The sequence below is a fragment of the Gossypium raimondii genome, chromosome 4 (assembly GCF_025698545.1).
Source record: "Gossypium raimondii isolate GPD5lz chromosome 4, ASM2569854v1, whole genome shotgun sequence".
NCBI lineage: Eukaryota > Viridiplantae > Streptophyta > Magnoliopsida > Malvales > Malvaceae > Gossypium > Gossypium raimondii.
This window is the reverse complement of record NC_068568.1, coordinates 2,989,475-3,129,048: the sequence shown is the minus strand read 5'-3', so window position 1 is coordinate 3,129,048 and position 139,574 is coordinate 2,989,475. Positions and strand designations below refer to the sequence as shown.

At 31.9% G+C, this 139,574-nt stretch overlaps 22 protein-coding genes and 1 pseudogene across 27 annotated transcripts; 10 read left to right on the top strand and 13 right to left on the bottom strand.

Annotated features, from left to right (window-relative positions):
- Window positions 1–3,697: 3,697 nt before the first annotated feature.
- On the top strand, window positions 3,698–4,489 carry LOC105780622 (peamaclein). Its single transcript, XM_052629412.1, has 2 exons — window positions 3,698–3,844; window positions 3,933–4,489. The coding sequence occupies exons 1-2, from the start codon at window positions 3,753–3,755 to the stop codon at window positions 4,114–4,116; spliced, it is 276 nt and encodes a 91-aa protein (XP_052485372.1). The 5' UTR covers window positions 3,698–3,752; the 3' UTR covers window positions 4,117–4,489.
- A 4,335-nt stretch (window positions 4,490–8,824) lies between these two features.
- On the bottom strand, window positions 8,825–11,853 carry LOC105779262 (pumilio homolog 12). The gene is made up of 5 exons (XM_012603028.2): window positions 10,985–11,853; window positions 10,075–10,237; window positions 9,843–10,006; window positions 9,501–9,759; window positions 8,825–8,950 (listed from the first exon to the last, which is right to left on the bottom strand). The coding sequence occupies exons 1-5, from the start codon at window positions 11,851–11,853 to the stop codon at window positions 8,825–8,827; spliced, it is 1,581 nt and encodes a 526-aa protein (XP_012458482.1).
- A 2,187-nt stretch (window positions 11,854–14,040) lies between these two features.
- LOC128040654 (photosystem II protein D1-like) lies at window positions 14,041–14,367 on the bottom strand. The gene has a single exon (XM_052629939.1). It carries the CDS (start codon window positions 14,353–14,355, stop codon window positions 14,041–14,043), a length of 315 nt encoding a protein of 104 aa, XP_052485899.1. The 5' UTR covers window positions 14,356–14,367.
- Window positions 14,368–14,675: 308 nt separating this feature from the next.
- On the top strand, window positions 14,676–20,558 carry LOC105780083 (homeobox protein HAT3.1). Of its 2 annotated transcripts, none has more exons than XM_012604191.2 (10): window positions 14,676–14,791; window positions 15,899–15,979; window positions 16,079–17,365; window positions 17,559–17,724; window positions 17,844–17,967; window positions 18,077–18,189; window positions 18,269–18,817; window positions 19,047–19,499; window positions 19,640–19,729; window positions 19,812–20,558. In XM_012604191.2, exons 3-10 carry the CDS (start codon window positions 16,092–16,094, stop codon window positions 19,932–19,934), a joined length of 2,892 nt encoding a protein of 963 aa, XP_012459645.2. In that variant the 5' UTR covers window positions 14,676–14,791; window positions 15,899–15,979; window positions 16,079–16,091; the 3' UTR covers window positions 19,935–20,558. The 2 variants fall into 2 exon arrangements, with proteins under 2 accessions (XP_012459645.2, XP_052485073.1); XM_052629113.1 differs by lacking the exon at window positions 14,676–14,791 and adding an exon at window positions 14,864–15,012.
- Window positions 20,559–23,032: 2,474 nt separating this feature from the next.
- On the bottom strand, window positions 23,033–24,061 carry LOC105780992 (transcription factor MYB44). Its single transcript, XM_012605547.2, has one exon. It carries the CDS (start codon window positions 23,925–23,927, stop codon window positions 23,187–23,189), a length of 741 nt encoding a protein of 246 aa, XP_012461001.1. The 5' UTR covers window positions 23,928–24,061; the 3' UTR covers window positions 23,033–23,186.
- Window positions 24,062–30,486: 6,425 nt separating this feature from the next.
- On the top strand, window positions 30,487–32,848 carry LOC105779839 (D-3-phosphoglycerate dehydrogenase 1, chloroplastic). Its single transcript, XM_012603788.2, has 4 exons — window positions 30,487–31,096; window positions 31,289–31,776; window positions 31,852–31,947; window positions 32,017–32,848. Exons 1-4 carry the CDS (start codon window positions 30,544–30,546, stop codon window positions 32,680–32,682), a joined length of 1,803 nt encoding a protein of 600 aa, XP_012459242.1. The 5' UTR covers window positions 30,487–30,543; the 3' UTR covers window positions 32,683–32,848.
- A 1,196-nt stretch (window positions 32,849–34,044) lies between these two features.
- LOC105779841 (DNA-directed RNA polymerases II, IV and V subunit 3) lies at window positions 34,045–36,626 on the top strand. The gene is made up of 3 exons (XM_012603791.2): window positions 34,045–34,572; window positions 34,964–35,201; window positions 36,165–36,626. The coding sequence occupies exons 1-3, from the start codon at window positions 34,127–34,129 to the stop codon at window positions 36,435–36,437; spliced, it is 957 nt and encodes a 318-aa protein (XP_012459245.1). The 5' UTR covers window positions 34,045–34,126; the 3' UTR covers window positions 36,438–36,626.
- A 92-nt stretch (window positions 36,627–36,718) lies between these two features.
- Window positions 36,719–37,697, bottom strand: LOC105779135 (uncharacterized). The gene is made up of 4 exons (XM_052629884.1): window positions 37,416–37,697; window positions 37,260–37,374; window positions 37,080–37,169; window positions 36,719–37,005 (listed from the first exon to the last, which is right to left on the bottom strand). Exons 1-4 carry the CDS (start codon window positions 37,695–37,697, stop codon window positions 36,719–36,721), a joined length of 774 nt encoding a protein of 257 aa, XP_052485844.1.
- A 7,127-nt stretch (window positions 37,698–44,824) lies between these two features.
- On the bottom strand, window positions 44,825–47,385 carry LOC105779842 (cyclin-D3-1). Its single transcript, XM_012603792.2, has 4 exons — window positions 46,717–47,385; window positions 45,974–46,175; window positions 45,309–45,439; window positions 44,825–45,219 (listed from the first exon to the last, which is right to left on the bottom strand). The coding sequence occupies exons 1-4, from the start codon at window positions 47,191–47,193 to the stop codon at window positions 45,088–45,090; spliced, it is 942 nt and encodes a 313-aa protein (XP_012459246.1). The 5' UTR covers window positions 47,194–47,385; the 3' UTR covers window positions 44,825–45,087.
- A 3,098-nt stretch (window positions 47,386–50,483) lies between these two features.
- LOC105779840 (pentatricopeptide repeat-containing protein At4g26680, mitochondrial) lies at window positions 50,484–52,857 on the top strand. The gene has a single exon (XM_012603790.2). It carries the CDS (start codon window positions 50,705–50,707, stop codon window positions 52,313–52,315), a length of 1,611 nt encoding a protein of 536 aa, XP_012459244.1. The 5' UTR covers window positions 50,484–50,704; the 3' UTR covers window positions 52,316–52,857.
- A 2,629-nt stretch (window positions 52,858–55,486) lies between these two features.
- Window positions 55,487–57,225, top strand: LOC105781026 (hypothetical protein). The gene has a single exon (XM_012605595.2). It carries the CDS (start codon window positions 55,629–55,631, stop codon window positions 56,976–56,978), a length of 1,350 nt encoding a protein of 449 aa, XP_012461049.1. The 5' UTR covers window positions 55,487–55,628; the 3' UTR covers window positions 56,979–57,225.
- Window positions 57,226–60,471: 3,246 nt separating this feature from the next.
- LOC105780878 (scopoletin glucosyltransferase) lies at window positions 60,472–62,154 on the bottom strand. Its single transcript, XM_012605408.2, has one exon. The coding sequence runs from the start codon at window positions 62,130–62,132 to the stop codon at window positions 60,603–60,605; it is 1,530 nt and encodes a 509-aa protein (XP_012460862.1). The 5' UTR covers window positions 62,133–62,154; the 3' UTR covers window positions 60,472–60,602.
- A 1,200-nt stretch (window positions 62,155–63,354) lies between these two features.
- On the top strand, window positions 63,355–64,073 carry LOC105780581 (40S ribosomal protein S16). The gene has a single exon (XM_012604983.2). It carries the CDS (start codon window positions 63,433–63,435, stop codon window positions 63,871–63,873), a length of 441 nt encoding a protein of 146 aa, XP_012460437.1. The 5' UTR covers window positions 63,355–63,432; the 3' UTR covers window positions 63,874–64,073.
- Window positions 64,074–65,647: 1,574 nt separating this feature from the next.
- On the top strand, window positions 65,648–66,527 carry LOC128040626 (40S ribosomal protein S16-like; annotated as a pseudogene).
- A 993-nt stretch (window positions 66,528–67,520) lies between these two features.
- LOC105780498 (caffeoyl-CoA O-methyltransferase) lies at window positions 67,521–69,236 on the bottom strand. Its single transcript, XM_012604874.2, has 4 exons — window positions 69,027–69,236; window positions 68,689–68,913; window positions 68,070–68,201; window positions 67,521–67,976 (listed from the first exon to the last, which is right to left on the bottom strand). The coding sequence occupies exons 1-4, from the start codon at window positions 69,120–69,122 to the stop codon at window positions 67,683–67,685; spliced, it is 747 nt and encodes a 248-aa protein (XP_012460328.1). The 5' UTR covers window positions 69,123–69,236; the 3' UTR covers window positions 67,521–67,682.
- A 9,321-nt stretch (window positions 69,237–78,557) lies between these two features.
- LOC105781009 (protein ALP1-like) lies at window positions 78,558–79,823 on the bottom strand. The gene has a single exon (XM_012605576.2). The coding sequence runs from the start codon at window positions 79,821–79,823 to the stop codon at window positions 78,558–78,560; it is 1,266 nt and encodes a 421-aa protein (XP_012461030.2).
- A 5,640-nt stretch (window positions 79,824–85,463) lies between these two features.
- LOC105779936 (E3 ubiquitin-protein ligase MBR2) lies at window positions 85,464–89,805 on the top strand. 3 transcript variants are annotated; one of them, XM_052629112.1, is made up of 6 exons: window positions 85,464–85,635; window positions 86,595–88,495; window positions 88,620–88,670; window positions 89,047–89,145; window positions 89,224–89,367; window positions 89,445–89,805. In XM_052629112.1, exons 2-6 carry the CDS (start codon window positions 86,768–86,770, stop codon window positions 89,574–89,576), a joined length of 2,154 nt encoding a protein of 717 aa, XP_052485072.1. In that variant the 5' UTR covers window positions 85,464–85,635; window positions 86,595–86,767; the 3' UTR covers window positions 89,577–89,805. The 3 variants fall into 3 exon arrangements, with proteins under 3 accessions (XP_052485072.1, XP_052485070.1, XP_052485071.1); XM_052629110.1 differs by having other exon boundaries at window positions 86,539–88,495; XM_052629111.1 differs by lacking the exon at window positions 85,464–85,635 and having other exon boundaries at window positions 85,661–88,495.
- Window positions 89,806–90,814: 1,009 nt separating this feature from the next.
- On the bottom strand, window positions 90,815–93,970 carry LOC105780152 (uncharacterized). 3 transcript variants are annotated; one of them, XM_052629108.1, is made up of 2 exons: window positions 93,665–93,970; window positions 90,815–92,733 (listed from the first exon to the last, which is right to left on the bottom strand). In XM_052629108.1, the coding sequence occupies exon 2, from the start codon at window positions 92,624–92,626 to the stop codon at window positions 91,079–91,081; it is 1,548 nt and encodes a 515-aa protein (XP_052485068.1). In that variant the 5' UTR covers window positions 92,627–92,733; window positions 93,665–93,970; the 3' UTR covers window positions 90,815–91,078. The 3 variants fall into 3 exon arrangements, with proteins under 3 accessions (XP_052485068.1, XP_052485067.1, XP_052485069.1); XM_052629107.1 differs by having other exon boundaries at window positions 90,815–92,635; XM_052629109.1 differs by having other exon boundaries at window positions 90,815–92,632.
- Window positions 93,971–96,235: 2,265 nt separating this feature from the next.
- LOC105780316 (protein THALLO) lies at window positions 96,236–102,390 on the top strand. Its single transcript, XM_012604570.2, has 17 exons — window positions 96,236–96,447; window positions 96,755–96,865; window positions 96,950–97,044; window positions 97,366–97,444; window positions 98,044–98,198; window positions 98,383–98,529; window positions 98,638–98,774; window positions 99,316–99,403; window positions 99,797–99,976; window positions 100,263–100,427; window positions 100,521–100,598; window positions 100,700–100,839; window positions 100,925–101,063; window positions 101,402–101,679; window positions 101,766–101,826; window positions 101,911–101,979; window positions 102,075–102,390. Exons 2-17 carry the CDS (start codon window positions 96,757–96,759, stop codon window positions 102,204–102,206), a joined length of 2,052 nt encoding a protein of 683 aa, XP_012460024.1. The 5' UTR covers window positions 96,236–96,447; window positions 96,755–96,756; the 3' UTR covers window positions 102,207–102,390.
- Window positions 102,391–104,119: 1,729 nt separating this feature from the next.
- On the bottom strand, window positions 104,120–106,288 carry LOC105778807 (protein PLANT CADMIUM RESISTANCE 2). Its single transcript, XM_012602568.2, has 4 exons — window positions 106,014–106,288; window positions 105,867–105,938; window positions 105,585–105,794; window positions 104,120–104,361 (listed from the first exon to the last, which is right to left on the bottom strand). Exons 1-4 carry the CDS (start codon window positions 106,252–106,254, stop codon window positions 104,285–104,287), a joined length of 600 nt encoding a protein of 199 aa, XP_012458022.1. The 5' UTR covers window positions 106,255–106,288; the 3' UTR covers window positions 104,120–104,284.
- Window positions 106,289–109,855: 3,567 nt separating this feature from the next.
- LOC105779866 (presequence protease 2, chloroplastic/mitochondrial) lies at window positions 109,856–117,775 on the bottom strand. Its single transcript, XM_012603827.2, has 19 exons — window positions 117,359–117,775; window positions 117,083–117,266; window positions 116,631–116,805; window positions 116,195–116,327; window positions 115,973–116,043; window positions 115,606–115,689; window positions 115,066–115,156; window positions 114,222–114,742; window positions 113,958–114,122; window positions 113,665–113,883; window positions 113,458–113,585; window positions 112,633–112,822; window positions 112,437–112,520; window positions 112,254–112,351; window positions 111,827–112,091; window positions 111,580–111,742; window positions 111,321–111,501; window positions 111,147–111,218; window positions 109,856–110,194 (listed from the first exon to the last, which is right to left on the bottom strand). The coding sequence occupies exons 1-19, from the start codon at window positions 117,660–117,662 to the stop codon at window positions 110,053–110,055; spliced, it is 3,270 nt and encodes a 1,089-aa protein (XP_012459281.2). The 5' UTR covers window positions 117,663–117,775; the 3' UTR covers window positions 109,856–110,052.
- Window positions 117,776–119,943: 2,168 nt separating this feature from the next.
- On the bottom strand, window positions 119,944–122,210 carry LOC105778740 (peroxidase 10). The gene is made up of 4 exons (XM_012602496.2): window positions 121,957–122,210; window positions 121,311–121,502; window positions 121,023–121,188; window positions 119,944–120,507 (listed from the first exon to the last, which is right to left on the bottom strand). Exons 1-4 carry the CDS (start codon window positions 122,203–122,205, stop codon window positions 120,095–120,097), a joined length of 1,020 nt encoding a protein of 339 aa, XP_012457950.1. The 5' UTR covers window positions 122,206–122,210; the 3' UTR covers window positions 119,944–120,094.
- A 7,175-nt stretch (window positions 122,211–129,385) lies between these two features.
- Window positions 129,386–131,396, bottom strand: LOC105780549 (transcription factor HHO6). The gene is made up of 5 exons (XM_012604944.2): window positions 130,958–131,396; window positions 130,611–130,846; window positions 130,173–130,539; window positions 129,888–129,964; window positions 129,386–129,810 (listed from the first exon to the last, which is right to left on the bottom strand). The coding sequence occupies exons 1-5, from the start codon at window positions 131,169–131,171 to the stop codon at window positions 129,514–129,516; spliced, it is 1,191 nt and encodes a 396-aa protein (XP_012460398.1). The 5' UTR covers window positions 131,172–131,396; the 3' UTR covers window positions 129,386–129,513.
- Window positions 131,397–139,574: the final 8,178 nt, after the last annotated feature.

Below are 139,574 nucleotides of genomic sequence, written 5' to 3'. Positions count from 1 at the left end.
AGCTTGGTGGTCATGGAGTTGTCATGGAGGCGCGCCACCAACAGCTATATATACACGGCTTTTGTCAATAATATTAGCAGGTTGGTGTTGTGGGATTTTTCCGACGTGCACGGCAGGGTGGAAGATGTTTACATTGCCTACAAATCCAAAAAAAGAGTAGTACACTGACACGACTTTTGCTTTTATCAGATACAAACATGAATATGAACTATGGAGTATGGAGGGTTATCAGAATGGGGAACAACAGGAAAATAAATGGTTTATCTGTCAGAGTCTCCAAAGCAATGTATAATCCAGACGGTAAGTCAAATCTATCAGGAAACAAGTTGTCTTCTCTCCTGAACAAGATGAAAATGCTATATATATAGTGTTTCCCCAGAACTGTGCAAAGATGTCTATGGAAGCAAGGAGGCTTCGAAGGGTGAGTCAATCCAGCGTGATGGAATGCTTAAAAAGCTGCACAGTTGGAAAGATTAAGATGATGTATACCCACCAGTTAGTTCAACAAGCAATGGATTCTGGTGAGATTTGCTGTAAAATATGCATATGGTGGTGGGCTATCACATTTAGTGATCTTTTCATTTTTTTTGGTTAGAAATTGTGTGATTCGAACAAAGAAATACAATGACAAAATAAAGGATTTGTGAGGGCTAAATGTAGTCGAAATTACTCTTGTATTATTCGTTTTTTAACATTAATAATTTTTTTCCTCTTTTGCTCATTTTTTTTCTCGAAAATGTTTCCTCATACAATTTATGTGTTCTTTTTCTTTGTAATCATTTTACTGTCATTATCGACGTTTATTATAATGTCTTGAAATGATATGAGGTGATATTGATAAATATTATTTTGGAAAGTCCTCCAACTTTGTATTATTTGCTTACTAAGGATGTAGCAATTACAATGCATTAATGGTACATAAAATTTATATACCGACAATGTATCAAATTTGTTTTAAAACATTTTAAACATTTATTCAGTTGCTTTATATAATCGACCAAAATTTGTTTTTATTGATTGTCAAATACATTTCATTGTTATTTATATAAAATTTGAATCTTAATCCCTTGACTCGTAAACTTAAAACTATTATTGAGTTAAGTTCACTCAAACCCATAACTTTTAAAACATGCAACATTATTATTGTCAAATGAAAATACTTTATTAAAACCCTAGTGATGTGTTTGGTTGAATGTAATAAGGCATGCATTCCACCATTATTCGTTAGGCGTACTATTTTTAATTTTTTAGTTTAGACCTAATTACGAGTATCATGTTTGATGCAAACTTTTAGATTCATTTTCTAGCCTTGAGCACGACCCGAAAAATAGATTTAAAATTATATTCAAACCCGACCAAAATTAAAAATACTAAATTCAAGCCCAACCCAACTCGCCAGTATTAAATTTTCTTTTAGATTGTTTTTTTATATAAAAACAAATTTAAAAATATAATACATCAAATACACTAAAAAATTAAAATAAATATTTTCCAACACATTGAAAATACATTAAATAACGAAATGACAGTAAAACGATAATAAAACAATACTAGCCCAGACCCAAAAATCTTACCCGAGGCCTAGTTCGTCTAGAAAAAGAATCTCCTTTTTTTTAAACTCATTTTTCGAGTTTTTATTTTTATCCAAACTTTTCATTTAAACTTATTTTTCAAGCCTATACTTTTATCCAAAACTTTCTACGTTTCGAGAAACTTCAAGTTTAAACAAATCATCCTAGTTTGAGTCATTGTTTTTCGCAATCCAGAGTTCATTGAGGTACTTATTACGGGTGGGGATTGCGTTGCCATTCCTTACCCCACCCAAAGAATGGCCTATTGAGGGCATCAAGGAATAGCCTTTATCATCTAATTGTAATGGCCTCCCCTAATCTACAGAGAACTTTCTTTGGGATTTTTTTCCTTTCTTTCTAAGTTTTTACTCTCATGGAAATATCCATCAACAAATTTCTTTTCTTTCAATCCTTTTTCATTGGGTTTCCTTTTATTTATTTATTTATTTTTGTATTCTCTGTTAAACAAAATCATAAATTTAAAGTAGGGTTTGAAGGTATTCTCTTATTTTCTGAAGAAGAAAAAAACAAGGAAAAACATTAAGTAGAAGATGCAGTGAAGAGATGTGAGAGATGCGAGAAAGAGTTTGAAGCTTACTTTGGATAGGCGATTTCGAAAGATCTCAATTCAAATGGACAGTCTTGAGGTTATGAATGCTATTCAAGAGGGTGTTCCTGGAAGCTCTTTTTCTGCGCTCGTCAGAAGAATTCATTATATCCTGAAAGTGGCTAAGCGGTGAAAATTTTATTATATTCCTTAGGAAGAAAACACAATCGTAGATAGTCTTGTCAAGATGATTCGTAACAAAAGTCTATCTTTTCACCCAAAAAAAATAAAGAATAGATTAAAATAATGAGAGAAGTTTTTTTGATATTATTTATAAGTATATTTAATAATAAAATATATTATTTTAAAGTAAAGTGTTAAATATTAGTAAATATTAAATTTAAAATATTATCTTTAGATAAATATTTTTAATAATATTCTATTTAATAAATTAAAACAGTAAGAAATTTAATTTTGTAAATAAATTATTATTTGCAATAAGGATAAAGCAGTCGTGGACCAAATAACCTAATGTCTATTACATTTTTATTCCATTTCCATCGCATAATTATTACATTTTTACTATATTTCATTTCAGCGAACCAAACGTGGGACAAACATAAAAATATTTATGGGCTAGGCTGAGTTTAGGTTAGACCCATGCGTATTTAGATCAATTTTTTAATTTCGGGCTCGACCCAAAAATGAACTTACTTTTTGTCTAAGTCCGGTCCAATTTAAGAAAGAGAAACCCAGGCCCAACCTGGCCCGCCCATATTTAATTTTTTAAGATTAATTTTTATTTAAATTAAAAAAAACACTAGATGCACAAAAAAAACTTTAAAATAAAAAATTTCTAACACATTAAAAATATATTAAAAAGTAGTTATATTGAAAAACACTATCATAAATATAATAAATATTTTATTATATTAAAAATCATTTAGTGTTTACTCTTTTATATACATAAAAGATATAAAAATGACAAAATATATTCAAAACAATATAATATAATTTATAAATATTTTTTGGTGAATTATAAGAGGAGAGTAAAACTCTAATAGCAATACAATTAGTACGATTCAAACTCAAGCTACATCTAGAGCAGTTAACACTATATCCATTAGGTCAACACACAATATTCATAAATAATAATATTTTAATCATTAATATAAACTCTATTATGCTTAATATATATATTATAGATTCCAAGTTTACCACCCTCCTTGACCTAGATCCTCGCCTCGTGACTAGCTAGAAAAGAAAATGAAAAGTGGACAAGTAAAACGACATGATTGTAAATGGTGAAGTGATGTATGTACTAAAATAAAGTACGTAGCATGTAGCATTAACTAGGGTTCACCTACCTTTGCCCTTTGTTAATGGCGGAAATGGACAAAAAAAAAAAACCCTCAAAAACGAAGGTCCTACACTCTTTAGTAACTTTTTCCCCCCTCACCATCTGCAGAAACCGCGTGGACCGTGCTTCAACCCACCGCTCATTGTCCCCTCCAGCTGTGTTTCATACTATTATTTAATACACACGTACAAAACTTCACTATAAATATACACTCTCACTCATCTTCTTCACTAGTAAGCTACTTTTAAGATATCATAAAAAGGAAAGAAAAAAAATGAAGCTCTTGTTTCTAACTTTGCTGCTTTGTTCTCTTCTTCTATGTTCTTCAGTTTTTGCACCAACAATGGCTCAGCCTCGTTCACGTAAGCAAACATATTTTTTTCATAATCTAAGCCTTGGGTGTGTGTGTGTGTGTTTTAATCTTTGATGTAATTTTTTTTTGGGGAAATGGCAGCTTTTGTGAAGGGAAATGCAAAGGGAGGTGCAATAAAGCGGCGGTTTGGGATCGGTGCTTCAAATATTGCGGCATATGTTGCGAGGAGTGTCAATGTGTTCCGTCGGGTACTTATGGGAACAAACACGAGTGTCCTTGCTACAGAGATAAGGTGAATAACAAGGGCAAACCCAAATGCCCTTGAAAATGAAATATATTCGAGTTCGGGATTTAATCAAGCTTAAAGATCGAGGACGAAGAGGCTATATATATATATGCATGTTGATGATGATGTTATTATAAAAATAAACTTGTTTTGTTGCTGTTATTTTCCTTTGGGTTTTTGTGTTGGTAGTGTTGAATAAGATTTCCCTTATATTTTCCCTCTCACCGCCGTGTCCACCGCCATGCACACATGTTTTGTTGTCTTTTGATCATGGGTGGTGGTGATGATGGTGAAAATGGTGTCATTCACAGGTGTCTGCAGGGTTGGTAAAATGCATTTAAAAAGTAGAAAAATGTTGTAACCTTTTTCAACGAGGTTTATGAGTAATTTAAGAATTTTGTTAGTCTTCAAACTATTATTTAAATTTTAAAATATTAAAATTAAAATTTTGAATATGGGTTAAAACATATATTAATTTCTAAACCTTTTATTTATTTACTGCATCAGTAGATAAAAATAGTTTTCTACATTAGGGAGTGACATCATCCTATATATTTTTCTAATTATTTAATTACATCTTAATAATTTTTATCTGAGAAATTGTTTTATAGACTATTCCACCACATCATTCACGACCCTTCCCAATTATGTAATGACATTCTAATAATTTTTTCATATTATTAATACATAATTTTGGTAGTTTTTACCCTGAACCTCAAACCCAAACCCTAGTTCAAGTTCGGGTTCGAGTTCATGGTTCGAGATTCGGGGTCCAAGGTTTGAGGTTCCAGGTCAATGTTCTGGATTTGAGGTTCTTGATTCTGGGTTCGGAGTTCAGGGTAAAAAAACTACCAAAATTATATGTCAATGACATGAAAAAATTTGTTGAATGATGTGGTGGATTAATGGTACATAAAATAATTTCTCGTCATTGATATATAATTTTGATAAATTTTTTAACCTAAACCTTAAACCTCAAACCGAACTTGACTTTTTGGCTCGGGGTTCAGGATTTATAGTTTTGAATTCAGAGTTCGAGATTTGGGTTTAAAGTTTAGGGTTCAAATTTTAAAAAATTACCAAAATTATATATCAATGACGTAAAAAATTGTTAAAATATTATTAAATAATTAAAAAGAATACAAAGTAATGCAGCGCCCTATTTCATACAACCATTTCTCGGGATAAAAAATAATATAAAGTAATTAAAGGAAAAGGTGCAAATTACTTTTCCTTTTCCAATATGTGAATAAAATATTGAATATAGACATACAAATTACTTACTCCAGTCAGGGAATCTGATACCTTCTTAATTTGTCGCATAAATCACCTACTTTTATTTTTATTTTATTTTTATTTTTATAAATATATTAATTATTTATTTGTATTAAATTATAGAGTAAAATTTATAAATTAAAATATACTCTAAATTTCAATACACTTCATATATTCGAATTTTGTCTCTTTATTTTTATTCTTAAGAATTTAGCTTTTTCAGTTTTAAATTTAAAATTTCCGGTCCAATTGTTGCTATTGTTAAATTTCTTTTATTAAATTTTCTGTCACATTTTTTAACAATAAACGTTAAATTTATTGATTATGATTTTTTTAAACACCGATTTAAACTTGTCATAATAAAAATCTTTTATGTTGGAAAGTGTTCCTAAGAAAAATTGATGTCGACATTTTAATTGAAATAGTTAACGGTTGTACCTATTTAGATTAACCCGTGACATTATAAAAGTAGTGGGAACAAATTATGTCAAAAAATTAAAGTATATAAATTAAATCTTAAGTTTCAGCATAGTCGAGGGTCAAAATTGAAATTTAACAATTGTCTTATAATGTAAAAAAAGAGAGCAAAGTTAAAAGAAATGAGAAGTCACGTGTTGGCCTTTAAAGCTTTTAAAACATTTAAATTATATATAATCACGTAATGTTTTAAACATAAAAAAATTTATAATATTAATTATTCAAACTAACTAATAAAATTATAAAAATATCTCGACCAATTTATGTCGAAAATGAAGTATAGACTTTAAATCATTTAAGCATAATAGAAGAACCGAAGCTAAAATTTAACTATTTTGGACATTACTTTTATATATAGGCATATAGATTACTAGGTTAATATATACTCTAAATACGTGTACTTTTTGTACATTTAAAATTTAGGCCCTATTTTTATTTCATATAATTTGCTCCTTTTATTTTTCGGACTTAAATTTTTATTTCTAATTGTTAACAAAATTAAAATTATATTGTTAAATTCAAGTTTACTACAATGTTAATTTTTAATTACATGATTTTTTAATTTCAAAGTATCACACCAACAAATTTAACAAAAAAATTTAACAGGGTTAACAATTAAATTTGAATTTTAAATTTAAAAATTAAAAGGACTTAATTCCTAAAAATAAAAGTATGAGGACTAAACTTTAAATTTACAAAAGTATCGGGACTTATAGCATATTATTATACTATTATTTAAGCCATTCTTTGAGTTGGTATCACGAGTCTACTAGGCACTAACTTGATTAGGGAATTATGGAAATGTCCTTCCATGATTAAAATAAATTATGTTGTTTAAGGGCACTTTAGTCTTTTACTTTAACAAAAATAATAAAAATATGTATATGGTAAGATTTGAACCCACACAAATTAAATTTTAAAACCTTAAATTTACCACTAACCCAATGCTTCAATTTTTTTATATCTCTATCAATTGTATATCTATATTTCTATAGTCACTATTATTTATGTCCCTGATTGAGTTGGTGTCAAGAAGCGAGTATTATTTTAATTTCAATATGTCACAGCAGATAATTTAACCAAAAAATTTAACGGTGCTAATAATGGATAAAAAATGTAAATGAGCTAAATTCACGAAATATTAAATTTTAAATGTACGAAGAACATATGGATTTGGAGCATATTTTCACATTTAAATTTAATAATACGTCTATGCATTTATATCTATATATACTAACATTAAGAATTTGATTAAGTTAGTGTTAGTCTCAACAAAATTATGAAATTACCAAAAGCCCATTCATTTTACAAAATAATAAATGTTATTTTGAGGATATTTATATCTTTTATATTTTGATAAACCTAGAAAATACATACACATCACAGTTCACTATCTCAACTTTACCGTTTTAATCAAATCCATATTTAGTTTTTTTATATCAAATTTATTTATAATTCTATTATATAATTTTTTTCACCCACATCTAACATATCCATAATTAAAACCCATTTAACTAAAGGTGTCCAAACAATTAGTTCAATTATTATATGAATTGAACTACCATTAACGGAAGTTCTAAAACTCTTAACCGATTCTCAATCCAAAACTTTCTCAAAAATAACACAATGACAACAATAAACTAAAAACATAAAACAAACATTACATAAAAAATAATGAAAACACTAAATTAAAAACATTATATTAATATTATTTTATAATATTTTTGGGATAAATTTCAAAATTATACATGAATTTTGACCTAATGTGCGATTGAATATATGAACTTTAATTTGGTGCAGTTATACACTTAAAGCTCTAATTGTGGTTCAAATGTATACTTCAAACTTTAATTTTTGATTTAATCATGCACATTTAAAGAAAGAAAGAAATCAATTTATTTTTATATTGAATAAATATAATTATTTATGTATGCAATATATAAACATAAAATGATTTATATCAATAATTGGATCAAATCAAAATTTCATGTATAAAATTGTATAAAATCAAAGTTCATTTATAAAATTACACATTAAGCCATAATTCATGTATAGTTTTGGGATTTATCCTATTTTATGGGGCTATTATATCAATAGCTGCAACCCCATCGAACTTTAAAAAACCTTTATCTTGAATTAATTTTGATAATCGATCAATTAATAGAATTAATTTAATTCAAATAATTAATTCAATTTCAACATACCTACAGAAATTAGATTTAAAATATCAAATTAATACATTTTCAGAAGAAAAATTTTGACACTACCATGAAATAACTTTTAATATTACCAAAAGAGATTCATTTAGGAAATCATTTCTAATAGATAATATTAAAAAACAAAATAAAATATTTAATATTGGTAAGTTTATAATACTTGTCATTAATGATTTATTTATATTTTTATTTTATACTAATTTTTTATCACTTCAATTTTTTATTTTCTTTGTCAAATTATCAATGGTAGTATTATGATAGTACATGTGACAACAAATGTATTTCATAGAAACTAAATTAACATTATGCAAAATAACAAATAAATATTATTTCAAAACAATTAAATAATAGTTAATTGAGTTTTAACTTGATTGGCATAACCATTGTTGTCAGTGTACGAGAACGTGGATTCAACTACGCTGAAACACAGTATCTTCCTATTTAAAGAGTTAATGAGTAGTCATGGTTAGTTCTAGAATCTAGATATTGTGTAAAAAATAAATAAATATTATCAAAATCTATAATAAAATAGATAAAAAAATTAACCAATAATTTAACAACTTTATATAATAATAACTAAAAAACCACCATATTATATTTTCTGCCTTAAACTAATATTTTAAAAAATCTAATTAATACAAAACAACAAACAACTAAAATTATATCAACAACAACGTTATAAACTCTAAATAAGAGCTCTAACCACCGCTCTATCTAGAAATATCAAGGAAAACTTAATTTTTATGTCCTTGCAAGATAACTATATATATATATATATATCAACTTCTGCGACATTTTGATGCAGCACTCAAAATCCTTCTCCCAAATGGAGAACTTTGAAGAAATGAATAATGCTTTCGAATCAGACAATGAATAGCATTGTGTATACCTAAATTTGCATGTCCCTGTTTTCAATTAAAAAAATTAGGATTATAGAAAAATAACTAAAAAATTGGAAATCCTGAAAGAAAATAAATATTTAATTTTGATGTTGTAATTTATAAAATGAAAGTTTGTCTCTATTCGCATTTATTATTAATTTTCCATATCTTTTCATTGTTAGAATGGTTGGTGGTCTAATCAATTCAACTGTTAGTTCGATTTTTGTATGGACTCTAATTATAAAGAGACGAGGATTAATTGTATTATGCATCCCTAAATTATAGAGCAAATTATATAAACTAGTCACTAGAGTACTATCAAGAGAGGAGTATTAACTATACCAGAGTTCGACATGTTCTAATGTATTGTTTCAATCAAGTCTTTGTTACAATAAATTCTTTTCAGCTGTCTAGTTGTTAGCTTCAACAATGTAGTTCAAGAATTCGAGTAAACCGTTTTGAAATTTAAGACCAATTTAGAATTCGACCCCATATTAGCTCTAACGCAATTATACCCTATATATTTATAAATTTATGAAAATAAAAACAGAATGAGGACTAAAAAGATCAATACCTTGGAAGCCAACAAAGCTGATTGAATAACAAAGTTGCCATAGTCATGCCCAAAGACCTTTAAATAATCTGGATCATTTAGAATCTCCATGATAACCCTTGCAGAGAGTTGTTCCTCTGATTCTTTCATACATTTCTCAACCACATTGCTGCCATACTTGCTAAAACAAAGGCTCACAAAGCTCCCTTGAAGCTGCCCTATTATCATTGATGTAACCCAAGGTAATCCCATCTGAAGCACAAATTGTACAACATAGTTCCTAAAACACAATTACAGGAATAGGGTTAGGATACGGTCAGTTAGATAAAAAAAAGGTTGAGATTTCGATATTCAAAAACGAACCCATATTTGTCCTCGGAAAGGAACAGGGCATTCGCCACAATTCGAACCAAGAAATGCTCACTAACTTCATCATTAGCATGGGTCAAACATTGTTGCAGGGCACAACAGCCGCTTTTGTTAATTGCAATGTCCACACAATGTTGTATAATTCCATCCATAAGATGCTGTCCATACAAATAAAACCCTTTTTTAAGTAAGTATTAGATATGAATATGTATTAACAATTACGTACCATTGTTTCTTCACTCGAGAATTTTTTCAAGCATGGTTCAAATATATGATGACCATTGCTGTCTTTTGCCAAGGTAATAGCAATAGGTTTCAAAGCTGACAGAAGAATGCATCTTTGTTCTTGGATGTTGATTATCTCAATAAATTTTTGAATTGTCCGACTCCTTCAACAATGAAAGGAAAAGTAAATTACATCGGATTAAATTGTATACCTCGTGCCAACATACAAAATTTAATTTATAATAACTAGGGTTAAATCTTATATCTATGGGTATCAAAATCATTGATCATATTTCTATCAACATTACGAAGACTAGATTAAGTGCAAATTAAATCCACATGATCATGACATAGAAGATACTTAAATCTATCTTTAAAAGTATAAAATTTTAAGTTTATTTCAAGTTTTATGTTTAAGATTTGATTCTATTCTAAATGGATTGAGATATGAGTGTTAATATTTCTGAATTGTCCGACTCCTTCAACAATCAAAGAAAAAGCAAATTACATCGGATCAAATCTTATACCTCGTGCAACATACAAAATTTAATTTATAATAACTAGGGTTAGATCTTATATCTATGGGTATCAAAATCATTGATCATATTTCTATCAAACATTACTAAGACTAAATTAAGTGCAAATTAAATCCACATGATCATAACATTAAAGATATTTAAATCTATCCTTAAAAGTCTAAAATTTTAAATTTATTTCAAGTTTTATGTTTAAGATTATTCTATACTAAATGGATTGAGATATATATGAGTGTTAATATTTGAATTAAGATTTAGTCTTTCAACTATGCCAAAACCTAAATATGATCTCATTCGACCCCAAGCTCTATAACCAAAACTTATATATATATATATATATATATATATATATATATATATATATATATATCTTACCCGTAGAGATTGGTGCAAACTTGAAAGAACCTTTGATGGCTCCTAATGAGTAAGAGAAGAAGCTGGGTCCTTTGTTCATTGTTGATGGCTTTGAATAATTTCTGAATGAGATAATTGGCGAACCGATGAACCATCAGTTCATGCAAGTGATCTTTCACTTCCATGAAAATCATATCGATTTCCCCACGCGTTAATACTTCATTATCCAGCTTCTTCTGCAAGGCAAGGCACCTGTCTCGATCTTTCGCCACCGTGCAAATATCCCCAGCTTTCAGCTCCCTCAACGGCGGAATATAATAATAACTCGAATTCTCTCGAGGAAGCTGTCGAGGAGGAGGGGAATAAAAAGGTTGGTGTTGATGATCATGCATTGATGGTCGCATCAAAGTAGATCCGAAGCCATTGACGGACCGCATCGGATCGCACAGGTTGTAAGGACGTTCGAAAGGCGGAGTCCTTCGTTGCGTGTTGGTGTCGAAGTCGAACACGTTGTGTTCGATCAAAGTACTGGGAGAATAATTTGGCGATCGGTCGACGACCATGTTTTGACTTGGAAGAGACCTTAATACATGGCGGCCATTGAAGCTATTCTCATGAAGCAACCCAATTGGTGCTGGACCGAAATCCGACCCAACAATCCTCGTGGGGTTTTCAATGTCGTTTAAATTCAATTGACTGAAACGATCATCGAGTGAAGACTGTTGAAATCCAAAGACACGAACATCATGATGGCCTTGTAACCCTTGGGAGAAATTAGGGTTTGAAAAACCAGTGGAAGAACTATCGTCAAAGGGGAATTCCTGGTTTTCCTCGGTGGGATCCCCCATGAATGCAATTTGACGACCTTGTGTATACGAGTTACGCTCCATGGATGATGACAAAAAATTCAGAAACACAAAGGAAAATTATGACTTCTTTTAGGGTTTGAAGTGGTTGGAACTGAGGGAACACCCCCAAAAACAAGGGGTTTAAAGAGAAGCTATATGAGAGCGAAATAGATAGGAAGAAGAGTTTGAATCAAACAAAGAAACATAGAAATAAATATATTAATTAATATATATTTGACACTCACAAGGAATCTTATCATGATTCAATAATTTCCTACATGTAAATCCCTAAAATTAATCATCCTACAATTTTTTTTATATAAACTATAAATATATTGTCTTACAAATATATTCTTACGCTCATTGGGTGTTAGCTTGATTGGTACTCAATTAGCATGGGTATTGTTAACAATACAAGAGGACTTGAGTTCAAGTGTGCTGGAGGGTGGACTATGGGTAATTTTAAACATTGTGTTAAAAATGAGCAGATATAATTATTAGAACTTATAATTATATTGTTTAATATATATATATATATATTTGTACGTCGATTGAGTCTTAGCTCGATTGACATCGACATCGGCATTGTTACCATTTAAGGGTTGAGGAAAGACTATGAGTAATTCTAGGTATTGCATAAAAAAATAGCAGAGATGATAAAGACTTATAATGAAATTAATGTAAAAAATATATAAAAGTCAATACCAACAAAATATTTTTCATTAAATAATAAAAAAAACTATTTTTTTGTTGACAATGTTAGAATTATATGTTTATAATTTCCAAAAATAAATTAGGGACTTTTATAGGTAGGTTCAGTACTAATAATATCATACATAATTGTTTAAGTTCGACTTAATTTAAAATATGAGTTTTTAATTTTGCCAAATCGAGTTTTGCTCAGTGGCGGTGTCAGCCTCCGGCCTGGTTATCTCCCGCCTTTTTCCTCTCTCATCAACCATTTCCTTTTTTATTCTTCTCATTCACCACATATGTATTCTCTCTTTTCAGTTTGCATGTTTATTTTATTGGTATCTTTGTTGTCTTCACAAGTTGTGATGGACAAATAACGGTGTCTGTCGTTCGCTAAAACTCCATCGACCACTAGAAGTTTTTCTTGAAAAAAAAATAATATTTGAATTGATAAATAAGTTAGTGTATTTTAATTATATTTAACACTTTGAATAAATATCTTATTTTACACTAATTATAGTAATTAAAAAACACAAATTAAAAAAAAAAACAACTAATTAAAAATTAAACACGTAAAATCACAGACAAGTACTACTATTCTAAACCGATGGTATGATTGGAACTAATTTCTAATAGCAAGAAACATGTCAGCATGGTTAACGTTTAACCCTCATTGGTGAGATCCGAACACAACATATCGAGAATAAATTTAAAACTATATAAAAATACCGAATTACCCATAACAAAACATGCTCAATATATTATAACATGTTCAATACAATAAATAATATTTAATAAGTGTAATTTAAAACGAATAGAAATTATGATTTTATCTAAAATTTATTATTTTAAACATTAATTCAGTACCATAATAAATAATAAATAAGTATTTTCATCTGTTTAAAATTTTATCTCCTATCCATATTTTTATATATATTATAAATGAATAGATATAAAATATAGATATGGATAAATATAGTTAAATTATAGATAAATTATAAATTATCAAACATTATTATTATAAAAAATATTAAATTTAAAATACAGATTCGACCCTACCTAATGAATGTATTTTAGGCCCAAGCCCATTTAATTATTAAAAATAAGAAAGAACATCCTATTCTAACTTCCATTTAGATTTGTTCATGGGTTGGAGCATTAGAAAAATGAGAGGATTTGAGCAAAAATATAGGTTTGGACAAAAAAAAATAAGATTTGTTTTCTAAACGGGCTAGGTTTCAGTAAGCTTTTTTTTGCTCGGGTTTGGCCCAACTTGATTTTGCAAAAAAAGAAGAAGAAACTTTTTTTTTTACTGTTTTTCATTATTTTACTATCATTTCGTTATTATATTACTATTGTTTTATAGTTATTGTTTGAATATTATGTAACTGTTATTTTATTATTAATTTGACTACTAATATAGAGGTATTTCTTGTTATATAAGTTAAAAACTAAGTTCCTACTCACGACCCATGTAACAAGTTACACCAAGTAAGAAGTGTTAAACAATTAACTCATAAGGACCACCATTGTATACTATTCATCAACAGATGCCGCTTCCCAGATCGGGTAAAAGTGCAAACGAATAGCTGCAGAAGTAGGAATAATGGCACCAGAAATAATATTGTTTCCGTAAAGTAGAGATTCAGAAACAGGTTCACGAATACCATCAATATCTACTAGAGGAGCAGTAATGAAGGCGATAATAAATACAAAAGTTGCGGTCAATAATGTAGGGATCATCAAAACACCAAACCATCCGATGTAAAGACGGTTTTCAGTGTTGGTTATCCAATTACAAAAGCGACCCCATAGGCTTTCACTTTTGCGACTCTCTAAAATTGCAGTCATAGTAAAATTTTGGTTTATTTAATCATCATGGACTCCCAAGCACACAAATTATCTAGAACAAGATAATTAAATGCTTGTTATTCAATAGTATAACATGACTTATATACCCGCATATTTTAGTATTTTTCGTATATTTGATGTATTATATTTTTTTAAATTTATTTTTATATAAAAAAATATAAAAAATTAATACAAGTAAATTAAATTTAAGTTTTAACATTTTTATGTTATCGAATTTATGCAAAATTTTAGACCCAAGGGCCTAATTTTTTTCCATGAACCGGCCCGGCAGACAACTCTACTCCCACCTCTTTTTTGCCTATATTCTTTTGTTTCCCTCTTTTCCTTCTTCAATCTCATCGCGCGCAGCGCAAAAAATCTCCCTCTCTTTTCTCTTTCTCTCTCTGTATATTTCGCTCAACGCGCGAGATTCAAGGTCAGTTCATCTACAACACCTTTTTTTAATCCTTTTCCTTTTAGGGTATTTATTTGCTTTCTTGTTTGGTTACTGAGAAAAAGAAAACACAGGCTAAGAAAAAAAAATCAAGAAAAGATGCCGAACGGTGGAAGTTTTTGATCTTTTCCTTTACGGAGCTGATAATGTTAGCTTGGGTTACTTACTTTTTGTGTTCTGAGTTTGGGGTTTTCTTTTTTAATGTACGTATGTTTCGTGCTTGGTGTGAGTTTCTTTTTTATTTGTTTTAAGTTGTTTGAGGTATTTTTTTTTTGTTTGATGGAACTGAACGGAAATTTACCTCCAGGGATTTGATTTAGAATGTGCTACCTGGATGTTAAAGATTTGTTCTTTTAAGTGCTGAAAAGATATTTTTTTTTGAAGTCAAAGTAATATTTAGTGCAGGACAATGGTTGTGATTTAAGGAGCTATACGTTTGAGAATGCATATTCTGAAATGTGTATTGGGGGGCTAAAACAAAATTTTAGTAGTTTGGGGAAGGTGAAAATTTTGTTTTAAAAGGGCTTAAATTGAGTACTTTATAATTGAAAGGGACTGAAGTTAATATTGTACCACTTAGCTAGGAGCTGCCTTGGTCTCCCTCTAGCCCCTGAGTTTTATCTGATTAATTTTTATTTTATTTTATATTTTTTACATTAGGTGTTTTATACATAATGCTGAATTATTAGATTGTTTTTAAGTATATTTTTGTTTCTAGTGCCTGTTTTTGCTAGCTTATTCTGCTTTCGTTTTGGTCAAGAATTTGTCATGTCAAGCTAATAAAATAATGTTCAAAGGTATAAAATATAGGGTCGGGTTCATCACATTTGGTTTAGGGGCTAGCTTGGAGAAATAAATAGTTGTATTTATTAGTGTCTGGTAAACTTCGGTCATTAGCCTATAGGTAACCAAGTGGTAAAACTGACATTGGTCGGGTTTCTAATGAAGCAATATCTTATAGTTTTTTTTTATTATCTTATTCATTGTTAGTGGTCTATGTTTTCTGTAACCTTAGACTGTCCATAGTTAGTATTTTGATTATTTGGTTGGTTAGTTGATGTTGGTCCCTGTAATATTTCCATCTTGCAGACTTTTGTTAGCTGAATTATATTGTGAACTGTCCGCTGCTGGCACGAAAGCAACATAAAACTTTCTTACAAATTTTGATTGGTAAGACTTGTTCTTTTTGTTGTCAATTTATTTGTTTGCTAAAATTAAAAATTCCCAACTTATTGCGGTAATATCGGTGTTGGTATGTGGCATTTTTAGCCTTCTAATTGATATGATCGAGGTTGAACATACGGGCGGTTCTTCATCTCAAGCAAACAGTGAAAATGGGAACCATTCCCATTTTCACCCTGAAGAAAGTACATCAGAACTGGCCAATGAATTTCGTAGTGAATGTTTACTTACTGAAGCAAATGGTTCTGGATTTATGAACACAGAAACATCAGAAGAGACTGCTGAACATTCCCAACCACTTTGTAATGATTTGTCCAAGAATACTATTAGTGAAAGTTTAGGGTTGTTACCCGAAGATTCAAGCAAGAACATCCAGGCTGATCAGATTTCATCTCCCCAACTTTGTAGTGCAGAGCCAACAGTTAGCTCTGGTGAATTGCCAGAGCAGCAACAACAGCTTGATTCTCAAAGTTTACCCAATGGTATAGGAAATAGTTTATCTACTGGTGTTTCTAATGAAGCCGTGGAATTGAATCCCAAAGATATAATCATGAGTAATGGTGGCAAGCATTTACAATTACCTTCTAAAGATGCAAACCCTTTAGGATTGCCTCAAGAACTTGCTTCAACAAATCCTACCATTCAACAACCGGATCACCATTGTGAAGACATGTCCAAAGATTCTGGCCTGGAACAGCATGAAACAACGCCTAAAAATTTGGTCAAGAATTCTGGCCAACGCAAGGGTGGAAAAACTTCCAAACAAGTACAGAAAAAAAATCTAAGATCTTTGAGAAGCAGTGACAGGGTTTTGCGCTCAAAATCACAAGAGAAATCTAAAGCTACTGAGTCCAGCAAGAAATCTACTGCTACTGAGTTGAGCAAGAAATCTACTGCTACTGAGTCGAGCAAGAAATCTACTGCTACTGAGTCGAGCAAGAAATCTACTGTTACTGATTCAAGCAAGAAATCTACTGCTACTGAGTCGAGCAAGAAACCTACTGCTACTGAGTCGAGCAAGAAATCTACTGCTACCGAGTCGAGCAAGAAACTTACTGCTACCGAGTCAAGCAAGAAATCTACTGCTACTGAGTCAAGCAAGAAATCTACTGCTACTGAGTCAAGCAAGAAATCTACTGCTACTGAGTCGAGCAAGAAATCTACTGCTACTGAGTCGAGCAATAAATTGACCAATGTTGGTCCTAGCAAGCAGCAAAAAAGGAAGAAGAGGAAGAGGGAGAAGAAGGAAGAAAAAAAAGAAGTTTCTGATGAATATTTAAGAATCAGGAAGCATCTTAGGTATTTATTGAATCGAATAAGCTATGAGCGATGTCTGATTGCTGCATATTCTGCGGAAGGCTGGAAGGGACTAAGGTGTGTTTGTTATACCGTTTTATGTTGTATCTCTTTGCTACAATGTTGTTTATGAGCTAATTATCATTACAATGTCACAAAATGTTTAAGCATCTAACAATGCCTTGTAATATTCACTGTCTGATATTACCTGCATACTACCGTCGATAGCTAATGTCTGTTTGTTGCTTTGGAATGTTTGTGTAACCTGCAGCCTAGAAAAGTTAAAGCCAGAGAAGGAGCTTCAACGTGCTGCATCTGAAATTCTTCGACGTAAATTGAAAATTAGAGATTTATTTCAACGTATTGAGTCATTGTGTACCGAAGGAAGGCTTGCAGAATCTTTATTTGATTCTGAAGGAGAAATTGACAGTGAGGATGTAGGAAAAGCATAATTATAAGCATTGTTCATATATTCTTAGTTGCTATTTTCTCATTAATTATAATAATTTAAGTCTTGGAAATGGAAATGCTTAGACATAAAATCCTTTAATTGCAGATATTCTGCGCAATATGTGGGTCCAAAGACATTCCTGCCAACAATGATATCATACTTTGTGATGGCGCTTGTGACCGAGGATTCCATCAATATTGCTTGCAACCGCCTTTGCTAAAAGAAGACAGTAATACTCTTCCATTACCTACTTGATGGTACTAATTTGATATATTGGGTTTTGAATTGTTTTAATCTTGATAATACTTTTCTTTTGCGCCTCTTCTCTCGTGTTACAGTTCCTCCAGATGATGAGGGTTGGCTATGCCCCGGATGTGATTGCAAATTTGATTGTATCGAATTAGTTAATGAATCTCAAGGAACAAATTTTTCTCTTGAAGACAGTTGGGAGGTCAATAATGGTTTTTCTTTTCATTAGTTAGTACATTGAACTTTATTTTATTCCTGATCAAGCTCCTTTCTATCAACAGAAAGTCTTTCCAGAGGCAGCTCTAGCTGCAGGCGGACAAAATCAGGATCCTAACTATGGATTACCTTCAGATGATTCTGATGATAATGATTATAATCCTGATATTTCAGAAAATGACGAAAAGGATCAGGAAGATGAGTCAAGTTCTGATGAATCTGATTTCACTTCAACATCTGATGAAGTGGAACTGCCAGCTAAAGTTGATCCTTATTTGGGGCTTCCATCTGACGATTCTGAGGATGATGATTATAACCCTGATGGTCCGGATCAGGATCATGACAATGTGGCTAAGTCGGAAAGTTTAAGTTCAGATTTTTCCTCTGATTCTGATGATCTTGGTGCTATGTTAGTAGATGATATTTCTTCTCAAAAAGGTCACATGTCTAATGGTTCTTCCAGAAAATCCAAGAGTAAAAAACCTAAACTCGGTGGAAAGAAGTCTTTGAACAGTGAGGTGTTAACAACAATGGAACCAGCTTCCGGAGAAGATGATGCTACTGTTTCTGAGAAACGAAGCATTCCAAGGTTGGACTACAAAAGGCTATATGATGTGAGTGCCATTTTACAGACATGATTCTCTCCCGTCATTAAATCAGCTCCTTTTTTTTCCCGCATTTAGGAAACTGGTGAAGATCCATTGTTGTCATAGTTCATCTGACTTTGTGCTTGATGGAGTCGGTCCTAAGTTGCTTATTTTCGGTGTCCTTTCATCTGTTCAATCATCTAATGTCTTGGTCATTTCCTTTGTGATTTGCTTGTCTTTCTTTGTGTACATACAGGAGACATATGGCAATGTTCCTTCTAGTTCTAGTGATGACGAAGATTGGAACGATGGCACAGCACCAAGAAAAAAGAAGAAACGTAATGCTGAAGTGGCTACAACATCAGCAAATGGAAATGCTTCTCCAACTGGTAGTGTCTCGGTTTCCAATGGTTTAAAGAACCCAGGAGAGAAGCGTGCACCTAGGAGAAGCGCCAATGGTTTAAAGCAGAACCGAGGAGAGCGGCATACAACTAAGAGAAGTGCCAATGGTTTAAAGCAGAACCCAGAAGAGGATCATACACCTAGAAGACGCACTCGGAAGAAGTCAAATCAGAAGGGTACTGCTAAATTACCCAAAGCCACTCCTAAATCACCTGCTAAATTACCGGAACCCACTCCCACACCTGGTTCGAGCGGTAAAAAGGCTGGTTCATCGACATATAAAAGACTAGGAGAAGCTGTAACGCAGGTAAATATGGGGTTCTTGTAAGAGTTCTATAAAATCACGAACAAGACAAAAAACTTGAGTATAATCAAGCTTCTGATTGTGAAACAGTAGAGATTAATTTGATTATTATTTTTTAATTTCATGGAGATCTTGTTTTGCAGGGACTTCAAAAATCCTTCAAGCAAAATCAGTACCCTGATCGAGCCATGAAAGAGAGTTTGGCTAAAGAGCTTGGAATTACGTTCCGACAGGTTTTTAGCTCATCAACATGGTTTTGTTTGTTCTTCTGGTTTTCTGTTTTCGGGCTTCTTATATCGAAAGACTTGTTTGCAGGTTAGCAAATGGTTCGAAAATGCTCGCTGGTTCTTCAACAATTCAAATAATGTTTCTGGAGAATCACCCAAAAAAGTTGCAGGTAATGATATTACCCCATCGGCTCGTCGAAAGAAGAAGTGAAAAAGAAATGGAGAAATGATAAAATGGTGTCCTGGAATTCAGGCTGTTGATGTAGTTTCAAAATCATGATAAGAGATTCAAAAATCGTTATATCGAATGCAACATGGAAGGCGATGAATTTTACAATTTTAGATTTGTCTCCTTGGACAAAATTTTAACCAAACGTTTAAAAAAAAAAAAAAACCCCTTTTTGTTGTCTGTATTTTGTAATTTACTGATTCAAAAGAACCTTTTAAGACGAAACAAGTAGGGATGTAATCACGGTTTTATGAAGCTTAAACTTGATTCGAAGTTTGGTTTAAGTTTTAGTTAAGGTGTTTAACCGAATGTGATTCGGTAATTTTTTAGTTGAGTTCGAGTTGAGTTAGAGCAGTTGAAGCCAAGGTCATTGTATGATACAATTATCCAAGTTAACTAAACGATTCCGAGGATTCAGGTTGAAAGAACGAATGGGGAGGGGATTAACAGTATCTTGTGTGGCAACGTGCGGCCAGCCACCGCGACAAGGTTTGACTGATCCATCTCATGTATGCTTAAATTTGTAGCTATTAGTCTCTGTATTATGCTAAAGTTCAGAATTTTTTCTACTTTTTAAAATTTTAAATTCCAGTTCCGTTAAACTCATTAAGTTTTGTTATTTTCGAAAATTTGATATGCTAAAAATATGATCATGTTGAAAAATATAAGGATTTGGAATGATCTATTGAAAATATGGAAACAAATTTATTTCTTGTTGTCTATAAAAATTCAAAATTTGAAAAGTATGAGATTATAATTGACCAAATCATTAAGTATATAAAGAGCAAAAATTAATAACAAAATTTAACCTAGTTTTACTAATTCAATTCTTAGAATTATATTAATAATAAGCCATTAAGTATTGATTATAAATGTGTACGGTACTAGAGCTCCTAAATTATTTTTATATTTGTATTTTTACTTTTCATTGTCTATCAACCTAAGGCTTAAATGGCCTTTATCTAGAACCATAGTACCACTTGGGTAGAGTGATTCAAGTAGCTCAATTATTATTCACACCCCTATAATAATATTTCTCCCGAGTCTTGTAATTCAAATCTTCGTGAACCATACAAGACTCTCCACGAAGGCTAAGGATAACCCCGCAACAGATTAACTGCCCGATAGATGACACTTTGAAAATTCCTCCCACCTGCAAGATAAAACACAAGGTAGATGAGAATATTAACAAATATAAGACTCGATTAGTTATGAAAGGGTTTACACAGCTTGAGAGGTATAGCCATTTTTTCTCCAATTGCTAAAATGACAATATTCTAGACTTGGATGACTCTTGTAAATGTGAATAACTGACATCAATGGCATTCTTAATGAGGAGGTATACATGAAGCTGCAATTCTAATCAACAAGAAATAATGTATGGATTACATAAATGTTGAAACAAGCCTCAAGACAATAGTATATATATAGATAGAAGTGGATATTTTCACCAAATCCCTCTATCCACTTGCCTTGTATAAATTCATAAGAAAAAATGGTTCTTAATGTCCATGAAGCTCTATATTAGGGGGTATATTACATGTAAATACTGTTAATTACTCTCAGTTAATAAGTTAATTAACTGATTATAAATATAAAAAATTCTCTCAATCCAATAATTAGATTTTATATTTTCCTCTTGACTTTTATATATTTTTTTATATACCTTCAATAAAATGTTAATTATATTAATAGATTCTTAAACATTAAATGTGAGTTTGAATATCACGTAAAACTTATTTTAAATACACACATCAAATTATAATCATATTAACAATTGGAATTTTTTTTAATAATATCATTCATCTGTTTTAAATATACACTACATCAAATTTGAGTTAACATTTAACGGGTTAATGGTTAGGCTAGATTGATATAATACTCTAATAATTTGAGAATTTATACTATTATTTAAATCCCCGATTGAGTTAGGGAAATTATAAAATGTCCATTCGTAATTAAAACAAATTATATTATCCAACGGTCCTTTAATTTTTTTTATTTAAAAACAAGCTAATAAAAAAAATTACATGTGATGGGATTTTAACCTGGGCTAGTCATCATTTAATAAAACATTAACATTACCACCATCAATTGTATTGATAATATTGTGTTGGTGTCACAAATTAACTTGACACTTATTTGAGATTGATGACAACTAGAGTTGTCCATGGGATGAGCTGAGCCCTAACAAAATTTTAGGTCCGATTGATAGGCCTGGGCATGACCCGACCCAAAAAATTGGCCTAGATTTTTGCCCAAGCTCAACCCAGATTATGTATGCTAAACCCAGGCTTGGATCGACCCGGCACATATTAAAGCCCATGTTATCGATACAATAGGGAATGTATCGATACTTGCTATGAGGTATCAATACGTTGGAGAGGGTATTGGTACTCAAACAATTTTTCTTTAATTTTTAAAACATTGAACCTTAAAACAGTATCGAAACTAGGCAGGGTAATGATGCTTTTGTGAAAGGTACCAATACTTTATTTAGGTATTCGGGTGGAGCCAAGTCAGGGCCAAAAAAGCTTACTCAAGGCCCGATCCGTTTAGAAAACAGGCCTCGTTTTTTGTCTAAGCCCATATTCTAGACCTGTATTTTTGTCCAAATCCTCCCAATTTTCGAGCAGACATTCGAGCCTGGTCAGGTGGCCCGACCCATAGACAACTCTAATGACAACACCGTGATAAACAATTGTTGTGCATTTTCGTTTTTAAATTTCATTTTACTCACGATTTAATCAGTTTTTTCATTTTAATATTGTACATATTTCATGTGTTATTATTAATTAGTTTCAAATAATATGTTTCATTATTTATTATATGTTACTTTTAAACTAACGTCGTATTTTAAATAAATAGAAAGAATTATAGTATTGATAACATCGTTAATTGAGTTGATGTCACAAGTCAACTCGATACTTAAGAAAAATGACAATAACATGATAAACAATTGAAGTGCATTTGATATTCTTAAGAAGATATATATTTTCTATTTAAATTTCTTTTTACTCACGAATTAAATTAATTTTTAATTTCATAAATATTAGTTTCAAACATTATTTTCATTATTTATTACACTTATTTTCCACATGCAAACGCAATTTCTGGTTTAATTAGAATGTTTTGAAGTTGGAATCAGTTTAGAATATAAATCATAGTTCAAGGACTAACAGAGAATTAACCCAAAATTTTTAATGAATAAGTTATTTCAGTTTAGTCCTTCATTCAATCCTCTCTACCCCACAAATCCCTCAGGTTTTCACTGTTACAATCAAACTCTGCCATGTAATCCCTCACTTCTTTTCTGATCATCTCTTGCATCGCCGCTGGTGTAAGCGCCGCCGTTGCCGCTGGTGCAAGCGCCACCGTTGTCATATTTTTCCCGGCCACTTGCTTTTCCTCCAATGGTTGTTCATTCTTCTTCTCCGATGAGCTACTGTTATTGAACTCGAACGATTCGTTCCATGAACGTCCAAGAGTAAGCTCAGTCGAAACGACGTCAGCGGAGTGCTGATTCGACTTCGCGACGCTCAATCCCAAATCGCTGACTTCAGAACCCGAAGGACTCTCCCTTCTTGGGGATTTCACCGATCTTTTCTCCGATTCTTGAACCGAATCGCCGTCTTCCGCCTCCGAGAGCTTCCTCTTCAACGTCGAATTCCAATGGTTCTTGACCGCGTTGTCCGTACGGCCATTGAGGAGCCTAGCGATGGTAGCCCACTTGTTGCCGTACTTGGCGTGGGCTTTCACGATGACCCCGTCCTCTTCCGACGTGAAAGGGCGGTGCTCAACTTCCGGCGATAGCTGGTTGCACCACCGTAACCGGCATGATTTCCCCGACCGACCGGGGATCGACCTCGATACCAACGACCAGTTCCGAGCGCCGTGCCGATGCACCAGCTTCCGCAACAATTCGTCCTCCTCGGGACTCCACGGTCCTTTGACTCGGTCAACATCTCGATCCATTGGCTTAATAGCAACAAAGTTGAACTCACATCGGAGATTGTAGCGGCCGGACGGTCGGAGATAAACGGAGAACAAGGCCGGTCCGGTGGTTGAACCGTTGAAGGCTTGGGTTTTTTCGAGATGTGATAAAGGGGTTGAGTCGTCGAGGGGTTTTTAAAGGGGAGGGGTTGCGCCGTTACGGTAACTGATAGAAGCCGGTTAAGTAATACAGATAATAAGTGTTAAGTTAACTGCTGGTTTAACGGTGATACAGCTGGATAACGCTTTACGAGAAAACTGACAGTGCGTTGGATTAGTTGAGAAAATTTGGAGTTTCATGATTTGACTCGTACCGTTATTGAAGTACTCAAATAAGAAGAGGGTAAAAACACCTCTCCATTCCCTTTCAATTTTTAAATTAAGCAAATTGGTCCCTTTCAAAAAAAATCAGAGCAATTTAATCCCTATAAAATTAGAAAGTGAGCAAATAAGGACAATTAATCATGAATTTAATGTATTCCATCAATTGTACATGATTTTTATCTGTATAATAACACATTTAGCCCTCAAAATTTACACATTTTTAATTTGGTCCTAATTAACAAATTTATCCCATAATGTTTTTGTAAATGTATAAATTTTGAGGTTGAATTTGTTTAATTTTTAAGAATTAAGGCCAAAATGATGAAATATATAAACATTGAAGGCTAAATTTATTATTATACCAATCAAAATTATGTACAAGTGATGGAAAATATTAATGTTATGACTAATTGTTCTTAGTTGCTCACTTTGGAATTTGACAATGATTAAATTACTTCAATTTTTTTGAGAGGGATTAATTTGCTCAATTTCGAAATTGAGATGGACTAGAGAGGTCTTTTTACCTAAGAAGAGATGTTATGTAATGCTCACTTTTGAAGCCATTAACTTGAGATCAAATTCGGCTATTAGTCCCTTTACTATGTGTTGATTACAGATTTAGCCCATATACTTTAATTTGATCATTTGTAGTCCCTGCAATTATAAAAAAAATTAAAATTTTAGTCCTAACCAAATGGTAGCTGTTAAATTTATAAAATTAAATTCTATTATTTCTAACATCTTATACGGCAAACATATCATCAATTATGTAATGTCATATTAACTTATTATTTTCAAATAATACTTATTACAAAAGTCACATTAACTCTTATCCGAGTCAATATTGAAATTTAAAAAAAAGTTATAGGGACTAAAATGATCAAATTGGAAAATATGAACTAAATTCTCAACTTGTGAGATTAATAGTAGAATTCAACTTAACAAATTTAACTCTTTTTTTTTTTGGTTCAGAACTAAATTTTCAAAACTTTTAAAGAATAGGAATTGAAATTGACCTATTTGAAAATTACAAAGTTTAAAATTGACTAAGTTAGACTATAATGACTAAATTTATAACATATAAATAATATATGGACTAATAGCATAATTTAACCTTCTCCGTGTGCAAAAGACTGTATATCAGCTTTTTCCAAGGGAGAAAGTTGACTTGGATTTAAATATTGGGTAAACTGTCAAAATAGTTACTTTTGTTTAACTCGGGTTATATTTTAGTCACTTATGTTTGAAATATTACATTTTAGTCACTTACGTTATCATATTGTAACATTTTAGTCACTGAGCCGTTAATTACTGTTAATGGTGTAACGGTAAGCTGACGTCGCACATTAAATCATTATTTCAAACGAAAATTTTAGATTAAATTTTACAATTGGTCCCTATACTTTTTCATTTTGAGCAATTTAATTTTGTTTCTTTTATGTTTTTGAACTTTGTTTTTTTTTTCATTCTCTTCGTCTTCTCCCTCTGTTTTCCTTCCTTCTTCATTTCTTTTAACGTAGTTTTTCTATGTTTTACATTTGTTAAAACTAGTCCATGAGCTCGCTTCACTCGAAAAAGTTGAATTGTTCAAAAAAATAAAAGTATAGGGATTAGTTTTAACAAATGAAAAACATAGAAAAACAAAGGGAGAAGCAGAAGAGAATGGGCAAAAAAAAGTTAAAAAGAAAGAAAAGAAAGGAAAGTTAAAAGAACATAGAATAAAAAAAATTAAATTTCTCAAAACGAAAAAATATGGGGACCGATTGGATAAATTAACCCAAAATTTTTGTTTGAAATAATGATTTAACATGCTATGTCAGCTTACCGTTACACCGTTAACAGTAATTAACAGCTTAGTGGCTAAAATCTTACAACGCGATAACGTAAGTGGCTCATACATAACATTTCAAACATTAAGTGACTAAAATATAACTTGAGGTAAACAAAAGTGACTATTTTAATAGTTTACCCTTAAATATTTATAAATATTATTTTTTATTTCAAATTTGAATTTGGATAACAACATTATGATTTAATGTAAATAGTAAATAAATTTATTCGAATTGAATCAAACTTTTCAATGAAAGGTAAAGCTTTTACGACGCTATTTTTTCCATCCTCAATATTCAATCTAATACCTTACTTAAAAGGTGATTCAGTGCTCCTTAACTCGACAATGTTGCTAGAACTGGATGTGGTGACCAATTGAATTAGAAACAAAGGTCCATTTGATTTAAACGGTGACATATAGTCCGATCCATTTCAAATGAGTAAAAATCTGAAAATCGAAAAATAGATTAAAACGGGAAAAGTAGAAAAATTAGAAAAAAAAATATTAAGCTCCTTTGTGAAAATATACTCAATTTTATATTCAAACTCCCAAATTACATAAATTAAGTCACGTGATCGTTAACAGTGTTGACATGACGATCAATGTCAACAACAATTGTTGACGTGATAGTGTGACGCCTAGAAAAAAATTTTAAAAATAATTATTTAAAATTTTTATGTCTTGAAATGAATTATCCAGGTTCATTCCCCGACATAAAAATATTAAATAATTTTTTTAAAATATTTTGATTTTTTTAATCTTTTTGCAACACTGCAATTAATGTGGCACCAACATGTTAACAATTCTTAATGACAATGGACCATCATGTCAGCATCATAATAATCAAAGATGGAAAGCATTGGCCAAATGACTTATTTAACGTAATTTAGAAGTTTAAGAGCTTAATTGAAAGAATTCTTCGCGGAATGACTTAATTGATATATATATATATATATATATATATATATATATAATATAAAAAGTTGATGGGCTTTTGTACCCTTTAAGCAAATAAAAATTGTGACATATGGGTCAAAGTCGGGTATAGTTTTAATTTTTTTCTCAAATTAAGTTTAAACAAGTAATTAATACTTACATTTGAGTCAGGTCGAATCAGATTATGTTAGATGTATATTAAATCGGAGTAAAAAACAACTGCAAAGGGGACAGACAGTAGCTTTAACCTTTTAAATATAACAGATTCATCATTTTATCCCTTAAATTTATATGAAATTACATATTAATGTAACATAAAATTTACAATTTACTCCCCAATTATTTATAATTTATCTCTAATCTTCAAAATAATTTTGACTTCATCCTGGATTATTGTCTCTAGCATTCGTTTCAATTTTTACAATGTTGCCACTAGAGGCAGAGGCAACTATTTTGTCTTACCGTACGTCAGGGATCTTGAGCTGACTTTTGGTTAGCGGCAAAGAATATCCTTTCCACGTGCACTTTATAAAGTTGTACTTGAATTGAATGTACTTTCTTTTCAAAATATATTTGGTTAAAATATTTCATAAGTCCTTATATTTTTTGTAAAATTGAAATTTAGTCTATATTTTTATTTTTTGAATTTTAGTCTATTTACTTTTCAGATTTCAAAATCTAGGTCTAATTATTAACACTATTAAGATTACTTTGTTAAATTCAGGTTCATTATAACATTTTTTAGTTACGTTGCTACCAAATCAGCATTTTTAGGCATAATGATAATTTAGCCCCTAGCGTTTACTTATTTTATCATTTTGGCCCTCAACCTCTAAAATTTAGTCAAATTGTTTGCTTTTTGATAGAAAAATTGACTGAACTATAAAAATTTTAATGACATTGATGTGGCCACTAGCATGGTAATCCACATATTATTCATAAAAATTCAAAAAAATAAAAATAAAAATCAACAAATTTCAAAAATGTTGATAACAACTTTTAGAAAATTTATCCATGTTAGTAGTGAAGTATACGTAAAGTGCCACGTGAATTGTTACGTCAATGCCATTAAAATTTTAACAATTCAATCAGTTTTTTGGTAAAAAAAAAAAACAACTTGTGTAAAATTTAAAGGTTGAGGGCCAAAATGACCCAAAAATAGAATAAGGGCCAAAATGACAAAATGAGTAAACGTTAAGGGCTAAATTTATCTTTATGCCTTTTTTATTTCAAAATGTCACATGAACAAATTTAACAAATTTGGAAATTTGAAAAATAGAGGGACTAAATTCTTATAAATATAATAATAGGGACCAAATTCCAAATTTGTGAAGAGTACAAGTACATGTGACATATTTTAACCAAGGTCTTTAAGTATAAAATATAAAATATATTATTAAAACTAGATCAATGGATTAATTGTCTAAATATTTTTTTTAGTAAAACTAGATTAATGGATTAGCCGTGTAAATATATTTTTGGTATGTCATTTATCTCTTTGGATTAATCACTGATGCCAATGATGGATACCCTGATTTTGACCAATAAGAATGCATAAACCTATTGCTAAAGTAAGAGCTCGAAGGTTGTACGAACCAAAACAAACTCCCGGAAGCAAAGTGTAATTAAATATTGAGATAATTGCATCAAATATCTCCGAATTATGACTCTCAGTCTAAATTTTTTCCTTAGACTTCAAAATGTTTTAATTACATCTCCAAACTATTGATATTTTATCATTCAAATCCTTTTGTTACTAATTAGTTAAATGGTATGTCAAATATCATGCCGCTAAATTTACAATGAAAATTTTAAAGAAAAATAGAGCGTTGTTGTATGAATTTTAAAAGTAAAAACTAAAAATAAAGTAAAATTAGAAAAATAAAAGAAAGAAAGAATGGATGATAAAGCTTCTATGAAAGCTTTGAAAATCTCAAAATTAATATTTTAAAACACCCATATTTTAAAAAATTATTAATTTGACATGTAATTTAACAATTAAATTAACAATTTTAATAACGAAAAGACCTAATTAACATAACATCGATAATTTAAAGATAATTTAAAACATTTATTTCAATGGTTAAGTATTTTAAAAGACACTCAACTCTTTTATCACTTGACCCAATAAATATCCACGATAGCTAAAGCCGGGCCGAACTATTTCATCCTATTGTAGATTTATGGATGAGATTTCAAATAAAATTTATAAATATTTAAATTGATTGAAATTCTTCATTAATAATGAAAATATATTATATTCTAAAATTTTATTAAAAGAGTTATATGTAAAGACTGATATAAAATTAAAATTTAATATTATGTTATTTTAATTATTTTTAGATTTGATTGGATTGGTCGAATCAGTTGGATCGAGAACCAGTCAGGATATTGATCAAGAATAAGGAGTTGGACCGATTGCAAACTAATTGAATCGGCGATTGAACCGATTTTTCTATTTTAATAATTTATTTAATTTAACCAGATAAATTGGTCGAACTAATTCGACCATATATCTAATTTTGAAAACCTTAGTTATTTTAGAAAATGAAATGGGTTATCAAGTTTTAACCCATCTATACCTCTAGTTAGAACTAAGAAAAAAATTGTCATTAATGTTATTACTTCATTACATTTTGATAATCGAGTCGGTAACTATCATTAACATTGTAAAAACAAACTAATATTTACGTTATATTATCATTTTAAATGAAAATTTCCAGCAAATTGAACAAATTAGCCCTATATTTTTTTTCCCTTATATAGCCTAATTTATTTTTTCTTTTAATTTTATTTTTAAATAAAAAATATAGGGGTTGATTGTGCAATTGGACCTAAAAATTCCGTATGAAATTAGGTAAAAGTACCATAGAGGCCCTTGTACTAAGAGTCGAGTTGCATTTTGCCCCTATACTAAAAAAAGGTAAATTAATCCCTGTACATTAGATTAAAGAGCATATTGGTCATTTTGTTTAAAATTGGTCCTTGTATGTTAGAATGAGGCACACTTGGCATGCCACGTGTAATTATGTGGTTAGTATGTTAGAAACTTCAGTTGTTAACAGTAGAAATAGATGAAATTTTTAATGGAAAAGACTAGTTTACTATTTGATCTAATGTATAGGGACTAATTTGCTCGGATTTTGAGTAGAGGGGGCAAAATGTAATTTCAATCTTAGTAAAGAGGCCTCCATGGTACCTTTTCTCATGGAATTATGATATACCGTGCCACGTTAGTCACTAAAATATAACAAATCAATACTATTAGTGATCATATCGTAACTTTTTAAAGTTTGGTGACTAAACCTTAATTTAAACTATACATAGTGACTAGATTTAAAATTTACCCATATATATCATAATTTATTACACGTACCTCGGGTTCTGTTACAATCTCGTTGCATCTCATCAAACCTGCTGACAATATTTTGAGTCTCCCACTCTCCCACTCTTCCTTTTCTCTGGTTAGTTACATTGCTTATTCAATTTTCACCTCACCGTACGACAATGGCGTCTCTCAAAATCCCAACTCTCAAGACCCCATCCCATTCCCTTTCCTCTAAACTATCCCTCCGATCTGCTTTTTCCGCCAACTTCCCTAACAGCGCTCATTTTTCCCGCTCTCAACCGCAACGCGGCCGGGTTTTGATTATAACCTCCGCTGCTTCTTCTTCTTCTTCCAACAAGCCCACCGTACTCGTCGCCGAGAAGCTAGGTGAAGCCGGTTTGACGCTGTTGAAGGAGTTCGCCGACGTGGATTGCTCTTACAACCTCTCTCCCGAAGAGCTCCGGTCCAAGATCTCGCTCTGTGACGCTTTGATTGTTCGCAGCGGGACGAAAGTGAACCGTGCGGTTTTCGAATCTTCAGGCGGGAGGTTGAAGGTCGTTGGAAGAGCTGGCGTTGGGATCGACAATGTCGATCTGGCTGCCGCTACCGAACACGGTTGTTTGGTCGTTAATGCTCCGACGGCGAATACCGTTGCGGCGGCGGAACATGGGATCGCCCTTTTGGCTGCCATGGCTCGTAATGTGGCTCAGGCTGATGCTTCTATCAAATCTGGTGAGAACTGATTGTCATTTTCTTCGTAGCTAATCATGATTATGAACCTTAATTTAGAAATATATGTTTTGTAGAGATTTAATGGAGTTTATGGATCATTTGTGAATTGTGATTATTGTTTATAAATTATATTTTCAGCTGTGAATTAGATTTTGGGAAAAGTTTATATGTACTTTATTATGATGTTGATAGGGAAGTGGCAAAGGAACAAGTATGTTGGTGTGTCTCTTGTTGGAAAAACACTTGCTGTCTTAGGTTTCGGAAAAGTCGGATCGGAAGTAGCTCGGCGAGCAAAGGGCCTCGGAATGCATGTTATCGCACATGATCCTTATGCCCCAGCGGAACGTGCTCGTGCTATAGGTGTTGAGCTAGTGAGCTTCGATGAAGCGATAGGGGCGGCAGATTTTATCTCTATGCATATGCCTCTCACCCCTGCTACATCTAACATGCTCAATAATGAGACATTTGCTAAGATGAAGAAAGGTGTTCGTATCGTCAACGTTGCTCGCGGTGGAGTGGTTGATGAAGAAGCTCTTGTGAGGGCATTGGATGCCGGGATTGTAGCTCAGGCTGCTCTTGATGTTTTCTCCGAGGAGCCACCGAAACAAGATAATAAGTTGGTGCAGCATGAGATGGTTACTGTCACTCCGCATCTCGGTGCTAGTACAATGGAGGCTCAGGTAAGGTGGATTGTGTGATCAGACATATTCGCATTTCGTTTGTTTCCAAATGATGCATTGATATGTTCTTTGTAGGAAGGAGTGGCTATCGAAATAGCTGAAGCTGTTGTTGGTGCCTTGAAAGGGGAACTTGCAGCTACCGCAGTCAATGCACCGATGGTTCCTGCCGAGGTACAACGATGATGTTCATCACTTTCTCTATGTTGAGCGCCGCTTCATTTAGTTGTTCTTCCATTGCAGGTTCTACTGGAGTTGAAACCGTACGTCATACTTGCCGAGAAACTTGGGAGGCTGGCTGTCCAATTGGTTGCAGGTGGAAGTGGTGTTAAAACCGTGAAAGTATCATATGCTTCTTCTAGACCTGACCTCGATACTAGGTTGCTTCGTGCAATGATCACCAAGGGCATAATCGAACCAATTTCCGATATTTACGTCAACCTTGTTAATGCCGATTACACTGCTAAACAAAGAGGATTACGAATCACAGAGGAACACATCCATTTAGACGGTTCACACGAGATTCCCCTTGAGTTCATCAAAGTTCAGATCGCCAATGTGAAATCGAAATTCGCCAGTGCCACATCCAAGAGCGGCGAGATCAAAGTTGAAGGACGGGTGAAGGATGGAATTCCGCATTTGACAAAGGTAGGGTCATTCAGAGTGGATGTGAGCTTGGAAGGTAGTATAATACTTTGTAGACAGGTCGATCAGCCCGGCATGATTGGTAAAGTCGGAAGCATTTTGGGCGAGGAGAATGTGAATGTGAGCTTCATGAGTGTCGGGAGGGTCGCTCCGAGGAAGCATGCTGTAATGGCTATCGGAGTCGACGATCAACCGAGGAAAGAATCTTTGAAGAGGATTGGTGAAGTCCCTGCCATTGAAGAGTCTGTTTTCCTTAAGTTGTAGGATTGCTGCATCATCAGTATCACCATTTCTTTTTCTTCATTTGGTTGGGTCTTTTTGTGGGCATTTTTGCTGCTCAATTTTACAATTTGTCTTTCAATAATTCTTTGAAGGGATTTGAAATAAGGCTAAAAAATAAATTAATTTAATTAAATATAAGTTGGTTTGATTACTGAAATTGTTATTTTTTATAAAATACATTTTTAGCTATATTTTTTATAATATATAAAATTAATATTTTTATTTTAAATAATAAAACTAATTACTTGAATAATTTGAGACATTTTATTGTTTAATATGTGAGATAATATTTTTTGTTAATTTGGTTTTGTCGAAGGATGGATTGTATTTGTAAAATTTATTAATAAATATTTTATATTGAAAATTTATATTATTTCATTGGATATTTTTTTAATGGTAGATTTATTAATTCATTCAATGAATGGAACTATACAATTTAAAGAAAAAAATAGCAAACACTCGTCGTAGAAGGTAAATGACAAGCTTCATCAACACAACAAATGTTTTGTTCTCAACACCAATAGAACATTATGATATGTTAGCAATTGACTTTGTCACAACTAAAGTACGACATATCTGGAGTGATTACAAACATTTAATACAATAAGGAAATTAGTCCTGGATGGCTCAAAATGGCGAGCAAAAATCGACAAAAGAATCGAGCATTTACCAATCTAAAAAGGGTGATAATAAAATCATTCCTAAAATCACTTGTAAAACTAATATTACATGCATAAGCAATATTAAAAAACGTGTTACAACGGCAAATAAAAACTTCTAAAACTGAAATTTATTAAAAAAATGGAAAAACAAAAAAAATATAAAACTTAAGACAACACAGGTCCAAATCGACATGTGAAATCATTTATTATTTTGAAATACTATCAAAATAGAAAGAAATTAAGAAGTTAATGAAGAGCCACCCACTTTTGAAGAAAAATTACTGGTGGCCGATGGAGTTTTAGCGAACAATAGGCGCTATCATCTGTCCACTATAACTTATAAAGACAATAAAGATGCCCACAAAATAGATTTACAAACTGAAAAGAAAAAAGACATGTATAATGAATGAGAAGAAAAAAGAATAAAAGAGCTGACGAGAGAAAAAAAAACCAGCGATAATCAACTTGGAGACTCCATTAGATATTTGTAAATATTTAAATATATAAAATTTTAAAGTACCAATAAATTCGAAAAGTTTACATCAGAATTTTACAGGGATTAAATGATAAATTTGAGCATAATAGAAGGACCAAAATAAAAATTTAACCAAAACAAAATGTCAGTTTACGACGTCGTTCACTTCTCCATTGAAGCTTAAAACCTTCATAGTTAGGTTTTAAAAAACTCTACTTCATCAAAGCTTTTTAAGGCGCAGAGCCAAATAACATCATCAAAATAATTTGAAAAAAAAGAAAAAGAAAAAATGGAAGGAGCTTCGTACCAGCGATTCCCAAGGGTCAAAATCCGGGAACTCAAAGATGACTACGCTAAATTCGAGCTCCACGACACCGATGCTTCCATGGCCAACGCCCTCCGCCGCGTCATGATCGCCGAGGTTCCCACCATAGCTATCGATCTCGTCGAAATCGAAGTTAACTCTTCCGTCCTCAACGACGAGTTCATCGCCCATCGACTCGGTCTCATCCCTCTCACTAGCCAACGCGCCATGTCGATGCGATTCTCGCGTGACTGTGACGCCTGCGACGGTGACGGACAGTGCGAGTTCTGCTCCGTCGAGTTCCATCTTCGCGCCAAATGCATAAGCGATCAAACACTGGATGTCACCAGTAAGGATCTTTACAGTTCCGATCATACGGTTGTTCCCGTCGATTTCACCGATTCCGCTGGCTACGAATCCTCTGAACAAAGGTATTTAGGGTTTAAATTTGTAATTTGTCACTGTTTAGGTCTAATTGTGAATGTCATCCCTGTAAATTACGAAAAATGAAACGTTAGTCCTCAATTTTGATATATCAAACACTGAGATGTTAGTTGGTGAATGCATGAACTTGAACTGCTGTGTTTTTGAATTTGTAGCATATAAATTACTGAATTGTTGATTTTTACTAATTTCTTGCGTATAATTTGTTGAAATGCTGATTTTTGGGTCGACGGACAAGATTTAACATTGATACTTAATTGAACTAATTTTTAAGTTTTCATAATGTACATTGTACAATGACCAATTCTGAATTAGACCAATTTTAAATGCATTGCCTTTCTAGTTTCTAGGGTTAGATAAGTAACTGTTTACTTTCAGGGGGATTATCATCGTGAAATTGCGGCGAGGGCAGGAGTTGAGGCTGAGGGCAATTGCGAGGAAAGGGATAGGAAAAGATCATGCGAAATGGTCACCTGCCGCGACTGTGACTTTCATGTATGAACCTGAGATTCACATCAATGAAGATATGATGGATACCTTGACCCTTGAGGAGAAGCAAAGCTTTGTCGACAGTAGTCCTACTAGAGTCTTTGACATTGATCCTAATACCCAACAGGTTCTCCTTTGCTCTACATCATTAATATCAATCTAAGTTATAGTCTGTCACAACAAATTGTTGGGATAATAGAATTAGCATCTACATCATTCAAGGTCCTTTCTAAACCCCTAGTTTGCATCAGTTTAAACATGTTTATTCATATGTTTCTTATGGAAGTTCCTATGATATCAATGGAATTTGAGCTTTAGGATAGGTTTTCATATTGGGGTTTGTGCTTCTTATCTCATTGGCTAACAAGTGAGCTATCGAACTGTATTGACTTGTCGGGCGTATCCTTTGTTTAAATGGGTCCACTTGCGCTGCTATGGTTGTCTTGAAAACCAAGATTCTCTTGTTTTATTAGAATTGTCCAAGAAGAATTCAGGAAATAGTTGGTCGGGTTAGATGGTTATCGTCATATTTCTGTGTTGGTGGTTATTCTGACTTGCTTGACGCCAAATGATTTGTGTTCTATGAGTACATTGTTTCAATGCCTGTATCACAAGCCAAAAATTTGGGTGAATGTACCTAAGAGGTTCCCGTATTATAGGGACCTCATCAATTTAGTTCCTCTACTATTAAATGGATCAATTTAGTCCCTGTACTATTAAAAAGAATCAACTAAGGCCAAATTGGAATAGAGTTAACATTTACTGTTAAAAACATATCATTTACTATTTAATAGACTTAATATTTTTAAAGTTTTTATGGTTCTGTATATTAAATCTTTTGTTTGGAATTGAAAAAATAAGTTAAAACACATTTTTTATATGCTAAATGTCAAACTCTTTTACAATTTAGACTTATTTGATTCTTTTTAATAGTATAGGGGCTAAATTGATCCATTTAATAATAGAGGGACTAATTTGATCTGGTCACTATAATACATGGACTGCCCAGGTACTTTAACCCAAAAATTTGAGGTTATTCTACTTCACTGCTTCTGCTAACTATGGTATTCCTCTTTATTGTTGAAAACAGGTTGTGGTGGTTGATCCAGAAGCATATACCTATGACGATGAAGTATTAAAGAAAGCTGAAGCTATGGGCAAGCCGGGGCTCGTGGAGATATATGCCAAAGAAGACAGTTTCATTTTCACTATCGAATCTACCGGTGCGGTCAAAGCTTTCCAGTTAGTCCTTAATGCTATCGAAATCCTTAAACAGAAGCTGGATGCAGTTCGCCTGTCTGAGGATACTGTGGAAGCTGATGATCAGTTTGGTGAACTAGGTGCTCACATGCGAGGAGGTTGATTCGCTTGTAAGTAAAAACAGATTTCATCCGCATTGTTGCTGACTGCTCTTCTAATCTTTAGGTACAGAATCGACTACCTTTTTTTTTTCTTCCCTTTTTCCTCCTCAAATTTTGTCACCACATTTGCCATCTATTCTAAACTTAAAAGCCTTTGAAGCATATGGATTGACAAATGATTTAGCTTGGTATTTATGTTACTGCTTTTTTGTTTCATCACACCATCGATTCAGCAGCAAGCTCTTAACCGGATGAAGTATATGGATGCTTGGTTGGGTTTGGTTTAATATATCATTTGAGCAACTAACTCCTTCAATTTAAGCAACCTTCTCCAATTCCAACTACTTGAAGAGCTTGGAACAACATCCCAATAGCTTTTACCTTTCATGTTATAGTCTTGAACCCAAGCAATCCGTAAACAACCTTCCTCAGTAAGAATGGATCGGACCAGTTGCAAGTGACGAGCCTTGTTCGATTCCTCAAGTCTTCTCAGCCCCAACCCACCCTTTGATTTAGCTGAACAAATCAACTGCCAGCAGACCCTTGCTCCATAAGCATAGCAATCCTTTCCTTTCCAAAAGAATCAAGCACAAACTTGGGAGATTCTTTTAAAAACAAATTTTGGCATAAGAAACTGTTCGCACCAGGAAGCTTGAATACTAAAATCACAGCTTCGATGAGTTGAAGCCTACCAACATAGCTAAGATGCGTAGAAGACCAGCCATTGGTTTTAGCTATAATTTCCCCCATCGAAGGACCACAATCAGAGAATGTCAACTATCTAGACACAAGTGGCACCCCCTAATAAAGCGCAGGCACCTTACCAACTTTAAAATCGATAATGGTCTTCATGGCCTCCAGTTCTTCTAAAGATACCCCAACAACAAAAAGTTCACTCTTAGAAGCATTAGGTTGTAGTCCAGAGAGCAGGTAGAATTCCTCTAAGATACACCAAATACCAACAACAGAATTGGTAGAACCTTAGCAAAGATGAGGAGGTCATCTGCAAAGGAGAGGTGGGAAAGCCGAACCCTGAGATACTTGGGATGAAACTTGAACACACCATAAGCAACTACTACCATCAGGAGTGTGGACAAGACATTCATTGCAATAGCAAATAGATAGGGAGAGAGAGGAACTCCCTGCCTTGCTCCCCTTGCCCCTTCAAAGAATCCAATGAGTCCTCCATTAAGAGAAATGGAGAACCTAGGAGAAGTGATGCAACTAGCAATCCACTTGACAAATTGCTCAAGGAATCCCATGGCTCTCAATACAGAAATAACAAAATTCCAACTCAAAGAGTCAAATGCCTTCTAAAGGTACACCTTAAGGGCACATCTATGAGAAATAACCTTTCTACTATATCCCCTCATCAACTCATGGGGAAGTAGAGTGTTGTCAATAATGTTTCTGCTTTGAATAAAAGCACTCTGATTGCTTTGAATAAAAGACCTTGGAGATACACTTATAAACTGTGTTACAACATGAAATAGGCCTAAACTGTTTAATATGATTTGGATTCTCAAATTTAGGAACAAATGAAATAATAGTAGTATTGAAAGCAGTCGATAACTATGAGGTGGTGAACAAATACTGCACAACACCAATAAGATCCTCACCAACAATTTTTCATGCTGATGTGCTTTATCATTCCCCTGCTCAAAAATTGTTGTCTTGATCTATAGTGATGGGCCTAAACATATCTCTAAGCAGCCATAGACAATGTAGGAAGAATATCTCTAAGCAATTGATCAGCAACACCAATGAGCCCTTTATCAAATTGAATAATCTTAGAAGCAATCTGTTCATGAGATTCTAGTTTATTACCCCTATCATCAAACAAAGCTCTGATAGAATACCTGTTCCTCTTGACAGCAATAGCATTATGAAAAAACTTGGTACTCTGATCACCTACTCCAATCCGATTCACCCTAGCCTTTTGTCTGTAGAAACTTTCCCCGGCATCTTGTAAACTTGGGAACTCAGATTGTAATTGATCACTCAGTTTCAATTTAACCCCATCAGACAACATATCAAGCTGAGCTCTTTTTGGTTCATCTCTTTTCTATTATACTCTAGAAGATATATCACCATATGCATCATAATTGAGAGCCTTTAAAACTTCTTCAATCTCTTCAATTTCATAAAAAGCCTTAACAAAGGATCACCAATCACCTCCCTTTTTCAGGACTCAGCAACAATTTCCATATAGTACTTATGCTTAACTCAAAAGTTAAAAATCTTAAAGGGCTTGGGAGAAGAGAAAACATGTTTATATAACCAAACTAGAGGAGGACACTGATTCAACCTTGGAGTGAGGAAACCAATTCATCCATTTAAAATTCACCAAATCCTTATCAAACTTCCTAGCAAGGTGGTTGCTTTGATGACTTTTACTTATCTATGAGTCCGGTTTAGAGTTGGCAAAAATAATCCGAATTTGATGGGTTTTGATTTTGATTTGAAAATTGAACTTGGGAGGGAACTGATTCGGGTTTTTAATTAAAATTTTAAAATTCAGGTTTGGGTCAAGTTTTTGTTAAACTCGCTTCTAAAAATTAAGAAAATACACATTTAGTTTTATAACTTATTATAGAAAATTTTTAACTCCTATAATTTTTTTATAATATTAGATATTTTTAATGTTTATAAGATATGTATTTTATTTAACCTAATATAAATGATTGGTTAATATTTCGAGCCAGGTTGGGTAGGAGTCGAGGAATAGAAATCTAGTTTAGGGCAAGATCGAGTCGGTAGGTATAAAAATCGGATCAAGTTTGAGATAGATCGAAAAATCATATCACCCCGTTGTCATCTCCAATTTGATTGGAATATTATATCGGATTGGGAAGAAAGTTTTTAAATTTAAATAAACTTATTTTTAAATTTAAATAAACTTATTTTGAGTTATTATTTATCAATATTTTTTATTTAAATTAGATTCAGGCTTATTATTATTCTTTTAACTATACAAAATAAGATTAAAAGTTTATCATGTATTTATTTTTATTTTTATTTTTAAATATCAATTAAGAACACGTGATGGTTTCAAATAATAATAATGGATTTAGTTTAATGTTGTAATACAAAATATATGTTTAAAAGATTAAAAGTTTAATCTCAAAACTTTGGAAAACAAATTCTAATCTAATTTCTATTTTTACATTCAACTCATTTTTTACTTATTGAAATGACATTTTATCAATAATTTTGTAGTGTAATTTTTAAAAATATCTTTTTTTATATATATATTATCGATACAAAGACATGGTTTAAGGTTCAAGACGATTCACACAAATGTGTCGAGATTTTATTTGTTTAGTTGCTCTAAAGATATTTTATGAATTTATTAAGACTCTCGACAGAATCGAAAGATAAAATCGAACCGTATTGAATGGTTGGTGACAAGACGAGCCCTGTCCAGGGGTGAGGAACCAAGCAAAGATGGGGTCAGTTTATTTAGTATGGTTAGTTAGGGTTGTTTATTAACCCCGACAGCTCCCCTATGTCTTGGTTTTTTCTTACATCACTGATGCCATCACAAACTCCTATTTGCTCAGGCCTCAGCCCTGTTTTTGTCCCTTCTAATTAATGGTACATATATGACACGTGTTATTCAAGTACTTCTAAATCTTAATTGAAAAAAATAGTGTTATATTTAACTATTTCGCTCGAGCCAGTTGAATCTTAATTTGATTGGTATGGATATTATTGTAATATAAAATATGTGAGTTCGAATGCAATGAAGCGCATTATCTTTCTATTTATGGGTTGGGGAGGGATTATAGATGATTCTAAATTCTGTATAAAATAAATAAATATAATCAGAACTTATAATGAGATTATTAAAAAAATTATTTCGTTGTTAACTACTTTAAATAAAAAAAAAGGCGGTCAATTGAAAATTCTCATGTACTTATCACCGTTAGATCATATCAAAATCCACTTAAAAATTTCTCTGGTTATATCTCATTAAATTCTACAAATAGTAGGTAAGTCGCATCTTATCGTAATTCTACTATTACCGTATGGTGCAATCAAGGGTGAAGCTAGAAGGCAAGTCTGGCTTGGTCTTTTCAAAAATGAAAAATTACTCTTTTAGTCCTTTGAATATTTGCAAAAATTTAAGTTAATTTAACATAAAATTACGTTTTATCCCCTCTTAAAATTTAAATTTCAATTATGCTCTCTCTAAAAATAAAAGTTTTTATAGTTTAATCCCTTTAAATTGTAAAATTTTACATTAATACAATGATGAAATTATATTTTTAACTCTAAAAAAAATTTATAAATTCAAATTCGGTTCCTCGCAAAAGGAAAATTCTAGCTTTGCCCCTAGGTAGAACAACTATTCAAAAGGCATAACACTCTCCAAAAAGACTCCAAGCCAAGCATTTGTTTAAATTCAAAGCATTTATTGAATGTAGATGTATAAATATCCAGGACAGTGGCGAAGCCAGAGGGGTTGGTAAGGTCGTGACTCATTTAAAATGAAAAAAATTTCTTTTTATTTTTTTATAATTTATAAAATTTTAAATTAATAATGATAAAATTACACTTTGACCCCTCCTTAAATGATAAAAATTTAGTTTAATCATTTAAAAATTATAAAAATATAGGCTATTAAATATACGATTCAGTTTTGGCTCCTCCCCAAAAAAATTTCTAGCTTCGGCCCTTATCCAATATTAATATATTTAAAATTCTAAAAACTATATGTACTCATATTTCTATACTGATAGATACAAATACTAAAAAGCTTTATCGACGTACCATTTAAACATTGTCGTTTTAGTTTTTTTTTTTTGTGAATTACAAGAGGAGGGCAAAATCCTAACAGTAATGCAACTCAAACTCAAACTATACCTGAGACGGTGAACACCTTGACTATTAAACCAACACGTGGGTTTCTCACCATGTTTATCTGAACTTAAATTGATTTGTCCGAATCTATTCTAAGATGAACCGCAGCCTAAATAAATCTAGTTCAAATCCATTATTTTTAAAAAATAAAAATAAAAATAAACCTGTGTTGCTTCTTCTTCTTTTCTACTGCTACCTCTTATTATTGCTGTTTCCTTTTTCTTATAATCCCCAAAAAAATATCCACAACCACAAACCTCCATTTTCATCTCTTTTGTTGTCTTTTAAACTTTACAGCTGTAAACAAGAATATACATTAATTATTGTCAATGTTTAGCAGGGATGAAATAAATTTTTTTATAAAATTAAATTATATAATTTTAGGAGACTTAAAAGATAATTTCATAATTTTAAAGAATTAAATCAAAATTATTATTTTGAGGGTGAAAATATAATTTTAATATTTACTAAATTAAAATCTTATCAAATTTAAAGGATCAAAAATAAAATTCTACATTGTAGGGGTCTAGACACTACCTAGGAGTAAATCATTACCACACGTATGAAATCGCTGATTAAGTTGGTGTTACGGGTTAATCGGGTACCAACTTGGTTAAAATGACTAATATACACTTTTATTAAAGGGCTACTGTTATGATTTTGATGACCTTTTTTGTTTTTTTATACTTTTATATGATTTTTAAATAAAAGAATCGATATTAACATGCTTACGGATTGAACCCGTGTTTAATGGATTTATTTTATAGTATTTTTAAATACACACCTATATTCTAAATACGTGGTTTCTACACGAATACATGTGTGATAAATTTCTAATATGATCAAAAAACCAATGTTAAATTGATGCTATGTAATTATGGAAAAAAATTTTTGTGAAACTAAATTCTAACATTTTTAATAAATCTAGCCCACCAATTAAATTAATTTTTTAAATACAAAGTTTTGATATTCTTTATAATTTATCATCGAAGTGTTTTTGAGCCAAATCGAATCGAGTTTATATCATATTCATATATAGGTTAATATCTTATTTAGCTGTTCAAATTTGATTCGGTCTAAATAGTCTTAAAATTTGTCCAAGTTCATTCATTTTGTAAATGACGAACTTTAACCCGTTTAGTAATTATATATAAATATATTGCCCTCTCGTTATATATTTTTATTTTATTAAAAATTTTAACATAAATAATTTAACTTATACTTTTTAATATTTACATTATAATATAATTTATTTATATTTTATAAGATCTAATAATATACAAAATTAAAGAAAAATAGTATATTATTTACTTGAAGATAAACCAAGTCGGGTTAAACTCAAGCTTTGAATATTAGATCCCGAACTCAGTTTATATTTTTGTTTCTTTAACCCAACTTGCAATTATTGGAGTGGGCACTAGATCTTTTGGTTCTTTGGGACCAAGCTGTTTCCCTTTCATTATATTATATTATATTATATTATATTATATTATATTATATTATATTATATTATACTCGGAGTTAAGTCGGGTTGTACCTTTAAATTGGAAAATTTTTAATGTTATTTTCTCCGTTTATAAATCCGAATCTAAAATCTTGAATATGATGTCAATAAACTAATATTTTGTTTAGGGATGAATTCGATTCGGTCGAATCTTTTGGACTTTCCGAACTGCTTATAATAAATTGATTTAGTTTGGTTTTATAACTGAAGAACCTCAATTCATTAATGGGTAAAATTTCAAAGTTTTATCATAAATATTTAAAATAAATAAATTTTCAAATAAATAAATAAAACAATTAATAACTTTTATATTTTACTATTTTAAATATAAATTTTTTATTTTTTAATTACACATTAAAACATAGTTCATGTATAATTTTGAGATTTATTCTTTTTTTTGAACAATCTCATTATAAGTTCGGATCATATTTGCTCTTTTTGAGACAATGCCTAGAATTACCCATAGCCTCCCCCAACCTATAAATAGGAGGATAATGCGGTTCAGTGCACCCGAACCCACATCCTCCTACATTGACAACAATATTCATACCAATCGAGTTAAATCTTAATCGACACCCTTTTTACTAGTAATAACATTGTTAGCTACTTGTGGTAAATATTTAATATATTATTATAATATGATAGAGAAAAATGGTTAAAATATGACATCATACTAAAGAATATTCCTTTGTTTTATACAAAATAAATTATTTTTTAAATAAAAATACAAAAGATTTGGTCTTATCATATAGCATCAAAGATTTTGTCTCCCAATTTCAACCTTTCCCTATTTTTGCTTCTACCTTTTATTTATGGTTTGAGTGGATGCCCCATTAAACTCCAATTCCAAACTTTTCCCATATCAATATTTGATTTTCTTTTTATTTAAATTTAGTTACTTAATTTATTTATATCCGAAATTAAGAGTGGGTTTGGATTGACAGTGCGTTTACTTGTGGTTAGTGTAAAAATAGCGGTGGCGGTAAGATTAGATACTGTGGCAATACTGTAACGTGAGACAAAAAGTAAACTAAACGTACTACACCTCACCGACAATCTAAACCCACCCTAAAATTCGATTTGTAGATTCAGTGCAATATATGTTTGAATTTGTATCATATAAAATAATTAACATAATAAGGTTGAGCCAAATACACACATAAAATTTGAATTTGGGATTTTTTTAACTATATAAATTATTAAAATATAAGTTTTGTAATAATTATATCCAAATCATGGTTATTTCAATAGGATCGGTCGATCGAATCGATTGGAATGAAAATCGGTTGAAATATTAGTCTAGAGAAAAGCTTAAGATCAATTGAGTTGAATCAACTAAGCTAAAAGTAATTGAACTGATGATTAAACCGATTCGACCATTGATCTAGTTCTAAAAATATTAATCGAAAAATATTTTATTATTTGGATTATTGTAATTATTAATGAATGGCACTTGAAACGAGGTCAAAACTGTGTATCCAAAATCAAAAAACTACCAAACCCCACTGTCCCCCCATAACCTCTTTCTTCCTTCACATACAAACAAGCATTTCTTTCTTAGCAATTTTCAATAATCTTAAAAATATTTTGGCTCTAATTCTAAAATCAATGGGACAAGTTGACCAAAAACATAAAATATTCATTACAATTCTCAAAGTTTACTTTTAGGGTTAATTTACCAAACATCCTCAAACTATAACTTAATTTCTCGGTTAGTCCTTAAACTTTGGGCATTGAATGTCGCTCAGATCTAACATGGTGCATCAGATTGTAAACACACGTGTATATACTGTATAGACAGTTTGGATTTGATATATTAAAGAAAAATAGTGTCAATCTAGATTTAAGTTGTCCATGTAATAGGTACATAAATATTTACAGTTTAATCCACATGTTTACAATATGTCTATGTCAGAATCGAATGGCGTGATGAAAATATATTAAAAAGTTAAAGATCAAATTAAAATCCGAATGATAATTTGAGGACGTTTATTGCAAGTAACCCTAATTTATAAAACATTGTTTGTAGATGGAAAGTTAAAAGGAATCTCAATATCTCCATAGGGAAACAAACATACAACAATACATCCTTCAATGCACATTTTTTTTCCTTTCCTTTTTGTTCTTTTGCCCAATTTGCCACCCATCTCTCAACACTATGAACCACCACTTTGGGGTCATTCTTGGAATTGTAGAGATGGAAATACAAATCAAACTTTTTTCAACTTAAAAAAAGAGAAAGAAACTTTGTTCCATGAACCGACATAAGCATAATATATCTATTAAGAATGGCTGCTCGCAACGACGACGTTTTGAAAGACCCTGTTGAGCGATGGGGCTCGACTGATCTTCCTCTTTTGAGATTGTTTATTTGATACATCGACGACAAAGTTGTAGCACTCACTTACTCTTTCCTATTTGTAAAACAAGTGGAGCAATGAATGATAAAATAAAAATGGTGATCAAATGATCAAAGTGAATTTTAATCATAAAAATTACCAACCTTTTTTATTTTAAGAACATCTAAGAGCTGATTTTGGTAGTCAATGGGAGTGAATGGCTCGACTTGGTCTATCACATGCATCATTGTTGCGGTGGCCAATACTGAGGGAAGGTAGTGCATAGAACTTGAATCTACAAAAACATGGACTAAATTATGAGATTAAGAAAACACAAATGGGCCCTTTGTTTATTTTTCTTTTACTTTTGTCCATGCTTTTATATTTGGTTAAATTTCATAGAAGGTCCCCATACATTTTTACATATTTAGTCTACTATACTTTGATCATTTTTTATCTTCTACTTTTTGAAATGTGTAAATTTTTTTTATTTCTCAAGGTATTTATCAGAACGAACCCAGTAACTAATCCTCCATATTTTGTAAGCTCATTAAGGGGTAGATGCTGACCATGAGTTTTAAAGCTGCTTCATACCCATGACGAGGATAGAACCCTCAACCACTAGTTAAGGTAGGAGAGATTCTTACCATCTCACCTAACTCCCGTGGTTGAAATGTGTATTTTTAATCTAGCTTCTAGATTAAAAGATAAAGGATTAAAACTTTCAAAATTATAGTAAAAGGGACTAAATTTAAAAAAAAAAATTTATACAGAGACCTATAAAATTTGGCCATTTATCTAAAGCTATTGCAAAAAGGGAGGGGCTTACCAGAGATTACACAAAGGAGGAGATGCTCACATCTCTTGAGAAACTCCCAATGGAGATGTGTCTTCAAGCCAAGCCTTCTTATGATGTGATCAATAAATGAAAGTGGGGTAATGGGATGCATTTTCCATTTGAGAGTTGTAAGGATTAAAATCTCCATTCTTTGAATTGTTTTGGCCTCAAAAACATATTTTGTGTCTTCATCCTAAGAACCCCAAAACAAGAAACATGTTAATCTCCTTGAAAATTTATGACAAAATTCCCCCCTAATGGAGATGGCTTAATTTAGCTACAACATGCTTAAAAACTCAGTCATTGAAACAAAATGATAGTTTAAGACTATTGTGAAATAAGACTATTGAAGAACTGGGTTCGAAGCTGCCAGTCCATCAAGTGACAAAATGATGGTTGAAGCATCAAAAAGGAATGAAAAAATGGGTATAACTCAATAGCTAAAGCATGAGTAAAGCCTTACTAGGGTCGAAACTATTTTCCTACTAGTGACAAAATGATAGGTAAACTTAAGCTGACGGTGAATAAAGCCTTGATGAATTAGGATTGAAATCGAATAATAAAATGATAATTTAAGTATCAAAATAGACTTAAATATAAAAATTAAAAAATAGGTATATTTGAAGAGCTAATCATGAATAAAATTTGTTGATGAACTAGGGTCGGAAGTGTCTGTCTACCGAGCCCTAGTTCATCAACAAAGCCAATGGGTAATATTGAATTTGGGGACATACTTGAAGGTCTAGCAAAAGGGGAACTTGAGTTTCTTCAATTTTTGCAGCCAAAGAAAGACAAGTGACAGCAGCAAGGTGGATCATCCATGGCTTATTATCACTTTGAAAACGAAAGCTAGTCAAGAACCGATCGAGATAGTTAATGGCCAGCACAGCCGTGAGAGTGGTGAAGCCGTAGCGAGCATTGACTTTAAGCACCCATTCAACAGCAACACATCGAGCCATTGCTAGAAACTCATCGGCACCATTGATGGTATCAGGAGCCGGCACCACCTTGTGCTGTGTAATTTCTTTAGAGAACATTGAAAGAAGCTCTTCATTATCCCAAAACAAGTCTTGGTCAAGGGGGAAAAATGGGTTTCCGCCATTGTTACAAGCACTTGAAGCATCATCATCTTCTTCTTCTTCTTCACAATAGAGAGCATCAATATCATCTAGCAAGGACAAAGGCCGGCTTTGTTCTTGTTCTTCTTGCATTGTTATGTTCTTGTTGTTTTACACTACGAAGAAGAGGGATTTGAGTGACCCATCATCATTCCCTAGCCATGTGAACAATATGAAGAAGAGGGATTTGTTTTTAGTGAGGGTGGGTCATTTTATTTTAATCAAGTCAATGAAATACAATAAGATATTTGTATGTAATGGAAAATTTTATATAAAAAATGTTTTTGGGTATTTGGACAATCTTTTCTGGGTGTGTGCTTTCGGTGTTATTTAGTTGGTGGGCAGAGAAAGAAAAAATGTAAGCAACGGCACACTCACCAAGCTGGGGTCCATGAAAATTATCCCTCTTATTTCGGGTTTGAATTATTTCAATTTAGTCCAAATTCAAAAACTTGATTCCATCATAAAAAGTTACTAATAAGTTAAATGAATCAAATTCGAAGATACTCAATTTTCAAATGATTCGAATCCGAAATCATCCAAACAAGTGACTCGGAATGACCTGAATTTGAGATCATGTGATGTTAAAAGCTCGAGTGTCAAATTTGAATACTTTGAATTCAAAATTATCTAAATCTTAAAAAACCCAAACTCAAAACTAACACGAATATAAAATAATTCAATCCAAAATTATCTAAACCCAAAAATTTTCAATTTGAATCAAAAACCAACTCCGCTTACTAAATTGATATGATGAAAAACCACACGTTCTTCTCAATTCTCGTGATCTTATTTTCTCTTCCTCTTCTTCTTCTAATTTATTCATTTATTCGTCTTATAAAATCTCTAATTAAATTGATGTCACGAATCAAATTCGAAAATACTCAAATTCTAAATGATTCGAATCCGAAATCATCCAAACAAATGACTCAAAATGACCTGAATTTGAAATGATCTGATCTTAAAAACTCGAATGTCAAACTTAAATGTTTTAAACTCAAAAAGATCCTCCAACTCAAAATTATCTAAATATGTGAGCTTAAACTCAAAACTAACACAAATGTAAAACATTCCAATCCGAAATTATCTGAACCCAAAATTTTCTTTAAGCACAAACTATCCAATTTTGTTTTCTATTCCTTAGATCTTATTTTCTCTTCCTCCTCTTCTTCTAATTTATTTATTTATTTGTTTCAGTTATAAATTTTAATTAAATTGATATCACGAATTAATCAAATACCAACTTAATTAAAAATAACAAAATTTTTATAAAAATTATAAAAATATTTGTGTCTTTCTATAATTTTTATATAAATTAAATATTTTAAACCACAAGTTAAAAAAAAGGCACAATTGTCAAGTTGGAATCTTTGGTGCCCACAAAATGTGGGTATCTATGAAAACAAAAGTGTATCATTTTATCTAATATATTTTATTATTTTGCAAATAAGTATAAATATTCATTCTTTAAAAAATCATATTCACATAAATTTTGATATATTAATATCTTTTTGGTAGTTGATATATTAATAATTTACATTATATAAGTTTTAAAATATTTATATATCTATATTATTGTTACGTATTCATAATCATCAACTCGAAATTCAAGTATGACCCAGATCACTTATTGGCGACTCGATTGGGCCCTATTAGTTAGATGTGTGCAGGTCTTGAAGTGGGGGTTTGCCATAAAAGCTCACAAGAGAAGTTTGGTGTCCCAGCTCACATATGCCAAGGAGTTCATGTGCGAAGGCTAAGAAGTACAACAAGCAGGCTAAAACAGTATACGTGTCCAATATGCATGAAGCCTACTAAAAACATCAATTCAATGAATAGTAACCATGTGTATAAATATTGGATTGTCCTCTTCATTGGACACAACAAAAAAACACTCAATAATTATATTATTTTTGTCGTATTTTGTTTTTCTTCTAAATTTCGTTCTACTCATTTATTTTATTAGTTAGTGATTGACTGTAACTGTCAATTTAGTAAATTCTATAAATATAGATATAGTACAATTTGTACGATAAAAAAATATAAGCATATTATTAAATATAATATCAAATATCAAATGATATGTTTAATATATCATTTGCTATTCGAATTCGACACTTTTTTGAACATGGTATCTGTGTTATTTTTAGGTCAATCTGGTATATATATTTGGTATCCAAAGATAACAATATTAATTTTTAGTGGTTTCGGGTTTTTAGGATTGGTTTGATGAAAATTAATTGTTATTATTATTATGTTTGAAATTTTCATGATTTTGTTGGTATAATAAATTTAGTGTTAATAATTTTACGTTTAATTTGTCAAATATAGTCGATGGATGTATTTATTTGGGTTTTAGAGTTAATATGATGAAAATAACTTTCATCAAATCAACTCTAAAACCAAAATTGAACACCAAAAGCAATGTTACTTTCATGTACTAAAATGTATAACTTTTGTTAAATTCAGTACCATGATGGACCAAAAATATCATATTAGGAAAAATGTCAAACTCAAGTATTAAATTATGTATTTAGCCTTATTTTTATCTATAGGGTAAACTATACCATCAGTCACTAAATTATGGGTAAGTTTTCGTTTTGGTCACTTAACTAAAAGAAATTACAATTGGGTCATTGAATTATTTGAAATGTTTTATTTAAGTCACTAGGTCATTAATTGAAAAATACATTTGGTAAATAGAAATAAAAAGGAATATTTCTTTCTTTTTCATTTTTTGACTTTTACAAAGTGTGAAAATAACTTTTATTGTTTTCTAATTTTCACATATTTTTAATTTTCAAAATTTCCAACTAACATATTTTCCATTTTTCAAAAAAATAAAATGAAAACAAAAACATTTATTCCAATTATCTTGCTTGCAAACATATATGGGTGGGATTAAATATATGACGAGATTACCTAATATTGTAATCATCATTGATCAACAAGAAGAATATTCGACTATTTGAGAATGTATCACTTTGGGAATTCCAACAATTTGTTTAATCGAAACAAATAGTGATCCCGATCTTGCAGATATTCCGGTTCTAACAAATGATGACGTTATATCTTCAATTCGATTCTAACTATATACGAAATTCTTGATTAAAAATAAAATAAATAAAATATATTTTGGAACTACATAACTATGAAATCGGTTACTGAATCGCACAAAAGAAAACTGTGGGCTGAATGGGCCTCAATTGAACTTGAAATATTGTTCATATGGTTCATATTTACAAAAATATGCTCCGACTGCAGCTTTTTGTTCCACCGGTCTTGGGCTGCCGAGGGTATCCCCATTCATGGGTAGCCAATTTCTCAATGGTTGATGGGTTTGGCTTTGTTCCCTCCCCAAGCTGGGGTGGATCTATACTATATCCTCCATGGTTTAGGTAGCATTTACTCCTTTAGCCCATCTTTTCCTCAAAAAAACTGTTGCTGAACTCTGAAAGTCTGGGGTATTAGAAAGCAGAGAAACCTTCACTGCCTCAGTAGCTGCGTTCAAATGGTGATTTCAGGTGATAACGAAAACTTCCCCTTTATTGCTGGTTTCTTTTGAACCGTAAGATTGCAAGTTTCTTTTTATCTGCTTCATTTCATGAATAATTTCCTGAGTCGTCACTTCTCAACTTTGTTCGATTCTGTTGAAGTAAAACCTACTTCTTTAAAACCCTTAATTGATGTGAATTCAAGCAGAAAGAAGTGGAATCCGATTCCAATTCCCTTCAGAACAATCCCTGAACCCAGAGGTCAAGACCTTGATTTTGTGAATGTTGTCCATAGTCACCTCATTCACTCTGATTGGAATAAGCTTAATGCTTTATCCACCCACTTTACCCCATTTAGAGTTAAGCATGTTTTGTTAAAGATTCAAAAGGACCATGTTCTTTCTCTTGAGTTCTTCAATTGGGTTAAAACTCGAAACCCCACTTCACATTCCCTTGAAACTCATTCAGTGATTCTCCACATTCTCACCAAAAACCAGAAATTCAAATCCGCTGAATCGGTTTTGAGGAGTCTTCTTGTGTCTGGTTCATTGGAATTGCCAGCTAAGATGTTTGATGTGATGCTGTATTCTTACCGAATATGCGATTCCTCTCCTCGTGTGTTTGATTTACTGTTTAAGACATATGCACATGCCAAGAAGTTTAGGAACGCTACGGATGCTTTTTCTCGGATGAAGGATTATGGGTTTTTTCCAACTATTAAGTCGTGTAATGCATATTTGAGCTCATTGCTTGATTTACATAGGGTGGATATTGCTTTGGGGTTCTACAGAGAAATGCAGCGTTGCAGGCTTTCTCCCAATGTATACACTTTCAATATAGTAATTCATGCGTTTTGCAAGTCAGGAAAACTTGACAAGGCTATGCAAGTGTTAAGAGAAATGGAGATTATGGGTTTTACTCCTACTGTAGTATCTTACAACACATTGATTGCAGGGTGTTGTAACAAGGGTCTAATGAGCTTAGCCATGAAGCTTAAAAGCTCAATGGGGAAAGGTGGAGTGCATCCAAATGTGGTTACTTTTAACACCCTTATTAATGGTTTTTGTAAGGAAGGGAAATTACATGAAGCAAATAAGGTTTTCAATGAGATGAAAGCCCTTAATCTGGCTCCAACTATTGTAACTTACAATACTTTGATAAACGGGTACAGTCAAGTAGGTAAGAGTGAGATGAGCAACAGGCTTTATGAGGACATGTTGAAGAATGGAGTTAAGGCTGATATACTGACATACAATGCATTGATACTGGGATTATGCAAGGAGGGTAAGACAAAGAAAGCTGCCTATCTGGTTAAAGAACTTGACAAGGACAACTTGGCTCCAAATGCTTCAACATTTTCTGCTCTTATTAGTGGGCAGTGTGTCAGGAAGAACTCTGACCGTGCATTCCAGCTTTATAAGACCATGATCAGGAGTGGTTTTCATCCAATTGAAAGCACTTATAGTATGTTGATTTCTACCTTGTGCAAGAATGAAGATTTTGATGGAGCAGTGCAGGTACTAAATGATATGATTGATAGATCAGTGGTTCCCGACTCTGGTACTTTGTTTGAGCTGCACAAGGGACTCAGCCGATTTGCTAAAAATCAATTGGCAATTATCCTATGCAAAAAACTGGAAGATAGACATCTGATGCCAAAAGGTTTTGATAAATCCAAAATTATCAGTTCTCAACCAGAAAATGAGGACAAGACATCTTGATATAACTTGTGGCATTTTGTATATTCCAACTCCAATACTCTGATGCTGTCAAGTTGACACTGTGGATTGCATTTTTATTTGAGGGTATGCCCTAAGACAACTTTGTTTAGTTGAAGTAAAGATTCCTATTGTCTGTACCAAAGCAATAGGAAGGTGCCTATTGTTGATCTCTGAAACAAACCATCGCCTGTTTAATTTTATTAAATATTATACATTTTGGAATGAGGCAGATGGTCTACAAATATGCTTTTTAACAATTTATGGGCTGGTTATTGCATTGACACTCTTTTTGTTTCTCCTTCTGTAATGTAAATTCCTTTGTTTGGCCTATAAACATTAGGATTCTATTATTGAGGACCACTTCTTTTTTTTATATTTTAGTTGTTAATCACCTTTATATATATGTATATATATACATCCTTTTTGACTTGGTAGCATTTTAAACTCATCCTTGTGGATTTGTATTATTGGAATACTTTGTATTTTCTTTACAATTTGTAAAAAGTTGATCTTTTAGTTTTACGAAAAAGTCATTTTAGTCATTTCATGTCTTTTAGCCCTTACATTTACGTTGTTTGTGAAATCACCTAAAATTGAATGGAAAAAGTTAACGCATTGTTAATTTTGCTGGCATGACATACATGTAAACTGTCATGTGCATGCCACACCATCAGTTAATTAAAAATTTAAATTTTAATAATTTCAAAAAATTGGTTTTGAAAATTAAAAATTATTAATTAATTGTTAACTTGGTATACATGTGGATGCCACGTTAGCAAAGTTAACGATCGTTAATTTTTCCATCTATTTTAGAGTGATTTGACAAACAATACGAATTTAAGGATTAAATAAAAGGTTAAAATGACTATTTATATTAAGTTGGAGGGTCCAAATGAGTTATTAGACCTTTACAAAACTAAATTAGAGTTATCTTAATATATTTAAGATGTGAAATTGAATAGATTTTATATTAGCATTTGTAATTTAATTCTATTTTATAAGACCCCACTTGACATTATAAGATTTACTTACCAAAGTCTCACTAACTTTTAAATCATTGACTTTCGTCTAACCCTATTTTATTTTTGTATTTTTATAAAAAAGAAAATATAAAAAATAAATAAATCATATACACGTACATATTATTAGATATACTTCGTCAAATCATACCTCTTCAAAGGATAACGTTAAGGTAAGTCAATAGACCTTGTCAAACTTCACCCCAAGGATCACTACATCATCGATCTAACAAGGGAGCGACTCTCGACAAATCAATACAGGATGTTGTTCTGCATGTTGTCAAAATTCGAGATTTAAAGTTGTTTACTTGTTCTGCATGTTGACCTCAAACCGGCCGGTCTTTATTGTTTTTTATTTTAATTATTATGAAGTCGATTGAGTCTTTAACTCAATTAATTGTCAATATAGGAGGATGTGAGTTTGAGTACATTGAAACCCATTATCCTCCTATTTATAGGATAGGGAAGAGTCAACAATGAAAAATTAGCAGGGACAAAGTATTTCAACTATAGAATTACGATGAATTTAACAATATTTATTCCGCACAATCTCATAGACATATTTAATGATTGGATAAACTTTGACAATGAGAGATTATGATATATCATTTTTTAAAATATTTATTTATTTATATATATATATATATATATATATATATATAATCTCAAATGTCAAAACCTTCAACCTCCAACAGTTTTGAAGCAGCCACAAAAAAATCAACGGTGGGGACTGACCTCATCGTCCTTAGTTCTTAATTTGATGTGTCCGGCTGCAACCACTCCATTTTGCTTTTTCTTTTTTCTCCTTCGAGACCTCGCGAATGAGCCTTGGCTCGAATGGTATATGTATTGTTGTCAATGTAAGAAGGTATAAGTTTGAGTGTGCCAAAACGTATTATCCTCGTATTTACAGGTTGGGAAAGGATATTGTATAAAAAAAAAGCATATATGATCAGAATCTATAATAAAATTGTTAAAAAATTTTAATAAATGTAATATTTTCTACCCAAAATCAATAATTTATAATCAATTGTAATAAATATGAACATTTAATACCAAAGTCCAAAAAATATTAAAATAATTATCTTATATAGAAGTAGATTACCCTATATATCAATACGGAAGACCAGATTAAAAATTAAATTGCATTTTGCTCATTCATTCAAAAATAGATAAATTAATTCACAGACGTTAGATCAAACGGTAATTTTTTCCATTTCTACTAAAAACTTTATTCATTTCTACTATAAAAAATGGCATGATTAAAAGAATAACCAAACAAGTTACACGTGTACCTCATATTGTATATAGAACCAACTTTTAAGAGTAGAAATGGATGAAATTTTTAACAGAATGACCAATTTACTCTTTGATCTAATGTACGAAGACTAATATGCCCATTTTTTAGTAGAAGAAGCAAAATGCAATGCGACTTTTAATACAAAGAACTCTATGATACTTTTACCTATTTTATAGGTTAAAGAACAAAAATACATACATATATATATATAATTAAAAATCGTAAATGATGGTTTTTTTCTATACAATACTTAAAATTACCCATAATCCTTCTCTAATATTTAAATAAGAGGATAAATGTACTACAATCGCTCGAACCCACATCTCATTATATTAACAATAATGCTGATGCCAACTAAATTAAGAATCTATCAACATACATGATTGGTTTTAAAACAAAAACAAAAATTCTTTTTATTAAAATGGTGCGAGGTTAACTCATCATATCAATCACATTTTATTAAAATAATCATGAAGAATATTTTAAAAATTTTATGCACCATAAGTATACGAGTTTCATGCATCCTCAAGAAATAACATTACACCTCATCATTGAATAAAATTAATCTTGTTCGAGTCGAGAATTTAAAATAAACAATTACAATTTTACCCTCTTATAATTATTAAATTAAAATTATATATGATTAAAATTACATTTTAATCCTTGAAATTATTCGTAAATCTTTGCCATTATCTAGATGGAAATATGAAAAGGAATCTTAAGAAGTAAGAACAATGAGTAGGTAATAAGAATGTCTCTTTCACGGACAAAGATGGAGCAACAGACCCTTACCCAAGACAACCATGAACGATATATAATATATATACAAACAAACACTATACAGATACATACACAGATTATTTTAGTCGATGCTGGTGAAGCTTGACTTTCCTCAATAATGGTCTACTCTGGTTCTTATAAATCGGGTTTGGGTTTTCCGGCATTTTCTCCAAGGAATCTGCCGAGAAAATAATTTCAGAGGGAGCAAGAAAAAATGGGTACCCTTTCATTTTCCACTTCAGCTTTGCTCTTCACCATTGTTTTCCATTCATGTTTAGCGGCGAGCAACGATGATCCATTGACGGGGACAAAAAGGGAAGCATTAGAAATAATCATCGGCGGCGGAGGAGGCGAAGCTCCATCTCCTTCCGACGAATTCCCACCGTCTTCACCGCCATGCAAGCATTTCCAGAACGAAAATGGCTGCTTCGAGAACGCAAGGTTAGCCAAAGCCTACGACGTGATCCAAAGGTTCAAGGAGAAAATCAAGGTCGATGCTAATAGCGAGAAGTACTTGAAAACATGGTGTGGAACTGATGTTTGTAAATACAGAGGCATTTATTGTGACATACGTCCCGACGTGAAAGAAAAAGCCGTCGCCGGCGTTGATTTCAACGGAGCTAAATTCGCCGGTTGTGATGGTACACTTCCTCTTGATGGGTTCTTTGATGAGTTAGATGATTTAGCTATATTCCATGCTAATTCAAATAACTTCACCGGCACCGTCCCGTTTAAAGCATCGAAAATCAAGTATTTATATGAACTTGATCTTAGTAACAACAAGATCGCCGGTGGGTTTCCGATGAAAACTCTCAGTACTATGAATTTGACCTTCCTTGATTTAAGGTATAATTCATTAAAAGGTACTGTTCCGCAACAAGCGTTCGATTTAACCCTCGATGTGTTCTTCATCAACAATAATAACTTCGCCCCACAAATGTTACCCACTAATCTCGGCGACACGACGGCCGTTTACCTCACATTTGCTAATAACAACTTCACAGGATCAATCCCGGCGAGTATCGGCAAAGCTCGAAACCTTCTCGAAGTGCTTTTCCTTAATAATCAACTCACTGGGTGTTTACCGTACGAGATCGGAAACTTGACTCAATCGACGGTGTTCGACGCCAGTTCTAACAAGCTTACTGGTCCGATACCGTACTCTTTTGGGTGCTTGAAAAAGATGCAGATTCTCAGTTTGACTAACAATCAATTTTACGGTGAAGTGCCGGAGACGGTATGTAAGCTTCCTATGTTAAACAAATTATCTTTGTCGAACAATTATTTCACCCACGTCGGACCGGCTTGCCGGGGTTTGATAGAGAAAAAGAAACTCGACGTGAAGAAGAACTGTATCTACGGCCTCCCTAATCAACGATCGGAGAAGGAGTGTGTGGAGTTTTTCTTGAAGAAGAAGGATTGTCCGAGGATGGAAACGTTTTATTGGGTTCCTTGTGTGAAACATGGTTATGATTATTATAAATATTCCGAAGAAGGAAAGTCGCCGGCGGCGGCGCCCTCGGCTAGAACTTATAGTACTCTTACACCTCATCATCGGCTGTGAGTGACTTTTTAAGATGATCATGGATTTGACCTTCATGATCGTGCATGTGTATCATTGGTTTTTTTTTTTTTTATGCATAATTCTTTCTGCTTCATACATTTGATGCAGAATTTCAATGTATTGAATTTTATTTTCGTGAATAAATCAAACTTATTTCATCTTTTAATTGGGATTTAATATAATTATTATAACAAACATCTTACAATAATGATAATAAAAATGTGAATAAAAGTCGATTAAATTCTAATTCAGTTGACATTGACATTGTTGCTAGTATAGGAGTTCGTATGCTCGAGCATGCTAAAGCGCTTTTATGCTCTTATTTAAAAGTTGGGATGAGAGTAAATTTCTTTACTTGAATACTGTCATTAGTCAACCAAACCACGAGCAGATTGACAACAAATTTATATTCAAATCTTCGATTGACATCAATAATAAGTTCATCTTTTAAATAACCCTACCCGTTACCTCTTATAAGTAATTAACGGTATTCGTTTTTTGTACTAACTAATATTAGTTTAATAGTAAAAAGAATCAAATTACATCAAATGAAAGTAAAATAACTAAATTCTAAATTTGAGCATAATAAAGTAACCAAAATTAAATTTTAATCTTTTTTTGACTCAAACAATTTTGTCACCGTCGATCCAAAAACTCAAAAGAAAATATTTGTACACGGATTTTGATATATTTCTTAATTTACATTTAAATCCAAAACTTTTGATTAATTACATTCACTTGAAAAGTACATTATATGTTTAAATCCATTTGAACTCGCAACTTTCAAGAATGCATTGGTATTCGTATAATTGATAATTAAATTTAAATAAAAAATTTAAACTATTAGCTAAGCAAACTTCAAAAAAGATTAGCTGGCATAAAATTCCTCTTAGATGAAGGTTGTATAATATTTGTCTACCCCTAGGTAAATAGTTTAGCAAAACAAGTGGACTTTCTTCCCCTTTGTTTAATGGCAATTATTGGCAATTTTAGGGGCCAAAACCATTGCATGTCCCTTTATATGCCCTTTAAACATATTAAAATATAAATATTAGATATGATATATTACATGTTTACCATTATACTCACTTAAAATGTATATTACAGGTATAAATTCAGTTGAGAACGAATATGGACATCACATATATAATTAGGGTAATTATATGTTATTATTTACCATCATAATAGGTTAGCCCAAATTAAAAGTGATCTAATTTGGTTATGGTTTATTGGGCTTTAATTATTAAATAAAGTATGAGAGTCAAATATGTGTAGATACTCTAGTAACTAATTTCTAATTGATGATGGGATGCTGATTAGAAATTAGGGCTAATGTGCCAAAATTATATATATTAGGGTTATGGTCCCCAAATTATATACAAGGTAACTTTTCTAATATCACATCTTTAGAAAAGAGAGAGCCACCGTGCTAATATGGAATATCAAAACCCCAAGAACCGTAGATTCTATGAACTTGATGAATTCAGGTACAGTTTCGCGTCTAATTTTGTTATTGATTTAGTCTTGATGATTTGATATGGCAGATCCTAGTTTATAATTCTAATTTTATATTAGATATTATTTACGGTTCTAACACTTGCAACTTTTAAGAATCTTCATCAGTATTCATATCATTTCTAAATAAATTTAAATAAAAAATTATTTATTAATTTATTAAATTATGAGCTAAGCAAACTTCCAAAAAGATTAGCTTGCATGAAATTCCTATTGGATGATGGTAGTAAAATATTTGCCTACCTCTAACCCTAGAGTACCAATAATTAGCAAAATATTGGTAAATAGGTTAACAAACAAGTGGACTTTCTTCCCCTATGTTTAATGGCAATTATTGGTAAATTGGAGTTTTCTTAGGCTTAAAAGTTTTTTTAATTAAAATAATTATTAGTTATAATCCTAAATTTTTAAAAAAATATTTAATCTCGACAGGATAAAATCAGAAAATTATTTTTGAGGACCGATATGAGTAATAATTTTTAGAAGTCAAAATACAATTTTATCATTATACTAATATATAATTTCGGATTAAAAACATATTTGGGGCTAAGACCACTGATTTTAGACAAAATTGATTGCAAGTACAATGAAGTTAATGGATTATTGCAAAACAACCTTTGTTCTTTTGCTTCTTAATTTTACTTCCAGTCCCTATATTATTTGAACTTTTAAAATTTAGTCATGATCTGTTTTAATTATAACAATTTAGTTCATTTACTCGTATGATTTGAAAATTAAAATCTAATTGATAACATTAGTATTTAACTTCCATTAAATTCGAAACCATGGCATTTTAATACTCAAATGTCTGATTTAAAAACTAAAAGCTAAACTGATAGCACTTATTCACATTTAACATAAATAATTTACTAGTGTTATCAACTGGACCTTAATTGTATTAAATTTTTGGAACTAAAAGTAACAGGACTAAATTTCCAATGGCCGAAATGTATAGGGACCTGAGGACAAATTAGACCTTTGCTTGCAACAACAATGGAATCAGCGGACATCAAAAGATGAGCTGGAGAAAGGGCCCATTATGATTGATCTAATTAATTAATTAATTAATTAATATATATTCTTTTTTTGGGTTGAGTTTTTTAAAGGGTAAACTATAAAAATAGTCACTTTTGTTTGCCTCATATTACATTTTAGTCACTTACTTTATCGTTTTGTTACGAAGTGTCCACTCTACCGTTAAATTCCGTTACCTCCCTAATGGCAGTCCTACGTGACAGTCCAAATGAGTTTTAAATGCCAACTTGGATGTCCAGTTGTTAAGAGGAAAATAGGTTTTTAATTAAATAAATTTAATTTAGACTGCAATGTAGGAACACTTCATAACAAAACGATAATGTAAGTGACTAAAACGTAACATTTCAAATATAAGTGACTAAAATATAAAATAAGATAAATAAAAGTGACTGTTTTTATAGTTTATCCTTTTTAAATGCAGTTGTTTGCAATTTTCTATTAGGACTGATTTGACTTTCGAATTATTTTGAAAGGGTTTTTAATCTTTATTTTATAAGGTTTTAAACTTTTCTTTTTACAGAAAATTTGAATTAATTTGTTGCATATATTATTTTAAATAGAAATAATATAATTTAAGAAAAATAATAATGACACTCGTTGTAGATGGTGAATGATAAGCTCTATCAATATAACAAAAGTTTTAGCCTCAGCATCAATGAGAACATTATGACATATTGATAATTGATTTTGTCACAACTCATGTACGACATAACTAGAGTGATTGCAAGCACTTAATATGATAAGAAAATCGGCTATAAATGGTCCAAAGCTGCGAACAAAAATTGATAAAATAATCAAGTATTTGTTAAACTAGAGAGGACAATAATAAAATCATCGTTAAAACCACTTGCAAAAGAACGATCATATGCAATACTAAAAACATGCTATAAGAGTGACAAAAACTTCTAAAACTCAAAACTTATTAAACAATAAAAAAAACAAATAAAACTTAAAACATCTTTATACTATTTTATTAATGCTTAAAAAATATATATTTTTAGAATATTCTAATATAATTTATTCCAATATAAAAACTATAAAAATAAATTGGCAAAACTTAAAAAAAAATCTCCATTATTTGCATGTTTTCACGGCGGTAGAGCTTAGTTCACCGATCAAAGCATTCAAATGAGATTCCGACGAACCACCATCTTCAACAGCCTTCTTCGCCATATCTGCAAATCTCTTAGCTCTATTTCTCATTTCCATGGCTTTCTCCCCCACCATTATCTCCTTCACGGCCTTCTCTATCGCTTCACTCTTCACGAAATCCCCAACAAGTCTCTTCCATTTCCGAGCACCAACACCAACCCCAATCTTCAATACCTCAACCGACAGCTTCTCATTATAAAACTGCTCGGCAGCCACCGGCCAAGTAATAACAGGCACGCCGGCAGTCACCGATTCGAGAATGGAGTTCCACCCACAATGTGTGACAAACCCACCAATGGCTTCGTTTTCAAGAATCAAAACTTGGGGTGCCCATCCTCTTATAACCAATCCTTTCCCTTCCATCCTCTTCTCAAATTCAAGCAACCAATTTTCTTTTCCTTTTTCATCATTACTTTCCTTCTCTTTTCTCACTACCCAAACAAACTGTTGACCCGAAGCTTCAAGCCCTTTTGCTATTTCCATGAGTTGGGAATCAACGAAGTTTGTTGTACTGCCGAAGCATATATAAACGACTGAATTTCGATCCTTTGATTGTAACCATTTTAAACACTCGTGTTCTTCAATTGATGAATATTGTTTCCCTCTTTCGGCTTTATTAATAACCCCTTTAGTTGATAACGATATAGGACCAACATGCCACGCCCGTCGTCCCAAAAAATCAGTGTAATGATCGGCGTAAACAGATTCAAGCTCGTAAAAGCTATTAACGATGACCCCAAAGCATTCCGATTCAGTTTCTTTACTATCGTTGAACAACTTCGTCCGCCATGTTTCTTGTTTAACGTAATCTTGTAATTCAGCGGTCGTCATCTTTATGTCGTCGCCGGGAAAGTTCGGTATCGTAAAGGTTTCTTTACTTTTATGAGGCTGGTACAACCGAACATGTTCCATGGCGGATAAGGAAAAAACACAGGTTCCGTGAAAAACAATCCTCGGAATCTTGAACATAGCAGCAACTTCAGTCGTCCATGGAAAGAACATGTCGGCAACGAGACAATGAGGACAGTGTTGTTTAAGGAGATCAGAAAGAGGTTGTTTAAGCATTTCAACAGCTAAGAAGAACTTAGGCATCATGTCCGGTGACGGAACTTTGTCTGTATCATCACATCCGTCGGGCAATCCAGCTTCGACGGCGGGGAATTTGATGACAAGGGTGTCGATTTGGTACCCGAGTTTATTGGCTTTGTGGGTTACTTTTTTAATATGGGGTGCGTTAGATGGGGTGGCGATGATGGTCGATTTAACGCCTTTGGTGGCGAAGAGGATGGCTAAATCGATGAAAGGGATAGTATGGCCGTGAGCCATGAACGGAAAGAAGAAGATATGAAGCTGTTGAGTCATGGTGGTGAAGATTTTTTGGGAGTGAAATGGTAAAAAGACTGGTGTGTTGAGTTTTTTGTAAGTGGATTTGTTGTTGGTAATGGTAGCCATGAAAATGGGGTGACAGGTCAAAGTTGAAGAACTCGAGGATCAATGTCGTTGAAAATGATGTTAGTGGCAATCCTTGTGATTTGTCTATGGGAAACGTAAGCCATTACGTCTTGAAGTTGGAAAAGTACAGTTTTAAAAGTTAAGTGCACCACCATGTACCACAACTGACAATATAAGGATGAGTTTGAATCAGAGATATGTTTATACGTTGTTAACGTAAAAATAATGGTGACAATAAGATTAGATATTATAATAATATTATAATATAAAATAAAAAATAAGATAAATATACTGTACCATACTTAATCTCACATTCAAATCTACCATAAAAGTAAAGTTTTTGAATGCTTAGATTAAGAAAAAATTAAACTATAAAGTTTAATTGTTAGTTCTAGAATTAAATTAAATAAAATGTAAAATTATCATAAAATTTTCGTAGAAATATGTAGTAGAGAGTTTTTCACTATGTCTCCTTCTTGTTGATCTCACACATCAATAATTGGTATGGTAAGCGTGAGCAATATGACTTTTTAGTCTTAGACAGATGCTCCCATCATCTCGGCCAACTCCACCAACTAATGCTCCAACTAACTCTACCATTCCAATTAAACCAAGGTCTACCCAAACAATTTATATTTTTATATTTGCTTTACTATTATCATAGCCATTAACAACCCAAACACTTTCAACTCGAATTCAAATTGGTTTGAACTAAAAAGAACCAAAACTCGAGATCACTTGAATAAAAGTAACTCAAAATGATCTTAGCTTCAAGTGAATCATCCAAGTTGAAATACCCAAACTCGAAAATGATTGAATCCTAATAAAATATTATATAATTTTAATACTTCTCTTATTTGTAGGTTTATCCAAATAATTTATATTTTTATATATTTGTTTCACTACTACTACCATAGTCGTAGAAATAGATAAATTTTCAATAGAAGGACCATTTTGTTTTGTTACCTATCACATAAGAATTAATTTATTTATTTTTTGAATAAAAAACTATAATATAACTTTTAATACGGACCTCATAATACTTTTATCATGCATATCTAGAATTTTTTGTCAGGCCCAAGTTGAATCTCCTAAAATGAATCAGCCCTTAAATAGGCTTCAACCAAAATTTATCCCCAAAACGCAGCGTTTCATGCTTTATTTTAAAAGAAAAAACCCTAAACCAAACCCTAGTATTAATATTTAATAACTAAACGCCGCACATTTTCTTGTCTAAAGGTCTTCAGATTTCAGCAAAGAGTAAACGCCTCGTTTCCGCAAAAACCCTAGAGAGAACAAAATGGCGGAAAGAGCTCCAATCGAGTCCGTACAATGTTTCGGTCGGAAGAAGACAGCGGTAGCCGTAACCTATTGCAAGAGAGGCCGCGGTCTGATCAAGATCAACGGTTGTCCCATCGAGTTAGTTGAGCCGGAGATCCTCCGTTTCAAGGCCGTGGAGCCTATCCTTCTCCTCGGTCGCCAACGTTTCGCCGGCGTCGACATGAGGATTCGAGTCAAAGGTGGAGGTCACACATCTCAGATCTACGCTATCCGTCAAAGCATTGCCAAAGCCCTCGTTGCTTTTTACCAGAAGTACGTTGACGAGCAAAGCAAGAAGGAGATTAAGGATATTTTGGTCAGGTACGATAGGACTTTGCTGGTGGCTGATCCGAGGAGGTGCGAACCGAAGAAGTTCGGTGGGAGAGGTGCTAGGGCAAGGTTCCAGAAGAGTTACCGTTGAAGAAATTTCACGGTTTGTTTTCAGAAATCTGTGTTTTTGTACCTTTTTTTTTTCAAGATTTGATATGGATATGATGTTGGTTTTGATTAATTAACTGTTCCTGTTGTCAGAATTTTGAATGTTTGTGTTGTATTAATCTTAATTTAGACTCGGTGATTGAATCTATAATGTGTTATCCAATGATTATTGTGGTTTCTTTATTTGATTGGCTATTCTACGATGATGATTTAAATGAGTATCATTCCCTAATGCAATTAGGGATTTACTTTGTGGATAGTGCTAGCTACAGTCTTTGCAACTTCAGTTAAGCTTCTTTCCCTCTTCATTAGGAAGAAGATAAATTGAATTAAAAATCATTGGAATTTAGATCAAAAATAAATAAGGAAAGGATCTATAATAGTTTGGGTATAATTAAGGATGAGTTTGGATGGGCAGCGTGTTTATCTGCAATTAGTATAAAAACAACGGTGGCGGTGAGATTAAATACTGTAGCGTTACTATAGCGCGAGACAAAAAGTAAGCTAAACGCACTGAACGGCACTCCACTGTCCAACCAAACCTATCCTAAGTTTATTAATCAGTTTTCGTATTCGAGTTCTAACTCGAACTCAACTAAGCTCATACTCAATCAAGATTGAGTTAGGTTTAGTGTTATTTGTACTTATCAAGGGTATATGATTTAATAAAATATAAATATTACAAATATATAGTAAAAATGTAAATAACTTTTAAGGGTTAAATAGTGTGGGCCTCTTTAGATTAATGTTTATTTTCAATGCAGTGCGTTTAATTTTCTTTTTCTTTCATGTTACAATATTATTATAGTATTAATAATCAATATTATGAAAATTGGATTAGATGGTTCACTCAATGGTTGAATCATTTTAAAAATTAATTAAAAATTCGTAAAATAAATATTTTTAAAACGAATCACTTTTTGTTAGAAAAATTTGTTTTGGGTTTTCATCTGTTCAAAAAACTACATTTACTTTTTTCCTTATATGTTGATTTTTAATTCAATCGATTTATCATATCAATTTTAATAATATTATTGTAAATCCACTGAAAAATCGCTATAAATAATCTCTTAAATCTTTATATTATATTGATAGTTCATAAAGTATTGAGATATAAGTTTCATATATTTTTCAAATGAAACATATTTTATTAACAAAAACATGAATTTTGTAAAAGTAACATAGAAGCTCTTGTATTAAGCGTTGAATTGCATTTTGGCTTTTCTACTCAAAAAAAGCAAATTGATCATTCTATTAAAAGCTTCATCTATTTTTACTGTTAAAAACTTACCCTTGTAAATTAACATGAGGTAAAAGTGGCACGTCGCATGTTATTGTCTGGTCATTTTGTCAACTACGCCAATTTTTTATAGTACAAATGGAGGAAATTTTTAATAGAAAGGACCAAATTACTTACAGGGACTAATTTACCCATTTTTTAAGTAGATAGACAAAATGCAATCCGACTCTTAGTACAAGACTTGCAAGATACTTATACCCTTGAAATTCAATGAGTCGAAGTAAACAATAAATAAAAAAATAGCATGGGTCTATTATACTTGTACTAGTATTTGGATTTCAAAACTCACCCAAACAATCTCCAAAATTGGACTTGTCATCATTAGACTATTAAATGTATTGTTTTTGTCCTAAAAAAATCCTAACCCAGTAATAAGGAGATATAATATTAGGGTTTTCACTTTTGCACCAACTCTGAATGCCTCTAACTTCTTTCTTTCCACAAAACCCTAAAAATAATGGTGAAAAGAGCACCAATTGAGCCCGTACAATGCTTCAACCGCAAGACAACGACGGTAGTCATAACCTACTGCTAGAGAGGCTGTGGTCTTATCAAAATCAATGGTTGTCCTATCAAGCTTGTCAAACTAGAGATCCTTCGTTTAAGGCCATCAAACTGATCCTCCCATCGATCGTCATCGTTTCGTCGACGTTGACATGAGGATTCAAATTAAAGGTGGAGGTCACACTTCACAGATCTATGCTTTCTATCAGAAGTATGTTGACGAGCAAAGCAAGAAGGAGATTAAGGATATATTGGTCAGATGCAATAGGACTTTGTTGGTGGTTGGTTTGAAGAGGTGTGAATCCAGAAAATTCAGTGGAAGAGATGTTAGTGTCATAGGGCTAAAACTTTAGTATTGTAAATCGCGCAAGCTTAGGCAAAAACTAAACACACCAAGCATTTGAGTAAATGCTCTCAAAGTGTTTCTATTACTTTAAAAAGTTACATCTGAGTGATTGCAAATGAGGGGGGAAGACCTCTATTTATAGTTGAGCTCACCCAAACCCAACAGTACAATTTAAATTATATCAACGGTCGAGATTAAGCCTAACTACAACGTTGAGAATCCTAAGGGATTTAAACACTTTACAAGATCCTTTAAGATTACAAATATTCACCATAGTAACTCTAGTTTTATTGGAGTGTTTCACTAGGCCACCAAAACTTCAAGTGGATGAACTTCTCCATATCTTTCATGAATCGGGTCAGTTCAAGTGGATTAAATAAGTCTCATTTGATCATTGCCTTCGTTGGGAAATTTTGTGTGCCTTGATCACGGGCTTTAAACCGCGACTTGTGACACTAGGGCAAGGTTCCAGAAGAGTTACGGTTGAACAAATTTGACTATTCATTTACAAAACTAGATATTGTTATTGCATGTTTTACTTATGCTTTGATGCTTATTCATGGTATTCAGTATAATATTATTTAGAAAGGTAAGTTACATGGTCACCCAAATTTTCATTCTGGGGACCAAAAATTATAAATTTGCTAATTAGACACTACTGTTAACAATCGGTTTTATTTTAGTCACACAACTTTAATAAGTTTTTTTTTTATTTTGGTCCCCCTATTAATTCAATGATATTGTACACTTATTATAGTCACCCAACTTCAATAATTTTTCATTATTGTCGGTCTTTTACTTTTAACAACAAGTGGTCAAAATGAAAATTTATTAAAGGTGAGTGACTAAAATGAAAATAGTTGTTAACGTCATGCCCAATTTGCAATTTTTTTATTTTCAATGCAAAATTTATGAAATTAGGTGATCAATTGTGTAATTTACACAATTTAGAATGGTTTTAGTTACTTGTAAGTAATTTGGTTTAATTAATGATGGTTTGTGATATGTACGTTTAGTAGAATTGGTACCAATAATAATATATTGCATTAAATGGCTTGTTGGTACATAGTTGATTCTAACTCAATTTAATTAACTCAATTAATAAATTTTATCATAAAATGTCAATGATCTAGATTCAAAATTACTTGGACATTAAATGATCCAATTTCAAAATGAATTAGACCGAAATAACCTTGAATCCCAATTGGTGACTTGCTTCATTCATAAAATAAAAATAGCCCGAAGTTAAAATAATTCGAAAAGTTTAAAATTTGGATTGATTTGATTGGTTTCTTTTAATATGGTACCGAGTAAAATACAGGGACTAATCAAAGAATTAGACCCAATATTTATTTTTAATTATTATGTATTAGTCTTTAATTTTACTTATACACCAATTAGGTGCACCTAAATGTGCTATTTATGAAAATGATTCTTATTTTGTTAAAAATAGCTTCTGATCTAAATGGTAAGACATTGCTTGGTTTAGAATGTAATATGATTTGATAATGGTAGATAGGCATTGCGTTTATAAATGCCAAATTAAATTTACACCATATTTGAAATTGCACAAAAAAAATATGAAAGTTTGTCGATCTTGGGTGGTAGTAGCGGCTGTGGCGGCGGTAGCATTGGTGGTGGTTCATTTGACACGGCGGCAAAGGGTGATTCCATCGCCAACAGGGAGCATGCAAATCTCAATCCTGGGGTCAACAGCAAGAGCCTTGTTGAGTTCCAAAACGAAGTCTCTGTAGTACCTAACGTACTTCCTAAGCGGAGCATCGGGCGGTGCCACCACCGACCCGTTCCACAGTGTGTTGTCGTAGCCAATCAAACCACCAACCTTCACCAACTCTATCAACCTCTTGTGGTAGTTGAGGTAGTTGTCTTTATCAGCATCCACAAAGATGAAATCATACGACCCATGATTCTTTTCCTGCACCAAAATTTTCGATTTCAATGCTCAAAAAAATTCTCATTGAGGAATAAAAACAAACAGGGGGAGTGCGTTGCTTAAAAAAAAGCTTACATCTTCCACCAATTTATCAAGAACAGGCATGGCAGGGCCTTCTTTGAATTCAATTTTGTGTGCAACGCCAGCTTTTTGGATTACAGGCAATCCCAACTCATAGTTTTCTCTGTTGATATCCATGGCCAAGATCTGCAAGTTCAATTTCCTTAGTCATTTAATGATACATATTGTTGTATGTTTTCATCGTGATCGGAGATCTCTCTAAATCAATCATTATGTATAAAAATCTCGCTCGATCAATTTCAAAAATTCTCATCAAAGTGTTACATAACTACGGACAACACTTATCTTACAGATTTCTAGGTTGTATAATCTTATTATAAATTATTATCATATCTGTTGTTTTTTTATAAAATGCCTAAAACTACTCATAGTCTCTCCTCAACCGGATAATGCACTTGAATTCATATACTCCTACACTAACAATAACACCGATGCAAATCGAACTAAAAATCAACCGACAATATACATGATAATAATCTATAATGACTAGAACTATTCATAGTCTTTCTTCAACCGCTTAAAAAGGAGAAGGATAATGCACTTCAATACATTTGAATTATACCGATACAAAGAGTGAACCACAATATATATAAAACACCGTTAATCATTTTACCTTTCCGTCATCGGGTAAAGCGAGGGCGGTGGCTAACAAAGAATAACCAGTATAAACCCCAATTTCCATGGTATTCTTCGCATTGATCAGCTTAAGAAGCATGTTCAAGAATTGACCTTCATCAGCTGATGTAGTCATAAGGTTCCATGGATGCTTAGCGGTCAACTCTCTGAGCTCTTTCATGGGTTCAGGCTCCCTTGGATATACACTAGTCTCCAACATATACTGTAAAAAAAACATCAGTAAAATCAAAAACCATTTCGAAACATCGATTAAAAACGAAAATTTTCAACAAATTCAAACAGGTTTCATTAAAGATGTGCTTCAATTTTTCATACCTGGTAAAGAGCATCGCTTTGCAAAAGGCTCTTATGGCCGACTTCTTGGTGCCTACCAGCTTCAGATTGTTGCTCTTGGGTGGTGTTGGTTGCCATTGCTAATGATCAGCAAAATTGGGATTTTATTTTTTGCTCTGATTTCCACCTGTTTTTGTGGAACTTTGAATTGGTCTTTCAATGGTGAGAACTTGAGTTGAAAGATGATGGAATGGGGAATGGGGTTTATATGGAAGTTGAATATACCGGTTGGACCGACAGTTTTGTGGTGAACCGCACGCCAACCCGGTCGGGGGTTGGTGAAGTCCTAAAATTGCATGAATATGGATGACTTGGTGATGAGGTCAAATTCCTTTATTTATTGTGTCACTTTCCTCTTTCTTCCTTTTTTTTTTATTACTTCATTTTATCCGTTACTTTATAAAAATTTTAAAATAATAATCTATTTATTTTAATTTATCAGAATTTTATCTTCGTATTTTCCGATTGAGTCTTAGCTCGATTGGTATAGATATTATTACCAATGCAGGAGGACATGGGTGCACATTGTCCTCCTATTTATGAGTTGAGAAGTGATTATGAGTACTTTTAAGAACAATTACATACAAATTGTTAATTTTTTTTAATTTCCTACTAATTCACTTGCTTAAAATTTTATATTTTACCTCGATTAAAACTGAAAATTCAAATATGATAATTATACATAATAAAACTTAAACGTAAGTACTCAAAACTCTAAATCTCAACATTTACCAATAATATCGAGAGTTTTATTCAATTATAAATTAAATAAGGTGAATATAATTGGGGCCTAGGATGGTGGTGGTGATGGGATTCACCAACTTTGTCATTAGTTTCTTTTATATTTTTAGAATTAGTAAAGAGAACTTATATGTTGAAAAAACCGAGCAAAATGATCATTTTGTAATAATTGCAAAAAAAACTATTAATTTTATAGCGTTAACTTAATATATAATAAATATGATATTTTTAAGTGATGTGGTATATTCACCCGACTCATCATAGCTTCAAAAACTTGAATTTCATTCACTAGTTTAATGCAATGGTTTATGTTTTTAAAGCCGCAATGGGTCGGGTGAGCATTTTAGACTAATTCAATGTCATTTGATTAAGTTCACCTCTTAAAATTAATCATTCTTTTCTTTGGGTATTACAAAAATAGTTATTTTATTCATTTGTTCAACATACAAGGACCTACAAATAGGTAGGGGCTTTACTCTCAACCCAAAAAGGTAAAATTGTAATTTGATCGCTTCAAATATAATAACATTATAAAACTTAAACGTGAATACTCAAAGACCCTAAACCCCCGCATTTATTAACAATATCGAGATTATAAATTAAATAAAACCCCATACCTAGAATTTGGTGAATATAATTGGGGGCTAGGATGGTGGTGATGGGATCCACCAAACTTGTCATTAGTTTCTTTTATAAGTTAGGCAAATGGAAATAAATAAATAAATAAATATATAAATATGGAAGTTGGTAAACTTAGAGGTTGGTGAATGGGGTAATCATTGGGGAAAAAAAATCTATTTTGGTGTAGGATAAGGAAAAGTTGGGTAAAATATTGTGATAGTCCTTGTACTATTGTGTAAAGCACATTTTAGTCCTTATATTTTTAGAATAAGTGTATGTTGAAAAATTGAGCAAAATGATATTTTGTAATAATTGAAAAAAAATAACTACTAATTTTATGGCGTTAATTTAACATATAATATAATATTTTTAAGTGATGTGATATATTCACCCGACCTACCATAGCTCTAAAAACTTGAATTTCATTCACTAGTTTAATGCGGGTTTTTTACATCAATAATATAAAATAAATACCAAAATAGGATAATAAAATCAATATCCACGAAACTAGGCAAGGATAACAGCAAAAAATTGGTGTCGCCTGACCAATCGACTGCACCGTTTTCCTCTTTAAAAAATTATTTCTTTTGGGTGCAACCTTACCAATAGGCGACACCTGTATTTAAAACCCAAAATACGATTTTTTTTAATAATATAAGCATAAAAATGAAAAAAAATATTAATGCTGTTGATGTGTTAGGCTACACCCTATTGCTTTTAATAAGATATTTTTTTAAGCTGAAAAAAAACTGAAATATTAAAAAAAAAGTAGCTACTTCCGTAGTTTGTTTCCATCATTATACGGTGAATAATAACCGTTGATACGATTGTCAACGAAAATTATGTTGACAGTCAAACTAATTTATGGTCAATCATAAAAACGTGTAAATAAAGCAATAGATCCACGGCAACTGTGTTTTGATGAGGATAAAGTTTTATATTTATTTAAAAATTGTGCATTAATTTTCACCAAAAAAAAAGTGTACATTAATAATTTATTATATTAGTCCTTCCTTTTCACACCTGTCCAATCTTTTCTATTTCCTTTTCACACATATCCAATTCGGGTTCTGATACCCGATAAATTTTAATATATTAGTATTTCTTTTCAGCATAAAAAATATTTTATTAAAAATAATAGGGTGTCACTTCACACATTGGCGATACAATAAAAAATATGTTTTTTTTGTTTTTATACGTATATTGTTTAAAAAAGTCGTATTTTAAATTTTAAATACAGGTGTCGCCAATTGGTCAGGCTGTATTCAAAAAAATATTTTTTTTAAAGAGGAAAGTGGTGCCGCCAATTGGTTAGGCGGCATCAGTTATTTTCTGTTATCTTTGCCTAGTTTCGTGAATATTAATCACCTTATCCTATTCTGATATTTATTTATTTTATATTATTGAGGTAAAAAAAACCAGTTTAATACAATGGTTTATGTTTTTTAAGCCGCAATGGGTCGGGTGAGCATGCCCAGATAATTAAAAATTCCATGTCATATTTTAAATTAATGCCACGTCATTTGATTAAGTTCACCTAAAATTAATCATTCTTTTCTTCGAGCATTATAAAAATAGTTATTTTATTCATTTGTTTGACGTACGAGGACCCATGAGCGGGTAGGGCCTTTGCTCTCAACCCCAAAAAAGTGAAATTGTAATTTGGTCGCTTCAAAAATTATGAAATTGTAAGTTAATATATTGATAAAATTACAAATTGATCCTTTAAAAATTATAATTCAATTTTATCCTTAAGTTTTTGGCAAAAACCTATACAATAAAAAGTTTGTACTAATTAGAGATTTTAATTACAATTCAAAGTTGTTAGTTTTAAGGGTTTTTTAATTGCAAATGGTCAAAAAAATTTTATTATTTATCCAACTAAATATCTTAAAAAGTTATTTCTCGAAATGTTTTTTTCTGAAATATATTGATATTTATGGGTGTCGAGTTTAGTATAAAATTTTAACTATTGAGTCTTTTTAGGATTGAGGAGGGGGCAAAGAAAAAAACTTCAACTGATAAGTTTGACATTAGACCTTGACTCTCACTGGTGTCGAGATTCGTTTCAATATTTTGATTATTTTTTAAGTTTAATTTCAAATCTGACTCGATTGGGTGTCTAGTTTTCTTTATTACTTTAATTTCAAAATAAAAAAATTTATTAATTTTTGTAAAAGAAAAATATGAAAATTATAATAATTAGATCTTTTAATCATGAAATTATATAAATTAGTATCTAGTCCATGCTTCACATTAGATTAATTATTTATTTGGATTAAATTATAGAGTAAAATTTAAAAGTTAAAATATGCTCTAAGTCCTTATACACTTTTTGTGTTTGGAATTTAGTCCCTACTTTTATTTTCAAGAATATATTTCTTTTACTTTTTAGATTTAAAATTGAGGTTTAGTTGTTACCGTTGTTAAATTTATTTTATTAAATTATTTAGTGTGATATTTTGAGATTAAAAATAATATATTCTCTTGATAGTTGCATAATAATAAAAATAATGTTGAAAATACTAATTATATTTTTCTTAAAATCACTCATTCGAACTTGTTATGATAAAATAATTTTTTCTCTTGAAATAGTGTTCTTAACAAAATTAACGTCAACATTTTGATTGAAATAGTTAACAATATTAACTGAGCTTAATGGTATTATAAGCTCTTGAACTTAAAAAAAAAAATCAATTTAGCCCCTCCGAATTTTATGCACCCAATCGAGCCCCTAAACTAATAAAACAAGTAAAATAGGCCATTTGATTGACGTTGATCATTTAATAGAAGTCATGTCAGTATCGATTCTGATGTGGAAGTGTCATATCAGCACAAAATTAAAAAAATATAAGTACACAATGAATATAAACAAATGGTTGCACATGTTCACTTGAATCTGAACACCTATTTACCTAGATACATTAAGGAATTATAAAAAAAACATAAAAAATATAAAAATACTAGAAATTAATTAAAATCATGAAATTTCATGAAATTTATAAAAAATTTATTATTTTATATTTCAAATTAGAAAATGAATATCAGCAATTTATATCATAAAATCAAGATTAACAATTTTTTTGTTATATTTTTACCTCTCTTTTCAATTGCATAAGTTATATTACTCAAATAATTTAATCAAAACAAGGAAATTATTTTTATGTGTTTTAACTAATTTCTAATAATTTTATAATTCTTTTCTAATTTTTATGGTTTTTAAAAATTATTTTTATAAATTTTATGAAAAATTATGGCTTTTAAGTTATTTTCTAATTATTTTTAGAAAATTTAATGATTTTTATATATATTTTTATAAAGTCTTTATTTTTTAATAATTCTAGAATAAATCTAAATAAATGTGTGTCCATATTTATTGTGTACTTATTTTAAAAATAATTTATTTTTTACTTTTTGTTGATCTAACATTGTCATGTTAGTGGCATATGTTAATAACCACGATAGTGTTGTCCTTAAATATGATCAACATCAGTCAAATGGCCTATTTAGTCAATTTTGTTTGTTTGATGGTGTTGAGTATGACTCTTATTTCAGTCAAATTTGAGAAATAATATTTCAGTTAAACTCTGTTTGTTTGTTTCAATCAAACTCTGATTAGTCTAGATTATTTTATTATTATTTGACCTATGAATTTAGCCTATAAATAGGCTATTTTACAACCTTAGAAAATACACCAATTAGAGATTAGAACTCATAACACATTTAGAGAATTTTGTGTTTACGTTTTGAGGATTCTTTGTTTTCAGGTTTTAGGGGTTTAGTTTTTATCTTCATCTTTTGTACTATTTGTTCTTTTGCCATTATAGTAAAATTATCATTGCCCGTGGTTTTTTATCCTCTTTGGAGGGGTTTTTTCACGTTAAATTTGTGTGTTCAATTTCTCAATTTATTCCGCTATTGTTTTTTACTTGTTGCTTAATTGGGTCGATCCCAACAAATGGCTTAATTGGATGCAAAAAGTTCGAAAGTACTTATTGATTTTAAAAAAAGAGAACTCGATGACTAATTTTACTAATAAACTTGTTAGCTATTTAGACTAACTAATTGCATTATAGAAGTTGATGGATCCAATTATGTAAAAATTAGATCTCAAGTTTCAAGATAGCCTAGGGGCCAAAATTAAAATTTGACCATTTTTTATAATATAATAAGAACTATACAAACCCAAAAATACCGGGAAGCCACATGTTAGTCTTTAAAACCATTATTTTATATAATCAGTATAATATTTTAACCGAAAAGTTAATGATATTAACTATTTAAACTAAATAATAACATTATAAAAATATAATGACCAAATTATATTTAAATTAAAGAAAAAAGATTAAATTTAAAACTTAAGCAAATTAAAAGGACTAAAACTAAAATTTAATCATTTATCTAATATTATTTTTTATAAGTATATAAATAATTAATAAATTGTCTTTTTAGTCAAACAAAATTGAATACCGCGTTTGGTGAGGGAGTCCCATTTTTGTGCTTTGAGTCAAAGCTTTTGTGCTAACAAACATTGGTTTTTAAATTTAATCGAAGATGGAATCCTTCGTATTATTGATTCGTTGATCTAATCGTTTCAATTAAAAAAATATTAAAATCTTAAAAATTTTGGTTCGACGGTTGATTCAACTGATTTTTTAACTGAATTAATAGGTTCATACCAATTCTTGATCTAACAAGTTTAAAAACACCTTTCGAACCTCAGTAACCCAATCGGTTCCGCAAGCCGATTGGTTCGGTTCAAATAACATTGCTAACAACCCCGTTTTTCTTTTGCGTCGATTTGTCCCATTTCCTCTATTATTCTTTTTCTATCAGAATAAAAACACACTTGGTAAGGCACATTGTATTCTCAAAGGGAAGACTCAAGTTCGAATCTTGAAAATGATATTGTTAGAACGGGTAACCTATAAAACGAACATAAAAAGTATTTGTGTGTATACATATTCTTACTTAAATATAAGTGTGTATATATATTTTTTTATATTATTTTGTGGCTTGGAAATAAGGCAGGGGTTGCCAGCTATGATGATATTTGGATTGGTGTTTGAGTATGATATCGTAATTTTATAAAGTAAATTATATTACGTTGAGTTCGTTTTTATCTTTTTATATGTAAAAAATATGAAAAAAAATGTTGAGATATTGCAAAATGCATCCTCAATGTTTTGGGTTTTTTTACTTTAGCTCTTAACATTTCTTTATTGCAACCTCACCCACAACGTTGCAAAAAATTTCAAATAAAACCAAAATTGACAGAAACCATCAGTCAACTAACGGTGAACCATACTATTCTATGCAGGATGACACATCATTGATGATATGTTATTTTTCGTGAAAAAATACCAATTGAAGTGGAGGGTTTCTTCAAACAACAAAGAGCCAGGTCAATTATTCAATTAAATAATATTGAGCATGTTTCCCATCTCTTCTCAAGAAAAATTGTACTCAATTTCATATGTGGCAATTTCGCCAAGATCTCTTTGTTAGTCAGGGGAAGAATCCACACGAATAGAATTTTTTTAGGAACATATCAAGAAAGAATTAGATTTGGTTAGACAATGTATAGTTGGTAAATAGGGATTGATGTTTTTGCAATGTACGAAATGTATCGTCAAATATTCAATATGATTCCACAAGATCTAGTTTCGTTTAAGTAACAAATTCTCACCAATTGAAAAGATTTTCTAATCAATTCATAGATTGTTTTGATTCTATTAGTAACGAGGATTCAAAAGAGAATATTTTTCTAAAGAGAGAAAATTTTCAAAATATATAGAAAATTAATTAAAATTAAAAAATTGTTTTAAAAATTATTAAAAATAAAATATATTACAATTTTTTTTCTTTTTCACTTTCTTGCCTTTTTTATTCCTTAATTATTTCATTTCATTTTTTTCCCTTTTTTCATCTTTTTTATTTCTTTTAACATTTTTAAAATTTTTTTAAAAATTCTTTAATCCTTTCTTCAACTATTTCTTTCCTTCTCTTCTCTCAAATACGATTGCCGCCGTTCAGACCACCGTGCCGGAAATGGCTTAGTCCAAAAATCATACTCTTTCAAATCCTTAACAAACTCCATCCGAAGCCAGTGAACAACAATAAACGTCAATAGTCAATAACCAATCAAACAATTTAAAAAAAAAAAAGGAAAGACCCTGTTTTTGAATACCTTTTTTCGATCAAGGTCTGATTCATGGAGATCTCGTCACTTTCTTGACGATTCAGATGTTGAAGCTCAAGTCCATGATGCGGCAGATAACATATTGGAAACCCGCTGCCATCCGACGATAGAGCTCCGAGATCGAAAAGAGAATAATTCGGGTTTAAAGGTTAAATTTTGAACTAATTGTGTTGAATTCTCAAAGATCGAAACCGTTGAAATTAGCGAGAGGAAGAAAATAGAGTAATTAGTGGTGCCCGATCAGAGTTTCAACGCCGGAGATGATGGCTCTCAACTGTGTTTATGGCGATGCTGAGGTCTCGAGATCTCGTCCTTTTTTCTCTATTTTTTATTTTTTTTTCTTCTTTTTTTCTCCTTTCTTTTTCTTCTCCACAAAAACCCTAGCCACCTTCCTTCAAGCCACGCTGGTGTAGCAGTCCCTGATCCGTTCACACCGTCGGTGTCGTTCATCTGTGCTGGCGTCTTCCTTCTTTCTCTCTCCCCTTATGTTGCCTTTTTCTTAATGATTAATGATTAGGGTGAGTTTGGATAGGCGGTACGTTTACCTGCGATTAGTGTAAAAATAATGGTGGAGGTGAGATTAGATACTGTAACAATACTGTAGCGTGAGACAAAATGTAAACTAACCGCACCGCACCCAATCGCCCGTCTAAACCCACCCTAAAATAATAACGGGAAATTAAGAAAAAAGAAAAAAAACTAATAAAGTGGGTGTTTTAACCATTTAATGCATTAATATATTTTTTAAATAAAGTTTCTATCTTTTAAAAAAAATTATAAAAATATCACATTAATGGTGATGCGTCATGCCATGTGAGCAAAAAAATATTTATCGTTAGTTGACTGATAGTTTCCGTCAATTTTGATCTTATTTGAAAGTTTTGAAATGTTATGAGTGAAATTGCAACAACAAAAAAATGTTAAGGACTTAAGTGAAAAACCTCGAAACATTGAAGGTGGATTTTATTATAATTTAGTTTTCTTTAAAGTTTTTTCATTTATTTAAAAGGGTTTTTTTTTATATATTTGTATACAATATAAGAATTTTTAAGAAAACTAAATAGTTGGAATAACATAGGTTATAGATAGTGTTTTTAGGATCGAATTAGATTGATCCGGATTTGACTGATACACTAATTTGGAACAAGGTAAAAGATCGGTTGACTCACAAATCTATGGATGAATTTGAATCAAACTAAAAACTAGTTGAATTGAAAATTGAACCAATTAAATCGAATTTTATAATTTTTTATAATTTATTTGATTTGAAGCAAACGAATTGAGAATCGATGATCTAACCGATTCGACCATTTATCCAATTTCAAAAACTTTGTTTATAAATGCTAAGATTCAAACTCGAAACTCACTAAGTGCCACCTATTTAAAATATCTACATAGACTAATTGAGCTAAAACAAAAGGTTCAAACACCTAACCTTTTTTCCAAGAGAGATGAAGAGACTCATCTAAGGCATTCTCAAAAGCATTAAAAAAAGTTATCCTATGTTACTCGGACTCTTCATTTTTCTTATCGTAAGTCATCGGTATCTTACCGCGCAAGTAACCATGTCTTTCCAATATGCAGTTTACAATCAACCATTCCATATGTGGAAAAAACAACAAAGATTTTGCTTTCAATTGAATCAAAAATGGCAGAATGAGAAGAATTTATTACATTGTTCTTTGGTTAATCTATGGATGATTCTGAAAAATAGCCATGAAGAAAAAGAATGTATAGTCCATATTGAACTTATTTTGTTTCGAATGAGCGAAAGAATGTGCATTTTACCTATTTCAAAAATCGTTCAATGAATTTTGAATCGATCCGAACCCGGTCATGTTTTCAAAGCTACAAGTTGTACTCAACTTGAAACATGAGCTGATTCTCTAGCTTGTTTTCAACGAACCCCGAATTGTCCAAATCTGACAATATTTCACGAATTGACCGATCTAAACACAAGCTTGTTCCGCCAATGCATCTCGAATTGCAGAAGCCTCAATGCTATCTTCCTCATAGTGCTGCTGGTGATGAAAGCTTTGAGTATGCCCCAAGTAATCTCCCATGGTTTCACACAATGCAGAATCATCTTCCCTCATGAGCAACACATTATGCAAAATCGAACAAGCCCCGATAACGGCGACGGCGGCCTTCAACTCTTCGTGTATCGGTCGGTTCAAAATCCCCCAATTCTTCAAACTAGCAATGGTTTTCAACGCCGATGAACGCATTACACTATGCGCCGCGTTGAACCTCGCTCGGCTCGAACCCGGAAAAACGTCATGGAACGGCACCATTAACCATGGAAGCAAAGGGTAATCACCAGCACCAACAAAATATTGATTCACAGCTTCTCCATTGATGATCAAAGGGCTTGAATTTAATAACCTGCCTTCTTCAATATCTTTATACAAAGTTGAACATTCAAGTACTTTAAAATCTCTTTTGTTCCCTTTAAAACCTGCAATTATGCTTAAGATTTTTGATGATGAATCTACCACTATTTGAGCTGCAATACTATCAATGCCGCCATTGTTATCGTTCACAATGCTGAATCTCGTGCAATCGATGGCACCGCAACAATTCGGTAACCCGGTGAGTCGTTCGAACGAGGAGGAGACTGAGTTGAGCTCGTCGGGAGTCGGAAACGCGACCCAGAATCGGAAATTAGTGCAGAGGACTCGACACAGATGTTTGGTACAGAAACGAGTCACTGACTCGGAAACCCCAAATCGTTGAGCGATTTCGGGGTAACTCGAACCGGTGGCTAACCTAAACAAACCAATCCCTAGACGTAACTCGGCGGATAGATTCAACGGGGAACCAACCGGGTCCCGGCACTCCAACAACGGTTCAAGCAACCCGGCGAGCCATTCAAAGGTGGAGGATTTCATCCTGAAGATGGGTTTGAATGAGTCAGGATCCCGAGTCAAACCGAGTCTGACTCGGTCGAGTTGGGGGTCGGTTTCTTCACCGGCGGGCTCGGAATCGGATTCTGAACAATGGGTTCTCTTCCGTTTCCGGGAAACCGAAACGAACGAAAAGGAAGCAGCGATTTGTTGCGATGAGAGCAAATAATTAAGAACGCCGGCAAAGGTGTTGGTGCCATCGGAGAAATGACTGTCGGTTGTTTTGTTGGAATCAAAGAGAAGGATGATCAATAAAAGGAGTTGAGAGACAAGGGAAGAGAGTAAAGCTGACAATTTTCGAGGATCCATATGTTGTTTCTTGTCGGGGAATGAGGGAAATTTTTTGATAGTCTTGGGAATCGAGTTTTTTTGTGTGTCAGAGATTGTTGGGTGAGTCAGAGAAGAGGACCAAATAATTCGACACACCTGGCTCAGACACTAACTCAGTACTTTCAGATTTTCTCTGCTTTTGTTTCACTTTGAAGTTTGTACCCTTTTGACTTTGTGTTCTTTTGGGTTGGGTTTTAATCATTTGCACGGTCCAATGGGCTTTTTATTACCATTCTTCCAAATTAATGTATTCGAGGTTATTCATTCAAATTCGAAGATTGGTTCAATATCGATAAAGATTTGGACAAAAAATAGTAGAGTTAAAATGTGGGTTTTTTTAAATATCATGGATTGAGTAAGAAGGTTAACTAATAAAACGTGTTAAGTTTTAATTATTCATAAAAATATATCGAAGGTTTATAATTGGAGAGAGAAATCATTACGTCAAATGATGAGTTCATTGTGGTGATAACTTGTGTCATTTTGTTTGAAAAAGGTCGCAAATGATAGGTATCATTCTCTCATGAATTATCGCTTCAAGTGGTAGTTTCATGAAATAATAACACGTGGCATCTTCAAAAATATATATATATAAAGCAAAATGTAATCCCACCATATTAGATGATTGGATTATTGTGAATGCAATAATTTTAGGTTGGGTATCGATACATTAAGAACAGGTAGCGATATTTTACCCTTCAAAAAATGGTTGTGTCTACTAATCTCCCAATAGGGGTGTGCATTCGGTTAACCGACCGGTTAACCGACCCGAATTAGTTAAAACCGAATTAACCGACCTCCAAAATTTTTTAACCGTTAACCAAACCGAAATTTTTTTAAAAAATATTAACCGAACCGAATTTTTTTCGGTTAAACCGGTCGGTTAACCGAATTAACCGAAAATCATATATTTTTTTTGGTTAAAAATTAACCGATTTAACCTATTTAACCGATTAACCGATTTAACCAATTTAACCGACTTAACCGATTTAAATCACTATATAATTAAAAAAATTACACAAGTCTTTGAATCACTACATAACTAAAAATATTACATAAGTCTTTGAATCACTACATAATTAAAAATATTACATAGGTCTTTAACACATAAAGTAAATTTACAATTAATTTATATTTTGAAAGACACGTACTGCTGCTCAAGAGAAGAGGTGGATATAAATTTGGGTTCAGATTGTTTATAAAATTTTTATTTAAAAATAAATAAACTTACATTACAAACTTGGGAAAGAAAACATGAAACATGCAGTATTGCATGAAACATGAAACATGCAGTATAATGCACTATTTACATTATAAATTTGCGTGCACTATAATGTACAGAAGAAAACATGAAACATGCAGTATGAAACATGAAAACATGAAACATGAATTATTCTTGGGCTTAGTTCTTGGGCTTGGAGCCTGGAGAAGAAAAAATATATTGGGCTGGCCGGCTGGGCTTAATTTAAGGCCTATTACCTTACAAAATTCGGTTAACCAAATTTTTTCGGTTTTAACCGAATTTTGCACACCCCTATCTCCCAATGTATTGATACTTTAAGGTATTAATACTTTAATGGTGATATCAATACCTAAGGGTTAAGTATTGATACTTTACCCCTCTAGAAAGGTTTGTGGATACCAACATGAAGAGGTATTGATACTTAAGAATCAAGAATCGATACTTAACCACTCAAATGTTTTAAAAACGTTTTAAACTCTTTAAAAATAACTACGAATCAATAAGAGATGGCGCACGCATAAAAAACCCAATTTCGATTTGATTTTGATGAACCGATGATAAATTTAACAACAAAGAAAAAGTTATCACCTTTTTTTTTCTTTTTGCAAACCAAATGGATTTTAGAATATGAATATTGATATTGTGGTAAAAAGGGTCATCTAGGGTATGTCCAAACAAAACTTACTCCCAAGAAAAGTCTTCAAGTGAGTTTTGGTCTAACTGTCATCTTTTTTCTAGAATTATTTTAGATGAATCACCTTATACAAAAGAGATTCATGAAAGTGTATAGATAGTTGTCTAATAGAGTTAGACATAGAATTGTATTTATTTTTCAATGAAAATTTAGAATTGTGAGGGGTTTTTGGTGATGAGATTATCCCGTGTAAAAACAAGCTGTGTGGAGATTAGGAGAGATAAAAGTCAAATTTAAGGTCCATATTTAGTGAGAGATGACACATATAAGGTAAAATGTGAGAGTCGTGCTAAAAATAGGCTTAAATTTTTTTCCAGACTCGGCCCGAATTATAAATGCTAAACCCTGGCTTGGCCTGTATTAATTTTTTATATAAAAAATTAAAAAAATATATAATACACCAACAACACTAAAAACATTAAAATAAAGGTTTCCCAACAAATTGAAAATAAATTAAAAAAGTCTTTATACTTAAATAGCACTAAGATAGGTGCAACTTAATCATCAAATGCCTTTAAAATAATAGTAAAATTAATAATAAAACAATAGTTAAACAATATCCAAATCATAACAATAAAATAATAGCTACATAATAGTGAAATGACAGCAAAACAGTGGGAAAATAGTAACAAAACAATAGTGTTTATTATTATTATTATTACAAATTCAGGTCGGACCAAAAGATCTTACCCCAGGCCCAACCCATTTCTAGATGGGTTTTTTTTGCTTAAGCCCATTTTTCGGCCTTATATTTTTGCCCAAGCCCTCCCATTTTTCAGGCGAGCCTGCAGGCCAGGTCAGTTGGCCTAGTCCATAGACAGGTCTAGCCTATGAGTTACCTATATAAAGGAAGTCTAGTCAGTCATATATTGAAAATTTCTTTTTATTTTGCGTGAAACAAATTTTCTTTAAAGTTTTGTGATATTCTCTTATTTATTTTCGGGCTTCGTTCCTTTTAAGTCTTTGAAAGAGTTGCAAGTTTTCAAACTTCAAACCTATTTATCGACATTTCTAAGAATCTTTTTAAGGGTTTCGTAAAAAAATCATTTGATTATTGATGTTTTTAATCACAAGTTCATTAAAGGTTACATAAGACACAATTTTATTTGTAATATAATTATTAATATTAATATTAATATTTTATTATTTTATATCTAGAAAATAAAATATATGTTTATTTGTGTTTATTCATTATTCACGAATATGTTCGTTTAACTTAAACAAACGAATAAGAGCACACATAATTTTAAATAAATGAATAGATATATTAATTTGAAAATCTTAACCAACACAAATCGATCATGAACAAGTTAAAAATAAACAGGCAAATATGAACAAATGTTCGTTTGTTCAAACTTGGTTCCTTTACTGCTCTCAGGGGAGAAGCCAGAAAATTTTTTTAGAAGGCCGAAATTAAATTGTAATTTTTACGATAGTAAAAATGTAATTTCACCGTTTTAATAGTCTATATCTTTATAATTTTTAAAGTCTTAAATCAAAATTTTATCATTTTTAAGGATGGCCAAAGTGTAATTTTACCTTTACTAATTTAAAATTTTAAAAATTTTAAAGGGTTAAATTAGAAAATTTTTCATTTTAGGAAGGCCACGACCCCTACCAGCCTCCCTAGCTACGCCCTTGATTGCCCTACCCAAAAAAAGTTACCAATAATAACGTGACACATGGGTAATTTATGGGTAAAATAAGATGAAAATGATAGTTTAGGTATCAAAATGTGACAAACAAAAAGTTAGATACCGATATGAAAAAATATGTATAATTTAGGGGCCAAAACATAACTTAAAAGACAATTAGAATATATGACTTTTTTATACTATTAGTGCAAAAATATTGGATGATTTGCATCTTGGTCCTTATCGTTGACATATATGAAACCTATCTAATTATTTTGTTTAATGCAAATTAAATTTTATTTATATTCATTCACTCTTTCCACGTGATATTTTAATAGATTATGATTTAGGTTTAAAATTTTAATTGATTAATGCAATTGTTGTTGATGATAATGTTGTGGCTTAGCAATCCCCCACTAGCATATCACCCACGTCACCCTAAATCTAAATATTAAGGTTAGATTGAGTCTTGGCTCGATTGGTATATGTATTGTTGTCTATACAGAAGGACGTGAGTTTGAGTGCGCTGAAAAGCATTATCCTCCTATTTATGGGTTGAGGATAGGCTATAGATAGTTTTAGGTATTGTATCAAAAAGAGCAGATATGATCAAAACCATTGTTAGAGAGTTGTGTGACCCAAATTCCATCACTTGTTAAAAAAAATATGTAGTGGCAAAATAAGGGGATTGGTGGGGACAAAAGCCTGCGGTACGAACCATGCCGCACAAGTAGAATCCGTTTAAAACTACACTTCTTCTATTTGACATTGATTAGAATAAGGTTTTCCAACCTTTAAATACATGTAGTCGAAGCTCCTCTTGTATCATTTTTTTCGTTTTTCAATATTAGCCAATTTTTTCTCCTATTCTGTTTGTTTTTTTCCTGAAAAGGTTTCAACATTAGTGAATCGAATCCCTCAATTTGATAACTTTCTTAATTTGGTCCCTAATTTTTTTTTGCATGTTACTCTCAAAACTTGACAGCTTTTCTCAATTTAGTTCTTAAACTTTAATTGCGTTAAGGTTTGATGACGTGTTACTTTGAGATTGTGTCATGTCATCTAAAAATTTAAAATTTTTTTATATAAAATCTAAAAATTACAAAAAAGATTATTAATTTTTTTTCAAAATGCCACCTCATCATAACTCAACAAAATTCAAGGACTAAGTTGGGAAAAAACACCAAGTTTCAGGACTAATGTGAACAAAAAAATGTTTAAGTACCAATTTAGTTACTAAGTTCAGGGACTAAATGTTGTTTTATACCTAAAAAAATTTGCAGCTAATTAGTATTACTTTCCTATTCTGATAATCACCTTATTTGTTAATCAGAAAAAAAACCCTAAACACATAGCAAAATAAATAACTAGAAAATAGAGCAAAATAAAAATAAAAATCGAAGAAACATCTCTGATTCCTTTCTCTACAATTGTTTCTCTTAATACCCTTTTAATCTCAAAGACCCAATTTTAATCGCTTTTTGTTTCATCGTCTGAGATTTGTTTTCAGGTATTTCTCTTAATCTATGCGTTTTTTATTAGATATATTTGCTTTAATGATAAAAATAGTTTGCTTTTAAGATCGTTTAATTCCACACCTTATTGATTTCTTAATTTTTTTTGCTTATTTTATGGGTTTTTTTTAAAGGTCGAGATTGAACCATGTTGGATTCATTGCTACAGTTTTAATTGGGTGTTTATCTACAAGCTTTTATGATTTTATTTTTTTTTAGATACAAAATTTTGGCAAATTATTTGGGTTATTGGGTATTGGCATTATTCAATTGAATCATCTGATGCTAAATTTGGTATTTCTTTTTAACTAAATTATAAAAAAAGATTGGGTTTTCTTGTTTTGCTGCATTTTTGTCAAAAAAAAAAATCAAAGCTTTAATAGTACAAGAAGCGGTTTACATGATTTCTAAAAGGCCATATCTTGGGTTGTTTGCATTAGTTTTATAGTTTTGCCAATGTGATCAAGTGCTTGTATATGTGTTTGTGTGTGTATGTGTATGTTTCCTTGATGTAGATCCTGCTTCTGCAAATTACATTTGTTTTTGTAATTTGTGGCTTAAACAGGTGACATTATAAATCCAGGTTTTGGTTCGATCTACTGGTATTGGCTAGAAGCATTTCCAGCAAAACCTTGAATGTTCTTCACCAAAAGATTTTGAACTTTTCCCTGTAGCTAAGTGTTAAATAATGAGCACATTTTATATGGTAATACTTTAATTTAATCGTTTTTCTATCTGATATTACTTCTGCTGTGTTCATTCTTTGTTTCTGCTTGTTATGGATGATAATGCATGATGCTGGAAAATTTATGGTTGACTTGTAGGCTTGTAGCACTGGTCTTGTTTTTTCATTTTGGTTTATGCCGTGAGTTTAATTGCTTGATTATGAACTTCATTTGAATGAATTGTTATAAAGCTATGTGATATTGTTCATGAATTGAGTGGTTGCAAATGTAGTTACTTTTAACGCCAAAATATAAAGCTAAGCTTGCACCTTACACTCGGTTATCAAAATTTGCATTCTTTATACAGTAATGAGTTCGAGTTCGAGTTAGCATCCTGTGTGTAACCGATATTGCATGAGAGTGAATGAGGGACTATTCCTATTCAGAACAAAGGAACAGCTGCAAGTATCTTAAATCTCTAGAGAGTAGGATCTGAAAAGTTAAATAATATTAGTTTCTTGTTCAACTAATTTGAGTCATTTCAATATATTCATAAACCTGCGTATAAGGAGAGGGATAGGGTGTATGAGCAGAAAGATGTAAAAATCTTTCACCTTGGAAGATTATATAAGACCGCAGGATGTAATGTAAGAATTAGTTTATTCTTTACCATTTCCTCTTTAGGTAATGCTTGAGATAGAGTCATAGGTAATCTCTTGTAAACATTCTCTCTCAGTGTGCTAGGTTCTGTTAATTTTCATGTTACTTCTTCTTCCTACTAAATGAACTTCATGTTGTGGATCATCTTCTTTCCTTGTAACCATCAATCTGTCAGTTGATATCAGTTGATATCTTAATCTCTAATTGTGCTGGCATGTTAGAAACTAGAACTGTTGGTAATCTGTTTTCATTAAGATAAGTATTTTAACTTCACGTTGATGTAGATATCATGGTGCATGCTATGTAACATAAAGTTATTCTTGCCTGCACCTCCTGTCAGTGTGGTGGTTGTCTCTTTGGGGTCAAAATGTTTACTGGCTGGGGCTTTTACTTGCTGACATACGCTATATGCGGAATTTAACCGGTCAATCTTACATGACCTGAGAAAGCTGAAAAAAAAATCACCGGTTTTAGCATCTCTGGCATATTTCTGGGTGGAAGATATTGTCTCTTATGCAACGTCAGGGGGGCACCATTAATTCGTTCCCTGAAACTGTTAACATTGACATGGGGTCTAGTCCTGATAACACTAGTATTGGTCAACCAAATTCTTTGGGTAACATGCTGAATCCTGTGGAAACTCGGTTATCTAATTATATGGTGTCTTCTGGTGGGACAACGAATGGAAACACATTTACTCCTGATGTTAGGATCTTTAGTGGCTGGAATTCTGGTGAACCGAGCTCTAGATTGAGAACGCAAAACCAGGTGTTTCAGGATGTTCTGAATCACCATCTCGATGATGATGATGGAACAAAAATAGAGCATGGTTGGTCTTCTTCTTATGGTGCTGCTGGGGATGCTCCAAGGTCGGAAGAAAGGCAGATTGAACCACCAAATGTGTTTTTTCCTGGGAGACTGAATAATGGTCGGAGTGGCAATCAGATCAGAAGTGGACCCTTGTATTTGCAAGGTTCCAGCTCTACTCATAGCCCACAGAATATGAATCTAACTGAAGGATTTACTAGCCACAGGGGTAATGGAGGGTCAAGTGTTGGAACTGGTATCGGTTCAGTTGGACTAGAAAGAGAGCAGGTATCTAATGCCAGTGTTTTTTCTGGTAATGTTGGTAGTTCATCCGGGAGTGGGGAGGAAAATGATGATGGCTCTGGATCTTCTTTGGGTAGTTGGGGTTTATCCTGCAAGAGGAAGGCCGTTGAAGGTACTTCCGAGCAGTCTTATTCTGCTAGTACTTCTGGCAATTCTCAACAAATTGAAAATGTTGCATGGCATACTGTTCCTGCTCGTAATGATGCTTCTAGCCGCTTGAGTTTATCAACTCTCTCACGGAATTTCCTTGATGTTAGCCCCCCTGATCAGCTGAATTCTAGAGTTGGGCTCGGTATGAGAATAGTTAATGATGCATTTCCTTCTTCAAGTACAAGAAGTGCAAATCAAGAAAGCCAACAAGAATCTTTACCATATAGTTTATCGTCAACCGGGGTTGCTGGGCCATCTAGTTTTGGTTCTCCAACTCACCCTAGAGCTGCCGCATTTGGTGACTCTCTAAACTTAAGATCAGCAGCAGCAATAGCAGGAAATTCTAGTTCCCCCTCAACTCAATCTCATATGAGAACCATTTCTGTTGTGCCAAGAAATGCACACCCTTTCCCTTGGACTAGCATTTCCAGTTCAAGAACTAGCCACCCATCAGGTTCCATTAATCCTTTAGAGAGAGCTACTGCATTACAGGAGGAACCAAACGAAAGAAATATCCCGAGAAACAATGCAGAGCATCCAATGTTTGTACCAGCAACGCAAGATCCGACAGGGTGGAGTTTGGCATCTGAAAATATCAGCATGTCTGGAGGTGTTCCATCTTCTAATCGACCTGGGCCTAGGTCAACCATCCAGTTGCTGTCTCCTGCCTGGATTCCTCCTTGCAACCCACCAGTACATTACCAACAAAGAGTATCAGAAGTTGCACCTTGGTCTTTATTTCCTCCATTTGATTCTGAACCTGGTGGCAGTAGTGGTCGTTTCCCGTCATTATCTTCAGCCCCTTCTGCTTCTTCATGGGAAACAGCAGTGTCATCTCTATCTAACAGTCAAGGTAATAATCAAACATACCGAAGGTCAGCTTTCATAGCAGAGAGACAAGGTGATGATGCTCTTGGGAGGCCCCACTCATTGCGATCTTTGGCTGCTGATATCGAAGGGAGACACCGGCTAATTTCTGAGGTTTGTGTTATGAGGATTTTTTTAATTGTTTCCTTATATTTCTAGGCTATCTGAATAGGTCTTGCAATTGAACTTATGAAGACATTCCTATAACTTGCTACTCATTTTCTTCTCTATTTGTCAGATTCGTGAAGTCTTGAATGCTATGCGTAGGGGGGAGAACTTACGAATCGAGGTTTGGTTTTTGATTCGTGCAATGATTATGTTGCCATGACATTTTCATAGCATATAGTCTAGTTTTGTTTTCTATAGGTCACATGCATGGTGTCACAGTCCATTGTAAGGTATTATCTCCTTTTGGCTCATTGAGCCTCAGTTTTGTCCATAAAAGTGCTTTCCAGGTTGAAAATGGTTTTAACACTTAAATCCGAGTCAAACTCTAATAGATAACCAATGGCTCCTCTCTAGGACCACTACACACATGGCTCGGTATCCTTTTAAGAAAATGTAATAGGATGGATGCTGCACTCTTTTAGTCCCACAAAGGAAAAGAAGCAGGTTTCAACTTTGTAAATACCAAATACGTGTCTAAATACTTTCGATACTTTCAGGACCATATGCTGTTCGATCCGTTCATATATCATGGTATGGTTGAAACACATGACAGACATAGAGATATGCGCCTTGATGTTGATAACATGTCATACGAGGTAAAAAAGGATTGCTGTTTAATGTTCTATCACTTCACGTTGGAGGTTATTCTTCTCACTTTGCAACTGGAACACTAGGAATTGTTGGCATTAGGAGAACGGATTGGAGATGTGAGCACGGGACTGAATGAGGAAACCATTCTGGAGTTGATGAAACAGCGGAAGTATTCATCTACTACAACTGAATCCACACAAGAACCGGAACCATGTTGTATCTGTCAGGTACAACGCTAAACGAGCAAAGATAACCATTACCTGTTTAGTTTTCAGTCTTGTTTTTTGAACTTCAACTATGGCAGGAAGAATACGAGGACGGGGACAATACCGGGATCCTCAATTGTGGGCATGACTTCCATACTAACTGCATCAAACACTGGTTAATGCTAAAAAACCTGTGTCCTATTTGTAAGACAACTGGGTTGCTTAAATGAAGATCAAAGGCTGTTGTGAGAGCCAGAACTTCAATTTTCTTCTCATAAAGAGGATGGATTATATCAGATTTAAACCTGCTCTTCTTGATCGTAAACTGTAACGTTCGAGGTGATGAAGCAGCCATCAGTTTTATGAATTGCAGAATTGTGTTTGTAGAATCACTTTGCATAAAACATAACGACAATGATATATACATGCATGAAATAATATTTATGACGTTATGTTTCCCATTGCTTACTTTGAATGGATAAACTTTGATCATTACTTAATATTTTCTACGCCAAGCTTACCAAAATCAAACTCAAATTGCAAAGAACAAATTCAAAATCTAAAATTCAATCTTTGAATGGAATTTAGTTGTTTGTAAATTTATTTTAAGAATTTAATCCGGAAATTAGTTTATGTGGTTTATTTTAAGAATTTAATCTTTTATTTCTCTAAAATTCAAAATTTACCGTTAAAATTATTTTATAAATTTTAAATTCGTTATATCTTTTTTGTAGTTACATTGTTGAGTACTTTTTTATTTTAAAATATCATATAAATTAATCTAAACATAATTTAATATTGTTAATAATTAGACTAGGAAGAAGGTTGGTAAGCAGGGCTTGGTCCTCTTTAAAATAAAAGAAATTCTGTTTTATCCTCTTAAAAGTTTATGAAATTTTAAGTGAATACATGATAAAATTATAGCTTAACTCCAACTTCAAAAAAAGATGCATTTTGATTTGATCCTTCTAAAAACTTTAAAGATGTCAATAAAATAGTGAAATTGTATTTTACCTCTCATAAAAATATATAATTTATCTTAGTCCCTGAAAAAGTTTCCAGCTTCGCCCTTGAATTGGATCTAAATTTTGAAATCTGAAAAGTAGCTGAACTAGTTTCCTCAAAATAAAAATGCGAGGACTGAATTTTAAATTTGTGAATAATACAGGGACCCAAGGCATATTTTAACCCGAAGAACAATGGGGGAAAAGGGGAAACAATGAGAACCCATTTTGTAAGCTAACATTAAGGTAACTTTACAGTATACAATGCTGAAAATATCACTGTAACTATGGATCAATTATCTCTCAGAGTTGCAATGAGTTCAGCCATAGTTAAACCAGAAAGTCAAAGTGGTTTAGTCTATGCTATTTCACTTTTAACCTAAATATGGTACTAGTGATCCGAGTCTTGAATCAAACGCCCCCGGAAGTGACTTCTCCAGACAAGACCAGACAGAAACACGAAGTTAGAAGTCCAGAAAAGAACAAAAGATTTATTGCTGGGATTTTAATTTACAACAGAGTTCCACATGTAGTGGTTTGATCAGTTACAATGACAATCCATGAGCCTCACAAATCCATGCATGAATTGCACCTCTCCTATCCTATCTAATCACTTATGAAACCTTAAAAAAAAACACTAGAGACAGATCAGAGACCAAGCAGTGATCAACATACCTCAACTGTCGGTCTTATTCGAGTTTACAAGCACGAATCTGTTGGATCTTCTTCTAGCTACCTACTGCACAGAGAAATTTCCTTTTGCTTACTGGCTCTTCATGCAAGACTACAACATCTCTCACCTTGTCAAACAACTCCTCTAGCTTCTCCACACTGAGCTTTCTATAGTCCAATGTCTTCTTATACCGTTGCTGATATATTTCTTCGAAACAACCCAAGAAAATCCTGCAGGAATAACTCACAAGAATTTCCTGCAACTCATATTTGAATTGCTCAAGATTATCATCAGTCTTCCTCTGATCCCGTTCGTCAACTACCACTCTTTCCTCATCGGAGAACTCGTCAGATGAGCCAGCACCTGCAGTGACATCCGTGATTTCCTCGTGAATACCTTTCCCTTTCTTGTCTTTCCTTGTTAGAACCAAAGGAGGTGCACTCGGGTTTGCTTTCCAGTTTCTAAGGTAAACGAATTTCTTATGACCTTTTCCGTCAATTGCCAATGTGTCACCCATCTTTTTGAAAAGATTAACAAGTTTGAGTGCTCCGTACTCGGCCACATAAAGAGGTCTTCCGAAAATCTTTTGATACTCAGCAGGAACACGGGTAAGAGGCATGCATCCTCCTGAAAGTTCAAGCAATTTCACTAGTTGTCCTTTCAAACCATTTATGTCTCCAGGCTGAACCCACATTGTATCGTTCTGATCATAATAACCGGGACACCCCGATGCTTCATTCAAACCACATGGGAGACTCTGCGACCTAAAAGTTGCAGGGTAAGAAGGTAAGCAAACTGAAGGATTACTTGTATATTCAGCTAAAGATCGCGACACCGTCGAGAAATCCCTTGGGTTGTAACAGCTTTGTGAAGCACCTTTATAAACTATTGCCTCTTCCTCATTTTGGCCATCAGGATTGTCACTAATATGGCACCCCATGAAACACCTAGCAACATCAACCGGTCCTCCTCGAGGAGGCATTAACGCCTTTGAGGGAGGTACAAACCCTTCCCCACGAGCAACACTAGGCCAATCCCAAACAAATTTACCGGCACTGCACAACGCAGATGAAACACCTACCCCAGCAGGAATGACAAGAATGACTATATAGCCACGTTGACCGAGTATGTGAAGAGCCGGAGCGAAATCAACATCCCCCGAAATCAACATGATAGAAGAAGGTGGAGGGTTATCAAGAGCAAATAAAAACATGTCAACCAAGATAGCCTTGTCAGCAGCATCTTTCCTTCCATTCGGTACATCTATGAGTTTCACACCAGTTCTCTGACAGCCCTCTCTCAGTCTCCTTGGGAAGGCATTAAAATCTCCATACGCAGAGAACATCATAACAGCTCCTTTAATAACAGGATGCACTCGCAAAGCCATTCTTATATTCCCCGCTACATCTTCAGGACGGACATCGCTTGGGACAGGGCAGTTCTCTATATCCCAAAGGATAGCCACGGAACCGTCTGAGGAGGTTCGCTTTTGCTGGTTCATAGGAGGTGGAAGCACATTCACATTTGAATCCACCAAAACAGTTCCCCTTTGTTCTGAGGATTCTGAAGGAACTAAGGACGTTGATGCATTTAGATTCGCCATAACCCTCTTCTATCAGAAAACCAACAAGCAGAAAATTTATGGCAAGAAATAGCACAAACCAATACAACGAAATGTAAACCTTAAGTCAGAGAAAACCAATCCGATATCTGAAGAAAAAAAACGTCAACAAACTAGTCAAGTGCTAGAATTAATACAACTGAAAGAAAAAAAAAAGGAAAGAAAAAAAAGGGTATAAAAACTATCGATAAAAGGGTATAACAAAGCATAAGTGATTCATTACAAGCCATCAATATAGAAGGAAAAAAAAGGAAAGAAAACATGAGTAAACCGTAAAGACTGCGTTACGATTAGTAGCATACAAGCAAAAACTTCCTAATTTAGGGCAATGTTTTGCATGGTTATGAAAAGTACTAACGAGATCGATGTTTCCCTAGCCATTTGTTCTAGATACAAGGAATACATTTTAGAAAGAACATAATATATGGTGCTTGTGAGAACAAAAATGATGGCATAACTGAACTTTGTAACTAGTTGTTAAAACAGTGTTTTAATGTTCAAATAGTTATTTATAAGCACTTGATTTGGTAAAAAATGCCAAATACAAAGATGTGAAATATGTATAGAAATGATATTAAATACACAATTGAAAACTGCTCCCACTTTCCATTAAGTGTGGCCTAAGTTCTCAAATTCCACAGATAATATAGATGGTATTGCCCTAGGGTTTATGAATTAAAATTGAAAAACAACCTATCACATAATGAAGATGAAAATCATGAACACACACACACATATACAAACCTCCTAAATTCAATCACTAAAATAGTAAAGTCCATAGCTAGAATGAACTAAAGAAAAAAAGATTAAAAAAGAACCCTCTGATATCTACTTAAAATCCCATTTTTTCATGGAAAGAAGTAACAAATAATAATTATTAAAAATAACCCTTCAATATCTATTTAAATCCCATTTTCCCCCATGAAACAAAACACCCAATGATCATTCAATCAAAAGAAATACGAAATAAAACAAGAATTAACACCAAGAGAGAAACAAAAAAGGGGTATAGGGGTATACCTTATGTGAAGAATCTCAGATCCTGAAAGCCCGAATCCAAAAACAAACAGCAAAAAAAGATCCAATATTTATTAAAAAAAAGGGATATTTATTTGATACCCAGAAAAGGGAGAAAAGAAAGTTGAATAACAGAATAGGTTTAAGTTCAGGAAAGAAGAAACCTGTGGCAAAAGAAAGGTATTTTGGGTGATGGGTTTAAAGGAACTGATTTTGCTTTGTTAACTAGAGCTACTGTTTTTCCATTTTCTTAAGATTATACTTTGGGCTGTTTTCAGGCTTTGGTTTATTTTTGTATTGTTATGGGGAAGAAAAGATAATACCAAACATTTTTTTGGGGTAAATTAAAATAGAGGTCGCCCAACTATAATTTTTCCTTTTTTTACAAAATGGTCACTTAATTATTAGTAAATTTTTTATTTGGTCATCTAACTATATAAAGTTACAAAATGATCATCTAACTATTCAATTTTGTCTTTTTTGGTCACCAGTGAAAAAATAGAAACACTCAAAAATCCAAGATGGTTGGGTAGACCTGCCTGACCCGAAAGTCCGCCCAAAATGTGGGAGGAATTAGGCAAAAATATAGACCCGAAAAATAAACTTAGGCAATAAAAAATAAGGTCCGTTTAGAAAATGGGTCGAGCCTTGTGTAAGGTTTTTTTTTGTCAAGGCTTGGCCAGAATTTGTAAAAAGAAAAATTGTTGTTTTGTTGTTGTTTTCCCACAGTTTTGTTGTCATTTCATTATTATGTTACTAGTATTTTGTTGTTATACTTTGAATATTATATAATTGTTATTTTATTGTTAATTTTGTTACTATTTTAGAGGTATTTGCTTATTAAGTTGTACTTATCTCGGTGTTATTAAGTATAAAGACTTTTTTTAATTTATTTTCAATTTGTTTGGAAACATTAATTTTAATATTTTTAATGTTTTTGATGTATTATATTTTCTAATTTTTTATATAAAAAATTTTAATATGGTCTAGACCGAGCCCGAGTTTAGCATCTATAATTCGAGTAGGGCTTGAGCAAAAATTTAGACCCATTTTTTAGGCTAGGCCTAGGCCTATCAAATGGTCTAGAATTTTGTCTCGGCCCGGCTCATGGACAAATCTATGATTGGGTGACTAGAAAAGATAAATTAAATAATTGAGTGACCATTTTGTAACTTTTTATAATTAGATCACCAATAAAATTATTACCAAACAATTTTGAAGAAAATAATTAAAATACATGCCTTTGTTTTATCGACGGCTCGATTTTGTTTTTGTAAGAACACGTGGAATTTCTTAAACCTTCCCATGAAATAAAAATATATTTTTATATGAAATTATTAATAATTTTAAATTATAATAATTTATATTCATTCCCTCGAAAAGATCATATTCATATACCAAAAATGTGTTAAAATAACTTCAAAATGGTGTTAAAATATTTTAAAATGATCAAAATTAAAAATATAAAATTGTGTTAAAATAACTTTAAAATTTATAAAAATATAAAAAAAAAACAAAATAAATAAAATATAATTGTAAAAAGAGCAAATAAACATAAAGGCTTGATTATCAAGTTGAAAGGGATAATGGTGAATGTCGGTTATTTAGCTCAACATAATAAAACAATCGATTAAATTATTATTTGGGGCCTTAACTTGGCAATAACTCTCATATTGGGCCTAAACTTTTTTCTAATTTAGTCCCTAAACTTGATAATTGTTTTCATATTGGGGCTTGGCCCATTTTTTTATCCAAGTTAATCCATGAATTTGACAATTGTTTCCATATTAGGACCTAAACTTGACACTTGTTCTCAGGTTAAGTCCCAAAAGTTATTTAACCCTAAAACAACATGAAGTGAACTTGGGCGGAGATTGACTTGACATACCTTAATAAATATAGGGTAAAAAGACCTTTATAGTCCCTCTCAACTTCGAATTTGAGAAAATTAATCTCTCTAAAAAAATCAAAGCAATTTAGTTCCTGTTAATTTTGAAACTGGACAATTAAGGACAAATAATCACAACATTAATATCTTTCGTTAATCGTGCATAATTTTATTGGTATAATAACAAAATTACCCTTTGATGTCTACATATTTTGTTAATTTGGTATTTACTGTAAAAAAAATCAACAAATTTAGCCTCAACATTGACACAATTACAAAAATATTATGAGCTAAATTTGTTAAACCATGACCAAATTGATAAAATGTATAAATTATGTGAGCTAAATTTGTTACTATACCAATCGAAATTATGTAAAATTGATGAAAAACATTAATTTTGTGATTAATTTTCTTTAGTTGTTCACTTTCAAAATTGGCAGAGATTAAATTGCTCCGATTTTGTTTTAGAGAGACCAAATTGCTCAATATCGAAATTGAGAGGAACTGAAAAGATCATTTTACCTAGATATATATATTTAAACCCAATAACCCATTTACGAACCAAACCCAATCTCAATCGTAAGCCCAAATTAAACCTGAGCCCTAATAATTTCAAATACCCAACTTGAACCGGCCAACCCATTGCCCAAAATCCCAAATAAAAATGTAATAATAATTATAACTTGCTAAACCCAAATTCCCAACAGAAAAGGAAAAACCCTTACCCGCTGCTCAGCCGCCCCGACCACTGTGTGTCTGTGTCCGTCGGCCTCTCCAAGGCATCTCTGTCCGTCAGTCGTCGGTCTCTCATTAAATTTTTCAGCTGTGCTGCGGCCTTGCTTCACCACCTCACCTGAGTTCGCCGGCCGCCGCCACCGTCCATCTCACTCTCTCAACGGTAACGTTTCTCCCTCTGCACTCTTTCGAATACTTTTTTATTTGTTGCTTGCTTCTCTTTGAATTTCGAAAATCTACCTCATTTATGCTTTTAGATAGTCATTCCAAACTCGATTATTGTACATGTTAATTTGTTTGGTAGCCCCCAGCAAACTATGTGTGTGTTCTTTTTTTTTTTCTTATCTGTGTGAGAGAGAAAGATAGATAGAAGGAATTCTGTATTTATAGAAACGTTGCAGTTTGAAAAAAAAAAATACTGAAGCAAATCAAACTCGGTTACCGAAAATTGGCCACTTTTCTTTTTCTAGCAATGGGAAAGAGAGGAAACATCTCGAAGAATGATAAGAGAAATTCGAAGAGAAGACATAGTGCCAACGACGCCTTCAATCCTGAGAACGTGGACGATGAAATTGATGTTTGTAAGTTCACATTCACTGTGTTTTTTCATAAATTATTTATATTTATACTTATTTTTTATTATTTATTTAATTTACTTTCTGCAGTTCATAAGCAAAGGGATGTTGTTCCCTTGAATATGGATGGGGATTTTAGAGACTCAGATGATGAAGATGATGAACATCCTGTTTTTGATCTTCAGGTTCTTATTTTTATTTGTTTCATTTGTTAAAATTTTAGTTTAAGATATGTGTCGTTAGTGTTTGGAAGAAACCTTATGAATGAAACCTGTAAAAGGAAGAGAGCAAAGTTTTTGTCACTCTGACTCTAACATACAAGATAATTTGAAAAGAATTGATTTGGAAATAAAAGAAAACTAAAAAATGATTGCTAGAGGATGGCGAGTTTGTACTAAATAGTAGAATGTTAATAGAACTGCTATTGGTGACAGTATCAAGAGTGGTGGCAATACATTTCCTTTTTGTATTACATATTTATTGTGTTTTTGTTTTTCCGTATATAGGATACAGATGATGATGATGATGATGAGGGAGATGATGATGATATTGATGATGCCCAAGTTTCTAAGTTTGCAGCAAAAAGTAAGAGAGTACAGAATATTTTGCAGTTTGTTGCATTTCTTTAATATTAACATAATGAATGTTTGGCATGCATGTTATAAAACATTAATTACAAGAACGCAAAATGATTTATCTTGTTCATTGAATTTGCTGATACAGTTTGGGTTTTATTTAAATTAAGATACTAGAATTTTTTTCCTTTCCTTTTCATTTGAACTTCGAGTTAAAGCAATAAATTTGTTAATCTATATAGCAACATATTTGCTTGTTTTGTGTGAATTTTGGTTTAGATATTTCAGTCTTGGTTTAGAAGAATGGTGCCTAATGTTTCTACAGTACTAGTGACCTCCCTCTGTTTCTCGCTTGCTTTCACTGTTAATTTACTTGCTATTGGTCTGAAATTATTCTTCTTTGTAGAAGAAACTAGCTTAGTTACATAGTCCCCCCAACCCCCCAGTGCTCCTTTTTCTACCTTCCATATGATTTTGAAGGTGATAATTTAGATAGATATGACCCTAAACCCTAAACCCTATTGTATGATGCATCCTTTTCAAGTATTTGCAGTTTACATTTTCTTGGACTTGCATTTCTATCGATTACTTATTGCTTGTGATTTGCAGTTGCAAGGCAACATAAATTCTTGAGAGCAAAGTTTGGGGGAGCTGAGGATGAAATGCTTGAAGAAGAAGAAGATGATGAGGATGATAAAGAAGAAATGGCTCAATGGGGTGGAATAAAGAGCAGATATTATGGTGGTGATAATCGTGATTTTGAGGTTAGAATTTGAACTTCAGGTCTCTTTCTGGTTCCTTCTATATTGGTTACTTGTCTGCCTTCTTTTGCTGCTGCCTAATTTTCAAGGACGGCTGTTTGTGAATGAAATTCCTTTGAAGATTCTTTCATGTCTTCTTTTGAATAGATGAAAGTTTTTTCACTTATTGTTTGATGTACTTCTGAAGTTGCACTCAAGTGACGATGAGGCTCCCAGGGAAGAGGAGGAAGAGGTGAAAGAAATACAGAAGGAAAGAGCGAAAAATTTATCAATTGAAGACTTTGGCCTTGAAGATGCTAGTGATGATGAGACTAATAGAGAATTGACCTTAGAGGTGAGGCTTGCTTGCTACCTGTTATTTTGGCATTGAGAACTTTGTTTGCTTGTGTAAGGGATATGAACTTTAAATATTTTAGTCACTGAGAAAATGTTTCCGGCACAGGAAATGTCATCGAAAGGAAAAGGTGGAAAATTATCCCTAGCAAGTGAAGAACCTGTGGATGATGTGGCTACATTTGAGGAGGTCAAGAAGGATTTGAATGCTTTGTCAAAGGAAGAGCAGATGGATGTGGTACACAGGTGTGGTTTTTGTCTTTTGGTTATTTCATTTATTGTTGGTATGTTTTATAACTTATATTTACTCACAATCCTACACTGTAAGCATTGTGTTTAAGCATCGTTTATTTTCTATACTTATGTTTGTTAAATATTTGTTCTTTTTTCGTGCTTTTTGTTTATCAATCTTCTGGTTGTAAAGCTCTATGTTTTATTAATGGTTCTCTTTGAATGCATTGTCTAAGTGGCTGATGGAAGGTCTTTGCCTCTCTCTACCTCCATAGATAAATGGGTTTGTAAGACAAATATTTTTGAAATTTGAAAATTTTGGATTTTGTGGACATTTTTTTAAAAGTTTTGAATCTACTTGTGTTGAACCATATGCCTCAACATTTTTTTTGTTTAACGGAAACCTTAACCAATTTATTTCCTAGAAGAAGTATCCTCTGTATCTTATTACATGCATCAGATATTCACTCTTCTTTTTTGGATGGGTTTGAGGGTTGATTGCTTGGTTTTTCTTAGTCTTACCCCATGGCTTAAAGTCAATAGTTTTGCTCCTCAGTTCTGCACCAGAATTAATTGGCTTATTGTCAGAGCTAGATGCTGCACTCGAAGAGCTTGAAAGCAAAGTTAATCCACTTTTAAGAAAGGTGTTCTTCTTCTCTTTTGTTATTTTTATTTTTGAATAGAAGGGTGATACTATTCTTGATCTGCCAACTGATTTGGCAGCATATATGTGTGTTGGGTCCATCTAGGTCCTTTGGGAAACTTCAAGTGTGTGGTTTGAGATGATTACATGTTTTTTTGTGGTTAATTTGGAAATAAGGTTTTTAAACTCCACAAGCAAGGTTGGCTGGTTGCGATATTTCTGATTTATAACAATATATGGTAATGGGTCTAATCTTCTTATGGATTTGAAAAGCTCCACAATCAGTGCGTAGGATGACTTTTCTTGCTTTAAAGGATAATTTCAGACTTTGGATGTAACATCAGATTCCTCATATTCTTTGCTGACATGTTAAAGGATTTTATGTGTTTTAAAGGCTAAAGAAGGGAAGATCCTTTTGGAAGGCGGGATGCGCTATTTGGAGGTGAAGCAGATTCTTTTGCTGGCCTATTGTCAAGCAATAACCTTTTATCTTCTTCTCAAGTCTGAAGGGCAGCCTGTTCGTGGTCATCCCGTCTTAGGTCGTATTGTGGAGATCCAAGGCTTAATTGATAAGGTCATTGTCCTTGAAAAGCCAATATTGTATTCTAGATTTATGAATTTATATCTATGCTATTCACAATGCTTTCCATGATTGAGTTTTTTCCCCCTTGTATTTGCAGACTTGTAGTGGTAGAACCAACCATATTTTAACTTATACTTTTTTTTTTTTGGTTATTTTGCAAAATCAAGTGGTTAATAATGGTTGGTTATATCTGATGGACGCTTCTGTGTAGATCTTATTTCATTGCACTTAACCCATTATTTTATTTCCTCTTTCTGATGCTTGCTCCACTTAACAGGTGAAACAACTTGGTGGGAACCTTCCTTCTGAATGGGAGGAGATTCTGAAGAATAAAGGAGCTGAAATGGGACAAAACTTGGTTAAAGAGAGTGCTGAACCGGTATCTGACTCTGGCACTAAGGATCATGGTCCATCATTAGTAACGGATTTACAAATGGCCGAGGTAGTCAAAGTTAGCATTACTATTATCTCTCCCCAATATGCCATTTAGGTTTGTGTTTTTGCTTGTCGTTTGATCTCTTATTTCATGCATCAGCTTGAAGACACACCTAATTTGCTAAAAATGGAGTTTGCTAGTAACCTTGATAACAAGGGGATGAAACTTAAGCGTGAGGTAAGATGTGCCTACTGCTTCATATTTCCTTCTATTTCTTCATCCCTGTTATGTAGTGAGTAGCAATATTTCTTACTTGATATTCTCCAAAATAAATGCAGAATGACCAAGTAGGTATACAAAGCAGGGAAATGTTAAAAGTACGAGCAGCTCTTGAGGAAAAACTGAAACAGAAGGGAATCTTTAGTTCCAACATCCAAAAGCCTGATAAAACCAAGAAACATAGGAAACCAGTGAATGGGTATTGCTGCTTTTCCTATTGTTTTGTAATTAGTTACCCCTATTGACAGTACTGAGTACTAATTCATTCAACTTTGACAAAACAGACAGCTTGAAACATATGATGATTTTGTTGATGATGCAATGGATGTTGAAGGAAGTGCTCATGGATTAAGTAACGGGCATGCAAGCTCAAACCATTCTAATATTTCCAAACTTATTACAGCTAAACAGAACAAGTCCAAGGTATAAATCTCAACAAGATTTCCTGTTTTTATGTCTCCAGTAAACTATTAAGATTGATAAGAAATCTCTTTGATGAGCTTTCTGAATGTACTTGGAAGTAGCAAGTGTATTGAATGAGTGTTGTTGACCACTTTATGGGACAAGCCAATTACCTACTCAAAACAATATGTTTAGTCCCAGCCTTTCTTTGAGTTGAGCATGTCTGTTAGTGGTAGCAATTTGGCAGGTCAATTCACTTTGTTACAGTGTTTGCATGTTAAACTCTGCATCATGATTGATGTGTACCATGGATTTTTTTGAACTTTTCTTTTGTCCCTCCCTTCTACCCTGTTGAGAAGGTCATATCCGGTGATGATGATTTACCCAAGAGAGATGATATTGGAGAAAGACGGAGGAAACATGAACTCAGAGTACTAGCAGGAGCAACAGTTAAATCCGAGGATGATCATGGAGGTGAATATGACATGTTGGAAGAAGATGATGGGGGTAATGGAGGCATTTCTGGAGACGAGGATGGTGATACGGAAGACACTGAGGTATCAGAAGATGAATTTTACAAACAATTTAAGCAACAAAGGGCCGCAAAACTTGCTGCAAAGGCTGAGATATATACAAGGTATGTTCCTCCACTGCATTTTTAGCTGTCTATCTACTTTTAAACTGGTTCATATAGAATGTTATCTGATGTGTTTCCTTTTGCAGGACCTCAGTGCCTCCCTCGTTACCTGAAACTGTCGATGGAAAACGACAGATAACTCATCAGGTTCTTACATTATTCTCTCGTATTGCTTAGTTATTTTTCTCCACTGCTCCCTAACACAAAAAAAATCATGTCAAATTGCAACAGATAGAGAAGAATAGAGGTTTGACTCGACAACGGAATAAGAACATTAAAAATCCAAGGAAGAAATACAGGGTATTATTCTTTTTGATAATATACTTTTAGTCAAGTTGTATGAGTTTGTGGATTTATGTGTCTCACTGCTGTTGTTTGTGTGATGGGGTTTACAGTTGCAAAGCAAGAAACGAGAGAAACAAAGGAAAGGTCAGGTCCGGGATACTCGAAAACCAGTCAGTCAATACGGCGGAGAAGCCTCTGGTATCAATGTTGGAATCAGTAGGAGTATTAGATTCAAGGGCTGAATTAAAGCCTGAAGCATCAAGAAAGCTGGTAATAGTTCCAATTTTGTGTTGGATTGTAACAAAAATGGTCACCATCTTTTTAGTCCAAAACCGTTCAATGACTGGTCCAAAACTGTTAAATGCCCCGCTGATGTGGCCGTTAACTTGATGACAATTTTGGAATTTATATTTTTTACCACATAAATTTTCATGTCATTTATTTTATAAAAACTAATCAAAATAAAAATCAAATCCATCTCTAATTATCCTCTCAATCACTTTTGTCGGAACAACTTTCTTTGTTGTCGGCTTCCCCTCCAACGTAGTCCGTTGCGGCCATAGACGGAGACACTGAGGTGGAAAATGACTGTGTGGTGGTCGGATTGGAAAATAGAACAGGCGTTGGCTTTTACAAACAAAGTTTTCAGGCAGCCACTAGGGTTGGAATTGCACATTTTACCTTTCTTTTTGTTTAAAGTTAGAATTTTTTTATTTATTTTCACAATAAAAGAAGTTTTATTTCTTTGACTTTTTTGTGTATGAATTGCTTATGGCAAATTGTGAAAGTATAAATTGAGTTTTTATGAATTGAGATGTGAAGTCACTTTTGGGTTTACATTTGGAATGTTGAACACATGGAGGACTAGGCCGGAGAGGAAAGTTTTCCGGCGAGGATTTTTAAAAAGAAATATCCGGCGAGTCGGATGACGAAAAAATTTGTTCTGACAAAGATGAATAATTACTTAATAGGAATGTACTAAATTATGAATTAAACCATAATAAATTGCAATAATCCTTAATTGAAATCAATGAATTGGATTACTTTCCATTCAATATTTATGTACTAAATTAAAAAAAAAAATCAATAAGAGAATCCATATAATAAATGCCCACATTTATGGACCCTATAATCTATAATATTCTTTCCAACTTATTGTCTCTCCTCTCTCTATATATTAGACCAACATCACCAAGAACAATGTGATTCTGAATTCAAGCCTCCAGGTATTCTTTTTCTTCTTAATAATAAAATATATTGAAATATTAAATTGATACAATGGATCCTATATTCATATACACAGGAATAATTTTTGGTGTAATTTTACTTATCATTGTACTTTGTGTCTTTTAAGAGAGAAATTGCAGAAGGAAGAAGATGCTATGGCAGCTGCATAGCTAGGGTTTTATTTATTGCTTAATATAATAGAGATTATTTTTATGGGTTTTTTAGTGTTTATGAACATTAGTTTATTGTTGCTGATGTGATTTATTTATTTATGAATTGTGTTTATTATTATTGGTTCCATTTATTGTTTACAGAATTTTATATCGATAATACATCAAATACTAACTCTTTATTTTATATATATTAATTTTGTTTTTCTTTAAAGAAACATATTCTTTATTTTTATTAATTATTATTGTAATTTTATATCGTTAATACATCAAATCGCATCGTGTATTTTTAAGATGACAATTTATTTCAAAGTTAATAAACGGTATTCAAGGGTGAAAATGGAAATTCATTTAAGATCGGAATTGTAAAGTGTAATTATTCTGTATTAATTTATAAGTTTTTCATTCTTCAAGGGATTAAATAGAAATATTTTTATTTTGAAGGACCAAAGTAGAATTTTATCACATACTGTATCGATTATCAAAGCCGTGTACTGTAATTTATTGCAAGAAAAAAGTTAAAATATGCCGTTAGTTCTTATATTTAAAAAGTTAAAATTCTTATTTTTGAATTCAATATTCTCAGTCGAATCATTAATTAAGTTGACATATTATTTATAGAAAATAAACATATTAAGTTGTCAAATTCTGACAGAATTTGCTTGAAATGATGAAATTTAGACTACGATTTTTAAATTGAAAAAATAAGACGGGGACTAAATTTTAAATCCTGTAAAAGTACAAGGACTAATGACATATTTTAACCACTCGAAACTGTGTATGTTTATTGCAAATATATATATATGCATATGATGTGGATTACAATTAAGCACACACTACTACCAAACAAGAAGCCATTACTATGAGTAGCATGATATAGCTTAACAAAGCATGCATGGATAAACATGGATCATCATCATTAATTATCTTGCCATCCCGGGAACTACAATAGGAGCCATTGTTACTCCGCGCTTTTGTCTGTCCATGTTGGCTTCCCAACCTTCATTTTCCATTACCAACCACCAAATTAAATTATTATTCTCATACATACATACATACATACATACATACATACATACATACATACATACAAGTTTCAAGTCAATGCATGAAAACATGCCATGTGAGGTAAACTAATATTTAATTCTTGAACATGCATGATTTGTGTTGACCTAGTCAATGTGTTCACATGGTTGTACAATTTTTTATTATTGCACAAGGAACCATTTGTACAAAATTTTATTAATTTTATTGCAAACTTGGCCTTAGGGAAGATTTATTTTATATTTTACATATTTTATTTTCATAGTCAATTAATAAGTTGTTTTTTTTTTAAAGCATAGTCAACTAAGAAGTTAGATGGACAAAATGGGTATGCTCCAAAGATAATTATTATTTTTTCCCTTAAAAGAACTAGTATTGGCAGGGGCATAGTTAAGGGTTTGGCAGGGGCCCGGTTCCCTAAAACAAAAAAAAAAATTCATTTAAATTTTTTAAAATTTTAAATTAATAAAGATAAAACAAATAATTGCTAGTTTTTATAAATGTTTAGGGCTACTTGTCAATATATATAAATTGGGATATTTAACAAAAGTGGAGAAATTGCATTCCGATCCCTATAAAAACTAGATAATTTAGTTTTGGTACTTTTAGACAATTTTTTTAACTTTGACCTTTCAAAAGTTTATAATTTTATCTCAATCCTGGTACACAAAAATTTTCAAATCCGAACTTGATTGTGTTGTGAACAAGTCGTATATATTTGATAAAGGAAAGAGGGATGGGCTTGTCTAGATTCGAACTTCGACCTAAAGTCGACCAAAACTTCAAACAAAACGAAAGTCTTTTGTCACTAAATCAATGACTTGGTATATATGACTTTAAATACAAAATTAGTTCTCAAATTATACAACTTTTCCCGCTTAGATCCTTAAAAGTTTTTTTTATGGTCAAAAGGGGTACTTAAACTATTAATTTCATCTCATATTACCCAAAACACAATACCAACCAATAAAAACGTCACGTTTTTACTGGATGTCATACATTTTTAGGGTAAAACGAGATGGAATTGATAGTTTAAGTATTACTTTTGACCCCTAAAAAAACTTGAAGTACCTAAGTGGGAAAAGTGGTATAATTTGAGGATCAAATTTGTAATTAACCCTATATATATGCAAATAATAATAATTGAAGAGATAAAGAGGGTGAAAAACATAAATTTACCAATTCCCATGTCAAATCCACGATTTTTGAGCTCTCTATATTCTTGACAAAGAGCACAAGCAGCACAGCAAAAATGAACCAAGCAATCCGTACAAGGTTCCTCCGGCAAATCGTATTGTCCCCGTAGCTTTGATCGGTAAAAACATGAATAAAAACATGCACCTCCCACCATAGCCAACATTCCAAATAAAAATCCCCTCGAAACACAAGCTACAATAACATAACACAATCAGGTTTCCTACTTAATCTTTCGAAAAATTTAGATGTAAGTTTAGATTTTACATTTGGATCCTCGGTTGATGATTTCGGTTATTTGTCCAAAAGTGATACATGGACATACACAAGTGATTGCACCTAAAAGAAAACGACGATGAGACGTGAGTGTTAAACATGAATACCTCAAAAACATCGAGATTTATATCGACTTACAGTTTACGGGGTCGTCGAAACAATGACAAAGACCGGAAGTCCATTGCCCGGGTAACGGAGCGGAGGGAATTCGTGATAAGTTGTGGGGGATATATGGTTGATGACGCATATGATGATGGATGGTCATGGGATGGGATTGAACTCCCGGAATTCCCGAAGCCGGGATTGGATCTTGATGTCCGGCGACTGAATAGGTCGGAGTTGGAGGATTTTCCGACATGGTATCCACGTGAGGGTACATGTTTTGTGGGATAGTTCACTTATGTAAGATGCAAGTTCCGATATATATAATGTGTGGAAACTTGGTGGAAGGTTTCAAATGGTCAAGGGTTTTAATTTTAAATGATTAATACAGATGCAAGTAAATCATTGTAAAATTTTGGTTAAATTTTGCTATCAATCCTTTATACTATGCTTATGTTGTGAATTTAGTCCATATAATTTTAATTTCGTCCATTCAAGTCTCTATACTTTTCTAATTTTGAAATATGAATCTTGACTCGAAGGGTAGCAGTTAAATCCGTCAGATTAAGGGTGTGTTCTCCGCTATGGTGAAAAAGCAATTTTGGATCGCTGCAGAAGCAATGAAGAACACTTGACTTTTACAGTTAAAAGCTAGGCGGAAAAGTGTGTTTTTACCCAAATGCAGAAGCTGAGATTTAGGTACTTTTGGCTTTTACATTTAAAAGTGAAAATTATCAAAATACCCTTATTTATATTAACTATTTAAAAATATATATAAAAAATCAGATTAATTTATATTTTATATATCATTATATTAAATTATTTAAATCTTATTTATTATTATATTTAATTTTAAAAATATTTTATATACGATCAAATTTACAAATAATTTATATTAATTACTTCAAAGGTATTTAAATTTTATTTTTCATGTATTATTATATTAAATTATTTAAATATCATATATATATATAACCTAATTAATTTTTACTTTCTACTATCACATCTAGAAAGGATATTTTAACTCTCAACCTCAATTTTGGTAGTAACGGAGAACATTAAAAACTAACAAATAAACTTTTTCACAACATTTTCCTACGACACTTATCAAAAGAACTTTTTTCTGAAAGCAGTAGCACTAAGTTATGTTATTAGTCTCATTCTATACGTAATTTATGGATTTAGTTTCCATACTTTTCAAATTTTAAAATTTTAGTCTTGACTTATGCAATGCTCGTTAAATTTACTAACTAAAACGACGTAACCCTTTTCTTAGTGTCACGCGAAATTAATAAATTGATATGACATGACATTACATGCGTAATAATACGTTTGTTGCATAAAATGTTGAAAATAGCTTAAGTTAACTTAATTAAAGTGTATGGATTAAACCCTCAACTTAAGTATTTATTTTCAAAATATGAAATTAGGTAGGAAGCTGTTGGTAAGTCTCTCCTTTTTATATAAAAGTTGATGAGTTAAGCAAGAAAGTTGCTAAGAACGACATCAACAATATTTAAAGCTGACCAAGACTTTGTATGGTTTTAATATTAGGGTATTTTTTTGTTTAATTCCAACAAAAAAATGTTATTATAATAATTGGATGGAAAACTGGGATTTCAACAGATTTGTATAGCTATACCATTCATAACATTTATAATGTAAACTAGATCTATTCTGTCGATTTGATGATGTGATCAAGTCAGTCAAACCGACTAGATCGAGAACTGATCAATATCTTGATCCAAACAAAAGAGTTATTGGATCGAAAATTGCTCGATCAGTAAAAAAAAAAGTGGGATAAAAGTTTTTATTTTTAACAATTGGGTCTAGCATTTGAACCAATCAAACCGATTAAATTGAGAACCAGTGGTCAAACCGGTTCAACCATTGATTCGGTTGTTAGAACATTGTATGTAATACTCTAATATGGTATCACGTCATCACCTGAAAATTTATATAATTGTTTTAATTTTTGAGTGATGATGTAATGCAATCTCAAAGTGACGCATCATTAAAACTTTCAAATTCAAGGATCAAAATGAATTTAATTGTTAAATTTAAATACCAAAATAAATAAGTAAAAGTACAGATACTAAAATAAAACAAATTCTCAAGTTGAAAAAGCCAAAAAAATTATATTATTCCATCGTAATAATTAGGGTTGGAAAATTTGTGAATGTTTAAATAAAGCATTCGACACTTTGGCCCATGTTCTACGAAAACAAGTAATTCCAGTGTTAGTGGAAAAGGAAAAAGAAATTCCACTAAGTTAAATGATTACAAATGTTGTTTGAATTATATTTTAATTTGTGATATTATTTTACATGATAGTCTAATGATGTATTTTATATATTTTTCTTTTACATGTGTTCATTTTGTGCTCTCTTAATTATATTTGATAAAATTATGCTATTAATCTCTCTATTAATTTTTGTACCATGGGTAAGCTATGGATTTAATATTTAATATTTAATATTTTAATTTTATTAATTTAATTTATATATTTTTGAAAATTTAATCTTGATCAGACAACCATCATTAAATTTATTAACTAATATCTTAATTGATTTTTTTGTGTGTGAATAACATGTTAAAATAATAAGTTAACATAGCATTATGATAATATATTTATCACATCAAAATTTAAAATAATATAATTTAATTTAACATCCACTATTTAATTGAGAGTAAAATTTCAAATTTTAAAAATATAAATATTAAAATATTAAATTAACTTTTAAAAGACGATGTTAAATTTAAAAAATTAGATCAGATGGCGTTGTGTCCGTTGTAACTTTTTAATTGTGTTTCCATGTCGTGTCCAACAAGGGTCTTCATATCGTGTTCAACAAGGTCTACACGTGCACGATTGGGAAGATTCATCCACATTTCTTTTAAACTTCTGAAATTTTAGTATCTTTTCTTCAATAAATTTAAAAAATTATAAAATAATCACTAAACTATTCCAAAAATTTCATTTAAATCATTAGATTGTTAAATTTCTTTAAAAAGAATTCAACCGACAAACTCCAAGCGATGATTCAACGAGTACTCGTTGATAAATAGAAGAATATACTTTAGATCTAAATTAATCTAACGATCAAGATTGACAATAAAAAGTTATTTAAATTTTGATTCAATAATTTGTAATGTTTAAAGTTGTTTCTTGTAAAAGAGAAAAAAAAAAAGAAAGAAGAGATTTTCATTGGTGCAAGGAAAAAAATTTCTGAAATTTTAGTATATTTTCATCAATAAATTTAAAAATTATAAAATAATCACTAAACTACTAAAAATTTTCATTTAAATCATTAAATTATTAAATTTCTTTTTTAAAAAATCTAACTGACAAATTCCAAGTGATGATTCAACAAGTAAAAAAACTTTAGATCCAAAATCCAAAATTGATCTTAAAATTAATATTGACAATAAAAAATTATTTAAATTTTAATTCGATGATTTGTGCTGCTTAAAGTTGTTTCATAAAAAGCTAAAAGCTGTAAAAGGAAAGGAAAAAGAGATTTTAATTGGTACAAGGAAAAAAACTTTTGAATATCATTTTTAAATCAAGTGGCCGAAACATAAACATAGTAACTTACCCTAGAATTTAATAGTTAATAAGATTTCATTGAATTTAAACGTGAGATCCTAATATTCAAATATCAATTTAATTAGTAACACGTTCAAATTTCCGAAAAGATTAAATTTCAAATGTCCAAGAGTGCAGGGACTGAAAGCAAAATTAAACCTTTTAGAAAAAAATATGTTAAAAAAAGGCATATATTGTCTTGGAAAATAGATCAGCACTAGACCCGTCCAAAATCAAAGTTGTAAAAAATACAGGATAAAAACAAGAAATAACCAAACAAATCCTTGACTTATACGAAATGGCTAAAAGTCTGTATTATACCTTTGATATTTTAAAAAACTAATAAGAGTTCATGCAATGGACTTCCTGTCTAACTATTCATAGTGTGACAAAGATTGAAATAATGTGTTTTTCGAGTATCGTTCACTTAATTTGAGAAATGGTATTGAGATCGATTTAGGATCGAAGCCATTCTTACGTGTATATTTATAGGGCTTTCTTCACTTGGAAAAAGTTCAGGCGCTCCTTGTTAGCAGTTTCGACATCGTCCGGCGATGCCACCGCAACGGCAACTCCGTTGTCTTTAACGGCATCAATGGCGTCAGCAAATTCCTTGAAATCCTTTAAGCTGTGGTACAAGCAAGAATCAACAAAAAAAAAAAATTTTGAGTGAACCGCAACCGCGAGGTTAATCAACACAAAATATGAACATAACTATTCAAAGATTTGATTTTAGATGAAAATTACTAATAATTTTCATTTTCATTTTACTTCAATCCATAAAAGCCGAGTTCATCATATAGGTTTCAAAATTGTATCAAACTGAAAGTTCAGAGTGGATAATATATGTGAATTCAGAAATCCAATAACCAGAACTTTTCTATATGTAGGGGTGAGTGTTCAATCGAATCGAGTGAAAAAATTTCAAACTAATCGAGTTGACAAGTCTCATTTTATCATCATAATTCGATTTGAAATTTTTTCGACTCGAGTCGAGTAAAATAAAATTCGAATCAAGTTATACTTGAAAACCTTGTCACAATATAACTAATTTCATATTAGAGCATAAAATTTGAAACCATATATATATTTGAAAATTCCTTCGAAGCAAAATAAGAGAACGAACAAGATACTTTACTATGATAAACTTGAATTATTAATTTACTTATTTAGATCCCAAAATTATTATTCTAGAAATTTTTAAAATTTTAATATATATTTTAATTTAAAAATTATTTTGAATTTTTGTTGAGAAAAAGATCAATTTGCTCATTTTTAAAATTGACAAGGACTGAATGAGTATTTTACCCAATTTGTTATTCGAGTTATTCGAATTGTAAAATTCAACTCCAACTCGAAACTCAAATTATTTATCGAATTAACTCAAAAAACCCAAATAAATTGAATAACTTGATTCGATTAACTTGAAATTTAAAAAAAAATTCAAGTTGAATCAAGTTTTACCCGCCCTAGCTATATGTACTACTGGCAGTTATTATCATACTTTTTGAAATCACAAAGTGCCATAGTCTATTATAAGAATAATAAATACCAACGATTAGATGAAATCATCATTTTACCTCGTTGATAATATCTCTTCGCGTCTCCTTTGCCTTTCTTCCTCAGTAATCCCCAATAAATATCGTACCAAACTAGAAGAAGATAGTTGAAGTCAATACGAGCAGCAATAGTAATATTGGACCAAGTAAGCATAAAATAAGGTTAATAAGAAAAACAACTTATCGTCTCCATACCTGCTATAGCCTTTAGCATCTGGCAGCTGGTATGCATCAACATCACCAATGGTCCCGATAATTGCTTTGGTAAGAGTATCATCATCCATTTTCAATTCACGGAGAAAGTCACCAGTTCCATCATATATGTCAAGTGTTTTTAATAAGTTGGGGTCTCGATAAGATAAGAAGGTGAATACACCTACATGAGAAAATCTTGTGAGATTCTAAAAGGGGGGATAAAAGTATTTTGCCAGCAAATACAACACTTGGCGTGTACCTGAATGAGTATCGAAGTTGCAGAAACCCCCATAAGCTCCACCGCTAACACGAACACGGTCCCACAACCACGTGTTACTAATGTGTTTTGAAATAACATAAGCACTCCCACTAAGTTGGTAACCCCTGTCGTATAAGTTAGCTGCTTTCCCAACGTAATTTACCTGTAACAAGTGAAGGCTTTGTAATTCATTAGTCACATAAATAAGCAAAAGCAAATGATTATAAGAAGAGATGATTTATCCAACCTGAGTCGGTATCACGATGGCTTCATCGTTTGAAGGAAGTCGGACGTTCCAGCTAGCTCTTTCGACAAGAGATTTGCTAGGAAGCAAATCAAGGAATTTGCCAACGAACTTCCCTGTGTTCGAGAGAGTTTTCCCATCAGCAGTCATGTTTACCAAGCAACCTTCCTTGGAAAGTAAGGATTTACGGATCTCCTCGAGAGATGATGAAATTCCTGCCCAGTCATTATCCACTTTTTCTTCCAGTGCTTGAAGAAACTCCAGGTAACTATGAAAGAACAACACGAGTATGAACAGGTTTCTAAATCTCACTCCTTACAATACATTGTTGAAAATTAAATTTCCAAACTGAGAAGGAATGGCATCGCATAGTAAAATGTAAGATTAGCTCGAGGAAGAAAAACTTAATGGAATCCATAATTTGTAGTACCTGACTCCACCCATTTGCTCAGAAATCCAGCCAGCAACATTTAACTTCGCATCCATCCTAGCTGCGGCAATTCCATGACCTCCACCTCTCAACCGGTTCTGGATATGAGTATAACCCATTAGATTAAATTAAGGTTTTAGTTCTTGTATTTCCAGATAACCCTTAAAAATTCAAAATATATACCTCCATTCTGGCTTTGCTTTGGGATACAAACTGCTTGAACCGTTGTTGGTCTGTAAACTGTACTTCTTGAAGAACACAATTAATCTACAGTTGAACGGCATGGAAAAACCTTTAGAACAATCAAGCTTTTGGTGGAAAAGATTTTCAATAATAATCATCATCAGAACACCTTAATCTACAATTTATATATATATACCAGATTAAACAGGTCATCAGCACGCCCAGCCATTGATTTGCCTCGGACAATGATATGGCTACAGGGATCTTCCTTGCCTCGTATAGATGAGGTAAATGGATAAACTGATATTCCGCCAGTTTTTCTTCCAATCAACTGATTAAGTTGCACAAAGGTCAAGTCTTTTGTACCCATCTCTAGTAATGATTGACTGCCAAAAATTATGCATGGAGCAAAAGTGTCATATGCTGTAGATAGCTCTTTAAAGGAAATAAAATAAAACAGTTGTCATAACATATTTACATTACAATTTACAAGTATTATATTCTAAAATATGATTTTTGAACTAGACCATTCTACTTCTCTCATATGTTAAGTGATAGACATATAAAGCAAATGACTGTTGAATATCAAGTTACAGATTGACCAAAAACGCTATTTTCCAATTGGAAAGTTTGTAAGAAATTTTTTGTTATAGAAATGAAGGTGTCAATGAAATTCCACCAGCCTAAGCAGAATGACTGCTTGAAGTTTAGGTGATTTATAAGGTAACATAGGTTATCAAGCAATTGGAATGAAAAGTATGGTGATTAGCAGAAAAAGGGTAACGAAATAGGACACTAGCATCTAAAAGCTAATGCGCAGTGATCACTGATTCAGCATCTTGTGTAAGATGCTAGGGAAAAGCTCCACTGTTCTTTATGAATTGAAAGAGAACTTGATCTTTCTTGCCTCAAGTTAATCTCATAAACAACTTATTACGTCCGAAGCAGAAACAACTAGGAGAGATGACGCATATATAACAAGAGAAAAAACAGCTAGCTTTCAAGGCAAGATCCAACTCACCAAAACAATGGTACTAGAGGAAGAAGTTCTTGCTTCAGTGAACTCATATCAAAAACAACTTCAGAGTAAAGGACATCATTTGTGAAAAGATCATGCTGCAAAACCTTCACACCATTTATATCTCCGACCTACAGCAAGATGTATAGAAACTTAGCACAAGCAAAGCTGAAAGAGAGCATTTAGGAGTAGACATGGACCCTTGCTAACCTCTGTCGGAATACGTATCGGTTCCTTGGGAATATCATGTAAGGAGAGGCTTGGAACACATTTTAAGGCTTCTGGAGGGTCAGGAGTTTCTTGTTTAAGTTTCAGCTCTTCTGTAGCACGTGCTAACTCAGCTAGATCTTCCTCCGTCATACTGGCTTTAACTTTCTCCAAATTTTCCTTTTCGGCTGCTTCGTCACGAGAAGCTTTCTCCGGATCAGGCTGACAGAAAAGAAGTTGATTGATATGCAATTCAACTACCATAAAGAATTAAATAATATAGGAAGGTAATTTACCTGCATTTCTATGGTAACACAATGGGGATTGTTTAAGATAAACTTCTCTATTAAAGGAGAGAAAACAGCCTTGGAGCCTTCCTCAGCAATTCTGGCTTTCAGGTCCAATAAAGGTTGCTCATATTTCAAAGGCTCAAAAGGATCCATATCATATATCCACTTACCCTGTAAAATATACACAATAAAAATATAAATTTACACACGGAGAGGAAGGAAGGGAGGGAGAGTATTTTAACATTTAATTCTAGGAATCGAAAAGTTTACCATGGAGCGTAGCATCAGAGATAAGCCACGAGGAAAAGATCCAGTGTTGTTCTCTCTCAGCGAAAACTCAATTGTATTCATAGATGCCTCCACAGCCTCAGTGTCAAAACCTTCTTCAGCAAGCTTTCTAAGAGAACTCATGATCAACTCTTCTACTTTTGGAATATCATCATCAGAAACTCCCTTCAACCCAATGCTAAATTGAGGCTGAAGAAGTTCATCTTCCACTCCACCACCAATAATGGCATCTCCAAGACCACTTTCAAGCAACACTTTCCTCAAGGGAGAAGCAGGAGTTCCCAGCAAAAGATGATCCAGAAAACCGAGAGTAAGTTCAGTTTGCAAGTCCAACGGCTTATCAGAGAGCAGCCAATTCAGGCATACCATGTGCTTCTTCTTCAGATCACCACCATCACCAGCTGGATATTTCTCAACAATCCTGACTGGTTCCGAGAAAAGCTTCTGTGGCTCAACTTTTGATTCATTAGGAGCTGTACTCGCCTCAAACATGTCTAGATATTCTGAAAAAGAGATTGAGATAGAGATAGTAAATACTAAAGTTAAAAATTGTTTATACAATATCACAAACAGTAAGACCACAAGAACAATCAAGCGGTGCAAATACAATGGCAAATGACTGAGACAGGCTGGTCAAGCAAGCACTATATATCTATAAATAGGAGAACAGAAAACATTATAATGCATTCTCCTTATTATCAGATTTACAAGCATCAACTCCCTGTTGAATAGCATCATTTACATATTTCAAGGGATCCAGGGGTTACACATTAAGCAGAAGTTCAGACATCCATACATGAATAACTACTGCAATATCATTTATTACCACTTAGGATACGCAAGCGTTCACTCGGATCATCATCTCCATAAAACCATATCCTGGCATTGCTTGGATGGTAATACTTGCGGTGAAATTCCTGTAATTTCAATTCAGATAATGAGAGAAACCCATATTAGAAAACATCAAAACTACAACCACAAAAGCAGTAGTCACAGACACATTTGTTAGTTCCCTACATGCCCGAATCTGATTATTGATGCAGAATATAGATGAGCCACGCACACCATAATTAATGAAAAAGACAAAGAGTCTTGCCTTCTAACCAGCAGAAGTTGAAAAAGAAAACTGAATGCAAGAGACAAGCAAAACAGAAATAAAGTTGCCCCCCTTTTTTTCATTTTTTTCTCCATTCCAACCCCAAAGAACAGAATTTTTCCATAACCTAGGTAGCATGAAGTTTAGATTGATGTAAAACTAGGTTTCAAACATAACAATTTATACTCTTTGCCAAGATAAAATGCCTCTCAAGCACCGATAGAAGTTGAAGACACTAAAATATGTCTACCAAAGACAAATGCAGCATACCTTAAACTCTTCAAATGTCAGCTTGGGAATAACTAGCGGATCACCTCCACTGTCAACACCATAGGTATTGTCTGGAAAGAGAGCCTGCAGAGACATCGTAAGGAACAATTGTAAGTGGAAAATTTGATGAACATGCTAAATTTCCAATTAAGTATCTTCACTGTAGGTGTTTTACACTCCAGCACACATGAGTATACATGTGAGAGAGAGGAGTGAGGAGTTTTTTTGAATTAGCCATGAGATTTATATATATTTTACACTCAAACCATCAATATTTCCAATACCATATAGGCTACTAATTACTATATAAGCAGTATATAATAAAATGTAATAAATTCATAAAGCAAGAAAAGAAGGGAAAACTTGCCTGCTGAGCTGTCCGCCCTAATAAATTATCAGGCTGAGAATAGACACCTTTCATCTCGTTGAAAACAACTCCTATAGAGAATCCCAAACGGAAAAAGAAAATGTTATGAAGAGTAATGAGGTACTGTCAAGCATTACTTAGGGGGAAAGAACGTTTGTCGATTAAGAATGGGTTTCCAGAGGCCAAACACACGAGTGAATAAACACACCCACACCCACACACCTTTATAAGTTATATCTTCTGAAGGATCATTGAGCTCATAGTGCCAACCCTCCTGTTGAAAAGTTTGGAAGTCCTCAATGCACTTGGGGAAGAAGACAGCATCCAGGTATACATCAACAAGATTATAGAAATCCTGTTCAGAAAATATAAACCACATCAAAACTGAAAATTATGAACATAACAGTTTCATTCTCACAACTGTCTAACAAAATTTTTACTTCAAATTTGTCTCTTAAATGGCTGCATGATTGTTAGCAGCTGCAGGGAAGGAGATCCCATTGGGTCTTCAGTTATAATAGTGCAGTGCGAATACCCATGTCAACCACACCCAAGACACATTTTTTTCTTTACTGCTGCTCCTATCTCACATACTACTGATTTTAGGCAGCCCCCCTTTTTTGCCATTTCTCAATACTACGGAAAGTAAAAGCATTACCTTTGAATTGGTGGAAGCAACTGGATAGCAAGTCCTATCAGGATACGTGAATGCATTCAAAAAAGTGTGCAAGCTCCCCTTTAACAATTCAACGAATGGTTCCTTCAATGGATACTTTCTTGAACCACATAATACACTGTGTTCCAATATGTGAGGAATCCCAGTGGAATCCTTTCTGCATTAGCCAAGTTAGAAATCATAAGAACTCCAACAACTTATTGATTCAAATCATCACATAATAGTTTCTCCAAACATCAAGGTCAAGCATCCTTATTCAGACCACTAAATCAAACACCCTACCATTACCAATTCAAATTCTAAATTAAACATGTATAAAGAATTTTCTAAAAAAACATCATACACAACAGTTAATGTAGTTTGCGGCTCAAGCTTTACTAAACTCAGTTCAGAAATTAAACCTAATAAAAATTGTAAAAGAAAGATGAACTTACGGGGGAGTTCGAAAAACAATACCGAAAACCTTGTTCTCATCATCATTTGAAACGGACATAACCTCCGCACCAGTTTTTTTATGCTTGAAAAGAACAGCTTTTGATTTACACTCTCCAATGAACTCTTCCGATACTTTCTCGAATCCAAGCTTCTCCGCAACTTCATCTCCAACTCCAGCAATATCTATACGAGAAAACGAAAAAAAAAAAAACTCGTTTCAGTTCATTAAATTCAATTTACGATATAAGACTAAAAGCTAAAAATATACATATTACCTGAAGAAGGCTGCGTAGGAGGAGAAGCAACGGCGCGTGGAGATAAAGAACTGAAATGCTTGTTGTTTAAACCAAAGCGAAGAGAGGAAGAATGAGAAGAAGCTCGAGGGAGTGACCTCCAGCTGTTGCGGCGGAGAAGGGAGCGGTTAGGAACTAGACGACGATGATACCGGGCGGCGGTGGAAGCGAAGACGGAGGAAGATTTGGATAAAAAGGAACGAGAGTGTTTAGGAGCGGAGAAGAGAAACTTGTTACAAGCGAGAGATGAACATGAGAGAGAGCGGAGAAGCGCTGTTCTCTCCATTGATTTTTTTTTTTTTTTTTGCAGGAGAAATGAAGATGACGATGATAAATAAATAATAATTTATATATTTTGATTTTTTTTTTTTTTTTTTTTTTTAGAAATCTTAAGGGTTTATATTGAGAGGGGAAAATATCATAAAAGGTTGCTTGAACACTCTGAAGTGTGTGAATAGCTGTGGTGAATTCCTGCCCAGAAAAATATTTTAAAATATTTTATTAATTAATGAAAATTTTTATTTTCTTGGGGAAAAAGCCAGAAAATTTTTGTGTATAGCTTATCGGCCAAGTCGCTTGCCCAAATTTTTATGTTTTCCTTTTCTGACTGTGAAATCAAGATTTTGGCTCATGTTTGAACCGAATTAGGTCATTGAGTCGGATTAGTTAAATTGAAAATTAATTAGGGTATTAATCTGAAAAATAATTTTGAACCACTTGATTTGAGAATTAATATGAATTGATTTAATCGGGTAGAAAAATTAGTTAAATTAAATTTTAAATATTTTTAAAAATACTTAAATAGATAAATTATCTCATTAGTCAATCAAAAAATTAGGCAGCTCCCCTTATTTTGGTCACTTCAATTTTTTTTGTTAATTTAATCATTGCGATTAAAAAAATTTACTTAGTCACTCCACCATTGAATTTTCTTTCTTTATTTTTTTTTTCATTTTCTCTTTTTTAACCCGAAATATTGTAGCCACTTCCTCCATCAGCCACCCCCAGCAAACAAACATTGTCTTGTCAATGAACAACACTAACAGACGCTTCTTCTTTCTCCCTATTTTCCCTATTCTCCTTACCTATAGTCATCACTTCTCACCGTCACTGCTATAATCATTAGACGTCTTCTTCGACATTAGATTGTCGATCCAAAACCACCAGAGTTAATTCCAAAGCCTCCTCTTCAAATTTATAGGATTAGATTTCTCAAAAACCCTAAAAAATTGTGATGTCACTCTCAAAACTTTAGAGTTTTTGTGCTTCGATCTCTTAATCCCACTATTGATATGGCTTGATTTTGAGATGTCTTTTTACTTTTGAGTTTGCTAGCAATAGTTTGACGAAAGCAGTGACGATATCTTTAAGGGAGGTAGCGTCTAGGGTTCTTAGGAAAAGGTGAGGAGAGAGGAAAAAATAAGAAAAAATAAAAAAATAAAAAAAGATTCAATGGTGGAATAGATGGATTTAACAATTGATTGACCAATTTGATCACTTTCTTTAACGACGATGACCAAATTAATAAAAAAACTCCGAGATGACCAAAATATAAACAACCTAAATTTAGAAAAATAAAATATTAAAAATATATAAAAAAAACGGCTTAGCCGAATTTTTAGCTCAATTCATATCTATTTGCAAGTCAACCAATTTTTTACCTTATACCAAATTGGTACGCAACCCGGTTTGGTTAAACAATATGGGTTTGAATAAAATAGGCTTTAACATAACATTAGGCCAATTTTAAATACCGGTTAAGCCTTAGTTTCAATAAAACTTGAGCCCAGCTTAATTTAATTTGGTTTTTAATTGTAATTTGTATCACATAAAAATTGAATTTACAATAATATATAATACTACAATATAAATATTAAAAAAATGCCATTTATTTTTAAAATTTCATAATCATTTATTAAATTAAAAATAACATAAAATTTTGTAGAAATTTTTTTAGAGCAAGTTACACTTAAGGTCACTAAATTATTAATGAATTTATATTTTGGTCACTCAACTTCAAAAAGTTATAAAATAATCACTAAACTATTTAAAAATTTTCATTTAAGTCACTGAACTATTCAAAAGTTTTTATTCAAAGTCATTGGATTATTAAGGTTTTTTTTTTAGAAAAAAAAGTTTGGCTAACGAGCTCCAAACGACGATTTGACAATCAATACAATAAATCAATACCCATCGAAAAGTAGAAAAGCATATCTTAGATCGATTTGATGTCGAAGATTGAAGAAAAAGAAGAAGAAGAAGAAAACTATTTAGATTTTGATTCACAGATTTGTGCTGTTTAAATCTATTTCGTGGAAAAAAAACTAAATTGTAGAAGAAAAAATAAAGGAGAGCTTTCGATTTGTGCAAACAATGCTAACAAAGAAGGCCATCATACAACAATGATTTTAAAAAACCAATGACTTAAATGAAAAATTTTGAATAGTACGAGTGACCAAAACGTAAACCTACTAAATTTAGTGACCTTGGGTATAGTTTATCCAATTTTTTAAAATAATATGAGTGAGACTAAAATGAGTATGCTAATATCATACATAAGCCCGACCTAGCAAAAAGGAACAAACACCAATTTATTGTATAGTACATTGAGTATTGACAACATAAAATGGTGCATTTGATTTAAAACTAACCAACCATTAACCTTAAAACATTGCATACATAAGACCAACATTTAAGATCCTATCAATTTAATCCAAATCATACGTTAACTGCCCCACACTTCTTTCTAATTTGTCCCTTATTCCCAGTAAGAACACCAATGTTCCCAAGCTTAGCCATTGATGTCCCAAAATCATTCCCGAAAAGGAAAGAATTCATGCTATAGGAATTAACCATCGCAGCGGTCTTTGAGTCTTGCATCAGGACTTGATCGGATTCGAGAAGCCCGGCATTGTTCACAAGGTTCGTGTAGTACTTGTTGTCGAACCTGTACATGCTACCCGAGTCGAGCGGGGCGAGGTTGGTGTTCGAGGAGTCAATGTTTGGGCACATGGTTTGTAAATTGGTGAGTGCTGAAGAGTCGAGCATAGGGTCCGGTTTACCTGAGCCTCGAAAGTTGAAGAGTCTATTTTTGAAAGTGAAACATTGAGCGAAACCTATGGTATGAGCTCCTGCAATAAATACATGTAAAAATAAAAGTTAAAAGGAATCCAATAACCACATTCAACTCGAATTAAATCTAGAGCCAAGGTAGATCAGACCCATAAATGGGGACTAGCATTGTTATTTTTGTCCACAAAATTCAAACCTAAAACTTTTCTTAAAGAATATCGAGCTCTCTATCACTCAACACAATAAGTGTGTATTTCGTTATTGCTGTTTTTCTTGGCTAATACCCTCGAGTGATTGTTATCCCACTTAGATCATTTTGATTAAATTATAATTTCGATCCATCTATTATACTAAAATTTGTGATTTAATCCTTATATTTTAATTTGACATAATTAAAAGGTGTCAACACTTTAGACTAACTAATTACATTATAAAAATAAGAGAATAAAATTAACCTCTAGGGACTAAATCCCAAAATTGAGTAGAAGAATCAAACCCATAATTTAACCAAATACTTTTTTTTCTTTATACTCGAATAATTTAAGGACTAATTTGTCAAGAGAAGAAAAAGAACCTGAAAGGACAACAACATCCTTAAGGTCAAGACCCTTAGATGTGAATTTTGCAGTAATATTTTCCAAAGGCTCAAAAGGTGATGGCAATTGCTCATTAGCTGCTTGTTGACTTGCGGTTACCCCATCTCGTCGCCCTAACATTACTGGCCACGACGGCCCTCCTGCCTGCACACCAACAAAAAATATTACTACAAATAACCGAACCTATGTCAGGCACATATATCTAGCACTAACACTCAAATCCGAATAACATAAAACAAATAAATGAAACATGTTTCTATAGTTACCAGGACAACAGCTTCCCTTGCTGCAAGAGTCAATATATCGACACATGAAACAGTTGATGGGCAAAACCTTTCGACATCTTCTTTTATGTTGTCTATAACTTCAAACCCTCGAACTGAATTTCGGTTCGGTAAAGCGTTCTTTTCGCCCGTCATGTCATCAGTGTCGTCGAGGAGTACCGATCCATCGCAACCCTATTAGTATCATTCATAAAGCAAATTTTAAGTGTTCATAAGTTAGTTTAGCTAAAGATTGAATGATAGACTAACCAACTAGCTTAAGTTTTTGTCAACTTAACCGAGAACCAACTTAACATCCGTCGTTTAAGTTAATTAAATCAATGTTGTTTTCTTCAAAGTATGAGAAATAAGTAGGTTTGGGTTTGGGTTTTGACTATAATTTTTATATTGTATAGATTTATTACATATTATAAATGTATTATAAGAAGAAAAATAATAACAAATAATGTATATTAAAAGTCGGTTAAGTCAATTGGTTTTGTTACGAAAATATCTATTTTAACCGACTACAAAAATCAAATCAACTTATATCAACTTAAGGATATTGATAATGATGTCAATTGAATTTAGATTCGGGGAATATATATATATATATATATTAAAGATTGATGGTAAGAGGGGGGATTACATTAACGAAACAATCATGAAAGTGCAAGCGAAGGAGGGAGGCAGCAATCCTGGTATCGTTCCTATAAGCAGCCCAGACGCCATACTTAACCATGTTGGTCAATCTAGGGCATGACCAATCGTAGAAACGATAGCTCAGCTGACTGTATCCGTATGGAAACTGTGAGACCACGACGGGGATAAAGTGGAAGACTAAAAGGAAAGGGATAAAACTAGCTATATTGTGGGAGAAGACGAGTTTGTGAGCCATGATTGTTTTTCTTTTAAGATATATCCATGGTAGTATGGTAATGGAGATATTTATATGCAAAAACCATGGGGAAGCTGACAACTTAGTTTTATTGGTTTTAAGCTTTTGAAAGTGGCCATCACACCATGTTTTGTTCAGTGGCTTAATCCTAATGCCCACCCCACATTGACTAAAGTTTTCTTTCTTTATTTGGATTCGGGTTTAAGTAACTGATTCATAAGTGTTGACATTGTACTAACCTTCGAAACGACATTGTTAAGAAAAATAGCTATGAATCCAAAGTAAACTATATCATGACAAAATTTACCTAAAATTAATATTTAAGTCCAGTTTGAACCAATTTTTTCTCAACCCTAATCGCGAGTGTCAGATATTAACGTAGTTTGATATTAACATATTCGATTTTTTATATTTAGAAAAATAAAAATCATATTCTCGTATCATATTTAAATATATATTTGAATATGCACTATGTATATAAGAAGAAAACAAAATTTAAACAAGACACTTTAAGAAAAATATTAAAATAATATAACCTTTTTAATTAAAATATGAACTAAGTCTTGGAAACCTAATCTCAAGATTTAAGTGCTTAGGAAATTCTAAAGCATGATATGACAAGGACCTCATATTTAAAAAGTCCATGCCAAAGAATTATGCACATGTCAAGTAAAATATAAATTAATAATAATATTTATTTGTTGATCGAGTCTTACTTTAATTGGCATCAATATTGTTGTTAATGGAGAAGGACGTGAGTTTGAATGCTAATCTTCCTATTTACGGGATGAGAATAAGCTATGGATAATTTTAGACATTATGTCAAAAATACAGATATACTCGAGCATTGTTAAAATAATAATAATATTAATACACCATTGATTAATGATTTATTAATTTTGTTTATTTCATCAACTTAGTAACAGTGGAAGTGCATGACACTATCAACCCAACTCTGATGCAGGATGATTAATAAATAAATACACCTCCCATCTCCATAAATTTGTCAATTTTTATTTGGTTTAATAAGTAATTTAGTATTTAAATTTGACTTTTTGTTTTTTTTCAATTTGGTACTTGTATTTAGGAGCGAAGTCGAAAATTTTTTAGGAGACCGGAAATTGGGTTATATATTTTTATGAGAGTTAAAATGTAATTTTACAATTGTATTGGTATATATCTTTGTGGTTTTTAGGATGACTAAATAAAATTTTATCGTTTTGGGGTGCCAAACTATAATTTTGTTATTTATTTACTTACAATTTTATAAAAATTCAAGGGCTCAAAGCACGTTTTTTCATTTTAAGAGGGCAAGCGCCTACCTACTCCCTTATATTTGACAAAAATAATATATTTTGGTACCCAAAACTTATGGTATTAACTTTTTAGTTTAATTCTGGTTTTAGTGTTGATTTGACGAAAACTCATTTGGAAATTAACTTTCATTAAAGAAACCCTAAAACCCAAATTAAATCACAATCATCAAGTTGTATCTAATAAATTAAACACAAATTTAAACAAATTCACAATTAACACTAAATTTATTCTATCATGAAAAATTCAAACCTAATAATATTAGCCATTAACTTTCATCGAATCAACCCTAAAACCCTAATTAAATACTAAATAGTTAATATTATTATATTTGGATACCAAAATATATATTTTTGTCAAATACATGTACGGATTGGACTAAAAAAACTACAAATTCCACATTAGAAAAAGTGTCAAACTAAGATACCAAATATATATTAAACTTTTTATTTATACTTTTTTAGGTATCATTTGAAACTTCGCTTTTTTTTTAACATTAATCTCATTATAGGTTCTTATCATATCTACTCTTTTTGGATACAATGCCTAAAACTACTCATAGCCCCTCCCCTACCCTTAAATATATAGGAAGATAATGCGCTTCAGCGTACTCAAATCCACGTCCAGTGCACTCAAACTCACGTCCTCCTACACTGGCAACAATGTCAATGCCAATTGAGTTATTATTCAATCTGCTAAACGTCAAACATAAACATTTATATATAGATTTTTTTTGTGATAAATAAGAAAATACAGAGCCAAACTACGTTACATTATTCAAACCCCTTAGCGGGGAGATTTCAAAAACTTGCAGCCCTTGATTAGTTATGTGAGCCAACTTGATCAGTCTGTCAGCTTCCTGGTTCTCTTCTCTAGGATATGACAAATGCTTCAATGCTGGGTCCGTGAAAGCAGCTAAAGAATCCTCCTAATTAAAGCCGAATTTGGTCCACCTGTGGGGATCTCCTGTATGACATTAGCCAGTTGAAAAAAAAATCAAATTAGTGCTTAAAATATAATATTTAATTGATGTATATGATAATGTAATTATTAAAATATGCTGTTGCGTATTAGGAATGATGTAATCACACCAGTAATTAATAAGCTCATAAGCTAGCTTAAGAGTTCTATTAATTATGATTACTTTAGAATATGGGATGACATTCCCAATTATATTCAAGTTTTATGAGCAATAAAATTGATTGAGGTTTATCTTTAAAACAACTTTTAAAGAAATAAAAATATATAATGATAAATTTAATCCTTAATGTTTACATATTTTATTAATTTGGTATTTTTTTTAGGTTAGATTTAACTATTATTAACTTTTTAAAAAAGAATCAAATCGTTTTTTTAATGAAAATTCTAATTAAAATATTAAAATTTTAACGATGTTGACATGACAACTTGTGGCGGTCCACTAGGTTTAGGATAGCGAGCTATTGGCCTTTGGGTTATTGGGGTTTAGGTTAGCATATGGGTCTTGGGTAGTTTGGTTTGGGTTGGACAAATTTGGGCTTTGTATTCGGGCCATTTCCTTTGTAAATGGACTTTATAATTAATGAACCCTTTTGTTTTTGTTTTTGTTTTATTTGAGCAGGATGAATTTGAGCTTTTACAGTGTTCATGGGTTGGTCCAAGTTCAGTTTGGGCCCATGTAAGGTATCTAGACCAATTTTTTAACTTCGGGCCTAGCTTGAAAAATGTGTTTACTTTTCTGTCCAAGCCTGACCCAATTTAAGAAATGTAAATTCGGGCCTGACCCACCCATATTTGATATTTTTAGATTAGTTTTTTATTTAAAAATATTTTTAAAAAAATATAATACACTAAATGCACTAAAAAAGCTAAAATAAAAAAATTAAAACACATTAAAAATTATTTATTTCAAATATAATAAATATTTTATTATATTAAAAAATATAAAAAAATATGGGTCAAATTGACAAAAGATATAAACGTTAAGAGCTAAATTTATTATTATGCCTAAATAAAAATGTGTCCAACAAAACTTGTTTGGAGTAATGGTTAAAGCTTTCGTTTAGCACCTAAATGACACGGGTTTAAACATTGTCATCTCATTTCTCCTTCCCCAAATGTAATGATGAAAAAAATATAGAGAGATACTAAGATATAATTTGTTTCTCTAAAACAAATTGATTTTAAAAATTATGCTAAATTAAAGTATATGGATTAAATTTAAAATTTAAGTATAGTTGAAGGACCAAAATCATAATTTGACTCAATCAATGTAAAAAAAAAAAGCCCAAACTTCAATTTTCTAAGGGAAGCTTGGTATAGATTTGGGGACAGCTTTTATTGTTGGGTATTGTGTGAAATTGAAGAGTAGGAATTAGGTGTAGTCTGGGTTTGAGTCGCGCTAATCGTGTTGTTATTAGGGTTTTACATTTATCTTATAATTAAAAAAAATCAAATATAGGGATATTGTTAGTTATAGATTTTAGTTTAGGACTTCAATGTTTAATATTGTTGTCAAAAACTGCTTTTAGAAAATAAAATGCACATTTCAGACTTAATGTTGTAAAATAAAAAATACGCATTTAATGATACTTAAATTCGTTAATTTTAATAAAAATATGAGGAAATAATTTATTATAACTCATGATTAATATTTTGATGTAGATATGTATAATTTTTAAATATTTTTAAGCAATTAATATAAACTATTTGCAAATTTAATTTGAACATATAAATCATATTTTAATTTAGCCTCAAAAGTGCTTTTAAAAAGTAACGATAAACAAAGCCTATGTCAAGCTAAATTATAGAGATTAAACTATAAAGTTGAATGTAATAGAAGAACCATAATCTAACTCAAGCCATCTCGACGAGACGCTCCCATTCGATTGAACCCACTACCTCTTTAGGAAGCTTTAGGTACTTGGGCTTTCTGAAAGTTAGGAGACAAAACTTCGATTGGGGATAATATTAACCCGTTAAGGTGTTTGACAGGTCTTGATAGACAACACTTCGAACACTTCTTTAGAATGAGTCGCTCTCTCCTCAATGCACACACACACAAAATAAACTCTTTTTGGAGAAATCTTTGAAATATTAGTCATCAAAAGTCGATGAACCCATCAATGGATTGGTATTATCCTCGATTAGAATTTCGTCTTTCAACTTTATAGAATGCTTCAAGCTATTTGAAAAAAGTGACAAATAGCTTAGCACATAACTACCTACTAAGAATACATTTGGTAAAATCATTGCTTAACATAATTTTGTACCCCAACTATGTTTCAATATTTTAGCCCAATAGCTCTACCCAAATATTAAAAATTAGAATTATGTTAAATAATTATATATTTTATAATTCATTTAAATAATATAAAAAAATTCTCTAGTAAATATGACTTTAAGATCCACTTAATACTTGATACTGGTCTTTTTTTTTTTTAATATATGATAGTAAAAATATGATTAATATGAATTGGAATATTGCAAAAGAAATTGGATAATGATTCATTCAAAATCTTAAATTATTCACATTTTGTATATAAATATCCAAATATATAGTTAATAAAAAATATTAAATATATGTATTCAATATCAGCATTGGTGCCAGTACAAGAAGACTGGGATTCGAGTATGCTGAAGCGCATTATCCTCCTATTTAAGGGTTGAGGAGGGGCTATAGATAATTCTAAGTATTGTATAAAAAAAAGCCGATATAATAAGAATCTATAATATAAAAAACTGCCCATCATTGATTATATATATAACCCAATTATTCAAATTCTAGAATTTAAATAAAAGTACCAAAAAATTCTTTGTACTATATTTTGGATTGCATATTAGTCCCTCAAATAAAAAATTAGATAAATTAACCCTTCTCGTTAGATGAGTAAGCAAAATGACCCTTCATTAAAATTCGATATTTATATATATATAGTATAATAACATATTTAGCCCTAAATTTTTACACATTTATTCGGTTTGACCCTACTATTTTATTAGAAGTGAATCAGAAAATTTTGAAACTAATAAGGCTAAAGGATCAAAAAGTCAATTAAACCCTTCTAAAATTTAAAATTATTAAAAATAACAATACCGATCCAATAGCAAAACACCAATAATCCAATCAAGTGATGACCCATATATAAATTAATATGTTGTTGGTTAGTCCTTCCTTTTCATCAAAGAATTTATTACTTTCCATTTAAAGCTTTCATCATTATGCTATACCCATTTTAGGATCAAAACCCATGGCTGATCTTTGAAGGAATCTTATATATATATATATATATATATATATATATATATATATATATATGTTTTTGTCATGTAAAGACCCAATTAATGTGCTTAGCATCTTCCTTTTACTCTTTAAAGAACAAAATATAAATTAATTCACCCAATCAGTAGAATAATTTCAATATTTATGAATTTTTATGTATTTTTTCAAATGAGTTCTTTTATTTAACATAAAAATATAATAAAAATATTAAAATAGAGCTCTCATTGTAGGCACCATAATTATTAATTATATCTGTCAATTACTTTGCTTGTGAGGGTGACATTTTGGTCAACCTCTTGTATAAAAATTATTACAATTACACTACTTTTTTTGAATTAATTTTTATAATATATGATTGGATTAGGTGAAAAGATAAATTTTAGAAAAATTATTTTATGGACCATTTTATTATATTATTTATGGTCTCATTTTAATTATTTAATGACATATTAGTAGTTTTTATATTATTAATATATGATTTTGATAAATTTTTTACTCGAATCCGAAACTTGAACCCTAAACTCAAATTTAAAATTTAATCTAAACAATAAAAAGTAATATAATTTAATCTTTAAAATAATAGAAATACTTGCCAGAAAATGTTATTTTAAAGGTAGGAATCAAAACCAATTATTGATAAAGATACTCAAATTAGTGAAGTAATTAATGCTTAGAAGTTTTGGTAATGAATTCTATAGACAATAAAAACAACTTAATTTAATAAAAGGGAGTTGTTTTGGTAATTTTTAGAAATTTGCCAAACAGTCCCTCAATTTTGGAATTGGGTGAGAATTTTGGTGAGCTAATGTTAAAATTATTATCTTAGATTTTTTGTGTTTCTATTATTTGTTAATTTTCAATCAAATTTTAGTTAATAAATTTATTCCTTTTAGCTTTTTAGGTGAAACTGTTAAAAATAAAAGACCAAATTACACAATCTGTAAATGTTGAGGGTTAAACTTTTAGAATCAAAATTAAATCAACACAATATATAATTATTAAGAGTTAAAGTTGCTATTATGTTAATTTTAAAAGTTGAAACTATTAGCTTGCTGGAGACAAAAAAAAGACAAAATTGAGTAGTTGGGTGACCATTTTATAACTTTTCATGGTAGAGTGATCAGAAACAAAATTACTAATACTATTCTGTAACTTTTCATTGTTAGGTGACTAAAAAAAATTACTAATGGTAGGGTGACTACTAGTGTAGTTTACCCGAAAAAAAAATCAGGAACTTGAAATGATCTGAACAAGTAGTTTGATTCCAAATGCCAAACTCAAAAAACCTCGATTGGAAAACTCAAATGGTTCGGACCTAAAATGACCCAAAACTAAAATAATTTGAACTCGAAATGGACTAATCTCACAAAGTTAATTCATTATTTGTTTTTGGAATTGCTCAAAACATTGTGATTTAAGCAACTTCTTCTAGAAAACAAGCACTAGCAACTAGAGGTTCAATGTCATAGAAGCAAGTAATGGAGAAGCTATTGTTATAATGTTCATGTTTCTTCTATGAAAACACGGTTCGTGATTCGAATTCTCGCGTACTAGCATAGAAAGTAAAACGAAAACTCAATTCGAAGATCGAAGGAAACCGAATCCTGCAAAATTTCACAGCTTCTACTCTCATTTATAGCAAATAGTATATAGTATATATTATCAACTTCGTGCTTGTGGACTCAGCTTATGTATGCATACTTTTTATCTGCAAAATTCATGGTGGATAAACTCTATACATTGCCTTTAAGGGGTTTGTGAGTAGGGGTTTTCCAGCTATAGGCTTCGGATTTTGCGTCTTCTTCATCTTCCGTGCTGTCACCTCTTGTTGTGGAGGTTCCTCCAGTGTTCGTAGCTAATTGGAGAGGACCTTGAGGAGAACCGGATTGTGAACTGCTGCCTTTCGAAGAATCTCCGTATGGATCATGGGACATGCATAGACCATTCCCCAAAACAAGGGCCGATTGATTTGCTGGGGTGGTTGTGGTCCTTGTAGATGGTGGAAGTCGTCTCGTATGAAGTCGGTATTTCTGGAAAGGCAGGAGAATTAAGGGCCGATATCCTGAAAACTGAACTACGAAGAAAGAAAAAGGAACTAAGAACCAACCTGCAAATGGCTCTTAACTTCATCATTGGTCAAGCCATCTACTTGCATAAGTTCCCTAATTTGCTTTGGAGTAGCCACTGCAAAAGAATCAAAGATTATACATACATACATACATACATCATATATATATCTCTATGCATTTCAATGATCCCAACAAAATGATTATACATACATATACATATGTATACAAACAAAGTTCTAAATTTCTTATCTTTGATGACTTGAACAACAAGCAATCCAATCCAACCTGAAACAAAAACCGAAATTGTTCTTTGATTTCCTCACCTTGAGAGCCACCTAATTGCTGCAATGCATTAACAAACCGGCGATGTAACTCCGATGACCAACACCTCCTTTGCTTCCTAGTAGCCTGCTGTTGTTGTCGCTGGAGATCGGATAAGGGCTGCAACTCGGACCGGAAATTCACCTGACCCTTCAAGGAAGAATACGAAGCTGCTCTACTACGGCTCATCCTCGATTCCGTAAAACCCAATTCCACTTTCGGATTCTTGATTCCCGGAGTGAGAATCGTTAGTCCATGAATTGGTATCTCCCTTTTCTCTTCTTTCTTCACTGCAAAACTCAAATTTGCCTTGAATGGCATAAAACCTCTAACTTTTCCCCTGTTTTTAAATGGATCCCCATGGTTTCTCTGTTCATAAACCAACATAAATATTAACAAATTTAAGTATAAACCACAAACTTTTTTCTTTAAAAAGCTACCTTAGTATCTAATTTATCATCAATGGAACTATAATCATCATCATCAGTATTCCAAAGCTGAACAGAACTCATCCAATTTTTCTTAGAATCATCTTCTTCTTCTTCTTCTTCTTCTTCATCACTGTGATTATTATTCTCCTTTTGATTGTTCTTCAATGGAATAAATTCTTCTAAAACAGGTTCAACATTTCTTCTTCTAACACATTGCGTTGATTCCTCTTTCAAAGCTAAAATCGCTGCCAATCAAACAACAAACCAAAAATCCCCAATTAAATAAAATTTCAAACATAAATCACAAAACGAAACAAAACCCAATTTAATTTGATTTAAAAGGAAAAAAAACGAACCATCATTCAAAAGAAGCATAGAAAGAGGAAGTTCACGTTTAAAACCATCGATCTTTCTCATTTCTTCTTCTAATCGTTTAACAAAAGAATCAAGCTTTGAAATCTTATCGGAAACGCTTCCCATCAATGAAATTTCCTCGAGAAAATTACTGATCGTTTTGGGTATAAATTTGGGTCTAAAATCCAAGCTCAGTTCTGATGGAACCGAGCCCATTTTTTCAAATTTTTTTCTTTTCGATTCCTTTTTGGGATTTTTTAAAAAAAATGTCTGTTTGAAGCTGGGGAATATATAGGTCAAAAAAGAAGGAACATATATATAGAGTGAAAAGGAAGCATTTTTTTCGTTAAACTATTTAAGTGTTGAGTGAAAAAGAAGCTTTTCTTTTTTGGTGTTTGGCAAGAGAGAAAATGAAAGAAAGAAAAGTAAAAAATTTCTGTTTCCTTGAGAAGAGTGAAAAAATTATAATTTTTTTTTTAAAAAATTGGGAAATTTGAAAGGCGAAGATTCTGTTTTGCGGTTTTTGGGTTATAAAGTCACTTTCGCGTCGTCGCGTATCTCGGTCATCACTCGCCTATTTGTCCGAGTCCACTCACCCTTTTACCTTAATTTAACTTAAAACAAAGCTTTTTAGTTTTTAACTTTTTCCCATAATAATTATGTTTATAATTTTTTTTTCTTTTTATGGAATTTTGCTTATAACTAAATAAATGAAAGGGTATTAATTTTTTTAATATTTTTTGAATAATCTCATTTCAGATTCTAATTATATCTGTTTTTTATACAATACCTAGAACTACTCATAACCTCTTTTCAATCTATAAATAGGAGGATAATACGCTTCAGTGCACTCGAACACACGTCCTCCTGCATCGACAATAATGCCCATGTTAATCGAGCTATGACTCAATCGACTTCTTTTAGTGTTACATGTAGAAGTATAGTTATAATTATAAAAACAAATAATATATGTTGAAATAACTATAATCAGAATTAAGTATTATAAAATACCGTGGACGGATAATTAAGAATATTTTTAGAGATAACTCATAAGTGGTGATTTTTTAAGTTACGATAAATCTGGAAAGGACCCATATATGATTTACTCAAGGGTGAAATCAGAAAATTTTGGTTGAGGGGTCAATATAAGAATATAAATTGTTGGAGTGATCATAAGGGGTCTAAAATTGTAATATACCCTTAAATTTACTTGGGGGACTCGAACGTGGACCATAAGGGTGACGCTAGAGGGGGTAAGTAAAGGCCTTATCTCTCCTCAAATGGAAAATTTCTCTTTTAGTCTCTTAAATTTTAATTTTAATTTTTGGCTCGTTAAAAACTAGAAAATTTATAATTTAATCTCTCAAGAAATTGAAAAATTTTATGTTAATATAATAAAATTATATTTTATTTCTTTAAAAAAATATAATTCAAACAAAGCTTTTAGTTTTATTTTTTATAATAATCATTTTATAACTATTTTTATTTTTTAATGGAATTATGCTTATAACTAAATTGTTATAATAAGCGTCGATAATGACAGTAGAACGATCTCAAAGTAATAAGAAAAGAAAAATAAGAACATACAAATTTTTCGAGAAAAAACCACGTTGAAAACTGAATAATACAAGAGGCGTTCCGACTATATCTATTTAAAGGTTGAAAAACTTTGTTCTAATCAAAGTCAAATAGTAGAAGTGTAGTTCTATACGGGCTTAACTTGTGCAGTATGGTTCGTATTTATTTCTTAAACAAGTGACGGGATTCGGGTCACACAAACTCTAACATAAATAAATGAAAGGGATATAATTTTTTTCGTTTGATGTTTCAAGTATAGTTATAATTAAAAATGCAAACAATATATGTTGGAATAACTATAATTAAAATCAAGCATTATAAATAACAACGGATTTATAATTGGAATATTTCTAAAAGGAACCTACACATGGTAAGATTTAGATATAATGTAACTTTTGGTCACTGAATTTGGCAAGTAGGTTCACATTGGCTCCTAACTTTTTCTTTTTTATCTTCATTGATCCTTGAACTTAAAAATTGTTATTTATTTAAGCCCATTTTGTTAATGATCGCAAGAAAAAGGGAATAATGTAACTTTTGGCCCCTAAACTTGACAACTAGGTTCACTTTGGTACCTGTACTTTTTTTGGTCCATTTTAAACTTGAAAACTAGGTCCATTTTAATGCCTGAAGTTGAAAAAATCTAAAAGTTTGATGATGTGTCACTTTGAGTTTGAAAAATTAAAGATTTTTAGATGATGATGATGTGGTACAATATTAGAGTGTCATATTCAATTCTCAATTCAACCAATTCGATCGGTTCGGCTGTCGGACCAACAATAATTAAATAAATAATTAAAAATTCTATAAAATCTAAAAAAAAAAGTGGAAGGAAAGATAAAACTGGTTTTACTTGGTTTTTTAGATTTTTATAATTTTATAATTATTTATTAAATTATTGTAGGTCCGACTGTAGAATCGATCAAACTGGTTGATTTGAGAATTGGTGATCTAACCTGTTCAACCATAGGTTCAGTTATTAAAATATTGAATATGCCCACTCTGAGATTGTACCATATCATCATCTAAAATCTTTTTATTCTTTAAGTGATGATGTGGCAGAATCTCCAATGGGTAATAATCTTTTTATTTTCGACAGTGACCGTCAGATCAACTTAGATCTAACGTATGCTCTTCTACTCTTCAATGGGTAATAATCCACCGTATTGATCATCGAATCGTCACTTGGAGCTCGTTAGCTGGATTTAAAAAAAAAAAAACTTAACAACCCAATACTTTAAATAAAAACTTTCAAATAGTTCAGTGACTTAAATGAAAACTTTCAAATAATTTAGTGACCATTGTGTAACTTGTTGAAGTTGAGTGACCAAAACACAAACTTACTAATAGTTTAATGATCTTATGCTCAATTTACCTTTTTCCACTTAAACTTTTGAAAGAAAAATGAAAATCTAGCTAGGCAATAGTGCTTCAACCACAACCAGCAAAAGCAAAGCAATTTTGCAGTAATGCATATGTGGGTGTCCTTTTCCAAACTTTTATTTTTCTTCCACAAGATTTGTTTGAATTAGTCCACCACATACATTAGAACACATCCACCATGTAAGAAATATGTTTATGAAAAGTTGATATAAAAAATAAATGAGATTTTAGTTGTGATGATAAAAGTAAAGATATTTAATTTTAAATTTATTATGTACATATTCTTCCATTTTTATATAAAAAATGTAAAAAAAATAAAAGGATAAACGATCTCGTTAGTCACTCTGAATATCGGTCATTTCTATTTTGGTCACTCCAATTTTTTTTTTTAATTTGGTCATCCCAAAATAGAAGTTGATCAAATTGGTCGCCCCACCATTAAATGGTAATGAAAGACTAACGGTACATTTCCACATTAGTCACTCTAAATAGGGGTTGTTCCTATTTTGGCCACCCAAAAAATTTTCATACAAATGCACTGTTGGTCTTCCATTACCATTTAATAGTGGAGTGACCAGTTTGATCAATTTCTATTTTGGGGTGATCAAATTAACAAAAAAAAAATTAAGATGACCAAAATAGGAATGAGTCATATTTAGAGTGACTGATTGAGTAGTTTACCCAAGATAAAATATCCTAAAAATAATATATTTTTTTGTGAAACAATGATATTTTAGTCATTATCCAACTGAACCGGTATTCGGATGACTCGTGAGATCAACTAGAGATGCACACGGGCCTTGTGGGTGGCTCAGCTTGCTTAGGTCTGGATTTGGGTTTATATTTTTCAACCTTGAGCCTCCTCTATTTTACTGTTTAAAAATAATAAAAATATACAAAATGTTTTTCTAATTAATATTTATATATTTTTATAATTAAATTTAAATAAAAATAAATGTTTTATCATTTTTAAACAGTAAAATGAGTCATTTAGGTGAACTTGGATGAGCTAGGCTTGAGCATGAAAAATTATTTTGAAATCAGGTCTTAGCCCAATTCATGAACACCTCTACCAACAATTGAACGAGAAAGTGATTAAAATCATATTTATGTTGATATTTTAAGATCCAATATTCAATCTCTTGTAAAAACATGTTCCTTTCCGATTAAAAAAACATATACCCAAATCGAAAAATTAAATCCAAAGAACAAAGATGAGTTTCTTTCAAACAAAGACACAATAATTCTATTAGTAAATGTTAAGCGTAATGATAAAGCACAGTACATTTTTCTGAAATAGAACTCAAGCCTGAATCCTAGAGACGACATTAAAAGGAACTGCCACAAACTCTAAAAGAATTAATTTTCGTAAAACAAAAATAATTATACTTAAGGAAAAAATACTAAAATTCTTTACTAAAAATCATAAAAAAAAAAAAACTCCATCTCCAAAAGCATCTTTCACGTGATGATAAGTTTCACTGTTTCACTTTCATGACATTTTTTTTGTGACCCTTCTTTCTCCTTCAAAAGGGTATCTTTTCATTATGAACCAAAAATTTAAGGGGAAATTTAGGGGAATATGCCTGTTTGAAATTTTTTTTTAGGGATTTAGATATTTTTTACAAAATTTACGGAAATAAGTCATTTTTATGGGACATAGCTGCCACGTAGGAAAAAATGTTTATCAACATTTGATTCGTTTAGATCACAAACACATATTCGATGTCTAATTACAAATGGTAAGAAAATATTATTCTATTTTTTTTATTTTAATTAACATCATTATTAAGTTGTTAATATTATTATATTTTTAAAATTTTTTGTTTATATAATCAGGACAAAGATCGAATTATTGAAACATGTATACACAATTTAAATGTGAGAGCATCACGTGTTATTGAACAGTACTTAAAAGAGGCGTTACACATGTCCCGTATGCTCAGTGGAGCTAAATTGGAGCCCGCATTCATCAATGCTTTGTTGAAGAGATGGAGACTTGAAACACACACATTCCATCTTCCGTACGATGAGTGTACGATTATACTTGAAGATGTGGCATTACAACTCGGTCTACCGATTGATGGGGTTGTCGTTACGGGGTAGTGCACATTAGGGATTGGAGGCTAATTTGCGACCAACTATTAGGTAAGGTGTCGGAGAAGTTTCGTGGCAACCGGATAAATATGAATGATTAGAAGATAATCTCTCACATCCCGACAACTCTTCTAATGCGGTTGAAAGACAACAATTTACGTGAGCATTCATACCGAGGTTGATCGAGGGTCTTCTAATGCCAAATAAATGTCGAAATCTGGCACATCTAAGATGACTCCTACAACTAATCAACCTAAAAGAAGCTGGACGACTTAGTTAGGGATCAATTGTCTTGGCTACATTACCAAGAGATGTGTTAGACAACTGAAGCACAAAAAATTAAAATTGGTGGTTGTATACTCCTTCAATCATGGGCACGACATTGCTTACCATTTTTACGTCCCCAAGTAAATTTCCCTTATCAATTCCCAATTGTAATAAGGTAAGATTCACGTAATAATATAATTATCATATTATTTTTTTCATTATTATATTTTTAGAATAACATATTATTTGAACAGATGGAACAATGATGTGAGTCCTGTGGAAATGTCGAATGAGCTTGAAGTTTTGAAATTTTCAATTATATAATAATTACGTAAGGATTTGAAATTTAATATTAAACACATAATGAAATTTATAATTTCAAGAAAAATTATAAATTTTATCCTGAGATTGTTGAGTTTTTAAAGAATTATTAAACTTTTCTTGATTTTTCAAAATTCAATCCAACAATTAATTTTTCTTTTATTTTCTTTCAAGTTTAATTGGACGGCTATAGGTAGTGTTGATGCTAGCATGGAAGGAGAGACTGAAGCTTTCCCCCTCTCTCCTACCACGCTAGCAAAAAACGCTTGCAGAGAGCGTTTTTGCCACCTGTACTAAAATCGGTTTATTCTCCTAATTATTTTTTAAAATTGGTATATATATACACCTAATTTTATCAAAATTTAAGGGTATCTTTTCTCTCCATTATTATTTTTTATTTTCATTTTATTGATTTATTTTTAAAAAAATCCCATTGTCTTGAGGGAATCTTTTTAAATAATGAAAAGATGTTGCAAAGATTTTACAGTGTTGTTTTTTTCTTGCTTTGTTTCTAAGGCTGTCTATGTCATTTTTTTAGGGGTTTTTGGTCTGCTTCTTAAAAGGAGCTGTTGAGTGCCATTATTGTTCATGCTTTGTCCTTGATAGTATTCCACTTTCAATGGCCTTTCAATTATGAATGAGAAAAAAGAAAAAGAAAAAAAAAGAAAGAGAAATTGAAAATCACTTTATATTTACAATAATTAAAATGATTTTATATAAAAATATTTTTTAAAACACTATATAAAAGTTATCGATTATTTTTATTTACTTGAAAATTTAACTTTTCAAAAATTTATGAAAAATATTTTAAATTTTATCAAAAAATATTCAAAAGTCATAAAACACGGACTATTTTGTACATTAAGACGATAGTAGTTAATTTTGTTTGGTTAAATTTAATTACTAGCCCTGAAGTAACTATGCTTGTAAGATTTAGCCGGTATTAAAAAAACAAGCTAACATAGCATTACACATATAATAATATGTTTGTCGCTTCAAATCTTGGAAATAGTAGAAGTAACTTATCAAATTTAGTGGTTATTGTTTGGGAAGGACTAAAGTTTTAAAATTTGAAGGGTATAGAGACTAAAATTGACCAAATTAAAGTATAAAAACTGAATCCACAGCTTTCGCAATGTACATGGACTAACAATAGAATTTAACATTAAATAATTGGTTTAAATCGTTTCAAGTTCATTTACTCTTCGTCATTTAGATTTTGGTCATTTTGTTTTTAAGAATTTAATTCATATACTTTTCATATTTCAATATTCGGGTTCAATAATTAACACCTTTAAAGTTCTCTTGCCAAATTTACCGGTGATATTTTGGAGGAAAAACCACTAAATAATCATATAACAACAAAATAAAAATTGTAATGAACCTGAATTTACGAAAATATTTTTAAAATGGTAATAATTGAGCTTACATTTTAAATTCAAAAGTAAAAAGATTAAATTTATTGAAATAAAATAAAGAAATTAAATTTCAAATATCTGAAGAATATAAAAATTTGAAGATTTTTAACCTTTTGATTTTATTAATTGAGGTTTGAATGGTGTAAAACTGTATATAAAAAAGTTTTTAAAATATATTATATATAATAAAATTGTATTAGATCCAAATGGTGATAACTATATTCATTATTAGGCAAATACAAAAGTACATGTGTGAAAAAAAAGTAAATTGTACTATTAGTCATTATATTATGGGTATATTTTTATTTCGGTCACTTAATTAAAAAATTATAATTTGGTCACTAAATTATTTAAACATTTTCATTTAAGTCACTAGGTTATTAAAATTAATGCCATATAGCTTTTTTTTGTTTGTATTGTCTGCACCAATCGAAAGCTCACTTTATCCTTCTCTTCTATAGTTTAGTTTTTTTTTTCATAAAATAACTTTGGACGTAAACTTTTTTCTTTGATCTCCAACACTGATCGTCAGACTAACTTGAATCTCTGGTGTGCTTTTCTACTTGTCGAAGGGTACAAACCCACCATACTAATCATCGAATTCTTGCTTGGAACTCATTGACGGAATTTAGAAAAAAAAAACTTAGCAACCCAGTGGCTTAAATAAAAATTTTCGAATAGTTTAGTAACTTAAATGTAAACTTTCGAATAGTTAAGTGACCAAATTGTAACTTTTTTTAGTTAAGTGACCAAAACGAAAACTTACTTATAATTTAATGACTAATAATGTAATTTACCAAAAAAAGTAAAAATTAATTCAGACTTCAATTATATAAATCAATTAAATTACCTCTCAATAAAAGATCAATTGAATTAAATAGATATATGATAGTCGGAATAATTTTTTTTGAATAATTTCATTATAGGTTCTGATCATATCCACTCTTTTTGACACAATGCCTAAAACTATCAATATCCCCTCCCCAACCCATAAATAGGAGGAGGATAATGTGCTTCAAGACACTCAAATCAACGTCCTCCTACATTAGAAACATTGTCTATACCGATTGCCAATTGAGTTAAGACTCAATCGACAGTCAGAATAATCTAACGAAATTTTTATTCTTAGTGATGGGTTTCGAGCCATCATTGTATAACAATTTATTTTTAAGGATATTTTGTACTAGTAAGGTACATTAATTGATCCAGTGGCGGACCGTAAGACTCTAAATTTTTGAAAATTTTCATTAACCTCACAAAAATTTTAAAAATTTTTATTTTACCCCAAACTTGTTTAAAAAGTTCTTATCAACCTCGTAAAATTTTTAAAATTTTGTATTAAATCCCTCAAAACTTAATCTGAAAACAGAATCTTTGATGATGGCATAACCCCAGACAGAAGAATGTTGGGAAACGCATGTTTAGTAAACACAAACCGGTGTCGAGTTTGAACATAATTTGGCTAAAAAGCCAAACCAGTTGGACACCACCATGCACCTACATCTCAATACCATATGCTTTTGTTGCCAAAAAAGGATCAAACATGTTATGAAAG

Excerpts from the sequence above, each read along its gene's own strand:
- LOC128040654 (XM_052629939.1), bottom strand. The coding sequence starts at position 14,355 with ATGACTGCAATTTTAGAGAGTCGCAAAAGTGAAAGCCTATGGGGTCGC.
- LOC105780498 (XM_012604874.2), bottom strand. The coding sequence starts at position 69,122 with ATGGCAACCAACACCACCCAAGAGCAACAATCTGAAGCTGGTAGGCAC. Across the intron at positions 68,914-69,026 it reads AAAGCGATGCTCTTTACCAG|TATATGTTGGAGACTAGTGT; the intron begins GTATGAAAAATT and ends TTTTTTTTACAG. Across the intron at positions 68,202-68,688 it reads CTTTACCCGATGACGGAAAG|ATCTTGGCCATGGATATCAA; the intron begins GTAAAATGATTA and ends TTGAACTTGCAG.
- LOC105780992 (XM_012605547.2), bottom strand. The coding sequence starts at position 23,927 with ATGGATCGAGATGTTGACCGAGTCAAAGGACCGTGGAGTCCCGAGGAG.
- LOC105778740 (XM_012602496.2), bottom strand. The coding sequence starts at position 122,205 with ATGGCTCACAAACTCGTCTTCTCCCACAATATAGCTAGTTTTATCCCT. Across the intron at positions 121,503-121,956 it reads TTCATGATTGTTTCGTTAAT|GGTTGCGATGGATCGGTACT; the intron begins GTAATCCCCCCT and ends TGATACTAATAG. Across the intron at positions 121,189-121,310 it reads CAAGGGAAGCTGTTGTCCTG|GCAGGAGGGCCGTCGTGGCC; the intron begins GTAACTATAGAA and ends GTTGGTGTGCAG.
- LOC105779840 (XM_012603790.2), top strand. The coding sequence starts at position 50,705 with ATGAATAATTTCCTGAGTCGTCACTTCTCAACTTTGTTCGATTCTGTT.
- LOC105780152 (XM_052629108.1), bottom strand. The coding sequence starts at position 92,626 with ATGGCGAATCTAAATGCATCAACGTCCTTAGTTCCTTCAGAATCCTCA.
- LOC105779936 (XM_052629112.1), top strand. The coding sequence starts at position 86,768 with ATGCAACGTCAGGGGGGCACCATTAATTCGTTCCCTGAAACTGTTAAC. Across the intron at positions 88,671-89,046 it reads GGGAGAACTTACGAATCGAG|GACCATATGCTGTTCGATCC; the intron begins GTTTGGTTTTTG and ends CGATACTTTCAG. Across the intron at positions 89,368-89,444 it reads AACCATGTTGTATCTGTCAG|GAAGAATACGAGGACGGGGA; the intron begins GTACAACGCTAA and ends CAACTATGGCAG.
- LOC105780549 (XM_012604944.2), bottom strand. The coding sequence starts at position 131,171 with ATGGGCTCGGTTCCATCAGAACTGAGCTTGGATTTTAGACCCAAATTT. Across the intron at positions 130,540-130,610 it reads ATGATAAATTAGATACTAAG|AGAAACCATGGGGATCCATT; the intron begins GTAGCTTTTTAA and ends GTTTATGAACAG. Across the intron at positions 129,965-130,172 it reads GCAATTAGGTGGCTCTCAAG|TGGCTACTCCAAAGCAAATT; the intron begins GTGAGGAAATCA and ends ATTCTTTTGCAG.
- LOC105778807 (XM_012602568.2), bottom strand. The coding sequence starts at position 106,254 with ATGTACCCTCACGTGGATACCATGTCGGAAAATCCTCCAACTCCGACC. Across the intron at positions 105,939-106,013 it reads TTTCGACGACCCCGTAAACT|GTGCAATCACTTGTGTATGT; the intron begins GTAAGTCGATAT and ends GTTTTCTTTTAG. Across the intron at positions 104,362-105,584 it reads TGGATTTGACATGGGAATTG|GTTGGGAAGCCAACATGGAC; the intron begins GTAAATTTATGT and ends TGGAAAATGAAG.
- LOC105780581 (XM_012604983.2), top strand. The coding sequence starts at position 63,433 with ATGGCGGAAAGAGCTCCAATCGAGTCCGTACAATGTTTCGGTCGGAAG.
- LOC105779842 (XM_012603792.2), bottom strand. The coding sequence starts at position 47,193 with ATGCAAGAAGAACAAGAACAAAGCCGGCCTTTGTCCTTGCTAGATGAT. Across the intron at positions 46,176-46,716 it reads CCCTTTTGCTAGACCTTCAA|GATGAAGACACAAAATATGT; the intron begins GTATGTCCCCAA and ends TGGGGTTCTTAG. Across the intron at positions 45,440-45,973 it reads CCTCCTTTGTGTAATCTCTG|ATTCAAGTTCTATGCACTAC; the intron begins GTAAGCCCCTCC and ends ATGTTTTTGTAG.
- LOC105780622 (XM_052629412.1), top strand. The coding sequence starts at position 3,753 with ATGAAGCTCTTGTTTCTAACTTTGCTGCTTTGTTCTCTTCTTCTATGT. Across the intron at positions 3,845-3,932 it reads GCTCAGCCTCGTTCACGTAA|CTTTTGTGAAGGGAAATGCA; the intron begins GCAAACATATTT and ends GGGAAATGGCAG.
- LOC105781009 (XM_012605576.2), bottom strand. The coding sequence starts at position 79,823 with ATGGATCCTCGAAAATTGTCAGCTTTACTCTCTTCCCTTGTCTCTCAA.
- LOC105779135 (XM_052629884.1), bottom strand. The coding sequence starts at position 37,697 with ATGGGATTCCTTGAGCAATTTGTCAAGTGGATTGCTAGTTGCATCACT. Across the intron at positions 37,375-37,415 it reads ACCTCCTCATCTTTGCTAAG|GAATTCTACCTGCTCTCTGG; the intron begins GTTCTACCAATT and ends TGTATCTTAGAG. Across the intron at positions 37,170-37,259 it reads CATTATCGATTTTAAAGTTG|CTAAAACCAATGGCTGGTCT; the intron begins GTAAGGTGCCTG and ends GGGAAATTATAG.
- LOC105780316 (XM_012604570.2), top strand. The coding sequence starts at position 96,757 with ATGGGAAAGAGAGGAAACATCTCGAAGAATGATAAGAGAAATTCGAAG. Across the intron at positions 99,977-100,262 it reads TCCAAGGCTTAATTGATAAG|GTGAAACAACTTGGTGGGAA; the intron begins GTCATTGTCCTT and ends TCCACTTAACAG. Across the intron at positions 100,428-100,520 it reads CGGATTTACAAATGGCCGAG|CTTGAAGACACACCTAATTT; the intron begins GTAGTCAAAGTT and ends TTCATGCATCAG.
- LOC105780878 (XM_012605408.2), bottom strand. The coding sequence starts at position 62,132 with ATGGCTACCATTACCAACAACAAATCCACTTACAAAAAACTCAACACA.
- LOC105781026 (XM_012605595.2), top strand. The coding sequence starts at position 55,629 with ATGGGTACCCTTTCATTTTCCACTTCAGCTTTGCTCTTCACCATTGTT.
- LOC105779841 (XM_012603791.2), top strand. The coding sequence starts at position 34,127 with ATGGAAGGAGCTTCGTACCAGCGATTCCCAAGGGTCAAAATCCGGGAA. Across the intron at positions 34,573-34,963 it reads TACGAATCCTCTGAACAAAG|GGGGATTATCATCGTGAAAT; the intron begins GTATTTAGGGTT and ends GTTTACTTTCAG. Across the intron at positions 35,202-36,164 it reads TTGATCCTAATACCCAACAG|GTTGTGGTGGTTGATCCAGA; the intron begins GTTCTCCTTTGC and ends TGTTGAAAACAG.
- LOC105780083 (XM_012604191.2), top strand. The coding sequence starts at position 16,092 with ATGATCGAGGTTGAACATACGGGCGGTTCTTCATCTCAAGCAAACAGT. Across the intron at positions 17,366-17,558 it reads GAAGGCTGGAAGGGACTAAG|CCTAGAAAAGTTAAAGCCAG; the intron begins GTGTGTTTGTTA and ends TGTAACCTGCAG. Across the intron at positions 19,500-19,639 it reads TAGGAGAAGCTGTAACGCAG|GGACTTCAAAAATCCTTCAA; the intron begins GTAAATATGGGG and ends CTTGTTTTGCAG.
- LOC105779262 (XM_012603028.2), bottom strand. The coding sequence starts at position 11,853 with ATGGAGCGTAACTCGTATACACAAGGTCGTCAAATTGCATTCATGGGG. Across the intron at positions 10,007-10,074 it reads TCTCGAGTGAAGAAACAATG|CATCTTATGGATGGAATTAT; the intron begins GTACGTAATTGT and ends TTGTATGGACAG. Across the intron at positions 8,951-9,500 it reads CAGCTTTGTTGGCTTCCAAG|GGACATGCAAATTTAGGTAT; the intron begins GTATTGATCTTT and ends AATTGAAAACAG.
- LOC105779839 (XM_012603788.2), top strand. The coding sequence starts at position 30,544 with ATGGCGTCTCTCAAAATCCCAACTCTCAAGACCCCATCCCATTCCCTT. Across the intron at positions 31,097-31,288 it reads TGATGCTTCTATCAAATCTG|GGAAGTGGCAAAGGAACAAG; the intron begins GTGAGAACTGAT and ends TGATGTTGATAG. Across the intron at positions 31,777-31,851 it reads CTAGTACAATGGAGGCTCAG|GAAGGAGTGGCTATCGAAAT; the intron begins GTAAGGTGGATT and ends TGTTCTTTGTAG.
- LOC105779866 (XM_012603827.2), bottom strand. The coding sequence starts at position 117,662 with ATGGAGAGAACAGCGCTTCTCCGCTCTCTCTCATGTTCATCTCTCGCT. Across the intron at positions 113,884-113,957 it reads GTGTTACCATAGAAATGCAG|CCTGATCCGGAGAAAGCTTC; the intron begins GTAAATTACCTT and ends CTTTTCTGTCAG. Across the intron at positions 113,586-113,664 it reads CGATACGTATTCCGACAGAG|GTCGGAGATATAAATGGTGT; the intron begins GTTAGCAAGGGT and ends ATCTTGCTGTAG.